This window comes from Ornithorhynchus anatinus, chromosome X2 (genome assembly GCF_004115215.2).
Source record: "Ornithorhynchus anatinus isolate Pmale09 chromosome X2, mOrnAna1.pri.v4, whole genome shotgun sequence".
In the NCBI taxonomy this organism is placed as follows: Eukaryota; Metazoa; Chordata; class Mammalia; order Monotremata; family Ornithorhynchidae; genus Ornithorhynchus; species Ornithorhynchus anatinus.
Window position 1 is genome coordinate 2,299,426 of NC_041750.1, and position 113,998 is coordinate 2,413,423.

General features: G+C 49.4%; 1 protein-coding gene and 1 long non-coding RNA gene across 2 annotated transcripts; one reads left to right on the forward strand and one right to left on the reverse strand.

Annotated features, from left to right (window-relative positions):
- The first annotated feature begins 6,603 nt into the window (after window positions 1-6,603).
- Window positions 6,604-56,253, forward strand: PFDN1 (prefoldin subunit 1). The gene is made up of 4 exons (XM_029052444.1): window positions 6,604-6,703; window positions 13,159-13,325; window positions 35,794-35,878; window positions 55,746-56,253. The coding sequence occupies exons 1-4, from the start codon at window positions 6,671-6,673 to the stop codon at window positions 55,827-55,829; spliced, it is 369 nt and encodes a 122-aa protein (XP_028908277.1). The 5' UTR covers window positions 6,604-6,670; the 3' UTR covers window positions 55,830-56,253.
- Window positions 56,254-61,412: 5,159 nt separating this feature from the next.
- Window positions 61,413-102,774, reverse strand: LOC114807418. The gene is made up of 3 exons (XR_003755502.2): window positions 102,620-102,774; window positions 78,730-78,971; window positions 61,413-61,883 (listed from the first exon to the last, which is right to left on the reverse strand). It is a non-coding gene; the product is annotated as an uncharacterized LOC114807418 (long non-coding RNA).
- Between the last annotated feature and the right edge of the window lie 11,224 nt (window positions 102,775-113,998).

A 113,998-nucleotide genomic window follows, 5' to 3' on the forward strand; every position in this document is an offset into this window, starting at 1 on the left:
TTGCAACTGTTACTTTGTTGTGTTGTACTTTCCCAAGAGCCAAATACAGTGCCCTGCTCAATAAATACAATTAATACAATCGACGGATTGATTTAGAGCCACTTCTGCTGGGAAACACTGAGAGCCAAGTAAAAAATGTTGGTCTTCTGCTTCCTCCACCCTCTTCCTTAGACTGTAAACTGTATAGGGAAGATGTCTACTTTGTATACAGTAAGTGCCCAATAAATATAATTGATTGTATTTGGAGAACTCCGCAAAGCATCTCCCTATTCCACTGGCTCCTCATACACCTTGCCAGACGCTATTCTCCTATTAGCTCTGGGGTAGATTCCAGAGATTTAGGTCTGCTAAAGGCCAGACAATGTGGGAAATACTTCAGTAGAACTAAGGAAGCTGGAAAAGCTAGACTTTCTACTTTCACTTCCTCTTTTCTTTTTTTATATTTTCTCTTTTATTATTTTTTTAAGTTCATTCAGTGGTATTTGTTGAGTGCTTGCTGAGTGCAAAGCACTGTACAAAGCGTTTATACAAGTTCTATTGTATTGCTTGCAAACTCCAATCCTTCCCTCTAGCCTCCCTCTGGCCCCCTGTCTTTCTTCACCTTTGTGAGCAATGGGACAAACAGCTCAGAAAGCTTCTCTTGGCTCCCTCCCATCCTTACATATTTCCAAATCATCAAGATCAAGAGAAAATAGTCACTTTCCTTTAACTTTTCATAAGCTAACTGGATCAGATTTATGCCTGGAGCAAGCTTCCACCAGTTCCTTTCTCTGCCTTTTTTTCCTATTAGTATTCATCTGTTGGTCATATCGAAAGACCCTTTCTCCCCTGGGAAGATGCCTTCTTACATGCTTGGTTTACTTGTCCCCAAAAGGACCCTTTCCCCCAGTTTCTTGGTTAATTTGTCACCTGAATGCTGACTCACGCTTCACCTTTCAGGATCACTTAGAAATACTTCCTTCCCATTCTAAGGATTTTTTTTTTTTGTCAAAGGAGGCAGCTGCAAAATGAGGATAATAATACCTGCCTTCCTTCCCCACAGGGTTGTTGTGAGGGCAAACATGTGATAAGAAATGTGAGCTTGCTCTGGGAATAAAAGCGCCAGACAAAACCAAGGTATCATGCCGACAGTTTGCTCCCTCAGGATATCGAAGAGGCTAGAATTTGGGCAGTCTAAAAAGAGCTGATTTTGTGCGACTCAGAATCCATGCTGCTACTAAGTTAAGGTCTGGAGGACTGAAGCCATTTTGTCTCCTCTTTAGTGTTAAGTCATCTGTGAGGATCTAATTGGAATATTTACTAGAGTGTAAGCTCCTTGTGGTCAGAGTTCTGTGGTGCTTCTGTTGTATGTCCCAAGAGCTTAGCATTACTCACTGTACTCAGTAGGTCTTCTATAAATAGCATTATTACTATTAGTTGAAGGATGAAGATGAAGGATAAGAAGCAGCAAAGCCTAGTAGAAGCACAGGCCTGGGAGTCAGAAAGACCCAGACTCCACTACTTGTCTGCTGTTTGACCTTGGGCAAATCATTTCACTTCTTCGTGCCTCAGTTTCCTCTGTAAAATGAGGATTTAGACTGTGAGCCCCACTTGGGACAGGGACTGCGTCCAACGCGATTATCTTGTATTTACTGCAGTGCTTAGTTCAATGCTTGGAACATAGTAAGCGCTGAGAAGCAGCGTGGCTCAGAGGAAAGAGCCCGGGCTTGGGAGTCAGAAGACATGGGTTCAAATCCTGGCTCTGCCACTTGTCAGCTGTGTGACTGTGGGCAAGTCACTTAGCTTCTCTGTGCCTCAGTTCCCTCATCTGTAAAATGGGGATTAAGACCCACATGGGACAACCTGTTTACCCTGTATCTTCCCCAGCGCTTAGAACAATGCTCTGCACATAGTAAACGCTTAACAAATACCAACATTATTATCACAGTTATTATCACTATACTAACTGTTGTGTTAGATATAAGATGATAAGTTCTCACATGGGGCTCACAGTCTAAGTAGCAGGAAGAACAGTAATTGAATCTCCACTTTGCCGAACAGGGAACTGAGGCAAAGAGAAGTTAGGTGACTTGCCCAAGGTCACACAGTAGGTAAGTAGTGGAGCTAGGATTAGAACCGGGTTCTCTGACAACCAGACCATGTTCTTTCGATTAATCCACACTGCTTCTCTGCCAAGATCCCCAAGTCTCAGGTATGAATTGGGTGGACTTCTGGACCAGTCAGAAGGCACTTGGGTCAAGTACTTTTCAATCTTTCCATACTGATTTGTGACAAAAGCACTCTCTCTATGCCCATGTCCCATTATAGTTCCTGGCTGCCAGAGAAGCTTGAAATTAAATCAGTGAAGAAACTGAGGTGGAGGCTGCTAATGACAGCTATTTACACTTCTTTTGCCCAGCTCGTATTCCTCCATTTTAACCCAGCTAGACTGTACGCAGACAGGGCTTTGTTCAGAGCATTCCTAAAGGATGTTTTAATAAAAAACACTGTCAAGAGACCTTCCTTGGTATCCTGCTCTTAAGTGTATAGAATAGATACATACTTCATTTCAGCTTTAGACTTGAAAAATAATTTCCAGGCAGAATAAGAAAGGCAGTGTGGCTTAATGGAAAAAGCATCATGGGCCTATAAATCTGTAAATCTGGATTCTAGTCCCAACTGTGCTACTGGCCTGAGGCAAGTCATAGCCTTCCCGGGCCTGTTTCTTCATCTATAAAATGAGGGTAGAATATCTGCTCTCCTTCTCTCTTAGACTGTGAGTTCCAGGTGGGAAAAAGTTTATCTGATCTTACCGTCTTATATCTACCCCAGTGCTTAGCATATGTGGTGCAGTGCTTAATTTTACGATACTCTTGTAAGGCAGCCCTGACAAAGGAGAAGCTTCGTCATTAGCACTTACATATTTTATTGCTATCCTCTCAGGATTTATGAACATGTGTTTATTCAATTATTTTCTTTGGTTATTGCAGCCTAAGATATTTGTATGTCTGTTATATTCTTTTTCCTCCTCTTGTCTCTATTATTTATAAATAGCATTTGTCTCTCCCATCAGATTGTAAATTCCTAATGGCAGGAAATGTTTTGCTAAACTTTAAGCACTTAGTATGGTGCTATGCCCTCAGAAGGTACTAAATAGCCGTGATTAATTGACTGGTTGATTGTGGAGGGTGCAGTCTGAACACAGGTAAGCGGCGAATGAGATATGAGAGGGGCTCTATGTCCCTATATCATTAAGACAATACTGAATGGTGGAAGCCGTTAAGCCTTGGAAGGAATCATATTCTTTAATCAGGGCAGGAAGACAATCAAGTCCTGAGACTGTAGCCCATCCTCCACTTTCCCAGGGAGATTATGTAAACATCTAATTTGCTCTGATTGCCTCATTCTCTGGGTGGGTTGGCTGAAGTTTCTCTTCTTGTCCTTCAGCGGGTGGGCTAAAATTGTTCAGGGTTGTCTCTTCCGGTCATCTGTCAAGGCTCAGAGGCATTGATCAATTTAAAGTGCTGCTTCCCGAGGGAACTTCATGAACTGCACATCTGGTTTTTGAGAATCCTACCCACACACGTTTTCAACAAATCCAGTACAGAGCAGCATGCTTCAGGCAATTATCTGGTGTTAAGAGGGTCACCGGAGAGGAATTCCTGTGCATTTATGCACATCAAATCTATTCAACATGAGGTTTCACGGTGCCTTAATAATACCCAAATAAGGGACTGGTCTTTTTTTGATCAAATAGAGGCCCTTCGGCAGGCTAGTTTGGGTCATAACTCACAGAAGCAAGGGAAGGGATGTTTTTTAACCCCACTTTCAGACCAGTGGAAAGAGGGCTGCTTTGGAAATCAGGAGATCAAAGTGCTGGTCTTGCTTTTGCCTGTTGGGATTAGGCTATCACTGGTGAAGATTTCTGTCCAAAGAATCACCTAGAGTGTACTGTGATAAGGGCAGAAAATCAGCTGGCTAACATGGGTAGGTTGCAGTGGTTATCAAGGCAACTAGCAGTGAAGTCATGAAGCTGTAGCAGAGCACTGGCACTCTTCTGTGGTCACTCCGGCAGTAAGTGGGTCTTGAGTATAACCTTTGCGGACACTTTTGTAACATGTGGCATTCCATGCCCCAGTGAAAACTCAGCTGGCAGGGATAAGAGAGTGCCTGTGGTGTTGGGTGAACCGCGAGTCTATAATTCATTGCTTTGTGCAGGTTCTTGCTCATCCATCGTGCTTGACAAGAAGCTATCATCACTAATAATAATCATAATTATGGTACTTGTTAAGCATTTATTACGTGTCAAGCACCGTTTTAAGTGCTGGCGTAGATACAAGTTAATCAGGTCAGACACAGACCCTGGTCCATATTGGGTTTACGGCTCTTAATCTAATCCCATCTCTGCCTTTTGTCTGCTGTGTGACCTTGGGTGAGCCACTTCACTTCTCTGTGACTCGGTTACCTTATCTGTAAAATGGGGATTGAGACCGTGAGTCCTACGTGGGACAGGGATTGCATCCAGCCTGATTTGCTTGTATCCACCCCAGAGCTTAGTACAGTGTCTGGGAAATAGTAAGCACTTAACAAATGCCCTTATTATTATTACCATTATTATTAATAATCCCCATTTTTTACAGATGAGGTCACTGAGGCACAGAGAAGTTAAGTGACTTGTCCAAGGTCAAAGAGCAGACCAGTGGTAGAGCTGGGATTAGAATCCACGACCTATGACTCCCAGGCCCGTGCTCTATCCACTACATCACATGCAGTGCTTTTACTACTAAAATTACTCAGGCTGCTGATTCCAAAATGATGGATGTTAATTCCCCTTTTATTTGGCACTTAATTTGCTTGTCAAAAAGATTACTGTTAATAGGCCCGGAGCTCTCCCCAGCTTCTTGTCTTCCAAAGTTTCTAATTCTTTTTGATTATGATTGGGGATTAAATCCCCAGTCAGTTAAAACTCTTGACCAGTTCTCCCCAATTTCTTCTGCAGCCCCACCTTGGTTTAACTGGTTGGGGTTGCTGTTCTGACATGATAGGAATGGTGGTGGGGTAGTTTAACTATTCTTCACGCCGAAGAACGAGTGTGGAGCGGCCCCTTCTCATGCTGATAAGAGCCCTGGCTCTAGTGGAAAGAACATGGGCCTGAGAGTCAGAAGACATGGGTTCTATTCCTGACTCTGCCACACGTCTGCTGTGTGACCTTCACTTCTCTGAGCCTTAGTTAGCTTGTCTGTAAAATGGGGATAAAGACAGTGAGTCCCATGTGGGACAACCTTACTCAAGGTCTCCAGGAGACCTTCCCATACTAAGCCCCCTTTTCCTCTGTTCCCCCTCCTCTCCCCATTGCCCGGACTCGCTCCCTTTTCTCTACCCCCTCCCCTCCACAACACTTGTGTATATATGTACATATTTATAATTCTGTTTATTTTTATCAATGATGTATATATCTATAATTCCATTTATTTATATTAATGATTTATAATCTATAAATCTATATTGATATTATTGATTCCTTTTAAATTTTTTGATACCTCTCCCCCTTCTAGATTGTGAGCCCATTGTAGGCAGGGATTGTCTCCATTTGTTGCTGAACTGTAATTTCCAAGCACTTAGTACAGTGCCACACAGTAAGCGCTCAATAAATACGATTGAATGAATGAATGACAGGGAGTAAGTCCAACCTGATTACTTTGTCTCTACCCCAGTGCTTAGAACAGTGCTTGGCACATAGGAAGCACTTAGCAAGAGCTCGGGCTTGGGAGTCAGAGGTCGTGGGTTCTAATCCCGCCTCCGCCACTTGTCGGCTGTGTGACTTTGGGCAAGTCACTTCTCTTCTCGGTGCCTTAGTGACCTCATCTGTAAAATGGGGATGAAGACTGTGAGCCTCCTGTGGGACGACCTGATTACCCTGTATCTATCCCAGCGCTTAGAAGAGTGCTTGGGCACGTAGTAAGCGCTTAACAAATACCAACATTATTATTATTCTTCTCTGGGCCTCAGTTCCCTCATCTGCAAAATGGGGATGAAGACTGTGAGCCTCCTGTGGGACGAACTGATTACCCTGTATCTATCCCAGCGCTTAGAAGAGTGCTTGGGCACGTAGTAAGCGCTTAACAAATACCAACATTATTATTATTCTCTGGGCCTCAGTTCCCTCATCTGCCCAATGGGAATGAAGACCGTGAGCCTCCTGTGGGATGAGCTGATTACCCTCTATCTATCCCAGCGCTTAGAAGAGTGCTTGACACGTAGTAAGCGCTTAACAAATACCAACATTATTATTATTCTCTGGGCCTCAGTTCCCTCATCTGCAAAATGGGGATGATGCCCGGGCGCCCCACGTGGGACACCCCGAGTACTCTCTGTCGACGCCAGCGTTTAGAACAGTGCTTGGCACGTGGTGAGCGCTTGTCAAAGGCCATCATCATCATTAACAAACACCATCCTCTTTATTATTTTTATTCATCGAGAAAAGTCTCCAAGACTGAAGAGGGAGACGGGCAGGGGGTGATTCCCGCCAAATTCCCCTGAGGAGATCGCGCGCATGCGCATGGAGGGGGGGGGGAAATCTCGATGGCCCGGGGAAAGCCTTCCCCGCGCAGGCGCAGAGCCGAGCCCGCAGATCGGTCCCTCCCGAGGGCCGCGGCCTTAACTCCCGCGCAGGCGCAGAGGGCGAAGCAAGATGGCGGCGCCCGTGGATCTGGAATTGAAGAAGGTAAGACGATGGGTCCCGCCGGCAGAGGCCCAGGCTCGGAGGCCGGGGGTCGGGGATGGGCCGGCTTGGGCTGAAGGGGAGGTTACTGGGGGTCGGCCGGAGCGGAGCGCTTCGCAGGGGGAGGGAGAACGCGCTCCTGGGGGCGGGGCGGGGGAGGAGAAGGCCTGAGGGCGAAGGGCCTGAGCCCGGCCCGGGGACAGCAAGGCGGGTTCTGAGGGAAGTAATAACAAATACGGCCGTTTCTGAAGCGCTTACGAAGTGCCCAGCACTGTGCTAAGCGCTAAATTCGGTTCTAATGCCGGCCCTGCCACCTGTCAGTTGGGTGACGTTGGGCAAGTCGCTTCCCTTCTCTGGGCCTCAGTGACCTCATCTGGAAAATGGGGATGAAAGCTGTGAGCCCCACGTGGGACGACCTGATCACCTTGTCTCTCCCCCAGCGCTTAGAACAGTACTTGGCACAGAGTAAGCGCTTAACGGATATCCTCATTATTGTTATTATTCTCTGTGCCTCAGTTCCCTCATCTGGAAAATGGGGATGAAAGCTGTGAGCCCCACGTGGGACGACCTGATGACCTTGTATCTCCCCCACCGCTTAGAACAATGCTTGACACAGAGTAAGCGCTTAACAAGTATCCTCATTATTGTTATTACTTTCGATGCCTCAGTTCCCTCATCTGGAAAATGGGGATGAAGACTGTAAGCCCCACGTGGGACAATCTAATAATAATAATAATAACGTTGGTATTTGTTGAGCGCTTACTATGTGCCGAGCACTGTTCAAGCGCTGGGGGAGATACAGGGTAATCAGGTTGTCCCACGGGAGGCTCACAGTTAATCCCCATTTTACAGATGAGGGAACTGAGGCACAGAGAAGTGAAGTGACTTGCCCACAGTCACACAGCTGACAAGTGGCAGAGCCAGGAGTCGAACTCATGACCTCTGACTCCGAAGCCCAGGCTCTTTTCCACTGAGCCACGCTGCTTCCCACCTGGTCACCTTTTATCTCGCCCAGCGCTTAGAACAGTGCTTGGCACATAGTAAGCACTTAACAAATACCATCGTCATCCCCTTAATAAGCAGCGTGGTTCAATGGAAAGAGCAGGGGCTGGGGAGTCAGAGGTCATGAGTTCAAATCCCAGCTCCGCCACTTGTCAGCTGCGTGACTTTGGGCAAGTCACTTCACTTCTCTGGGCCTCAGTGACCTCATCTGTAAAATGGGGATTAAGACTGTGAGCTTCATGTGGGACACCTTGATCACCTTGGGTCCTCCTCAGCACTTAGAACAGTGCTTTGCACATAGTCAACACTTAAATGCCATCATTATTATTATTGTTATGTAAATAATCAGATCGGACATAGTCTCTGCCCCCCCTCACCAGTTACACCCTCCCTCTTGCACCAGTATTTAGAGGAAGTGGCTTTTTTATGGTATTTGCTCAGCACCCACTGTGTGGCAAGCACTGTGCTAAGCGCTGGGGTAGATGCAAGGTCATCAGGTAGGACACATTACCTGTCCCATATGGGGCTTGCCATCTTAATCTTCTCATTTTATAGCTGAGGTAACTGAGGCACAGAGAAGTGAAGAGACTTGCCTAAGGTCACACAGCAGACAAGTGGCAGAGCTGGGATTAGAACCCATGTCCTTCTGACACCCAGGCCTATTTCCTACGTGGGGCAGGGGCTGTGTCCAAACTGATGTTTTGTGTCCACTCTGGTGTTTAGTACAGTATCTGGCACACAGTAAACATTTAACAAATACCAGAATTACGGCACACAATAAACACTTTACAAATGCCAGAATTATTATTATTATTATTGTTATTTTATTCTCTTGGCCACTTTAGGGTTGTACACTCAACTCTGTTGTTCTCAACTTTAGGGTTGAAAAGCAGCGTGGCTTAGTGGAAAGAGCCCGGGCTTGGGAGTCAGAGGTCATGGGTTCTAATCCCGGCTCTTTCACTTATCAGCTGTGTGACTTTGGGCAAGTCACTTAACTTCTCTGTGCCTTAGTTACCTCATCTGTAAAATGGGGATTAAGACTGTGAGCCCCACTTGGGACAACCTGATTACCTGGTGTCAACCCCAGAGCTTAGAACAGTGCTTTGCACATAGTAAGCGGTTAACAAATACCATAATTATTATTATTATCATTATTATTTTGTTCGTGATTTGTCAGGGAAGAAGCCTGACCAGGTGGAAAGAGCTCAGAGCTGCAAGTCAGGAGACTTGGATTCTAATCCTAGCCTCGCAAGTTGCCTATTGTAAAAACTTGGGCAGTCACTTAACTTCTCTGTGCCTCAGTTTCCTCATGTATAAAATGGCGATTAAGTACGCTTTGTCCCTCCCTCTTAAACTGTAAGCCACACGTGGGACAGAGGCTATTTCTGATCTAATAGTCATTCATTCAGATGTATTTATTGAGCGCTTACTGTGTGCAGAGCACTGTACTAAGCACTTGGGGGAGTAGCGTGGCTCAGTGGAAAAGAGCACGGGCTTTGGAGTCAGAGGTCATGGGTTCGAATCCCAGCTCTGCCACTTGTCAGCTGTGTGACTGTGGGCGAGTCACTTCACTTCTCCGTGCCTCAGTTCCCTCATCTGTAAAATGGGGATTAACTGTGAGCCCCACGTGGGACAACCTGATTCCCCTGTGTCTACCCCAGCGCTTAGAACAGTGCTCTGCACATAGTAAGCGCTTAACAAATACCAACATTATTACAATAATAGACACATTCCCAGACCACAGCGAGCTTACAGGCTAGAGAGAGGAGTCAGGCATCAATACAAATAAATATTTACAGATACAAACACTAGTACTGTGGGGCTGGGATGGGGGAAGAGCAAAGGGAGCAAGTCAGGGTGATGCAGAAGGGAGTGGGAGATGAGGAAAGGGAGGCTTAGTCTGGGAAGGCCATCAACAAGGTTTTGAAGGTAATGTATCTACCAGTGCTTGGCACGTAGGCATTTAACAAATACCACAGTTATTGTAAGAAAAACCTCCGGAAAATGGAGCGCTCCACAGCTCACACCTTGTCGAAAACCACATTATGCATGTGTTAAAGCGACTGACCACTGCACTTTGAAACTTTGTGGACTCAACCTGCCGAACACCCCCTGGCCTTCATTTAGTAGGTCTTTTTGAAATGGCATTTATTAAGAGTTTACTATGGTCTAAGCACTGATAATTCTGTCATAGTATTATCAGAATGTCATAAGTCAAAGGCTTCCAACAACTTTGAGGTGGGGGAAAAAGTGTGAGATTCTTGACAGGAAAAAAATTAGGCCACTTAAGGTTTTCCCACCACATTCGAAATAGAATTGGAGCTAGACTAATGCTTGCACGAGGCGAAAATAGGCAGGAAAGATTTAGGTATCTAGGACATTGTGCTGACCCTTGGTAGCAGTTTTAGCTTTCTGGAGGTTCTAAGCAGCACTTCACACGATTGGGCAGTCAGGTTTCTCATGTGACAAATTCCAGTGGAATCGAAAGCAATCATCCTCGTCATCCGTAGTATTTATTGAGCGCTTCCTGTGTGCAGAGCACTTGGGAGAGTACAATACAACAGAGTTGGTAGCCACTTTCCCCGTCCACAATAAGTTTACAGTCTAGAGGGACAGGGCAAAAAGGCAGCACAGTTTTTGTGGCTCTAAAAATTCTCAACTTGAGAGTTCCTAGAATTTCTGAACTTAATAATTAATATGTTGCTGTCTAAGACTTCTTGAGTTTGGGTAATAAGGTAGGTTCTGTAGTGTCCCTGAGGATTCTTCCCAATGGGTCAGTTTCTAGGATTTATTGAGCAGTTACTGTGGACAGCGTGTTATAATAATGCTTAGGAAAATACATTGTAATGGACACTATCCCTGCCCACAAGGAGTTTACACTAAAATAATATATTGATAGGAAGAAGGAGAAGGGGATATGTAGATGAGTGAGTGATTGGGTAATAGGAATGTAAATCATTAGGCATTAAAATGCTAGAAGGACTTCTGAGAAGTTGGTAGTGAGGTAGTATTTTGAGGGGTTCTTACACTTTAAAATCAAATGCATTCTTAACATCATTTAAGAAGCAGCAAGGCCTAGAGACTGGACCTGGGAGTCCGGGGACCTAGGTTCTAATCCCAGCTCTGCCACTCACTTGTTGTGTGACCCTGGACAAGTCACTTGACTCCTCTGGGCCACAGTTTCCTCACCCAAAAAAATGTTTCTGTTTCCTACTTCAGTAGGTATTCAGTGCCTACTCTATGTCAAATTGTGTTCTAAGTACTGGGATAGATTCAAGTTAATCAGATTGGACACAATCCCTATACCACATGGAACTCACAGTCTATGAGGGAGGGAAGATCTTCTAATAATAATAATTGTGCTAGTAAAGAGCATATTTTGTTCCAAGCACTGTACTAAGTACTGGGGTAGATTTAAGTTAATAAGGTTGGACACAGCCCCTTGTCCCCTCTGGGGCACACCGCTATCCTAAAAAACTATAGTTCCTCTAGTCGTCTTAATTTTCTTGTCCTTCTCTGGGAGTACATTATCTACATGTTTTTAAAATGACGTTTTAATGGTACTTTTTTAAAAATGGTATTTGTTAATCGGTTACTATTTGTCAAGCACTGTTCTAAGCACTAGGGTATTGGACATAGTCCCTGCCCCATATGGAGTTCTCAGTGTAAGTTAGAGGGAAGAGGGCGTACTCATTTTATATATGAGGTAACGGAGGCACAGAGAAGTTAAATGACTTGCCCAGAGTCACACAGCAAGCAATTGGCAGAGCTGAGATTAGAATCCAGGTCCTGCAACTCCCAGACCCGGGCTCTTTCCATTAGGCCATGTTGCTTCTCGCCTTTTCTTTCCTTATCCATCAGGATATTTGTTCTGAACCCTAAGGGGAGCTTCATAACTGAAATTGAAATAGAAATTTTCTTTACCTAATGCACAAGAGCAGGCTCTAATTAAAGAAAAAGGCAAAGGACATAAATGCAGTCTTAAAACAGTAATTATATAACCCCTTGTTTTTAAAAAGGTGAAAAGTTTTCATCCTCAGACTTGCAGCCGGTCCTTTTTGGGTGGAGGCAAATAAAGAAAATTTCAGCCATAAGAAAATCTTTGGAGACAGCTATGAGTGGGTGAAAGCAGTTAGAGTGAAAGTTGAGCTGGCACCTTCACTATCACATTGCAATTGCAAATGCTATTATTACTGCATAAATTTGACAGCATATGAAAATCATTCCAGGCACTTCAGCAGGAGTATTCAAGGACAGCATTTATCCCCTGAGTTGGATATGTGTATACAAGGATAAAATTTGGTCTGGCGTGTGCCTGCGACCAAGATGTGATCACTGTGGAACTATAACTTTACGTTTTCTTCTTTTTATTTGGATCCTTCCGTTGCCTGTTCTGGGCCACTGCGTTGTATTTGTGATTGTGGTTCTACATTGGACCTGCATTTGTGAACCATTATGTTGCCATTTGCAATGTGCTGGATACTCACGATCACATAGCGTTTCTACCCAACTTGACTTACGTACCCTGCTATTTAAGAATCAGTCATCAATCAATAGCATTTATTGAGCACTTACTATGTGTAGAGCACTCTACTAAGCATTTGGCTAAGAGTCAGTAAATGTGATCCCTGCCCACAAGGAGCTTAAGGTCAAATGGGGTGACAGATATTAAAATAGATTAGGGATAAGGGGAAATTATTTTAGGAATGTAAGAGTATAAGAATGTTTACATAAGTGTTGTGGACTGGGGTGAATATCAAAGTGCTTAAGGGGTCCAAAGCCAAGTTCATAGTTAACCCAGAGGCGAGGGACATTAGGGGAAATAAAGGGCGGGGTCTGGAAGGCTTCTGGGAAGAGATGTGATTTTTACAAGGTCTTTGAAGGTGGGGAGAGTGGTTGACTAGAAACGAAGTGGGAGGGAGTTCCAGACCTGAGGAAGAATGTGGACGAGGAATCCGCCAGAACTAACTCATATACCTATCCACTCTTCTTTCTTCCTCCCATCTGTAAATTATTTTAGCATCTATCACCAACTCTAGATTGCAAACTCCCTGAGTGCAGGGATCGTTTCTCCTGATTGTTGTGGTCTCCCAAGTGCTTTCTACAGTGCTTTGCACTTTTTAGTCTGTAAGCTCCTTGAGGACAGGGATCATGTCTGCCAACTCTGTTGCACTGTACTCTCCCAAGCACTCAGTACAGAGTCCTGCACTCAGTAAACTGTCAGCTCCTTGAGGACAGAGGTCAATACTGCTAATTCTCTTATGCTTTCCCAAGTGCTTAGTCAGTGGTCTACACGTAGTAGGTCTCTAATGAATACTGTTTATTAACCAACAAAGAAACTGCTTTCTTATTTATTAAAACTCCTTATCTGGCCGGTATTACTGATGTATTGTGGTTTTCCGCTTAAATATGCATGGAAATACTTTGCTAAAACAAAATGTTTTTCTATTTTTCAGGCCTTCGCCGAACTACAAGCCAAAGTTATTGACACTCAGCAGAAGGCGAAGCTTGCAGATATTCAGATAGAGCAACTGAACAGATCCAAAAAGCATGCACATCTTACGGACACCGAAATCATGACACTCGTTGATGAGACTCACATGTATGAAGGCGTAGGAAGAATGTAAGTACAACCCTCATTATGGGTAGGGACTGTGTTTGTTTCTTGTTATGTTTGTACTCTCCCATGATCTTGGGACAGCGCTCTGCTCAAGGTAAGGGCTTAATAAGGGGTTTTGAATGAACCCCTTCAGTGGGATACGTCATTGTTTGGAAACATCCAAGGTTGCAGGGTCTTTTGAGAAAAGCAGTGTTGAAATGTTTAAAAGATTTGGAGAATCTTCTCCTAAATATTTTTCATCTGTCACCTAGTCTTTCCATGTCTTAAGAATGAGCTGGGTAATATGTAAAACCATACATGTGTGTAATATGGTTGGGGACGTGGGGCTCAGTTGGGGAATGCTTGCTGGAGGAGGTGGTTCTCTAGGAGGGAGTTGCCAGAGGGTGAGGTTTGGCTTATTTACATTGGGAGGGGAGTCCCATGCGGGAGGAAGGGTATGAGCAGTTGGTTGGAAGAGGATTTGTCTGATTCCCCCTCAAGCAAGTCCTAGGAGCAGACCCCTAGTCTCCTGATTCCTAGATCTAATGTTCTTTCCATGAGATGATAAGCTCCTTGTGGGCAGGGAGCAGCGCTCTATCCACAGGAAGAGCTTAATAAGCACCGTTGAATGATCGATTGATAGACTGGGCTGCCTTAGTTTTAAGATTTAAGAGAGAGGCTAAGGTTCTAATTATGTTTGTGTCCAACCTCCTTAACCTGGCACCTAGTAGGCGCGTAAAAAACACCAAGTAACATAACATTGCTTTGTTTTCTAATGTAGGGCAGCCTGCGTAGTAGCCGCTTAGAGTAATCGTGCCAACTAGACCCAGCTCCAGTCCCGTCCCTGTTGACAGGAGCCTCTTAAAATCTGATTAGTCACTCAGCTGATTTGGTTTTCGACTAGCTCCACATTACCTAATAGTGAGGGTGCAGCTTTTTAGATTTCAGCATCACTAAAATTTCCAGATTAAGTTCCGCTGATGGGAAGTGAATCCCAATTTGTGAACAGGTTACGGAGACACAATGGGTTTGCGGCAAGGACAAAGTAGGAATCTGGCCTGTGTTTCTGGACACCCATAAATACATTGTTGGCATTCATTATGTGGTAATTTTATCCTAAACACAAATATCCTTAAACCTTAAAATAAAAGTACTAGCTTCTGAGGGGGTGGAGGGAGAGTTCTCTTAAAATATTACCCATGGCTTTCAAATCACCATCTTTTATTTGCAGCATCTGAAGAATCTCTTTTTTTCAAATTAAAAGTAAACAATTCATGTCCTCCTTTTGGCCTTGCAGGAGATCTCATGTTTGGCTTCAGTAATTTCATCTCTGAAGCCCCGTTCTTTCCTGGGCAAAAGCCCCTTTGAAGGTGCTTTTCATCCATGTCAGGTCTCTGGAGGGGAACTTGGTACCATTCAATCATTTATACTTACCGAGCATATACTGTGTGCAAAGCACTGTATTAAGTGCTTGGGAGAGTACAGTATAACAGAGTTGGTAGGCATATTTCCTGCCCCAAAGGAGCTTACAATTTAGAGAGAATCTGGTTGTTTTGGGGTTTTTTTTTGTTTTTGTTTTTGACACATGGGTGTCTTGGAGAAAGAGGGCAGGAGATGACACTTTTTATGAGAACTAGTTTTTCGGTGGGGATTGAGTGCTTTCTCACAATGAGCATCTGGTCCAACCCAGAATTACAGGGGCATACAAGGTGAAAGGAGGGTTTTATCTGGCCAAAGAGAGCATGCACTGTTGGGAAGGAGACTTTCTGAGGCTCTGTCTAGCCATCAGGACATTCCTCTTCTACATGTCTAACTAGAAACATCTATTTTTGCTTCTGTCATCTCAGGCCCAATGTCTAGTAGTTTCTATTTTTTTTTTTATATTTTTAATTTTGGTAAATCACATCCATACCTTTCTTGGTTTGAGGGTGCCCATCATAATACTTATTTTCATCAGGTCTGGGTCAGATTAGGCCACTCCAGGTCTCTCCAGTAGAATAGAAGCTAGTTGAATCTGGTCAGTTCTTTGTGCTAGTGATCGTTATAATAATGATGATGCTTGTTAAGCACTTACTTTGTGCTAAGTACTGTACTAAGCGCTGGGGTGAATACAGGTAACTCGGGTTGGACACAGGCCCTTTCCCACATGGGGCTCAGTCTCAATCCCCATATTACAGATGAGGTAACTGAGGCACAGAGAGGTGAAGTGACTTGCCCAAGATCACACAGCAGACATGTGGAACCGGCATTAATAATAATAATAATAATAATGTTGGTATTTGTTAAGCGCTTACTCTGACTCCCAGGCCCTTGCTCTATCCATATAAGTACAGAGGTCCTAACCCTGTGGAACGCTGGGGTGAATTCAGGATAGTCAGATTGGTTACGTCCCTGCCCCTAACAGGCTCTCCACCTTCCTTATCTGTATTTTGCTTTTTCGGCATTATGAAGGGGGAAAATGGGTAAAAGGATTCAGGGGCTCAAGGTTAGGTTAAGTTGCTCTTGGTGGATGCAAGAGAAAAGCAGCGTGTGGCCCAATGGAAAGAGCACGGGCCTGAGAGTCAGAGCACCTCGGTTCTAATCCTGCCATCGTCACATATCTGCTCTTTGATCTTGGGCAAGTCACTTCACTTCTGTGCCTCATTTACCTCATCTGGAAAATGGGGATTAAGACGTGAGCTTCATGTGGGACATGGACTCTATCCAAATACCATAAAGAAAAAGACCTAAAATTCATCTGTTTCCTATTGTCTCAAACCAGAGAGTAGATTAGAGGAAAGTTTTTCGGACCAGGAATTGGGTATCCCGTCTGGAGTCAGACACCTTCCCTATGCGTTCCTAATGAATCCACCCGCTGGTTGGGAAAATTCTCAGTCAGAACTGACTCACCCATTTCTCGAAAATGTGAGACATCGGATAGAAATCTCATCTAGACATGGGAAATGGAGAGGTCTCCAAAGAGGGGGTGTTGGAAGATCTTTAGCCAGTTTGGGGGTCTAACAGAAACCTGGCCGCATTCAGTTGGTGTGATCTTGTACCTCCCCCAGGGCTTGGGATGCAGTCAGTGTTTAATAAATAATCTTACCGCCCCTAAAAAAATCCAGGCCTCTCCGATCTCTCACAGTCTTCTCTGTCCAGGGCCAAGGAGGCCATGGGGCTTGAGGGCTTCACCCCTTACATGATGCCTGTGCTGACTGTGTATTCGTGCCCACAGCTTGGCCAAGTGTATAGAGCCTGGGCCCTGTAGTCAGAAAGACCTGGGTTCTGGTCCCCGCTCCGCCAATTGTCCGGTCTGTTACCTCTGGGCAAGTGACTTCACTTCTCTGAGCCTCAGGCTCCTCACCTTTAAAAAGAGGATTAAGATTTTGAGCCTGACATGGGACATGGACTGTGTCACCTGAATAGCTTTTGTCTATCCCAGTGCTTAGTATGGTGCTTGGCACATAGCATTTAATACCATAAAAAAAAAAAGAGGCCCGTGCCGCCTTCCGGACTTGATGGGACTTGAGCTGGATCCGATGACAAGCTTGGGCTGGGCCCGTATGGGGCTCTTCAGAGAGTTTGCTTGTAGCACCGACTTCGGCGGCCAGGTGCTACAGAAGTGCAAATCTTTTCTTCTTCACCAGGCTATTTCCTTTTTTCATTTTCCTCCTCTTCCCCCTCAAGCAGAATTGGAGCAAGATTTTTTTCAGAGGCGAATGTAATTTTGTTTTTTCAAAAGCAAGATGTTTTAGTTTCCAAAGCCACCCTAGCGCCTTTGAGCTCTTGACGAGGGGAGAGGTTTTGGAGGGCTAGCTACCTCACACACAATGGCTATTTTTGATTTAACACAAGTTAAGTCAAGCTGCATAGTACGAGATGATGAATTGCTATATACTGTAAGCCGAAAGTATCCGTTGCTCAAAGCTGTATTCCAGCCTCTTGGCCTGTTGCCAGTACATTTCAGGCCTCTTACTTCATATTCTTTGGAGAGGCTTGTTATGTAGCCTGATACTACGACCACCGATTTCTAGTTTTGCTACTTAAGCTGTTTGTGAGCTGACCTCACGGACTGCTTTGAGAATTGTGATGAAAGTTACAACTGGGGAATAATCTCTCTGAATATGTGGAGGCATTTTTTGCTTCAGGATCCCTCCAGCGTTCAGCAAGGAATCGATACTCACGTAACCGTCCTATTCTTTGGCTTAGTTTTTGCATTCCTGAAAATGTGGATGGGGCTGTTCAGAGGGATCATGGGAGAATTAAGGGTAGCGATAAAGCGAATAAAAACCAGGAAGAAAGGAGGAGAGAAGGGAGGAGTGTTCTGTACATAACGCTCAGCAGCATGGCCTATTTGATAGAACACGGGTGTGGGTTCTAATGCTGACTCTGACACTTGTCTGCTGCGTGAAATTGGACAAGTCACTTCGCTTCTCTGGGACTTAGTTACCTCATATGTAAACTAGGGATTAAGACTGTGAGCCCCAGGTGGGACATGGACTGTGTCCATCCGATACGTTTGTACCCCAGCGCTTAGTACAGAGCCTGACATGTAGGTAGCGCTTAACAAAGACCGTCATCATCACTTAACAAATACCATAAAAAAATGCAACACAATTGTGTAAAAGACACTTGAAACTTAGCCTCTTCTATCCATTTCTTCTGAGTGCCGCATTCAGTAGGCAGTCAATGAATTCATCTCTGCCCCCGTTGCCTCTTCCTCCTGGAGAATGTGCCCTTTGAAGAAACTCCCTACACCCATATTTGGACTGCCTTTTCTCAACTACAGCATCGTCAACTCTCATTGCTTTTGGATCCGAGGAACAAAAAATAATGTTTGATTTCCTCCCCAAAAGTTGGATTAGGGAAATTATGCAGTGGAGATAATTTGTGATTAAATATTTTGTGTACTGGTTCCTATCCCCAGCACTTATGTATATTGCACTTTTTCAGATGTCCATTCAGCTATTTAATGCACTTATTCCTCTCCTCATCCTAACTGTCCCGTCTCAGCAGACACCGCCATCCTTTCCGTCTCTCAAACCCCCTAACCTTGGCATTATCCATGAATGTTCCCTCCCCTTCAATCCCCATAATAGTCATTCTGTCACCAAATCCTGTCACTTCTTCCTCCACAACATTTCTAGAATCTGCTCCTTCCTGCCTCTCCATCCAAACTGTGACCAAGATCGTCCTGGCGCTTGCCCTATCCTGGGCTTAACTACTCCTCGCTGCCCTTCCTGACTTCAGTTTCTCCCTCTCTTAGTTCATCCCGCTATCTGCTGCCCAGATCATTTTTCTGAACCCTCATTCTGCATACCTCTCTCCCCACTCCTCAGCGACTTCCCAGGCTTGACCCATTCCTCCCCGTGTCCAGTTGAAACTCCTGACCACTGGCTTTAAGTTCCTCTAGATTATAAACTGCTGGCGGGCAGGGAACTGTCTACCAACTGCTGAATTCTTCCAAGCATTTGTACAGTGCTCTGCATGTAGAAAGCGCTCAATAAGTACCATTGATGGATTGATTGAAAGGAGTCAATCAGCTCTCTTCCTCCTGCTTTTTCCTCTTTCTGCTGCTCTACCCCAGCCCACATTCTTTGCTCTTAATCCAACCCACTCACTGTGCCTCACTCTTGCCTCCCTTCTCTCCTGTTGTCGTCCTCTTGTTTACAACTCCCGCACCACTGCCAGGAACTCCCTCCCCTTTACATCCAGTAGACCCCGCTTGTTTCCCCCGCATCTTCAAGGCCCTTTTGAAATTACATCTCCAGGAGGCCTTCCCTGATTAATCTCTTTTCCCCAATCTGCCACTTCAGCACCTCCATGCCACCTAAGTACTTGGATGCACACGGACTTAAGTCCGTGTGTTTATACTCTATTATACTCAACTTAGACTGCGAGCCCCATTTAGAACAGGGACTGATTCAGACCTGATTGTGCTTAATACAGTGTTTGGCCTGTAGTAAACACATAAAAAATTCCACAATTATTATTTCTTCCTCCTATCTGTAATTTATTTTAATGTCTTTCTCCCATGCTAGACTGTCAACTCCTTGAGGGCAGGGGTCGTGTATAGTAATTCTGTTATATTCTCCCAAGCAGTCGGTGCAGTACTCCGTGCCCAGGAAATGCTGATGATTGATTGGTTACTCTGGAAATGCTCTTCTGTCTCCCTCACTAGACTATAACCTTCGTGTAGGCAGGGAATGTGTCATTTGCTTGTTTTGTACTTCCTAAGAGCTTAGTACAGCTCATTGCACCAGGTGGGCACTCAGTAAATACTATTACCTGTACAACCATTAATTAAGTGCTTACTAGGTGGGTTAGACTACCTCTACACTGCAAGGTTGTTGTGGTCAAGGAACGTGATTCACGTTGTCGTATTATACTCTCCTGAGTGCTTAGTACATCCATTTCAGTCATATTTATCGAGTACTTACTGTGCAGAGCATCGAACTAAGCGCTTGGGAAAGTACAGTGCAACAATAAACAGTGACATTCCTTGCCCACAACAAGCTTACAGTCTAGAGAATGGTGCTATGTGCATGGTAAGCCCTCATTGAATACCACTGATGATCATACAAGACCCTATCCCACATGGTGCTCACAATCCTAAAATAGGGAGAACTAGTACTCTGTTTCCATTTTACACATGAGACTGAGCCCCAGAGAGGCTAAGTGACTTGCTTAGGGTCACCCAGCAGGCCAATAACAGAGCTGGGATAAGAGCTGGGATCTTCTGACTTCCAACCCCATCTGCTTTTCTCTGAAGGACATGCGACTTCCTCAGATAACGTCGTAGTTCTTCCATTTCTTTATTTCGATTGGAGACCTTTAGGAAGATGTGAATGTAGTCTTTTTGTTTTTTTTTTCTGTAGAAAGAACTGTGGTTGAAAGCACATGTAAGAAACACTATCTTGGCAGTGCTATCTGGGGGCTATAGTTAGACAAAAATACCTTATATCGAATTTTCAACCGCGAGATAGGACTCTGGTTTGAAGGCTCACGTAATTTTTTGGTCCTCATTTCTCTGAGAATATTTTTGTCAGGCCATCTCCACAAATAGCTCCTGTCCTTTCCAAAGAGGAAAAACAATTTAGGTAATTATTGTTTTAATATGGCTGGAACTCGAGTAGATTAGCCTTTGGTGAAGAATGGTTAATGCCTTTTTCAAGTTGAATCCAAGTTCAGTATAAATAAGTTTTTTGTGTGCTATATTTAATCAAATTTAGAGCTGTGCCACTATTTAGGGCCTTTTTTTTTTAAACACTTAAGGCCCTAAGAATGAACAATGGTGTAAATCTACTGGCTAGTTAAGTGTCTAGCAATGTAGAAATTGCCATTGGGAGCTGGTTGGCTATTTCTACTTGCTGAGGTAACGTAATAGTCTGAGACTACCGTGAGGCTCAGAAGTCAGGGCTAGTGTAAACACGGTGCAGGTGTAATGAGAAAGGCAGTCCACTGCAAGCAGGGTTGGGGGTGCTATCAGCATATCTCAAATTATTTTGAAAAAATTCAAGTGGGAAAAATGGTGGGGCAACCCTGGGAGTTGTTGGGGGAATCCGTTGTTGAAATCTAGATCCTTGCAAGACTTTGACGCTCCTCATTGTTTCAGTTTTTGGTGAGTTTTGGTAGAACCATCACGATAACTGTGTTTGTTAAGCGTTGCCTGGGGGCCAAACCCTGCACCGAGCCCTGGGATGCTACCAAGAGCATCGGGTCAGGACCAGCCCCTGTCCCACATGGGGGCACATGATCTAATAATAATAATGTTGGTATTTGTTAAGCGCTTACTATGTGCAGAACACTGTTCTAAGTGCTGGGGTAGATACAAGGTAATCAGGTTGTCCCACGTGAGGCTCACACTTACTCCCCATTTTACAGATGAGGTAACTGAGGCACAGAGAAGTTAAGTGACTTGCCCACAGTCACACAATCTAAGGAGGGACACCAAGAATTGAACCTTAATTTTACAGAGGAGGGCAGAGGCCCAGAGAAATCAAGTCACTTGCCTAAGGTCTTGGTCAGATTTGGGTGAGATGTACGGAGCCAAGTGCCTAGTACTTTGGTGAGTACTAGCAGTGCCTAGTACAGTGCCCTGCTAATAGTAAGCACTCAGTAAATACCATTGTTTGATGCCAATGATTGATGTTCGCAGGTTTCTCCAAGTGGACCTACAATGACTATAAAGGGGCCAGAATAATGGCCCCAGTTTCAGGCAGCTGACAACCGGGCAACAGTGGAGCTCAGCTTCCCTCGTTTCCCCCTAACCCCAGTCCATTTTGGTGTGATTTCAGTCCCTCAGGTATTCTTCGGGATTTACCCAAGGTTGGTTGGGGAAGGGTGCTGAAGTTTTCCAGTACATGAAGATCAGTGAATTTATTGAGTGCTCAGAGGGCTCAGAGAACAGTGCAGTAGAGTTGGCAGACATGGATCCCTGCCCTCAAGGAGCTTAAAATCGGATCAGCGGCTTCAAATGGAAAGTTCTAAATAAGAGCGATGACTATGTGAAAGCTCTCCAACTCTACAGTCAGCCAGGAGTGTTAGTTGTGGGCTTGCTGAGTCCCAACACCCTGTTAAGAGCTTGGGAGAGAATAACAGAATTAGACAGTTAGAGGAAGCAGCAAGGAATAGTGGATACAGCATGAGCCAGGGATCAGAAGGTCATGTGTTCTAATCCCGGCTCCACCACTTGTCTGCTTTGCGGCCTTTGGCAAGTCACTTCACTTGTCTGACTCAGTTACCTCATCTGGAAAATGGGGATTCAGCTGTGAGCTCCATGTGGGTCGGGGACTGTGTCCCACCCAATTTGGCTGTTTCCACCCCAGCACTTAGTACAGTGCTTGGCATGCAGCAAGTGCTTACCAAATACCAATTATTATTATGATGCCTACCCACAAGAAGCGTACAGTATAGCCGGGCTGGCAGGAGTAAAATCATTACAGGCAGGAGGAGGAGGAGAATAGAAAGATGAATAGGATTCTCACCAATTCTACTGTATTGTAATAATAATCATATTAAAGTAAAGGTTTACTATGAGCCAAACACTGTACTAAGAGCTGGGGTGGATACAAGATAATCAGGTTGGATACAGTCCCAATCCCACACTGGGCATGTAGTCTAAGTAGGCGGGAGGACAGAAATCGAATCCCCATCATACGGAGGAGGGAATTGAGGCACAAGAGAAATGAAACAACTGCTCAAGGTCACATAGCAGGCAGGTGGCAGAGCTGGGTTTGGAACCCAGGTGCTCTGATTCCCAGGCCCTGGCTCTTTCCCTAGGCTGTGCCGCTTGTCAAGTGCTTAGTACAGTTCTGCACACAATAAGCCCTAAGTAAATAGCATCAAGTGATGGATTGATTGATGGGGGTGGAGAGATTTACAACTGCTTTGTCCGAAACCCTCTCGGAGCACTTAATTGTGGTATTTGGAAAACTGGGTTAGATATAAGCTAATAAATTTAGACACAGTCCATGTCTCACATGGGGCTCACAGTCTTAATCGCCATTTTCCTGGTGAGGTAACTGAGACGCAGAGAAGCTAAATGATTTGCCCAAGGTCACAAAACAAACAGGCGGCAGAGTCAGGGCTAGAACCCATGACCTTCCAACTCCCCTGCCCGTGTTTTATCCACTGGGCCACACTGCTTCTCCAAGCACTTTCTTCAACAATACCAAATACTCCCAATTCCACTGTGGGCCATAAATGGCCGGAATTGTTCACATTCCGCAAATGGAGAAGGCCTGGATGGAATGACTCTCCGAGGAAGGAAGAATTTGGAATTCTTTCTGTCAATCTTCCTCTGCTACTAATAGAAAACACCCCACCCAGCCCGCGGCTTAACACAGCTTGGTTTTGAAGTCATTGTTCCCGGTCCTCGGAGTGTTCCGTTCGAAGGAAAAAAAACCACCTTTTCCTGTTTTGCAGGGAAAAATCACTCTAGTTCTTCATGGACACTGAGCAGGCATCTATCTACCTAACCCTTAAGTCATCGGGGATCAGTGGCCACCCATTCCCCAAGTTTTCCATGATTGGAAAACTTTCTTCTGCTCAATTGAAAAGAGAAGCAGTTGAATAGAATGACATCAGAGTAGAATTTAGTAGACAATGATGTTATGTGTTAATGAATTCTATTGCTGTGGTTTGGCACTTTTTGGTGGAGGAAAATACTTTCTGTAGTCCTTTTCTTTGGTACCATAAACCAAAAAAACACCAAGCCCCAGGAAAGGTACATGACCAGTTTAGGCACTATTGTACTCTCCCAAGCACTTAGTATAGTGCTGTGCACACAGTAAGCACTCAATAAATGCCTGTGCTTGATGCCCCCCACATGCCAGTGATTTGGGGCAGGTCTTTTTCTATGCATTTCCTGCAGAGAGGCTTAAATTAATTGAATAGTGCTTTAAGAGATTAAAGAATACCTCTTTCTCTTTTGAAATCACAATTTTGAAAACGCAGGGCACCGGACACTTAAGGAAGCACCCCGTCAACAAAGAGAGAAAGAAAAATAACACACGTGGACTTAGAGAGTAAAGATGGAAAAGTTTCTGGAACTTGGGGGGTGATTTGTACCGGCAGAAACCGAACTCAAACAGATTTTCTGTGAAAAGAAAAGCCAGTCAACCTCCAACTATACAGAGAATCTTCTGCTTTTAGCTGCCACTTATCTCAGTGTGGCCAATTTAGGAGCAGCATGCCATATAATCCCTCTGCAATGGAAGGGCTTAAATGCCCCATCCAAGTCCTTAATCTTCTTAATGAAAAGTTCAAGAAAGAGCTGACAGGCGAATCAGTGACCTGGATGTTAAATGGAAATGTCTCGGTAAAAACAGCAAATTACTGATTTTTCCCTTTCTCAAACTTGAGATATCTATGTTAGAATTTGCCGGAGAGGTGGAGGGGCCGGACAGGCAGGGTTCTTTGTTCCTATGGAGCAATGAATGTTGACTATGAATTGTTGCCTGAATAATTAGCTGTGGCCAAGCTCTCGGGAAGAATGTCCACACATATCACTCACAATTCAGATGGACGCATGTCGGCAAGAGAGCCGGGAATCTAAATCACCATGGGGGATGAGACCATTGGGTTTCGAAGTCTCTGTTCCGTAGGCTTTGAAGAAGACCTTGAATGTACTCACACCATACAGAATAGAAACTTGCACGTAGAGTAGCATCAGTTCAGTAATTAAAAGCAACTTTTTATGCTACTTAAATGCTTACTATGTGCCAGGCAAAGTACTGGACTCTGGAGTAGATACAAGCTAATCAGGCTGGACACGGTCCATGTCCCCCTATGGGGTCCACAATCTTAATTCCCATTTTACAGGTAACTGAGGCCCAGTGAAGTGATTTGTGAAGGTCACAGAGCAGACAGGTGGCAGAGCAGGAATTAGAACGCAGGTCCTTCTTACTCCCATCCATAAGGCCATGCTGCTTTTCAACTTGAAATAGACATGGGCTTGGTTGTGTAGCTGAGCTTGGCTCAGTGTAAAAGCTTGCACCCCATCATTCGTCGTGTGTGTGTATCTGACTGTGGCCTCTGCAGTTATATCAGGATCTAGTAACGCTTTGATGATGAACTGATAAGTTCCATGACCCCAAATTATCCGGAGCTCTCCATGTTAAATGCTTTGAAGAGTCATTTGAGTCTCGTAAAGAAATATTAGTTCTTGTGTGAAATAAATGGGTAAAATTTTGACAGACGTGTCTGTGTGGACAGGGAATGTGTCTGTTATATTGTTACTGTACTCTGCAAGTGGTTAGTACAGTGCTCTGCACACAGTAAGCGATCAGTAAATCTGCTTGACCTACTGACTTATTTTTTTCCCTGTTTATCACTAGCTCCTTGGATATTTGGGTTAGATTTATAAGCCTGAATGTAAAAGAGAGGGGAAAAAAACCCCAAACCTGGAGAGGACAGACTATTTGAGGTTGGACAATAGCTAAATTCCTTGGCTATGTGAAAGTGCAAATGTGTGTCTCAGGGGATGCTTGGAAGGGTTGATTCAGAACAGACAATTGGAGAGGATATTGTCGGTGATTGTCTTACAGTTCACAGACTGCGTAGAAAAGAAAGCCCCAGGGGTCCCATTCCGTTCTAAATAATCGCCTGCTCAATTGCAAAACAGAGCATAAATTGATTTTTTATTGAACCCCAACAGTAATTATGGTCCCGCCTAGAACAGGACACAGAACAGGAAAAGCAGTACCCCTAAACTCGGGGCTTATTAAGCAGCTATTATGGTAGAGATGGCTTTCTCGTCTCAGATGCTCCAGTCTCTTCCCAGCTGTGGTGAAGCTTCCCCAGGATGTTGTGTTGAGAAACAACGTGACCAAGAATCAGAGGACCTGGGTTCTGATCCCAACCCCGCCATTTATCAGCTGTGTGACCTTGGGCAAGTCACTTCCCTTCTCTGTGCCTCAGTTTCCTCAGATGTAAAATGGGGATTAAGAGCATGGGCCCCATGTGGGACGTGGATTGTGTCCAACCAGATTATCCTGTCTTTACCACAGTGCTTAGTATAGTGCCCGGCACGTATTAAGAGCTTAACAAATGCCAGAAAAAATTTGCAAATCCTGTGTGCACTTTCGGTTTTTGAATAGTCACAGGTTTCAGTTGTCTCTGGCTAATGAACAAGCTTCTCATTTTGGGAAAACTGGGATTATTTGAGAAACAATTGGGAATTTTCCTCCCTTTCCCTAGTGGATGTTTACTCCTTTTAAAAAGCCCTGGAACCATTTTAATTTTATGCGGAGAAGAGCTCCGAGCCCTGTGGGTCTAATTAACTGAGAATTGAGATTGACAGGGCCTTGTGTGGGAAGCATGGTCTCCACCCGGAAAATAAGCTGGACACACGAGATGGGATGACCGAGCAGCAGGTTGTGAAGTCAGGGGTTGAAAAGTGACACCGTCAAGTCAGGGTTCCCCTCCCCTTGACCCAGTTTTTCTCCAGGTTCTTTCTCCCCGGATTCGGGCGGGGAGTCCCAAGACTCGTGGTTTGAGTCCTGGATCTCTGCCATCCCGTAATCGTCATCCTCAGTTGGTTTCTGGGTGGGAGAGCAAATACGTGGAGCTTTAGGAGCAGAGGTTCGGTAGGAAGGCGGCTTAGCAGGCTCCCCATACGTTGAGAGAAACAGAGAGTCTGATGTGATGCCGTCTCTGATAAAGTCCCAGGCTGCATCGCTTACTGTGACCTCACCGTCCACTGCCGGGTGGCCTAGAACCAACTGCCATCAACCTAGCTCTGCCTGCTCACCGCAGCTAACCTTCGCCATAGGGTCGTCCTACTGCCATCTTGTCCGTCTCACTGACGACCCCTCGCCCACATCCTCCCTCTGGTCTGGAATTCTAGACCGTAAACTCACTTTGGGCAGGGAATGTGTCTCCCAACTCTATTTTATTGGACTCTCCCAAGAGCACGGTACAGTGCTCAGCACACAGGAAGCGCTCGATAAATACCATTGATTGATTGCAGTCTCTCCCCGGCTATATCCACGAGAAGCAGCATGGCTCAGTGGAAAGAGCCCGGGCTTGGGAGTCCGAGGTCATGGGTTCCAATCCCGGCTCTGCCACTTGTCAGCTGTGTGACTTTGGGCAAGTCACTTAACTTCTCTGGGCCTCAGTTCCCTCATCTGTAAAATGGGGCTTAAGACTGTGATCCCCACGTGGGACAGCCTGATCACCTTGTATCCTCCCCAGCGCTTAGAACAGTGCTTTGCACATAGTAAGCATGTAACAAATGCCATCATTGTTATTATATCCAACAGGCCAACTCACTACCCACCTTCAAAACCCCATTAACATGCCATCAATCAGTCAGGCGAAACAGTAGAGTTGGTAGATAGAATCCTTGGACCTTCAGTCCAAGGGGCCTTCCCCGATTAGGCCCTCCTTTGCCCTCCTCTTTCTTCTTTCTGCATTGGCTGTGCATTTGAAACTGTTTCCTTTAAGCCCTTGATATTCACCCTGCTTCCAGCCCCCAGTGTAATTTTAGGAAAATGAACTGGGCCATCAGAGTGAAGTAAGGACCTGAGAGGGGTGTGACGGGAGGCAGGGAGGTCAGTGAGGAGGCTGATGCAGTAGGTAAGGTGGGAGAGGGTAAGACTTACCTGATTATCTTCATCTTGTTCCAGCCTGATTCCCTTATTCTTGCCCCAGCACTTAGGACAGTGTTTGGCACACAATAAGCACAAAATTATCTATTTATATTAATGTCGGTCTCCCCCACTAAACTGTAAGCTCATTGTGGGCATGTGATTTTTTATTGTTATACTCTCTTCTCCCAAGTAGTACAGTGCTTTGCGCACAGTAAGCCCTCATTGAATACAGTTAAATGAATGAATGAACAAATAAGCATTTAACAGGTACCCTTATTTCACATCTCTCTACTCTCGCATTTGCCCTATCTGTAATTTACTTTAATGTCCATCTTCCGTTCTAGATGTAGACTCCTTATAGTCAGGGATCATGCCTACCAATTATGTCATATCAAACTCTCCCAAGCGTTTAGTAAAGCAATCTGCCCGCAGCAAGCACTAAGTAAATACCACCGATTGATCAATAGGCTCGTCCAAGGATGAGACTGCTTGACCCTAGGCGGGAAAAACAGGAGAGCAAACTTGTTCCATGTGGCAGGCCTTTCTGGTTGCTTCTCCCGAGCAGTACATCCTCCACGAAACCTGTGAGCGTTCATAGGCCCGGCCTATCCCCTCACCTGTTCCCCTCGGCCTTTCACGGTGTCTTCTCATCTTCCCCCACAAGTTGGGGATTTCCAGCCTGACCTGGGACAGCGGGCCCATTGACACTCAGCTCCTGCCAAAGCCCTGTCAAGGCCAGGGGTGTCACTTTATCCCCACAGCATCCCCGTGAGGTAGGGAGAGCCAGCTATCATTCCCCCTACCTTACAAATGAGGAAACTGGCACCCGGAGAGGTGAAGTGACTCTCCCAAGGTCACACGACAGGCATGCGGTGGAGCTGGGAATAGAACACGAATCTCCCAGACCCAAGCTCTTCCCATCAGTCCACGATTCCTGGTGGAAAAGCATCTTGACCTAGTTGATAGAGCACAGGTTTGGGAATCAGAGGACCTGGGTTCTTAACCTGGCTCTGCCACTTGTCTGCTGGGTGACCTTGCGCAAGTCACTTCACTTCTGTGCTTCGGTTACTGCATCTGTAAAATGGACTGTGTCCAACCTGGTTAGCTTGTATCCACCCCGGTCCTTAGTGCAGTGCCTAGCACATGGTAAGCACTTAATAACTACCATTAAAAAAAAAAGTTTTTCTATTAGAGTGATGGCATGAGACCGCTCACAAAGGGCAAGGGCAGAGAGCTTTTTTTTTTAACTTGGAGCTAGGTCAGAATTGAAAATGCAGGACAAAGGAGAGATAATAATGTTGGTATTTATTAAATGCTTACTCTGTGCAGAGCACTGTTCTAAGCGCTGGGGTAGATATAGGGTAATCAGGTTATCCCACGTGAGGCTCACAGTCTTAGTCCCCATTGTACAGATGAGGTAACTGAGGCACAGAGAAGTTAAGTGACTTGCCCAAGGTCACCCAGCAGACAAGTGGTAGAGCCAGGGTAAGAACCCAGGTCCTCTGATTCCCAAACCTGTGCTCTATCAACTAGGTCAAGATGCTTTTCCACCAGGAATCACAGCTGACAAGTGGCAGAGTCGGCATTTGAACCCATGACCCCAGACTCCCAAGCCCGTGCTCTTTCCACTGAACCATGCTGCATCTCAATCCCCAGGTACACTTCTCCTGGAGTGTGCCATAATGGTGAAAGTCTTGTGTTAGGGCAGTAATTTTGGGAAACAGCATGCTGTGTACACATTTTCATAAATTTTGAGTATTTGTGATGTGAAAAATACAATAGCAGGTTCGCTTGTGCTCAAGCAGATTTGACCCAGTGAAACCCATCCGTAAGTTCACGAGTATTGGCCAGGCTTCGATTTTAAAAGACTTCGGAATTACGTGGATTTTTAGACTACAAGAATTTATCCAAAAGACTACTTTCCTGTGGAATCCTTGAGCTTAAACCTCAAGGGAGCAATAGATGAAGAAAAAGTTTCCTGAAGCTGAACAGCTTCGAAGTGTAGAACATCTTATCAAGTCTACCCATAATAAACCATTAACCCAGCTGTAGAAAATAAGTACAAAGGGAAGGGAGGCTGGATCACGCAAAGTACACAAAGCTTAGCCCTCCAAAACAAAGCCTGCCCCTTGCCAGGAAAATTTGGGTTGTGTCACAAAGGGCAAAGTAGAAGTGCTACCCAATATGGCCCGCTCAGTGGCTCCTTTTCTTCCCACATGCTGTTGTTCCCATAATAATAGTAATGGAGGTATTTGTTAAACACTGGGGTAGATACAGGGTAATCAGATCAAACACAGCCCCTGCCCCAGTTGGGGCTCAGGCTCTTGAGGGGGCTAGGGGAGAATGGGCATTTAATCTCCATTTTACAGCTCCATTTTACAGCTGAGGGAACTGAGGCACAGAGAGGGAAATGACTTGCCCAGAGTCACCCAGCAGGGAAGTGGTAGAAGTGGGATTATTAATAATAATAATAATGTTGGTATTTGTTAAGTGCTTACTATGTGCAGAGCACTGTTCTAAGCACTGGGGTAGATACAGGGTAATCAGGTGGTCCCACGTGAGGATCCCAGGTAATCCCCATTTTACAGATGAGGTAACTGAGGCACAGAGAAGTTAAGTGACTTGCCCACAGTCACACAGCTGCCAAGTGGCAGAGCCGGGATTCAAACCCATGACCTCTGGCTCCCAAGCCCGGGTTCTTTCCACGGAGCCATGCTGCTTCTGTAGATCTGGATTAGAACCCAGATCTCCTGGCTCCCAGTCCTGTACCCTTTTCACTAGACCACGTTGCTTCTCTCCCTGTCTTCAAGGCCCTCAAGAGATTATATATCCTCCACGAAGCCTGCCCTGATTAATCGCTCATGCCCCACCCTATTTCTCCACCCCAACACCTCTTCATCATTTCCATATCACCTAAACACCTCTGGTGCCCTTCTGAGCACGTCTTTATATTCTCCACCTTTCCCTTAGCCATGATTTATTTAAATATCAGTCTCTAGACTGTAAGACTTTTGAAGGCAGCATTCATGCCTACCAACTTCGTTGCACTCTCCCAAGTGCTTAAGCCAGTGCTCTGCAGAGTCAACGCATAATAAATACTATGGATTGTTTGATTGGAATGCATCCACCCAAATAATCCAGCCTTTCCACAGCTTCTCACAGAGCTTCTTCAGCATTTGGAGTTTAGAGATGGGATTTTAGCAGGGCTTTAAAGATAAAGAGAGATGTGAACGGGGAGGGAGTTCCTGGCCAGAGAGCTGTGGGCCCTGGGGGCAGCGGGGAGAAAGACGAGATGGAGGTGATGCGCGTGGGTTGGCATTAGAGGAGGAAAGTGGGCCGGTTGGGTTGTTGTAGAGGATCAGCAGGAGGGGGCTAGCCAATCGAGTGTCTTAAAGCCAATGGCGGGGGGTCTCCGTTTGACGTGGAGATGGGTCGGCAACCACTGGAGGTTTTTGAAGAGAGGGGAGAAATGACCCCAGCCGGGCAGCAGAGAAGGAAGGCCTAGAGTGGGGAGAGACAGGAGGCAGGGAGGTCAGCGAGGTGGCTGATGCGGTAGGTAAGATGGGGTAGGGTAAGCGCTTGGATCAGTGAGGGAGCGGAGTGGATGGGGAGGAAGAGGTGGATTCTAAAGTTGAACATTAGCAAATCTTTGCCAAAGAAGATAGGGCACACAGCTTAAATTTGGGGCAGAGGTCAAGTGGAAGGTGGTGTAGCAGGGTTCAACTCAAAGTGGATTTATTTAGTTGTTCTGTTGGTGAAAGTATCCGCTCTTTTTACCGAGTAGGGTAGGGACTCTGACTCAAGATTTGTGTTGTGTGTGTATGTGATGTATAATGCTTGTGCTTCTCTAAGTGCCCTTTGAAGAAAGTACTTAATCCAGGACTGTTGTGGTGACCAGTGAATCAGTGGTATTTATTGAGAGGATACTGTGCGCAGAACACTGTACTAAGCGCTTGGGAGGGTACAATAGAAGAGAGTTGGTAGAACAGATCCCTGCCCACAATGAGCTTACAGTTTTCCCATGGCCAAGTTCAAGTGACAGGGGTCTCGTTCTTCGGTCCTGGCTCCCACTCATCAATCAGTGGTATTTATTGAGTGCTTATTGGGTGCAGAGCACTGTACTAATTGCTTGGGAGAGTACAATGCAACAGAGTTGCCGAATTGGTAGACATTCTCTGTCCACCATGGGCACACTGACTCGAAGGGATAAGATGATCCTGTTTTTGCCTACAGTTTTCTAGTAGCGATAGTATTTATTAAGTGCTTACTGTGGGCAGAGGACTGTACCGAACACTGGGAGAGAGATGCAGGTGGGAATTAGATAAGGTCCCCCTCCCTCAGGGAGTTCCAAGCTCAGGGTATTAGCAGGGAGAAGGGACTTGACACAGATTCATCAGGAATGATGAAATATGAAGACCCACAAAATATAAACAAAATCAGTAGGGGGGCCCTTTTTGTGCTCCCTGACCTCACCCCGTCTCTGCAGCCTGGCCTAGTGGGTAGAGCACCGGCCTGGCAGTCAGAAGGAGCTGGGTTCTAATCCCAGCCCTTCCAGTTGTCTGCTGTGTGACTTGGGGCAAGTCACTTCACATCTCTGTGTTCCCTCATCTGTAAAATGGGGATTGAGACTCTGAGGGTCTGTGTCCAACCTGATTAACATGTATCTACCCAGGCACTTTGTATAGCGCCTGGCACGTAATAAAGCGCTTAACAAATACCGTAATTATTATTATTAGGTACTACTGGGTAGCCTGCTAAACTATAGGTAAATCCCTACCGGGAGAACTGGTCCCAGCCACTGGTTGCACAGATGGAGAGAACGTGATCGCAACTTCTGCCGCTCATCCTGACTTAAGCCATTCGTCGGTTTGAGCCCCGGCAGCTGGTGGAGACATAGGTAGCTGGACGGTCGCCATGCGAGCTTTCAGATCCTGGACCTTAGCAAATAGGGTGTAACTTTCCATTAGCTATTGGGCAGTGCCTGGGCGGGATGCTATCATTCTGAGGATTTGTGTACATAATATTATGCTTGGGGCCCTGTATAAAAACCAAGCCATTGAAAGTTGGAGGAGGCCCTCCTTTCTCAATTCACGCTGTCCGGCTGAGCTGTAATACTCTGTTGTGGAGGTTGTTTCACGTTGCCTGGGGCAACACGAAAATTCGTCTTGCGCAGTCAGTAACCATTTTCCCCAATGAATTCTGTTTTCGGTTGGAATTCTAGTGTGCTGGTCTCCACTCGAAGGTGGCGTCGAAGTAAAGGCCACTGATTTGGAGGTGGGTAGGGGGAGGAAGCGAGGGCTATGTGTTTTTTTTTTTCAAGCCTCTTTTGGCTGAGATGGTTTGCTTTGGGAATATTGAATGATTAGAAGTAGGTGAATCTCAATACAAGAGCATATCGCCAAGCCAGAAGCACAAGGTCTAGTGGATGGAGCCCGGGCTGGGGAGTCAGAAGGAGCTGGGTTCTGATCCCAGCTCTGCCACATGTCCGTTGTGGGGCCTCGGGCAATTCGCTGCTTAGAACGGTGTTTGGCACACAGTAAGTGCTTAACAAATGCCATTAAAAAATATTTTAAAATATTCATTTCTCTGTGCCTTAGTTACCTTGTCTGTAAAGCAGGGATAAGACATGGACTGTGTCCAACCTGATTAGCTCGTATCTACCCCAGTGCTTAAAACAGTGCCTGGCACGTAGTAAGCGCTTAACAAATACCATAGCAATAATAATAATGATAATTATTACATATCGTATTGGACTTTTCTAACTGCTGAGTACAGTGCTCTTCCCACAGCTCAATAAATACCATTGATTAAGAGCATACCGAGCGCAAGTGCCGTGGGACTGGGAGGAAAGGGAAGGGCAAAGGGAGCTCCATGCTGTGGTCGCGGAGATTGTAACAGAAGCCAGTCTTGCAGTGGTTACACTCCAAAGGCTTACAACCTGATGGGTTGGACCACTGTTTAGGAAGCTGAAAGCTGTAAAATGTGTGTATGCACACATACTTGCACAGGTTTACACCCCTACACCCGTTTATTGCCCCTCTAATCTGTAAGCTCCCTGTTGGGGTGGATTGTGTCTTCCAGCTTTATTGTATTGTACTCTGCAGTGCACAGTAAGCACTTGATTGATATATGCCTAACGTCTCTCACACACACCCACACACGTATATAAGTTTTGCCTTTTGTGTGTCTGCTTTCTAGTAATTTTATTTTGTACCGAAGGGATTTAATCTCTGAGTGGATCCTTTCTTTTTAAAGGCTTCGTAACCAGTGACTTGACCTCTAATCTTAGCATTGTAAATTTCCCAGACGCTAATAAAGGAGCCGTCTGGTGACCTATTATTTGAGACCAGTACCGCCAGGCTAGCTATCAATAGCATTTTAAAAATGTCCGTCTTACTATGTCAAGCATTTCTAGGGCAAAGACACCTTCTGAGTAAAACTCCGTTTCTGTCCTTTCAAGGATTTGGCGTGGCGAACGTGATTGGTGCCTGTCGGCGGGCCTCACGTGGTGTCTGAGACTTTATACAATTCCAAACAACCTGCTTCTCCTCCCTTCCCCGAACCGAAGCGGACCCTCTGCAGGAACCGAACACCGCCTCGGCCTGAGCCCCCAAACCCGAAATAGCCACCGTCTTTCGGACCGAACGAGACGAGAATTCCAGACACGAGGGTCGGCGTGGCAAAAGGCCGACGTCCGCAGGGGCATCGTGCGGGCAGATTAGCGAGGTTCAAAAAAAGGGCCCAGGGATGCGCTTTTATAGAATTGAGAATAGCATCTGGAGTTCCGTTAGGCGGCCACCCGGCTCCGGTCACTGGCTCATCACCGCCGGGCTTTGCGTCGGGCCCCGGGATTACGTGCCTGACACCGGGTGCGTTCTTGATACAAGCGTGAGATTGGGTGATGGAGAAGGCATCCGGCCGAGGTCAGCGGAGGGGCCTGGGTGAGTTTGGTCCAGCCTGCGAAACCAGAAGGCAAGACGGCAGCGGGTTCGGTTCAAAAGCGTTGGTCCGGGAAGACCGTTCACAGTCTGGGTTCTAAAGCACCGTCAGGCCCGACGGAACCGGGGTCTGTTTGGCTATCGATCAATCAATCAATCAGTTATTTTACTGAGTTCTTACTGTGTGCAGAGCACTGTAGTAAGTGCTTGGGAAAGTGCAGTATTGGAGAGTCGGGCGACATGTTTCCTGCCCAGAAGGGACTGATAGTCTAGATGGGGAGGCAGGCATAAATATGAAGAAATCAATTACAGATATGCACGTAAGTGCTGAGGGTGGGGTGAATAAAGGATGCAAATCCAAACGCAAGGGGCTTTTAATCTGCTTTCCATCGGGAGCTGGGAGCCCTGAATTTTGGAGCTGGGAACCCTGCTAAATCAGACTGTCAACTGTTCATTTTCCTTCTCTAGGTCTTTCTGGGGAGCCCAATATTGAGCTCTTAAAGCCCCCATAACTCCTTATAAGCCAAGTGGTGATTTTGTTTCACAGGCCCGTGACAGCCCACCCTGTTGCAGGCTTCGAACCTGATGGTCTCTGCGCCTTTCTTAGAACGGCCTTAGTATTCTTCTCTATCGATCACTGGGAAAATGTCCCTGTGCCTGGGAGAGCAGTGGATTCTTGGAACATCCCGGGCTCGGGCATTTGAGGGTCGGTACAAATGATTCAAATTTCCGCCTCTCCTCCAGGACGACGCATGAGTAATGCTAACACACGAGCGAGGAAAGTTAAACAGAAACACCAGGTTGATATCAAAATCTTCTTATCCCCTCCCCCCCTTTCCTCAGTGGTAGAATGCAAATAATGTTCCCGAATGAAAAGGAAAAAGCATGAAAATTTTCCCTTTTTAAATGTTTGAGCTTTTCAGAAGGTATGGCATAATCTGGAAATAATAATAATGAAAGATAATAGGACTTAAACAGGGCCTTTTGTGTTGGGAACTCAAACAAACACTTAGGCATTGATCCTAACACAGTGCCTGATTGTGTTTTGCAAAGGTCATGAGTTAACTGCAGTCAGGGGAAAAAAAAAGTAACTCCCATTAAACTGTATCGTTTAAAAAACAAGTGGCCGCAAGTTTAAGATGAAGCCCATCGAGCTTAAAATGTGTCTTCTGACGATTTCCCAGTGAGTTTCGACAATGCCTGAGCCCAAGTGGGTTTTGCTCGTTTCCTCGTTTGTCGCCCTTCACCTGGGGTTGGGTCTCACTCCTTCTGGTGCCCATCCCCTCCCCCTTCCTTCTCAGGAGTCCCGGCCCCTCTTCCGGAGTCTCCCACAATAGCTTCCCCAAGGTGCTTCCTCCTGCCCGGCTGCCACAGCTTCCGTCCCATTCCTCGGCTTACTGATTCCTCGTGATTTACAGCGCGAGCAGTGACTCAGGTGCTTCATTTCATGTCCTTTTTTCTCTCTCGTCCGCCTCATAGGTTCATCCTTCAATCCAAGGAGGTCATTCACAACCAACTGTTAGAGAAACAGAAAATAGCAGAGGAGAAGATTAAGGAGCTGGAAGTAAGTTGGAAGCGGGCCGTGGAAGTCAAATGTGCCTGGCACAGAGTGAGCGCTCAACAAGTACCGTAATTATCATTAGTAATTATTGAAAACGACCGACGGGATTGTAAAGCCTTCGCCGTGATGTTGGACCCTCCAACGTCGCCACCGAACGGCGGGGCTCCCTGAGAGGGAATGGGCCGCCATTTTGGGCCGGCCGGCCACCCTGCGGGAGTGCGATGGTGGGAAATGAATAGTTTCTGCTCTGCCCAGGACTTCAGGGGAATTTGAGGAAGGCAGGATGCAGTTAAAACCAGCTTGGATTTGGTCCCGGGCCTTGAGATTAGCACCTCTCTGAAAGTGCAGTGAGATCTTTAAAGAGAACAAATGGGGGAGGACTTAGTTCGGTCTCCAGCTGCACACACAGTACTTCCTGTAAGTTGGCTGAGGGCCTAAACTAGGACTCAGAAGTGGGCCATAATGATCTATAAATAAAGGTGCCACCACGATGACGGAAATGGATTTTTTTTTAATTATTTTTTTTTTTGGTGGGAGTGGGAGGGGTGGTCTTGGAGATAGCGACAGGTAGGAATGATTTAAGAATCGGAAAAACTGAGTTGATCAAAAAACGTTTTGGCATAGAGAGCCCCCGTTGACTAGTCTCCCCGGGCTACTGGTGAAAGATCAGTCCTTGGAGACCCCTAGAGCAGCCGGACAAAGAAATGGTCAGTCTCCCTTTGGGACCAAGATTTACCAGAGGCTGGGTTACAGTGACTTCATAGGCCACTTAATAGCTGCTAATTTTGTTGGAGCCTGCACTGGGGCAGCGGTTCCGAATCTGCCTCAGCCATCTGCCGAGTCACGGAGGCGACATCCTTCCTGTGGCAGGGGAGATTTTTGTGGGTCCTGGTCCCAAGGGAACCGATCTCTTGTGGTGCTTGAGATCGGTTCAGTGTAGCGGAGTTAGGCCGCGGGCCCTTATCTGACAGATTCATTTCTCCTTACCTTTATTCAGTTTGGTGGAAGGTCTGAGAAGAATCGACGGACACGAGGCCGGGGGTGTCACTGGGTGGGCTGCCGTAATAATAATAATAGTATTTATTGAGCGTTTATTCTGTGTCAAGCACTGTTCTAAGCGCTGGAGTAGGTACGGCCCATTCAGTTTGGAAACAGCCCCGTCCCACGTGGCGCTCAGTCTTTGTTCCCGTTTTACAGATGAGGGGACTGAGGCCCAGAGAAGTTGTGACTTGTCCGAGGTCTCCCAGCAGACAAATGGCGGAGCCAGGATTAGCACACAGGTCCTTCTGATTCCCAGGGCCGCGCTCTATCCACTAGGCTATTACCGCTCATTAATATCTAAGTGGGCTGGGTGTTGAGCAGAGCGATCCGAAGACCTAACGTCACCTCTCTGGACCCTAAGCTTTTTGTAGGCAGGGAATATGTCTGCCAACTCTCTTATAGTGGACTCTCCCAAGCTCTTAGTATAGTGCTTTGCACACAGTAAATGCTCAATGTATACAATTGACTGAGTGATCGACCATTAACCCCAGGAGCTTGTTGACTCTGAAGGGGGTTTTTTTGGTTGTTGTTTTTTTTCTTTGGTTGGCATCAGTCGGATAGTTTTCCTTTGCAAATTCAAGGTTAATTCAGTTTATTTTGAGTGCTCTAAATAGTCTTGCCCTGCCCTGCCCATTAGAGTGGAAGCTCCTTATGTGCAGGGGATGTCCTACTTCTCTGTTTTGTATTGTCCCAGAGGGTGCTCAATAGACACTGTTTAGAAGGATAAGCATAATTTGGGTATTTGTTAAAGCACCTGCTATGTGCTTAGCCGTGTATTAAGCGCTGGGATAGATTGAACATAATCAATAATAATAATAATAATAATAATGTTGGTATTTGTTAAGCGCTTACTATGTGCCGAGCACTGTTCTAAGCGCTGGGGTAGACATAGGGGAATCAGGTTGTCCCACGTGGGGCTCGCAGTCTTAATCCCCATTTTACAGATGAGGGAACTGAGGCACCGAGAAGTTAAGTGACTTGCCCAAAGTCGCACAGCTGGCAAGTGGCAGAGCTGGGGTTCGAACCCATGACCTCTGACTCCAAAGCCCGTGCTCTTTCCAGTGAGCCACGCTGCTTCTCGGGACACAGTCTCCGTCCCTCATGGGGCTCCCGATCAATCAGTGATATTTACTGATTCTTACTGATATTTACTCTTACTGTCTGCGGAACACTGTACTAAGCACTTGGGAGAGTGCAATACAACAGAGTTGGTAGACACGTTCCCTGCCCACAAAGGAGGTATAGTCTATATTGTCTGTCTCCCCTTCTGGACTGTAGGCTTACTGTGGGCAGGGAATGTTTTATATTGTTCTCTCGTACTCTCCCAAGTGCTTAGTACAGTGTGTGCATCAAGTAAGCACTAAATAAATACGATCAATGGACTGACTAGAAAAGGAACGTAGAGTTTAGAGGGAGTCTAAGTATTAGGCATTCACTGTTTCTCAGCTGAGGAAAGGGAGGTCGAAAGCAATTAAATAATTTCCCGTGGTCACACAGCTGGCAAATGGCAGAGCAACGTGCATGCGGAGATTTTATTTTTTTTCCACGCAGGACCCACTTTCCGCCACAGTGACCTGAACCACCCTCTCTGAGACCCCTCTCCCTTCTCCTCCAGCGGGGCCAGCCGTCTCCCAATCCGCCACCTTGCGAGGACCCGGGATGTCCACGGGGTATTGAGCGGGCAGTACTGATGCTCGTTTGGGAGAACGGAGCACCCTGCCCAGTTGGCCGAGGGGCGCAGGGGTCGGAGCTTGGACCCGGCTCTCGTCCCTTCTGGGTCGTGGTGGCCTTTCCCCCGAGGCAGCGAATCAGACCGGAGAAACCCTCCGCGTTGCTGGCAGCTTTGATGGCTTCTGCAGAAGCGGGGCCCTGTCCAGCCTGGGGATGCTGGGGGAAGGAGACTGGAGGTGTGGGGCCAGGGCGGGGGCGAGAGAGGTGGCCCATTGCCCTCCACCGATAGTTGGATGAGATAATGTTTTGGAGGCTTTCCCGCGATTGAGGAAGTGGGGCCCCTCCCGGAGGGGGTCATTCTTTCCACGGCCCGGGTGGGGGCTGGCAGGAACTTGGCATCGGATCCAGCTTTGCCCTCACCACTTTATTTTTGAGCGGGTACCGTGGCATGAGGCAGGGGAGGCCCCCGCGGAGAGCGGAGCAGGGGCACGGGCTCTGAGCCTTCTGATCGGTTTCAGGGGAGGGGGCCGAGGGCAGAGGCGGGGAGGGGAGAGTTGCTCCTATCGGTGGGGCTCGGCTGTCCGGAAACTGCTAACCCGTGCCCTCCTTACCCCGGGGGCGGGGCGGAGAGCGCGGCGGTTGGCTCCGAGACTCCCGCCGGGGAGGTAGAACCGCGCCAGCGTTGGTGGCGGCCAGGCCGACGTCCAAAACGTCGTCCAAGTCGGAATGCCCTTTTCCCTTCTGCGCTTGCAAGGGAGGCGGGAAACCCCTCCTGCTCAGCGCCTCCGCTCCGTCCCTTAGTCGGCTCAAATTCCCAACCCAAAGCCACGTTTCGACCCCGCACCTCCTCGTGGTAGCGCCCGGCTTCGGTCGGTCAGTGAATCGTATTTATTGAGCGCTTACCTTGTGCAGAGCCCTGTCCTGAGCGCTTGGGAGAATGCAGTATAAGAAAGAGACCCGTTCCCTGCCCATGGTGAGCTTACAGTTTAGAGGGGAGCCTCTGTGCCCGCACAAATTGGGGGAGGAATGATTTCAAATCGTATCTTTTTTAAGGAAATCCCCAGAGCCAGCAATGGTTCAGAAATACCCTTAGAGGTGTGTGGGCGTACATTGTCCTTGGTGGCAGGCCCACTGGTGGACTCTCTCTCTCTTAAAGCAGAGGCTTCTGAGAAAGCCGGCCTCACGGTAGTATGCTCCCATGATCCCAGTTGAACTGAATTCCGTCACCTCTGACCCTCGTCTGCTCCGTGACCATGGGCACGTCACTTCATCTGCACAATGGGGATTCACTTCCAGTTCTCCCCCCTCCTTAGACCACGAACCCGTCTGGGACAGGGACTGTCCCGATTATCTTGTATCTACCCTAGTGCTTAGTGCAAGGTTGTTTTTTTTTAATGGTGTATGTTAAACGCTATGTGCCAGACACTGTTCTAAGCCCTGGGAAGATACAAACTAATGAGGTTGTACACAGTACTCATGTTGTACAGAGGGCTGACAGTCTTAATCTGCATTTTACGAATGAGGTAACTGAGGCACAGAGAAGCGGGTTGACTTGCCCAAGGTCACACAGCAGACAAGCGGCAGAGCCAGGCCTAGAACCCAGGTCCTTCTGATTCTTCAAGCCTGTGTTGGGTCCGCTAGGCCTTGCTGCTTAGCAAAGCTCTTTATGGGCAGGGAAGGTGTCTGCTAATCCTGTTATATTGTACTGTCTCCCAAGCACTTGCACAGTGCTCTGCACATAGTAAGTGCTCAATAAATACCATTGATTGTTGGCACACAGTAAATGCTTAACAAGTACCTCACTTAGTGTTCTTATTACATCTGGGTCGGTTAGCATCACTCAGTGTCGTAGTGATCCTCTCTCCTGACGTGTTCTATTTAATGGGAGGGGATGGATTAGACACTGAACCTTAAGATGGGAGATGTTTGGTTTCCTCCCATCTCTGGAGCCCCAGTTCTTTCTTTACCCACCCCATCACAACCACTTTCTTCCGGAGAAGACAAAAATCAACAAACAAAAAGATTCTGGTTCATTTTCCCAGGTTTTCTTCCTCTGGGCAGGGAATATGTCTACCAGCTGTGTTGTGTCGGACTCTCCCAATCGCTTATTACAGCGCTCTGCACACAGTAAGTGCTTCATGCGTACGATTGATTGACCGATTACAAAATCCAGCAGTTCCATCCCATCCTCCTTTCCCGCCCGCCAAGGCTATTTTGCCTAAGGTAGCTGTAGCCAGTCCACAACTATGTGTCTGTAGTCTCAAGTAGCCATAGATTCCTCTATGTCTGCAGGCGGCCTGGAGATGGTTTTCCTCCGATGACCTTCGAACTTCCGATTTCTTCCACTTTCAGGCGGAAAGGAGGAACGAATCAGGGCTTGTCCTTCCAAGCCCATCCCTGTTCCTACTCACCCCAGGCTTGTGAAGTCGTAAAGCCAGCAGAAAACATAAGTTGCCTTGGCAGCATGGCTCAGTGGAAAAGAGCCTGGGCTTTGGAGTCAGAGGTCATGAGTTCGACTTCCGGCTCTGCCACTTGTCAGCTGTGTGACTGTGGGCAAGTCACTTAACTTCTCTGTGCCTCAGTTCCCTCAGCTGTAAAATGGGGATTAACTGTGAGCCTCACGTGGGACAACCTGATTACCCTCTATCTCCCCCAGCGCTTAGAACAGTGCTCGGCACATAGTAAGCGCTTAACAAATACCAACATTAGATTGAGAGGCCGCACATGGAGGAGCGTGGCTGGGTATGTGTGTAGGGAGAGTCATTAAGGAATCCTCACAAAGTTAAAGTACTCAAGTCTAAATCATAAAAGAAACTAAGAGACCAGGTGGCTTCTTGGTAGACAGTAGTTTAAGGGCTTGGGCTACGTTGGTTATCTAAATTTCAGCATTTAGTCAAGGCCTCTACCTGTTTCTGGATTGCCCCAGGTCTTAAAACTCCCCGCCTCATTTCTTCCTCAAAGGAACAGGAGGAAGTAAACTTTGAGGGCCAATTAAACCTTTCTGCGAGTCTATGCACTTGGATCTGTGACCTTTGGAAGTTTGATATCGGCCCCACCCTCAACCCCACAGGACTTACATGACATATCTGTAAATTATGTATTAAAAGTGATGTATTTCTGTTCATGTCAGTCTCCCCCTCTAGACTGGAAGCTTGTGTGGGCAAGAAAAAGAAGACTTAATTGGTGAAGATGTGACCTTCATAAGACTCTGAAGCAGAGGGAGTGGTGGCCTGGCATATTTTGCCAGGGAGGGAGGGAAAGGGAAGGATGGGAATGTGGGAATGGGTTTAGTGGGGAGATAGACAAGATCGATTGAGCAAGGTTGGAACAATAGCATCCAGGACCCAAAAGTACTGGAACAAAACCATAAATTCTGGAGCGAAATTTGGAGACTGGGAATTACCAGGCAACTGGGCCTTTCTGCAGCTCGTGCTAGGAAGATGTTTTATATCATACTCAAAGGTGCCTTGCGGGAAGAGGTGTGTCGGAAAGGTCACCTAAGCACTTGTCAGAAATACAGATTTTTACAGATTGGATTGAGACTCCCCGCTGGGTCTCTGGGTAAAAAGGAAACTAAACCATCTCGCTAAGGCTGATTTGGGTGAGATTGTGTTTTTGTCTTGTCATATTCCCCAAGAGTAAGTCTCTGGCTCAGATTCCAATCCCGGGTTCCAGTTGCTGCTCCATCACTTGCAAACTTTGTGACCATGGATGAGTCACTGAGTTAACCTCTCTCCGTGCCCCATTCATTCATTCAGTCATATTTGATTGCCTACTGTGTGCAAAGTCCTGTACTAAGCGCTTCGGAGAGTGCAATATAAGAAGAGACAGACACATTCCCCGCCCACAACGAGCTCACAGTCAGTGTCCTGTAAAATGTCATGTAAAATGTACATTGTCACCTGTAAAATGGGAATAAGATACCTGTTCCCCCTCCCCTTTAGATGCTGAGTCCTTTGTGAGACAAGAGACTGCCCCCAATATGCTCATATTGAGTGTACCCAGCGTTTAGACCAGTGCTCGAGCCCTACTAAGTGCTAGGCAGATCCCACAATTATTATTATTGCCGTCGTTATTCCGTTTCCGTATTCCCTTTGCGGGAGAGCTAGTTTTTTGAAGGTCTAATGAGCAATGTCAGCTTCATGCGGGGGAAGGATTTTACAGTGGAAGGAACTCTAGAAGGATCTCAAACAGTACTGGAATTGAAACAGGCTCCCTTTTTTCTGCTTTTGTTTTGAAGGGAACATTTTTGTGTCAGCGGTGGAACAGTCGTGCTATCGGTTTCCACTGTCACTTTTACCTATCTCTATATAAATATATGTCTAGTCTGCTTTTATGCGAGACCTAAAAAAGCTGAAGCTGTGTGTGTGTATGTATGTGGGTGATGGCTGTAAAGACTTGGAAAAAGAATCCTTCTCTGGGGCTGGAGGAAGTGATGACTACTGTTTTTTCACTGGTCCTATCTGATAGTTGCCCCCTCCCTCTGGCTATTCCCGGCATGTTTAGTTGTCAGGCGTTGTCCTCCTCAGAGGCTAAAAATAACAAATGAGGGGGGAAGGGGGCTGTTCCAGGGCCAAGCCTCCCCTCCGCCTATAATCTTGTTTTCACTCAGTTCCTGGAGAGAAAGGGCAAAAGAAACAAGGTGCCTTTCTCAGTGAATGGGATTTCTGCCGGCAGAGCCGACGGGAACGTTGTTTCAGCCCTGCCGATCTGCAGCGCGGGCACGCCCCTGGAAAGTTAATAATAATAGTAATTGTGGTATTGGTTAAGCACTCACTCTATGCGAGGCACCGTACTAAACACTGGGAGGGACACAAGCAAAATCGCCTTGGACACAGCCCCTGCCCCGCCTGGGGCTCACAGTCTCAATCCCCCTTTTACACATGAGGTAACTGAGGCACCGAGAAGTGAAGTGACTTGTCCAGGTCACCCAATAGACAAGTAGCGGAGCCGGGATTAGAACCCGTGACCTTCTGACTCTCAGGCCCTATCCGCTAGGCCACGCTGCTTCCCGTTGCCTCGGGACCACCAGAGCCTCGGGCTTGAGGGGACAGGCTGTGAACCTGTGGTGGCTTTGGAGACTCGATCAGTCGGGCATTTCCCGAGCGCTTCCCCTGTGCAGAGCACCGTACTAAGCCCTTGGGAGGGTCCAATACAGCAGAGTTGGTAGACACGGGCCCCGTCTACATGGAGCATACAGTGGAGACTGTAACCATCCTAAGAGTCTTGTTATAACCAGTTGTAGCTTTCTTTTGCTGTCACCCTCCAACTCCAAGGAAATTTTGTGGGTGCCCGGCCCCTTCATTTGATCGGTCTGTGGCTTAAAGAAGGTCCTTAGAGAAGCAATGTCACCTATGCACTCAGATCTGCCCTCTTTACGCTCTTGGAATTCACCTCGGTCTCTGCTCCGCTGCACTCACGTACAGATCCGTAGACTTCGTTATTTATTTTACAGTCTGTCTCCCCTTCCAGATTGCGAGCTCCTGTGGGCAGGTATCGGGTCGACCAGCTCTACCGAGTGCTTGGTACAGTGCCCTGGACCCGGTTAGGACTCAATAAATACCACTGATTGATTGGTTGACAGTGGAAAGAGGCAAGGGCGGGGGCTCAGGGGACCTGGGTTTTAATCCTAGCTCCAGCATTTGACCTGCTGGGTAGGCATGAGTAAGTCACTAAACTTCTCCGGGACTCAGTTACCTCATCTGTAAAATGGTCATTCACTACCTGTCTCCCCTGCGGGAAAGGGACTGTTTCTGATCCAACAGCATTTTCTACTAGAGCTTGGCACACAGTAAATGCTTAACAAATGGTATTGTAAATACGAGGGCAGTGATTTTATTTTTTGTCTCCGTTGAACTCTCCCAACTTGCATAGTTGTTTGTTCTGCGCACCATAGATGCTTAATCAGTATGATTGATTGATTGATACTCAGCAAAAGGAACTCAAGGTCTGAATGCAGGGGCGATTGAGAATCCCGCTTCCTATACTGTTTTGAAATTGGATAAATAAATCCTACTGATTGATTGATCGAAAGTTCTCTGCCCGGAGCAGAGGGCGCAGCTCGTGGCCCAAAGGGTCTGGGTCCAAAATGACCTTTTGCCTTGTGAGTTGTCAACGTGTAGAAAAGTGGATCAATCAGGGCAGTAAACAGCCTCGTTGTCTTAATGTCGGTACATTTGCGGAGCCCAGCTGCGCTTTCCCGTCGAAGACCCAGAAGCGGGAGGGCACCCCGTGGTTCGTGGTTTGCAGGGCGGCTGCTGGTGGGATTGTCGCCCCCACAGTTCCCTTGCCACACTACTGTGGGCGACCCAGGACCCTCCCCCTGCTCGCCTTCAGCCGCCTTGCCCCTGAGTGTGGCCCCTGCTGGGGTCTGCGGCCCCTGCGCCTGTGGCGGGAGAGGTCCTGGGAGCCTTTCGGCGACTTGCAAAACCGGAGGAAAGGGAAAGCCCGACAGCCTCCAAGCCGGAGTCTCCCAAGAAAGGGAGGTGGAACAGGGATTTCTGCAAGCCTAAAGCTGGGAATCCGCCACTTGTCTGCCATGTGACCTCAGTGCAGTCACTTCATTTCTCTGGGCCACAGTTCCCTCACCTGTAAAATGGGGATGAAGACTGCGGCCTTTGTGGGACAGGAACTGTGTCCAACCTGATTAGTTGTATTTACCCCAGTGCTTAGTCCAGGGTCTGGCACAAATTTAGCACTTAACAAATACCATAAAAAACAAAACCAAAAAAGTCCATGTGCCTCAGTTTCCTCGTTTGTAAAATGGTGATTAAGACCGTGAACTCCATGTGGATCAGGGACTCTGTCCAACCTGGTTACCCTGTATCTATTCCCATGCTTAGTACAGTGCCTGGCATATAGTAAACACTTAACAAATACCGGCAGTGGGGGGGAGTTTAAAAACCCAACACGAGCAGGGACGAGACCCCGGATCGTCCACCTCTAACCAGACCGGGCTCATTTTCTCTAAAGGTCCCGGGAGCATAAGGAAGCCGGTGCTCCCGGAAGCTGGGGCCGAGGAGCTCCCCTCCTGGATCGTCAGCCCCGTTGGCCTCGCGGTTCGATCGTATCTCAATCGATGGTATTTATTGAGCACTCGCTGTGTGCAGAGCACTAGACTAAACGCTCAGGAGAGGACAGTACAGCAGGGTTGGTGGACACGGTCCCTGCCCACAGTGAGCTCATGGTCTAGAGGCGAAGCGATTTGTGAGTGAGTGGCTTCCAGGGTCACAAAACCAAAGGAAAGCAAAAGAGAAAACCGACCTCCTAATTGTGTTTTATTTGCCAAAGGAACCATGCCTAAGGGTGTCCCTTATTGCTTCAGCTTTAATTGGTGTTATATCACAGCTCCATAGATCAGAATGAATAGCATCTTGACCTTCTTCCTCTCAGTTTGCCCCATTTTCATGGTAATGGCGGGGGGGGGGGGGGGGGGGGGGGGCTTGGCCCTGAGGCCGGGTCGAGGGGCAGCCGCTTTTGCCCGGTCCACGTTCTCCAGCCCTCCACACCGTACCCGGTGCCTATGCAGAACCGGGCCCTTCTTCTGCCCCTCCCTCACCCCACCCACAGCATACAGTGCCCCCACCTTCCGACCCGAACTGGGGCCCCGCAGGGAGCTCTGGAGGAGCAGGAGAAATGTGGCCCCTTCCCCCGTCTTCTTTTTTCTCTCCCTTTTTCTTTCTCCCTTCTTCTCATAGACAACTACAAAGCGGAGCGGAGGGGTGGGGCCAAGGGGAGGAAGTTTTCTGGAAGTTTTCTAACTTGAGGGGCGGGTGTACTTGTGTGTTTGTGTATGCCTGTCTGGTAACTTCCTAGCCTGGGGCAGGTGAGTGGGGGAGAGAGAGTGGGAGAGGGAGAGGGAGATTGAGGCTGAACCCGAACTGCTCCCGGGGTGGTAGATTGAGAATCTGCCCCTGTGCTGACCTGCCCCGAGCCCCCGGCGAGGTGAGGGGCCAATGACTCACCCGCCACGGCAGAGCCCTCAGAGCTCTTGCTTTCTTTGGCATTTCCACCCCGGCCCCGTGACCTTTTATGGTTTTCCGGGGGTTGGGGGAGAGTAAGGGGAGGGTGACCGGATCTCCCTTTTTTATAGCCGTAGAGGCCTTGGTCCAATCGGGAAACTCGGAGCGTCAAACGCCCCTTCACCTGCTGGGGTTCAGTGCCTCTTCGCTGAATATTTTGTTGACTCTACCGCCCTTCAAAGGCTCTGCTGCTCTAACTCCAGTGCCTTTTTACCCATCAGAACAACGAATTTCTCCCTACCCAACAAGGCCGGAATTCTCCGGACGGTGGTTTGCCAGAAAGGATCTGGAATTCACCTTACCGCCGTCAGGGCTGTCGGGATTGAGTTTCGCACCCTTATGAGAAGGCTGCTTGTTTGCTTTCACCGTAGATCCTCGCGCCCCCCCCCCAACATTGTGCAGGTGGCACCCCTGGGAGTGGGGCCGGGGGAGGGGGCGGTTGGCAGCGGGTGGCATCTCTTGCAGGCTGTCGGTAGACGAATGGCTTTGGAGAGCCATGCCAACGTACCCCGCCTGCCATCTGGACCCCAGGGTTGAGTCAGCACCACCTCCGCTCTCAGGAATGCGAGGTGTTGCCCGGGCCTCCTCCGGGCACTCCCTCCTTCCCCTCCGCACCCTCTGCACCATACCTTCAGGCCAAACTCGACTCCAAACAAAGTTAATTTGGAAGTCTTGCCCCTTTCCGTGACTTGTGCCCGCAGGGCAAAGACAAATTCCAAGACTATCGGGGAATAGGAGTGGTAATTTTAGTAATAGTAGTTGTAATGGAATTTTATCCAGCGCCTGCTATCGGTCGAACACTAATCCAGCACTTAGAACATTGCTTTGCACATAGTAAGCGCTTAACAAATGCCATCCTTATTATTAATAAAGCTGAGTTCCAATCCCTGCTCTACTGCTTGTCTCCTAGTGGGCAAGTCACTTAACTTCCCTATGCCTCAGTTACCTCATCTGTCAAATGGGGGGATTAAGACTGTGAGCCCCATGTGGGACGGGGACTGTGGTACAACACGATTAGCTTGTGTCAACTCCGCCACTTAATACAGTGCCGGGCACATAGTAAGCACTTAAACAGATACCTTAAAAAAAGCGGGGGTGAATGTAAACCAGCTGAATTCATTCAGACGGGACCTGTGCCCCTCACAAAGGCTGACAGTCTCTGTGGGGGAGGATATTTGGGGGAAGGAAAGGAAGCAGGAGACTCGAGAAAACAAGATTCTTAGGAAAGGCCCCCCCCCCCCCCCCCATAGTCAGTGTCACTCATGCACTCAATCAATCAGTGGTATTTATTGAGTGCAGAGCACCCTGCTGGGATCATGATCATAGGCCTTCTGGATTCCCCTGGACGCTGGGTGGATTCCTTGGTCTGGATTGCCGGAGGAGCGTAGGTTGTGCGTTTGGCGGCTTGCGGTGGGTCGGAGGGATGGGGACGCGCTCTTGAAATCTAGGAGAAGTTTGTGAGTGAAGAATTGCCTCAAGGCCAGAGACAATGGAAGCAAGGATAGTCCCGTCACCTAATTTGCTCTTGCTCTTTAGAAGAGCAAATCCTTTCTCTCAACATTCTAGGTAGATGCTTTCTCCCAATCCGAAGCGGCAGAAAAACTCGGCCCTGCCCAGGCGGGAACTTTCAAGCCAACGAGGCAGAAGGAGTGACTCACTGGGCTCCTAACAGCGTGCAGATATTTGTGGTGGTTCCCCGGGTGTTCCCTGTCCAGCCTCGCCGCCAGACGGGCAGCCCAGTGTGGCCCACGGGCAGCACGCTCTGCACATCACATGCAGGGTAAGCCCGGTGGGTTCCCCCAGCGCCATGTGTTCCTGGAACACTGGGAGGCCGGCTTGGGGTGTGGAGAGAGTGTATGTGTATGCATATATTTAGGACTTTGAAAGCCTTTCCGTATCTCAGTAGGGTAGCTTTTCAGCCCCTCCGTCAGCAATCTTTGTACTCGCCCAAGGGCCAGCTTGCTGTAGGAAGTGGAAGTTAGGCCCTGAGTGGGGTTTTCCCCAGACTCTGTCCCAGAGGGCTCGGGTAGGCAAGGGAGGGAAATGTCCAGGGGTCGGCTCCCACAGGACAAGCTCCCTGGGCTCCTCGCCTTTCCTGCTTGCGGCCTGCTGCCCTCCGCCCTCCGTGCTGGGTGTGGGCGGCAGGTAGATGTGGCCCAGATGTCAGGGACGTCAGGGACCCAGAGCAGGATGGAGGCGGCAGAGGTGACGTCGGTCCAGCGGTCTGTCTGCCGTCTCCTGGTGGAAAATGGGGTTTGCAGCTTTCAGCCTCTTCCTCTCCTCCAACCGGGGCAAGGGATGAGGAGTGGCTCGACTTCCGATGAGTCGTGCTCACACCCGCTGCTTGGTGGGTGGCCCCAGGGTGTGCTTTGACAGCATGGGACTACAAGACCAGCAGCCAGAAAACACCCTCTCCCTCTATACACACACACTCACTCACTCTCCCCACCCCCCACCCCCAAGGATATGCGGAAAGAGTGACAGGATGCTTTCAAGAATTTATGGTAATGTCTGTCTCCCCCTCTGGGCTGTAAGCTCATCGTAGGCAGGGAATGTGTCTACCAACTGTGTTATATTGTACCCTCTGCAGCGTGCAGCGTGCAGCGAAGCAGCGTGGCGCAGTGGAAAGAGCACGGGCTTTGGAGTCAGGGCTCATGAGTTCGAATCCCAGCTCTGCCACTTGTCAGCTGTGTGACTGTGGGCAAGTCACTTAACTTCTCTGTGCCTCAGTTCCCTCATCTGTAAAATGGGGATTAAGACTGTGAGCCCCACGTTGGGACAACCTGATTCCCCTGTGTCTACCCCAGCGCTTAGAACAGTGCTCTGCACATAGTAAGCGCTTAACAAATACCAACATTATTATGATTGATTGATTGATTGATCACAGCCCCAGGCTCCTGGCAGAGAGAACTTTACGATCAAAGGAAAGGCAGATTCATCTTCATCAGGGTTTTCCCCTCCTGGATTTTCTCTCATCCCTGTGCCACGTTACCACCAGCGTTACCAGACTGCTGGGGTTCGCGGGGGTGGGGGCTGGCAGCCCCCCAAAAAATGTCTCACGGCCCGTTGGGTACTTGACAGAAGGAGTTGGAAGTGAGTTCCTCCCTCTGCCTTCGCCTTCAGCAGAGTGAGGCCTTCTGTGGCTGGGTCGGATTCCGCCCTCCACTGGCTCCCTCTGCTGCGGCTGCTGCTCCTCCTCCTCCTCAGATTTCGACTGCGATCATCCCTCTGCAGCCATTGCAAAGCCTTGGGCCAAGCTAGCTAGGATTCAGCTCCTATTTCCCACTACCTTCTCGTCCTCTTCCTCTCCACTACTCAAACCCAACCCTGTGGCCGCCCCCTTTCCACTCTGTCAATGAGTAGTATTTATTGAGCGCTAACTGTGTGCAGAGTACTCTACTAGGAGCTTGGGAGAGTATAGCGTAACAAGAGTCTCCTGCTCACAAGCTTATAGTCCCGAGGACGGTACTAAGTCCTAGTCTGTACTAAGGCTAGTCTGCACCAAATCCCCGGCTCAACAGTTGTCCCTTTCTGCAACAAAGCGTGGCTTCTGGTTAGTTATGGTCTTCATCAGGTGCTTACTGTGAAGCAAGGCAAACACTGGGGTGGACACAAAATCAGATTAGACACTATCCCTGCCCTATTTCCAGGCTCACAGACAAGGAAGGAGGAAGGGCTGGGATCTTGTCCCTGTTTTACAGACATGGGAGCCCAGAGAGGTTAAGGGACTTGCCTGTGGTCACCCAGCAAGCCAGGGGCAGAGCTGGGATGAGAACGTAAACCTCCTGACCCCCGCGTTGGTTCTTTCCACTAGGGCTTGCTTCTTCCTCAGGTTGTTCCCTGCCCTCTTAGGAGCGACAGATGGGCACAGGGCAGTCTTGCCCTCATGGCTGTCACTTGGACACCAGAGATCTGCTTAAGTGTCCCCAGCATGGTCAGCGGGCCCACCCAGGCCTTCCCGGCTCATGAGGGGCTCAGTTTGGGTATTTTACCGTCGCTTATGCCGAAGGAGTGAAGGAATAAGAGAACTCTCTCGAGCTCTTGATTTCGAAAGCTTCAGGGGCAAAGAGCGACTCGTTCGCCTTTGCTGCTGAGAAAAACCAGGTCGTTTCACTGAGGGGGAGCATCCCAATTTGGAGGGGCTGGGGTCTGTCACCGCCTCAGAGAGCCAGAATGGTAGGAGGCTGAGGTTGGAGGGGAGGGGGGCATCAGAGCATGGGCCCGGGCACCCAGTGCCACCTCCATTGGTCTCTCTGGTCCCCCCGGCTCATTGGGTGCTCCCTACAACCTCCAAGCAAGGCAGGACCGGAGAAGTGGTAACTTTAGAGAGAGACAGAAGTCCTAGCAAGAGAAGGAAAGGGCCCATGTCACAAGACGGGTTACATCAGGGGTTTCTATTTAAGAGATTGTGTCATAGCAGAAGGGTTTTAGGGATTCCAACCTCTTCCTCCATGAGAGGATTCCGGTCGTGAGAATGAAATACCAGCCCCCTACAGGCTGGCTCTTGGAAAAGGGAAACGCCGGCCCATGAGTCACAGCGTGAAGAATGCCCATTTTCCTCCGGCTCACATGGAGCCCCCCGCGGGAAACGTCTCGGTGTTTCATGTCGGGACGAGGTCCCCCAGACCTTCCCCCCCAAAGGCCGCACCAGTGGCAGAGCAGTGGGCGAGCCGAGAATCCGGGGAGACCGGAAAACTTCCTCCAGCAAGTGGATACTACCCACACTCGGCACGCCAGAAGGGAAGGCTCATAAGATAGGGATTTTCCCTGGATCCTCTGAGCGCGGCCCTGAGCCTGGGTCCCGCTCTCAGAATCCTCTGGGGTCACTCTCCCTCTTTCACGCACAAGGTCCTGGATGCTGTATGAATGGTGTGTCGTCATTTTGGGGGGAGGAAGAATTTCTCCTCCGCTGGCCTGATAAAGCGTGTAGGTAACTCTGCAAATCAGGCCAAGCCTGTGGTCAGCTTGTGGAGAATTCTCCCCGGAGTTCGAGAGCAGGATCTGAGTGGGAGGCTTTTCTCCGACCACCGAGCGTGACACGGAGGGTTTGCGGACAAGGACGGGTGGCTCCTCGGACGTACATGAAGCAGGCAGGGACAGACTGGTTCGGTTAAGGGAGCCTGATCGGAGCCCCAGTAGGGTCTTCCCAACACCCTAGTTGAACCCCCAGAAAACGGGGCAGCCACCTCTCCTCGAAACCGAGTGCCCTTGAATGACACAAGCGAGCCCAGAGCGGGAGGGGGCTGGGAGGCGCGTGGGCTAGCCGGGAAGGGGTGACAGCAAGGTCATTGCATAGTTCTTGGGAGGCAGTTCTTGAGTTTGGGTGCAAAAGTGTGGGGTCTCGGAAGTTTTGTTGGGGGGTGATGATGGACACTTGGGGTGGGTGTGACCTGCTTTATAATGAAAACCTTCCAGGAAGTCAGGAGCCGTGGTGTGGGGAATCCAGCACCCCGGGACAAGGGCACAGAGCTCTCACTGCTGATGAGCCCCGGGTTGGAGGCGTCTGTGGCAACGTCAGGGAATGCCGTCCGGACACCCTCCAGGGATACACTTGGCCCTTCCGGGACACATGGTTGTCCCGCACCAATCGGTGATTTTTGCTGAGCGCTTACTTTGTGCAGAGCACTGTACCAAGCCATTGGCATCCTTCTGTGGCCCGGAACGCCCTCCCTCAAATCCACAGACACTTATTCTCGCTATCCTTAAAGAAGACACATCTCTTCCAAGAGGCCTGCCCTGACTAAACCCCCCTTTCCTCTTCTCTCACTCCCTTCTCTGTTGCACTGACTTACTCCCTTTGTTCTTCCTCCCACAAGCCCCGCACCACATATGTACAGGTCTGTAATTTATTTATATTGGTGTCTGTCTCCCCACCTCTCGACTGTAAGCTGGTTGTGGGCGGGCAATGTGTCAATTGTTATATCAAACTCTCCCAAATGCTTAGTACAGTGCTCTGCATATAGTAAGCAGCATGGTGTAGAGGATAGAGCATGGGCCTGGGCGTCAGAAGGACTTGGCCACTTGTCTGCCGTGTGACCTTGGGGATGTCACTTCACTGGGCCTCAGTTTCCTCCTCTGTAAAATGGGTATTGAGACTGTGATCCCCACATGGGACAAGGACTGTGTCCAACTCGATTTGCTTGTGTCCGCCCCAGCCCTTAGTATATTGCTTGGCATAAAGTAAGCGCTTAACAAATATCATTATTATTATTATTACTACTACAGTGCCTGGCACATACTAGGTGTTTAGCAAATGCCATTAACGTTATTATTAATAGTAATAGTAAACATTCAATAAATACAACTGAATGAGTGAATTCCTGCAGCTGCAGGTTTCGGGAGGCGACTTTAGACAGCCTGCGCCCGCCTGATCCCAGCACTCGAGGCTGGAAGCAAGGCTCCCCGACCCCCAGGCACTCGGCGTGTTCCCTGGCAAAGACCGCAGCGCAAGCTCTCCTTCTCACGGGGGTCAGCGGAAAGGCAGCCCCCAACTTTCAGCCGCTCCCCAGCCTCCCCCTAAACGGGACCTGAGACTCAAAATGCAGAACTGTGGATCCCGCTGGGTTCAGCGTGAGTTCCGGCCGTGGTTTTCCTTCGGGGCTTGTCAGGGGAGGGATGTGAGGGGGCAGCCTCCAGGCCTCTTGTTTAGGAGTTTCTGGGAACTGCACGAGGCATACGGCACAGCCCCTTGCTCTCCCGCTTCCGCTGTCGTGGGAGGTACTCGCAGCTAGGAGAGTCAGGAAATCAGTCAATTGATTTATCCTGTATTTATCCTTACTGGTGACTCTGTTGGGTGCAGGGAAAAGAGGTGAAGGACATCCAGGTGGCTGATGTTAGCCCTCCCCCACCCCGTGGCGGTGGGGGTCTGTGTTAATGGCCCATGTGGAAGTGAATAGCCTGAACTAGTGACCAAAGAGAAGGACGCCATGCCCTAATTTTCCCCCAGAAACCAGTCTCCCACTGGCATTGAGCTGGGCATTAGGCACTGTACTGTTTTGCAGGGCAGCATTCACTCTTTCTCCTCTCCTGGTCCACCTCTAATAATAAAAGCGGCATTTGGTAAGCACTTAACCGTGTGCCAAGAACTGGACTAAGCACTTGGGGAGATGCAAGATAATCAGATTGAACCGTCCCTGCCTCACACGGGACTCACAGTGGAAGTGTGAGAGGGAACAGATAAAGAATCCCCATTTTACAGATGGGGGAAGCTGAGGCAGAGGCCAGATAAGTGACTTGTCGGCTCCATCTGGTGAAGTGTCCCCAAAGCACCCGGGCCCCATGGGGCAGCGAGGCTGGCTGGACCACTGCTCCCGTCTCCGCGCGCCACCCCGGACGTAGATTCCTCAGTGATGTGTCAGGAGTCGCCAGGGCCCCTCTTCCTCCTTACTCAGAAGCAAAGTCTAAGGGTTGTTGTTTATCTGTGCCTGGCTCACAGAGGAAGTTTAATTTCCCTCTCAGCCCGATAACCGCACCGATAGGTTTGTCCAACATTCAGTAGTACCGGGTAGTTAGGTGAAATTCCCTAGCAACGGCAACAACAAACGGGCCGGTCCAACAACCCCGCCGGCGAGAGGTGCCCGAGGAGGCTGCCTGGGCACCGGTGACATCACCATCTACGCTCCGGAGCCGGTGGGGGGAGGGAACCCCTCAGTACGGAGTGGACGGGATCAACGAGGTTTATACTGGAAGGCCTGTTCGCATGGGCCGGGGGGAGGGGTCGGTTGGGGAATGTTGCACAGAGGAGGGCAGCGTCGTATGCTTTGGGTGGGATGTGTTCTCGGGGCTATTCCGCCGGTTTTAGGTGATTTGGGAACGGGGCCCCAGCCTGCCCGTCGTTTCCGCTCAGGTCTGTCCGGTGCCATGTAAGCGGGTGCCGGACCGTGGGCGTTGGTCCGGGCTGGGTCCCCGAGAGTTGTCAGCGTCTCATTTGGGCTCGTGGAGCAGCAGGGCTAGTCGGGGGAGCCCCAGATTTGGAGGTGGGAGATGTGGACCCGGGGGGCTGTGGAGAGAAGCCGACAGCGGTGACGCTGGGCATGGATATCGGGGCAGGGGGGCCCAGGAGGCAGTGGGTGGAGGACGGATGGGGAAACCTTGACCTGTGTGTATAGCGGGTCTGGGAGAGTGTACTGTTAGATGCTGTTATCCTTTGTGTTGGGGGGCTGGGGTTTGAGAGGGGGTGGGATGGGGGTGCTGGGCTGGAGCTGGGTCCTGGTCACTGTCATGGGGTGATTCAAACCTAGCTAAAGAGAAGAACGGAGGGGTGAGAGAGGTGTTTCAGTTCTCGGCAGGGAAGGGGCTGGTCCCCACTGTTGGGGTGAGAGAGGCGACCAGCTCGCTCGCACACGGGTCGCCGTCCCAGAGAACCGTGGGCCAATAGATACCATTCTTTGGAATGCCCAGACGGGGCCCGACCCCTCCCCACCGGCCGTCTTGGGCAGAATCGATCCCGGGCTACGTTCCCACCGGCGTCTGGCCCAGACCCTGGAAATCCTCGGAGAGGAGACGGTCTGCTGTGGGTTAGAAGCTCCGTCCAGGAATTTCCTGCCCCTGGTCTGTCGGCTGCAACCTCGGAGCTTTGAGACGTTTGGTTTTCGAATCTGCTTCCCTTTGGGGAGAAGCCAGCCGTCTGGCCTCCAAACAGCTCCCGTTGGCTTCCGGTACCGACGGGGGTGACCGGGGTCCAGGAGCCTCCCCTCCCTGGCCGGGGTGGCTGGCTCCGGGGCCCCTGGCGCTCATTAAAGCGGTCTAGACCGCTGAAAAATCCCTCCCCTGGCCGGCTGGGAGCCTGCACCGGGTGGGTCAGGTCAGGCCAGGCAAGCCGTCCTGCTTCCGGGACTTTGTGGAGTGAGTGCTTCCCCTCGAAGGTGGACGGGGATCGTGCCTGCCACCTCTAGTGTATCGTCCTTTCCCAGGCACTTAGCACAGAGTTCCGCCCACAGTAAAGGCTCAGTACCACCCAACGGTTGAGGGCGGGGAGGCGTTTGCTGGAGTCCTTCTGGGCAATGGGGGGCGGAGGCCGGAGTCCCGGGGAGGGGAGCTGCTCCCACCCCCTTTCGCCCCTCAGATCTCCCCACTTCCCAGGCAGACTTGCCCTGCCCACACCTCCTCACGACCTCACCTTCGCCTCTCCCTTCCAGCAGAGGAAGTCATACCTGGAACGAAGCGTGAAGGACGCCGAGGACAACATCCGGGAGATGCTGCTGGCTCGGAGGGCCCAGTAGGCGGAGGTCAGCCGGCCCCCTCCCCATCCCCGCCCCCCGTCCCGCCCCCCCGCCGCCGGCTGGCCGTGAGGGGCGACACCGGGAGCACCGGCCCGGCGGAGCAGCAGGCACCGGACGGGCGGGCGGGACCAGCCGCAGAAGCCGGCCGCCTCCGGGCTTCCCCGTGGGGGGCTCGGGCGGCCCCGCCGCCTCTGGTACCAGGCCATGGGGGGCAAAGCGGTGTCCCGCTCACCCTCGCCCCCCGGGGTAGTCCTCGCACTATGGACGTTTCGGGGTACGTTGTGGGCCCCCCCCCGAGTGACTCCTGGCTGGCAGCCGGGCCTGCCGTGGTTGGGGGAAAGGGAGGAGGGAGCCCTGGACCTAAAAGCTCAACTGTTACTACTTCGGGGGCGCTAATAAAAGGTGCCCATCCCATCCTGCTAAATCTGCTTTTTCCTCACCGTCACTGCTCCAGGGTGAGGGTGAGGGGGGCCGCGAGGTGGTGGTCGTCGGGGGCGGCTCCCTCGGCACCGGTATTCCCGCAGATTTCCCCAGCTGAGTGTCAGGCCAGCCCCGGCTTCTCTCCCGACCCCCACCAGCCTGGGTCTTCCGTCCTTCCTCTCGGCTCTCCTCCCGACTTCCACGGGCCCCCACCCAAACTCTGAGCCCCTGCCCTCCGTTCTCCCTCTCTGCCCTCCTGTTTGGGCCTTCCTTTCCCCCTCCTCCCCACCTCCGCACCCATGGCCTCGTCACGTATGCCCGGGATGGACTGAGCAACTGCTCTGAACCTGGGCCGCTCGGTTTGAGCAGAGCACTGTCCCGGGCACTGAGCGTTTGCAGAGCACTTTCAGGGGAACTACCGTGCACCGAGCTCTACTCCGGGTGCTTGGGGATAAAACATAATTCCTCCCCGACTAGAGAGAAGCAGCGTGGCCTAGAGGATAGAACATAGGCCTGGAAGTTCTAATCCCGGCCCCGCCAATTGTCTGCTGCGTGACAAGTAACTGGGCCTCGGTTACCTCATCTGTAAAATGGGGATTGAGACCGAGCCCTGTGTGTGTGTCTAACCCGATTTGCTTGTACCCACCCCCGTGCGTAGTATAGTGCCCGGCACCCGGTAAGCACTTAACAAATACTGTAATCGTTATTACTGTTGTTATTACAGTCCAGTAGAGATTACAGATTTGCTATCCTGAAGAATAGCCATAAATCGTAAATGGGTTAATAAATCAGTAGCAAGAGAACACCAACCTGGCCGCAAGGCACTCCTGTCTCCGGAGGGCAGAACGGACTCTCGGCTAGTCGGTCTGTCATTCAGTCGTATTTGTTGAGCGGTTACCGTGTGCAGAGCACTGTGCGAAGTGCTCGGGAGAGTACAATATAACGGTCACATTCCCTGCCCGCAACGAGCTTAGAGTCTACAGGGGGAGACCGACATTAATATAGAATCTACGTATGGCCAACGGGGGACAGGAGCCCAAACGCCCCAAGACAGGGGCGGGGAATTGTTTCAGCCCACGGGCCACTGACCCCATTTTGATTTTTGCCAGTGGCTGCAAGCAGTTTGGAGTCGGCTGCAAACATGCCCGGTACACACCCCGTGGGTGCGGTCACTGTAGCTGGCCTGGAGGTCACTCCACGCCCCCCACCCCCCGACCTCACTGGGGAAGACTTTCCACCATAAGAAAATGAGCGTTTAGGGCTAGGGGAAGGGCGGTGGTGGACCAGCGATGCCCTCAAGATGACACGGTCACCACGCGACAGGGCCGAGGAAGGGGGCCGCGTTGCCCAGGGTGAGTCCTCCCGGTTTGTCATCGTGCTGCCAGACGGACGGCAGGGCCCAGACGACCGGTCGGATGCACTTAGGCCACGCCCGGGATGGAGGATTTCGGGCCGAGAGGCCCCGGGGGGCAGGGCCAGTGCTCTCTGGGGGCGGGAGAGATCTCCGGCCAGGGGCTGGCATCCTGTGCGCCACACACTCCTGGCCACTCTCAAGCCACGGTAGGTGCCTTCCGTCGGTCCTACTGCCAAGCGTGCCTCCAGCGGTCACACCGGGGGCAGAACCCTCCGGAAATCCCTCCATACGTGTTTAGTTTATGATATTCAAGAAGCGCTCGCTTGGCGCCATTAGGTTATAAGTACAGAGATCGCATCTACCAATGTTCTCGTCTTGTAATAATAATAATAATGATGGCCTTTGTTAAGCCCTTCTATGTGCAAAGCACTGTTTTAAGCGCTGGGGAGGATACAAGGTGATGAGGTTGTCCCACGTGGGGCTCACAGTCTTCATCCCCATTTGACAGATGGGGACTGAGGCACAGGGAAGTGACCTGCCCAGAGTCACACAGCTGACCCCCCCCCCACCCCAAAGCGCTCAGTACAGTGCACACAGTAAGCTCTCAATAAGAAGGTAAGCGCTAAAGAACCAGATCGGAGGCCTTCTCCGGTGGGGCGGGAGGAGAGTCGGGACGTCGCTCCCATTTTACAGACGAGGTAAGAGGGACCCCAAGAGGTTAAGTAGGCCGGGACGGGGTTTCCCGAAACTGGAGTCCACTCTCCACTCCCGCCAGCCTTCCCGGCCTTTCTCCCAGCAGGAAATGGGAGAAGAGAGGCGAAGGTTGGAGAGGAGAAGGAGAGGAGAGGCCGATCCACAGCGCGGCTGCTCCCCTCAGGTGAGTCGGTGGAGGGAATAAGGAATAATGGCCCGTTCGTCGGGATTTGCTGCCACCTTGTGGCCCACGCTCAGTCGAGCGCCCCACTCCGCCCAGCTGGGCTGTTTTGTCGTGGTATTCGTTGAGCCCTTGTTGTGTTAAGCGCTGCTCTCGGCCCCGCTGGGGTCGATCCGAGATAATCGGGTTGGAAGCAGTCCCTGCCCCACACGGGCTCACAGTCCACCCGAACCCCTCTCTTGCAGTTGAGGGAACCGAGGCCCAGAGAAATAAAGTGACTCGCCCCAGGTCACGCAGCCGGCAAGCGGCTTAGTACGGTGCCTTGCACGTCGAAGGCGCTTCACAAGTACCGTAATTATTATTATTATTATTAAATGGCGGAGCCGGGGTTAGAACACAGGTCCTCCGACGCCCGCCCCCCGGCTTTCCCGCTTTCCGTCGTCTGGTGAGCGTGGCTCCAGGGGCCTGGGAAACTGGCTCTCGATCCCTGTCCTCATTGGCCCTGCACCCTCCGTAGGAGGCAGGCAAGCCTGGGACCCGACTTTAGAACCGGGGGGACCCCGAGCTGGAGCCCCGCCACCTGGGGAGAGTCGGGTAGCCTCCGTTTCCGTCTCCAGAGCTAGAGACCAGAGCCGGCGCCTCGGGGCAGCGGGCACCTCGGTGCCCCAGGACGAGACCCCCCGATCCACGGCCCAGCCTGTGGCGGGCTCCCGCCTGGCCCTCGGCATTCCACGGGGCTCTGGGTTCCCGCTGAGCCGGCACCGGGGCTGGGGGGCCAGGCCGCTGGTGTCCCTCAGGCATAGGCTCGGGGGAGGGCGGCTTCCTCTCTGAGGGCTGGGGGTGAGGCGGAGACCGGGGGCCTTACTGGAGGCAAGGCCGGCCTGCCTGTCCGCTCCCAAAGGGGATGACTTGTCTGGGGCCAGACGGTGCTCTTAGGCGGGGCGGAAGGGAGAGGAAGAAGCCGCGGCTGTCGTTACCCCGGAGATGCTTTCCAATCACGCGAACCGAGACGTCGGCGGACCCTCCGAGAGCAGGCCCTGGCCGGAAATGATAAGGCACGAACAGGTAGGAGGGCCATTTGTCACTGGCCGGCGGTGTTATCTATGGCTCAGGAGCCACCCTGGGCTGGAGAGACCAGGTGCTTGCCCAGGGAGGGAGAGAATTCCTTCAGGAGGCCTGCCACCCCATCACACCTTTTTTCAGGACTGGCCGATAATGCTGGTATTTCTAACAGCCTCCCCCACAACCGGGTAACTACGGGCGAGCACCTCCCTTCTCCCCCTCAACCTTAATGTGTTGATAGGCCTCGGTTGGAGTGCCTACTTAAATCTAGTATGAGGTGAGGGATCCATCTAGCCTAGCGACAGGACTGTAGTCCGTTAGAACAAGGCACCTTGAAATCAGATGCTACTTTGACAATTAAGACTTCAAATCTACGTAAAAAATCTTGGTTGATGTTTATCATCATTCCTATTTAATGGTGCAAATATACTGTTCGATTGCTGATTTTTTAAAAAAAGGTACACTGTCCATTAATGGAATGTTGGGAGTTTGTGAATGCATTCTATGTGATTTCCTGTGGAAAACTACACTTGCTGTAGCTTTCACTTTGGACTCTGAATGGGTTTTATGAAAACAGAGGGCCAAGTGTGGTAGAACAGTTATCGATCAATCAGTGGTATTTATTGAGCACTTACTGGGTTCAGAGCACTGTATTAAGCGCTTGGGAGAGTCCAGTACCATGATGGTGGTGGTCCTGTTCCCCGCTGACGATGCGCTTAGAGTCTAGGTGGGGAGACCGACATCAAAATAAATTACAGAGAAGGGAAATGGAAGAGTATTATTATTATTGCGATATTTGTTACTATGTGTCAAGCACTGTTCAAAGCGCTAGGCTAGGTACGAGTTAATCAGGTCGGACACAGCCCCTGTCCCACATGGGGCTCTCCATCTAAGTAGGCGGGAGAACAGGTATTTAATCCCCATTTTCTATATGAGGAAAACTGCCAAGAGGTAGTGGAATTGCAGAAGGGCTTTGAAAGTGGACGGTGACGGTCTGGCGGACTGAAAGGAGGTCGTGAGGAAGGGGTCGTAGGCAGGAGAGTAGAGAATGAGGTACAGTGCAAAAGTGAGGTTGACGGGCATGTAGAATGTGAGCTGAGGTGTAATGGGAGAAGAGAGTGGATAAAGCAGAGAGCTGATGGAGGGCCTGAAAACCGATGGTCCGGAGTGTCTGCTTGATGGGGAGAGGAATGGGCGATCGTTGGAAGCCGTTGAGGATTGGGAAGACCTGAGCAGAACGATGTGTTGAGAGAGATGACGCAGGCAGCAGAGTGAAGGTAGGGACTGGGAGGGCTAGGGGCAAGGAAATTCTTGAGGTGGCTAATACAGCAATCTTCAGCAGGATAGCAGGAAGCAGCGTGGCTAAGTGGAAAGAGCCCGGGCTTGGGAGCCGGGGGTCATGGGTTCGAATACGGACTCTGCCGCTTGTGAGCAGTGTGACTGTGGGCAAATCACTTCACTTCTCTGTGCCTCAGTTACCTCATTTGTAAAATGGGGATTAAGACTGCTCACCCCTCACGTGGGACAATCCGATGACCCTGTATCTATCCCAGCGCTTAGAACAATGCTCTGCACATAGTAAGCGCTTAACAAATACCAACATTATTGTTATTATTAGGATATGACAAGTGTCTGGACCAGGGTAGCGTCCCCCCGACTTCCTGGGTCTGCTCACGCCAAGATGGGCCCAGGAGTCTGCCTGGTGTCTGGTTTTGCTGTTCTAAGGTTTTAGAGAGACACACACTTGCTGGTCTACAGTTTTACACAGATACCCAAATTTGCCATTCTCTGGTGTTACACAGACACATTTGCTGGTGTACAGTGTTACACAGACAAACACACATGCTTGCTGGTATAGACACACACAGACACATGGGGTTTTGGACCAATTTATTGAAAGGGTGGGGAGCGAGCAAAGAAAATCATTCATTGGCTTGAATTATTGCATATTTTGCCATTGTGATAAATACGTGTGTCACACCCCAGTTCTCAGCCCCAAACAGACGCAAAGAAGGAAGAGAGTCATCGAGCCCGTGGTGGGAGTCCAACGGGAGGTGGCTGAGAGGGAACCCGAAAGGAAGGCCCGTGACGCTAAGTGAAACTGTGGGAACCACCACAAATCTAGGATTCTGGTACATCGAGGCTAGGCCCGCGCAGAGCTGGCCTGTTATTACAGTCGAGAAAGAGAGTGGGGCGGGCCCGGTGGGGGCGGGGGCAGCGGGGGGCCCTGGACGCCGTCAGGTGAGCATGTCCCAGAGGCAGCAGCAGCAGAGCGCCGTCCAGCACGCTGTGAGGCAGGTGCTCTGGTCCAGGTTGTCCCTCCTCTGTTCTTCTACCACGTACACTGTGGGCAGAGACAGAGACACGGGTCAGGGTGTGTCTTTGCCCCCCTCCTCCCTCCTTAGGGCGGTTTCTGGGTGCGCCCCGGCCCAGTCGGCGCCGGTCGGGTATGACCCAAAGGGGCCGTGGACAGGCCGGGCCTGGACCTTTGCCTCAGGAGACCCGCGGGGCCGCCCGGCCCTCCGAAGGGCTTCGTCGACTCCCCGGGGCCCACGGGAAGTGACCGGAACCAGCCGCCTCAGCCTTTCCCGGGAACTGTGGGTTGTGGCCGGGGCCACACCCCCTCTTCCCGCTCTCTTCCCAAGCCCTGCCACGACCTCGGCCCTCGCCCCGGGCCCAGAGTTCCTTTCCAAGGGCAGGCAGGCCGCCAGCGTGGTAGGTCCAAGGACGCAGCAGGGGAAGGGCCTGGGATGTCACTGTCAATAGAGGCCCGGCCCCGGATGGAGGGGAGGGGGGGCAATCGAGAAGCCGTCCAGATCCGGTCCCGACAGGTGGCTCTGCCCGTCACCTTGCGGTGCCCGGTCCTCCTCGGGCTCCCCGTGCCAAGAATGTTGCCATCCCCCAGAGGGCGGGCCCAGCCTGTCCCTGAGGCGGGAAGAGCAGGGATCGCAGTTCCCAGCCAGGGGGCCGGCACACACGGGGGGCCTGCTTCTCCACTTATCCCCTGGCCCGACCAGCTCCCTTCATGAACTCCTAAAGGCAGTCTCCTCCGACTCGCCCACGGATCGGAAGGGGACAGTGGATAGCTTTCACGGTCTTGCCCTTGCATCCCGGGGCTCTAGACTGTGAATTTGCTGTGGACAGGGAATGCGTCTGTTATACTGTCCTCTCCCAAACTCTTAGTACAATGCTGTGCCCCCAGTAAACGCTCACTAAATCCGACTGACCGATTCTCCCTCTCCTCACCCCCTGCCCGGATCCGGGCCCCATACAGGCCCACAGCACCCAACTCTTCAGCCTCTCATCCTCTCCTCCCTCGAGATCCCGCGGGCCAGACCGCCGCTCTGCCCGTTGCCAGTCCGGACTCCCCTGGATTTGGGGGCCGAGAGTCGGCCAAAGGTAAGTCCTGAAGGTCATCACCTTCCCTGGGCTTTGCCTGATTGGGCACGAGGTGGAGGAGGAAGAGAGTTGAAGACAGCAGGGGATGCTAAATCTCACCGGCCTGGGAGTCAGGTGATGGGTTCTAATCCTGCCTCTGCCACGCAACTGCTGTGTGACCTTGGGCAAGTCATTTCACTTCCTCTGTGCCTCAGTTCCTTCGTCTGTAAAATGGGGATTGAGACTGTGAGCCCCACGTGGGACAGGGACGGTGTCCAACTTGATTTGCTAGTGTCCACCCCAGTGCTTAGTACAGTGCCTGGCACATAGTAAGTGCTTAACAAATGCCGTCATTATTATTATTACCATTACCTTCCCCCTCCAGACTCTGACTGTGGGTAGTGTAGGCACAAGAGAGTGTAACCCATCGGGGCCCACCCCTCCACTTGCCTTTTTCTCGGTCTTTCAAATGGCATTTGAATTGTTTTCTAGGTGTCCCCCACATGACTCACAATAGAAGAGGCATGGAGAGCTGGTATTTTTATCCCCATTTTGCAGAGGAGAAAACTGAGGCCCAGAGAGGTTAAGTCACTTATCCAAGATCACACAGCAGGCCAGTGGCAGAGCTGGGACTCCCAGCGCTTCCCAGTAGATAGACTACCTGGAAAACAGCTTTTTACATCTGATTAGAATTACATCTGACATAGAATGTAATCCACACTCCCAATCCTCCTCACAACCCTCCCTACCGGGGCAGAAGAAGATGAGAAGAAGGAAGGTGGCGGGTGTAGGAGGGAGCGGGGAGGTCACCCTACAGACCAGGATATCAAATAACGCCCAAGAGCAGAGCAGTTTCATGCACAGCCTTTTCAGCCATAGACAAGCAGTCTGGTCTAGTGGGAAGAACGCAGGATTGGGAGTCAGAAGACCTGGGTTCGGAACCTGGCCTCACCACTCGTCTGCTGTGTTACCTTGGGCAAGTAACTAGACTCCTCTGTGCCTGATAGCTTATCTGTAAAAATGGGATTTAAGACTGTGAGCCCCATGTGGAACGTGGGCGGTGTCCAACCAGATTACCTTGTATCTACCCCAGTGCTTAGAACAGTGCCTGGCACCTAATTAGCACTTGTAAAATATCTTGAAAGAAAAAGCCGAGCTGGACTTAAACCCCGGACTTAAACCCCGGCCCTGCCTCCTTACCTGCTGTGTGACCTTGGGCAAGTCATTTGATTTCACTGGGCTTCAGTTTCCTTATCCCTCAAAATGCAGATTCATTACCTTTCCTCTCTCCTCGGGCTGTGGAAGAGGGACTGTGTCTGATCTACCTCCCGAGTGCTGGCTCAGCACAGTGCTCGGAATGTAGTAAGCGCTTAACAAACAGCACCATTATTATAGACCAGAACTGAGTCAACCGAGGGGAAGAAGCTGATCCGGTCCTTCGAGAGGCAGGAACTGTTAATGGGGAATGCCAAGCATCTGTTTGTTTTCTGCTCCTGCTGCTTTTGGAAGGGGGTGACTTGAGCCTGCTTTGGCAGCTTTCTATCTGGGGAGGTGCCCGGCTGGCACGGAGGACCAGGTGGTAGAGCCCAGTTCAAACAGTGCCCACCGCCAGCCGAACAAAAGGGCTCTCTCTGGCTTGCTCTATCTGTATTTTAGGTCAGGGCTGCTTTTATCTCCGCTCACAGAGCTGGTTTCGGTTACTGATTAACTCTATTAGGGTAGTTTTATGCAAAAAAAACCCACCTCAGGTCTTTCCTAAATTTCTCGGTGAAAACCCTAATTTCCCCCATCCCCCCACCCCTCTGCAAATGGCTGTGTTCCTCTTTAATACTCTGATGATATCCCAGCCCTCCCCCATTTATGCCTATACCCGTACACTTTACTAATTTCCCCCTCTCCCTAATCTTTTTTTCATGTCCTTGTGGGCAGGGATTGTGCTTCCAACTCTATTGTATCATATTCGCCCAAGCACTTACTGGCCTAGTGGAAAGAGCCCAGGCCTGGGCGTCAGAGGACCTGGGTTTTAATCCCTGCTGTGTGATCCTGGACAATAATAATAATAATAATAATAATGTTGGTATTTGTTAAGCGCTTACTATGTGCCGAGCACTGTTCTAAGCGCTGGGGTAGACATAGGGGAATCAGGTTGTCCCAGGTGGGGCTCACAATCTTAATCCCCATTTTACAGATGAGGGAACTGAGGCACAGAGAAGTTAAGTGACTTGCCCACAGTCACACAGCCAAGTGGCAGAGCTGGGATTCGAACTCATGAGCCCTGACTCCAAAGCCCGTGCTCTTTCCACTGAGCCACGCTGCTTCTCCAAGTGACAAGTGACTTCACTTCCCTGGGCCTGTTTCCCAATCTCTAAAATGGGGATTTGATCCCTATTATCGCTCCTTAGACTGTGAGCCCCTTGTGGGACAGGGACTGTTTCTGATCTGATCTTGTATTAACCCAGTGTTTAATACAGTGCTCAGGGCAGAGTTAAGCACTTAAGTATCATTATTATCATCATCAAAAGTATTATAAAGTTCTGCACAAAGAAAGCAGTCAACAGCTACCACTGATTGATTTGACTGGTTGAAGCCACATGGGCGCATTCTGAATGTCCCTGAAGGGAAACTATGTCGGGATGGACTTTTGCCCCATGGGTTTGTTTCCGAATGTACACTCTAGGCCTATTGTTTAGGGTGGGTCGAAGGTCAACCTGAGTGCAGAATCGATCTTTCTCCTAGTTCTGTTAAGTCACCGGGCACCCCTCCGCCCTAGCATAAGGAAATGTGAATTGATTTGGGGCAAACTGCCGAGAGGTCTGGTTTCATTCTGCTCTCTCCCTCTCTGGAAGGCCAAGCCGGCTGGGCCTGGAATTCCTCCGCTGGACATGGCTAAAACCCCGAGAGGGTGCACGACAGTCCCGGACGAGGAGAAAGTTTTCCTGTCTTTTTTTCTAAATGGTATTTGTAAACCACTTACTATGTGCCAGGTGCTGGGCTAGGCACTGGGGTAGATACAAGTTAATCAGGTTGCACACAGTCCCTGTCCCACACTGGGCTCACAGTCTTCAACCCCATTTGACAGATGAGGGAACTGAGGCACAGAAGTGAAGCCATTTGCCCAAGGTCACACAGCAGACAAGTGGCAGAGCTGGGATTAGAACTCAGGGCCGTCTGATACCCGGGCCCAGACTCTATCCACTAGGTCACACTCCTCTACCTGGCAATATTCTCTATGGCTCGGTCCTCTTGGCGGCTGAGCCCCGAGCGGGGTTGGTTCGGGAGAATCAGGGCCCCCGGAGATGGCGGCTCGGGCCCCTACCCATCTCTATGAAATAATAATAATGTTGGTATTTGTTAAGCGCTTACTATGTGCAGAGCACTGTTCTAAGCGCTGGGGTAGATACAGGGTAATCAGGTTGTCCCTCGTGAGGCTCACAGTCTTCATCCCCATTTTACAGATGAGGTAACTGAGGCACAGAGAATTTAAGTGACTTGCCCAGTCACACAGCTGACAAGTGGCAGAGTAGGGATTCGAACCCATGACTTCTGACTCCCAAGTCCATGCTCTTTCCACTGAGCCACGCTGCTTCTCATGCTTCTCTACTAAATATCCTCCATCCCTTGAAACGAGGAGAAGGCTGCAAAGGGCTTTCTGCTCGACCAAGGTGGGTAGAGTGGGGAGCCGCTTTGACCTAGGCTCTGGGTAACAAAGCTCTCAGAACCCCCAGCTTCCAAATCCAACTAATCAATCAGTATTGGGCACCCACTGTGGGTGGAGCACTGTATTAAGCCAGCAGTCATGATTCCTGCCTTCAAGGGATTTACGATCTAGCCGAGAGAGCAGTTGGGGCACTGGGAGAAAACGCCTACTACAGTAGAGGGAAGGCAGAGGTGAGGTTGGGTGGGGGAGAGGTGGGGCGCGTTCCAGCAGTTGACACAGGAGCTGTGCTGTGTTCTCCTCTACTGTAGTAGTAGCACAGCAAAAACCTGGTAGCACGAAGGCGGCCTCCATGCTTGCACTTTGTCCTGGTTTTGCCAAAAAGATTACTGGTCAGCTAAAGGTAAAGGGAGGGGATAGAGGAGGGGTAGGAGGAGGCGTAGAGGCAAAGTCCTGGAAATGGATAACAAGCCGGTGGACGGTAGCTCAGGGGGACACCATGTGACCGCCAGGGCCAGGGTCGGGCAGAATGGGAGACATCGGCTGCCAAGGACTGGCTCTGGTCACGGGTTCTGATCTCGGCTCCGCTACTTGTCTGCTGTGTGATCCTGGGCGAGTCACTTAACTTCTTTATGCCTCAGTTACCTCATCTTTAAAATGGGGATTAAGACTGAGCCCCATGTAGGACAACCTGTTTACTTTGTATCTACCCCAGCGCTTCAAACAGTGCTTGGCACATAAGCGCTTAACAGATACCGTCATTATTCTTTGATTGTACCCTCCCAACCACTCAATACACTGCTCTACCCATAGTAGACTGTAAGCTCCTTGAAGGATTGCCCCTATTGACTGTTGTATTGTACTCTCCCAAGCACTGAGTACAGTTTTCTGCATACGGTAAGGGTTCAAAAAATACCACTGATGGATCGATTGTTTTCCAATGGCCCTCAAATTTGGAGCGAGTTTTCCTAAATACGTTCACATTACCCGGCATACTCGGTGTCCACATTATCTCGGGGAAGGCATAATCCGCAACTTGCCGATAAGGCCGAGTTCCCAATCTCGGCCCCTTGTGGGGCGTTGGGGGGTGGGGTGGGGGGCCGAGAAGAAATGTTCTCGAACTAGGGCAGTTCCTATCAGCCACTTTTTCAGCCTCCCCTTCCTTTCCCTTGAGCACAGAGTTCCAGGCTCGGTATGGGACCCCTTATTTAATCCCCAACTGCCCTGGGTGTCCCAAACACGCCTTCCATCTCCTGAAAATGGTCTCAGAGTTTGTCACTGAGAGTTTGAGGGCTCTCACTGCTGAATTGCTGGAATTTCCTAAACACTTAGTATAGTTCTGTGAGCTCAATAAACGTCAAAATGGTTCCTCCTTCTGTGTTGGGCTAACTGGAGAAGGTAGAAACCAATGGATCAGCTGGGGTAAATTTTGAGGCCCCTCACCATGGATTCGGGGGTGGGGGTCCAACATTCTGGTGCCTGGGGTCCAACTGATCTGGGAGTCAGGTCATTAATTATGAGACTTCTTAAGTGGTTACTATGCACTGGGATAGATACAAGATAATCAGGTTGGACACAGTCCCTATCCCCTGGGGCTCACAGTCTAAGGAGGAGGAAGAAGGATTTAAGTACCATTTCACAGATAAGAAAACTGAGGCACAGATGAGTTCAGTGACTTCCCCAGGGTCACGTGACAGGTTTAGAATCCAGATTTGGGCTTTTTCCACTAGGCCTTGCTGCTTCCTTGAGCAGTTTTGGGATACACGCTGGAAATCACTCAGGGATTCCCCCAGACCCGGCAGTGGTACCACTAGTCCCCCCCTCCCCACCCCGTCGTGAAGGCCGGGTCAAACTGAGGCCGGGCCCGATGCTGACCTCACTTCAATACCACCGATGCACGCAGGAAGACATCAGTTAGGGCGGGAGGTGGACTGGCTATCTGTAAGAACACAGTGGGTTCCTCCCCCAACCCTCCCCCGCCTGCTCTGGCTGCCGGGCCAGATGTCTGCCAGGCCAGAAGGAAATTATTTTCGAGTAAAGAGGCTATTGGGTTTTCGGTCGTTTCCTCTGAGGTTAACCACCCTGCCCAATTCCTGAGCTCTTCAAAAGGGAGACCTTTCTGAATTCCACATTTCGCTGTTACCCCCGCCTTCCCGGCCCGCTGGGCGAGCAGCAGTTTCTGTGTGAAAACCTGCAGTGCCAGCACAAGGCCCAAGCGTCCCTGGCTCAGCCCATTCAGCTTGGGACAAAAGATCCAGGGGGCTTCGAGAAGCCATGTACTTACACTGTCCTCCCTGACACCACCGCTTTGGGATAGACTATCCAACACCTCTGACTCTCCCCTCTCTACCCCCGATTCTCCCCCAGTGACCCAGCACGGACCACTCATCCCTGGGTCTACCCGAGGCCCCCTCGAAACTTGAGAGTTTTGGCCTGCCTCCAAGCTTCCTCCGGGAACGCCCCCCTCCCCTCTGCCTGACCCTGCCAGCTGAAGTTGTGCTTGCTTTTGAGCCAAACCTAGTGAGAAATGCCGAGCTCCAGTTTACTTCTGGGGACTACGGTCCCCAGGGGGAACCTCTATAAGCACACCAGCTCTTCACAAACAAGCGCCAAACCGGGTGAGGCGGCTACTGGATAACTGGCCACCGAAAGAGCCAAGGGCAGAGATTAAGATTCTGGGTTTGTGAGGGGATTCGGGGGAAGTGGCTCGGAGATGTCTTGGGGGTCAGAGGAGAGACCTTTCACATCCGCGGCTTAGCTATCTGCTAGCAGCTCTCGGGCCCCGCCGATGTCCTCCGTGCCCAACACCCCATTGGCATTAGTCGGGGTCACATGCAGGCTCCCCACAGTGAGGCAGAAACCCACACCCACGCCCGGCTCCTGGCCCCCCTCCGCTTCGGCCAGGGCCAGGCACCGTCAGAGCTGGGTTATCCACCTGATCTAGATGGCAGCGTCATCTCAATCTGCTCCAAATGGCTGTCCTGGGGTGGGGCAAACGGGGTGGGGGAGGATGGACAGATGGATAAGGGGCAGCAGCATTAACTGCTTTTTTCTGCAAGTTTTGGCTCAGAAGCTGCTGAAAATGCAGCTGATCACTTCGGCCTCTCTCCACCACTGCCAGTCCCTTCAGCTTCTCTTAGACTTTGCTTCTTTTGCCCTCTCTTCCCTTTCCTGAAGCTCCCAACCCAAGTGGACATCTGCCAGAAGCAATTCAACACACACCTCCCTCTCCACACCCACCACACGCTCCTGTTCCCCTTTTACCCCCATATTGAAATGCTGGCGTCTCTGGCACTCTGCCCCCAGGGCCCTGCTGAGAAACCCAGCCCCAAGGTCTCCCTGAAGACCGGGCGGCCCCCACATTTTCTCCCCGAGGTCCGGGCAGCCCCGCTTCCTTTGGTCTGAGAGGCAGAGGGCCCTTCCGGAGCCCGGCACAAACGCCTGGGAATGATCTGGCAGACAAGCCCTGCCCAGCCCTCTGACAGATCCGGGACAGAGCCAGCCATGGCACAGCATTTGCTGGGGCAGCATGTGCCCTCATGTGCTACCAACCCCGCCCATTCTTTCCTCTTCAACAAAGAGTTAGACTGCCCAGTCTTTTGGAGGGAACTCCCCCTTCCCCCATGCCCAAGTCACCCAGAGTTCGCCCAGGGTGGGAGAGGGCCAGTCCACGTGGCCTTATGAAATCCAGGCTTTGTTCCCATTCTGGGAATCCCAGCCTGTGTCTTCCCTGCCCCGCGTGCCGCTGGCTCGGCCCTGCTCAGTCGGCCTGGGAATGGCTGCTCCCCTCCCTGCTGGCGCTTCCGAAGGTGTTTCATTTGTTCAACCCTTACTATGTGTCAAACACAGTACTTAGCACTGGAGTAGAAAAAAGTTAATCAGGGTGGACAGAATCCCTGTCCCACATGAGGCTCACGGTCAAGTAGGAGGGAGAACAGGTCCTAAATCCCCATTTTGCGGTTGAGGAAACTGAGGCACAGAAAAGTTAAATGACTCGCCCACGGTCACATAGCAGGCTTTTGGCTCTGTCCACTACGCCACGCTGCTCCATCCCCCTGCACAACTCCTCCAGGAGAGCCAGAGCTAGACGGCCAGCGGACCGGTCCTTGGACTACTGGTGGGTGACTACCACTCGTCGTCTGCCCATGGCCCGAGGAAGAGAGCGTGCTAGAAAGCGGTCATCAATCAATAAATGGTATTTATTGAACCCTGTGTGCAGAGCACTGTACTAAACACTTGGGAGAGTCCAGTGGTAGACGAGTTCCCTGCCCTCAATGTGTTTTCAGCACTTAGTACAGTGCCTGGCACATAGTAAGTGCTTAAATATTATTATTATTATTATTTCAGGCTTATTGGGGAGGCAGATATTAAAATATTGCAGCCTCCCCTCCTTCAAATCCTCCTAAAAAGCCAGGAAGCCCTCCTTGGTTGGTCCCCTACCTTCCTGCTCATGCCCACCCCTGCCCTTTCCCACCTCAGTGCTCTTGGGAAGTCCTCTGCTTCTCTATGTCTTACTGAGTGATATACCCACCAGTGTCTAGCCCATAATAATAATGATGTTAAGTGCTTACTACATGACAAGCACTACTAAGTGCTACGGGTAAATACAAGAAAATCGGGTAGGACACAGTTTCTGTCCCACCTGAGGCTCCCGGTCCAAAGGGGATGAAGAACAGGTATCGAATCCCCATTTTCCGTAAGAGGAAACGGAGGCCCAGAGAAGTGAAGTGACTCACCCAGGGTCACACAGCAGGCAAGTGGCCGAGCTGGGATTAGAACCCATATCCTCTGATTCCCAGGCCCCTCTTTCCGCTATGCCATCTTGCTTCCCACTCTATCTACTGTCACATTCTTATCTATTGCCTTTTGTCCACTGATGCCTGCCTGGCCCCCATCCCCTCATCACCCTGAGTCCCGGAGGGCAGAAATGGAGATCTCGACTTCTACTGTACTTCTCCTAAGTGCCCAGAGACAGTGCTCTGCAAATGGTAGTTTCTCTGTCAAGAGCGGCTAGGGGGACGGGGCTAACTACATATCGATACCGAGACCACCTCTGCCGGAGGGAATCGCTAACGGTCGGGACACCGGCCCGAGAGCACTCGAGACGCCCCATCCGTCATCGACTCAGATTCCCCTGGCCCCATTCCGCCTCATATTTCCTGCCAGAGGATCGACAGACACGCCTGCTGTTTTCTGGGGAGGGGGTCCCGGTCCTCTGGAAGGAGCCCCTGGACCCTGGGATCTTCTCTGCCGCATGTGCCCGTACCCGCTTTTGCGCCCTCCAACTGCCCACGGCATTTTTTCCATGGGAATTGGCTCCCGTACACACAGTCCTATTTAGGGAACCAGGCTGAAAATCGGGGGCAACTACAAAAAAAACCTCATTTATTTATAGACGGCGATACAGCGCCAAACAGAGCATCTCGGACACTGCAAAATCTAAGCGTTCCTCGGTGGATTCGGTGCCCAACAGGCCGTCTCGGACTCTCCACTGTCCACACCAAGAACAGAGATGACCCAACTGAGCTCCACAGGTAGGCAGGATGAATAAACTTTTTATTCCTTGGAATAGTGATGCTATTTACTGAGCAGCTACTGAATGCACTGAACTGAGCGCTTGAGAAGTACAACAGAAATACAAGACAAGTAAGTCCCCCTGTCCCTATCCACCGGGAGCTTCCACTCCAGCGGGGGAAGATGGACATACAAGCATCAAACATACGCCAATACCCGAGGGCTGAGGATGGGCCCAGGGGCATGAGGTGGCTGAAGTGTTGATCGGAATTGGAACTGGGGAACAAAATAAAAAGCAGGGCAGCCTAGTGGATAGAGCGTGAGCCTGGGAGTCAGAGGACCTGGCTTGTCTGCTGTGTGACCTGGGGCAAATCATTTCCCTTCTCTGTGCCTCCATTCCCTCATCTGGAAAATGGGGATTAAATCCTCCTCCCTCTTACTTAGGCTGTGGGCCCCAGGTGGAATGGGGACTGTGTCCAACCTGATTTTTCTTATATATACCTCGGGGCGTAGTACAGTGCTTGGCATAGAGTAAACGCTTAACAAGCACCATTTAAAAAAACAAACGAGAAACAAAACCCACTTTCTTAAATTGGCTGCAGAGAATCTCCATCCCCCGGATAGAAATCTGTAAGACCATTCTGGGGATCTTCCTGAACAGCACAGCTTCAACTGAGTTACAGTGGAGATGAGAAGGAGCATGGCCTAGTGGAAACAGCCCTGAGTCAGAAGACCTGGGTTCTAAACCAGACCCTGCCATTTGTCTACTGTGTTACTTGGGGCACGCCACTTCACTTACCTGTGCCTTGGTTTCCTCATATGCAAAATGAGGATTCAATTCTTGTTCTCCCATCTACTTAGACTAGGAGCCCCATGTAGGACCTGATTGTCTTGTATATTTTTTTTATAGCATTTGTTAAGTGCTTACTATGTGCCAGGCACTGGACTAAGCACTGGGGTAGATGCAAACTAATCAGGTTGGACACAGTCCATGTCCCACATGGGGCTCTCTGAATCCCCATTTTAACAAATGAGGGAACTGAGGGCCAGAGAAGTGAAATGATTTGCGCAAGGTCCCACAGCAGACAAGTGGTAGAGCCAGGATTGGAACCCAGGTCCTTCTGACTCCCAGGCTGGTGCTTTTTCCATTTGGCCATGCTGCAGGACATGTCTTTCTGCTCTGATCCAGATGAAGACAATATGTATGTGTGTGTCCGGGGAAGGAGACACAAAGACACACAGAGAGAGATGGACAAAGGCAGACCCAGACACCAACAAAGAGAGAAACATACAGAGAGAGAAACAGAGAGACAGTTCTCAGCCCGCTAAAAGGTTTGGATTCAGTTTCCGGCCCGGCGCTGATTCACAAATTCCCCTCGGGAGAAAAGAATCTCCGTCCTCAACTCTGCATCTTGAGGAGATGGGAAAGTTGGGAACTGTGATTTGCTCTTAGAAGTCCAAAGCTTGGGGGACACCCTCCTTGGGCCTTAAGAGCCCAGCTGACACAGTTATCTCAGTGCTAGAATAATTGCGGCATTTGTTAAGCACTTACTTTGTGCTAAGCATTAGGGTAGATACAGATAATCGGGTCGACAGTCCCTCTCCCACATGGGCTCGCAATTTAAGTAGAAGGGAGAAGATCCCCATTTTTCAGTTGAGGGAAACTGAGGCACAGAGAAGTGAAGTGACTTGCCTAAGTCCCTCTGGACTGTAACCTCGCTATGGGCGCGCAACGTGTCTGTTATATGGTATTCTTCCTAGCCTTAGTATCGTGCTCTGCGCACAGGAAGTGCTCAATAAATACAATCGACTGACTGAAATATGATTGCCTAAGGTCACACAGCGGGCAGGTGAGAGAGCTGGGATTAGAACCCAGGACTTCTGAGTCCCAGGTCCCTGATTTTTCCACTAGGCCACACTACTTCTCAGTGCTATATTATTGCCATTGTTCTTGTCTGTCTGTCTCCCCCGATTAGACTGTAAGCCCGTCAAATGGCAGGGACTGTCTCTTTCTGTTGCCGACTTGTTCATTCCAAGCGCTTAGTACAGTGCTCTGCACATAGTAAGCGCTCAATAAATACTCTTGAATGAATGAATCTCTCAGGCAGGGTCTTGGAGTGGGAAGAACTCAGGAAAGCACATTGCTGAGAGGCAGAGTAATCCTCCCAGGGAGCCTTCTAAACCAAATGGCGCATCATCACTCCCTTTGGAAATTGCAAGCTCCTTGTAGGCAGGGAATGTGGCTGTTTATTGTTAGATTAAGAGAAGCAGTGTGGCTCTATGGAAAGAGCCCGGGCTTGGGAGTCAGAGGTCTTGGGTTCGAATCCCAGCTCTGCCACTTGTCAGCTGTGTGACTGTGGGTGAGTCACTTCACTTCTCTGTGCCTCAGTTCCCTCATCAGTAAAATGGGGATGAAGACTGTGAGCCTCACGTGGGACAACCTGATGACCCTGTATCTCCCCCAGTGCTTAGAACAGTGCTCTGCACATAGTAAGCGCTTAACAAATACCAACATTATTATTATTATATTGTACTCTCCAAACCACTTCAGTGCTCTGCACACAGTAAGCACTCAATAAATACATTTGAACCAAAAGTATCAGGGACAGGTGACTGACCAGAACTCAAACCCCACAAATGAGATGTTTTTTTAAAACAACCCCCCCACCAAAAAAAAGCAAAACACACACAAAAAAAGGCCTAACAACAACAACAACAACAACAACAATCAAAAAAAACCCACACCACCCTCAGAGGAGCCTGATGAAAACCACGGTTTTCAAAGGCTGACATCCATACTTAAATAATGCAGCTAGTATTAAGGCCAGGAGTGGGAGAGGAAAAAAAAAAAATCTATAAAGCCTCGTCTGGTAGCAATGGAGTGAGGGAGAAAACTCTGCTGAAAATATGAAGCACAAATCACTTCAGGCCTGACAGCAACTGCAAATCAACAGGGCAAACAGCAGATCTATTGAAAACGGTACAATTACAAGGTTTGGAAAGCCTGTATCGGATTTCACCAGAGGAAACCGGTCTGATGGGTCCCAATTGTGTGTTGCTCAGAGGCTTGGCCACCATGAATAAGGGTTTGGGGGAATGGTTCGTGAACAGGCCGGAGGCTTTTAGGGGCCCTCTCCAGCTGAGGGGGACTCGGTAGTGTGGGTCCCCTGGGTCACTGGGCGACAAAATAATAATAATGTTGGTATTTGTTAAGCGCTTACTATGTGCAGAGCACTGTTCTAAGCGCTGGGGGAGATACAGGGTAATCAGGTCGTCCCATGTGGGGCTCCCAGTCTTCATCCCCATTTGACAGATGTGGTAACTGAGGCACAGAGAAGTGAAGTGACTTGCCCACAGTCACACAGCTGACAGGTGGCAGAGCTGGGATTCGAACCCACGACCTCTGACTCCCAAGCCCGGGCTCTTTCCACTGAGCCACGCTGCTTCTACAGAACTCTAAGATGGTCCTCCAGCTTCCTAAAGAAGTCCAACAGGCAGGTGGTGGAGGAGGCCCTGATAGGGCTTCTCTAGGCACCTGCAGGGTTTGCTCACTCCCGCGGGACTCTGGGCAAGAGAGGGTGACTATCTTATTTGTATTGATGTCTGTCTTCCCCACTCTAGGCTCTAGGCCGGTTGTGGGCAGGGAATATTACTGTTTATTGCTGTATGGTACTCTCCCAAGTGCTTAGTACGGTGCTCTGCACACAGTAAGTGCTCAAAAATATGATCGAATGAGTGAATGAATCATAGCAAAGCAGCCTAGTTGAGCAAGGATGGGCCTGGGAGTCAGAAGAGAAGGACCTGAAGGCTCCGCCGCTTGCCTGCTGTGTGACTGTGGGCAAGTCACTTAACTTCTCTGTCCCTCAGTTACCTCATCTGTAAAATGGGGATTAACTGTGAGCCTCACGTGGGACAACCCGATTACCCTGTATCTACCCCAGCGCTTAGAACAGTGCTCTGCACATAGTAAGCGCTTAACAAATACCAACATTATTATTATTATTTATCATTAGTCACTTCACTTCTCTGAGCCTCAGTTACCTCATCTACAAAATGAGGATTAAGACTATGAGCCCCATGTGGGACAGGGACTGTGTCCTACCTGATTAGCTTGTATCTACCCCAGCATTTAGTACAGTGCCTGGCACATAGTAAGCACTTAAAAAATCCATTAAAAAAAAAAAATCAAACCACAGCCCCCTCCTCTTCTCCGGCCCAAGAATGCTTTCTTGGTGGTATGAGAAACATGGATCCCAGCACCACCAGGCTCGCTTGTGACTGAAGACAAAATTAAACAAGCCGAGCCCCAAATTTTAGGTTATTTGACTGCATCTGACAGCAGTTCCTCCCGGGGGTTTAGAGCTTGCAAAATCAACCAGCAAAACCACTAGAGCAACCAACGAGTTCCTGGTACTTGACATACTTCTCAAATATATTTCATGTTTGGGTTGGGAAGTCTGTTTAAGGGGCCTCACTTAATTCTTACTTGGAGTCTCTGAGCATGAGTCCGACACCGTTAACGGTAGTTGAGCACTTGCCGTGGGTAGAGCACTGCACCACGTGTTTGGGAGAGTACAATGCCTCATGTCTACCAATCCCGTTCCCTGCCCACAGTGAGATTTCAGGCCAGAGAGGGGAATGTTACAGAGGAATTCTAAAATCCTGGAACACTGGGGCTTAACTTTCCACACAGTGATTATTGCTGCGACCTAGTGCTGCCTAAAGTTTAGGAACGGATGGAGAGAGGTGGCAGAAAGTCAGCTTTATTCACCAGACAGAGCACAGAGACACAATAATTCACCAGAAATCAAATGGGATGTGGGCAGTGAATGTGTCCGATTATTGTTATATTGTATTTTCCCAAGCACTTAATACAGTGCTTTGCACACAGTAAGTGCTCAATAAATACGATTCAATGAATGAAGATACTAAACCCCCATAAAGAACAGAATAATAGTAATAATAATTATTATGGTGTTAAGTGCTTACTATGTGCCAAGCACTGAGGTAAATACAAGGTAATCAGGTTGTCCCATGTGGGGCTCACAGTCTTAATCCCCATTTTACAGATGAGGTAACTGAGACACAGGTTATGTGGCTTGCCCAAGGTCACGGGCAGAGCCGGAATTAGAACCCACATCCTCTGACTCCTAAACCCACGCTCTTGCCACTGTGCCATGCTGCTTCTTTTAAAGCAAAAAAAAAAAGGGAGGCAGTGTGGCCTAGCAGAAAGAACACAGGACTAGGAGTCAGGAGATCTGGATTCAAGTCCCAGTCCCGCCTCGGGGCTGCTTAGTAACCTTAAGCAAGTCACTTAACCTCTCTGGGCCTCGGTTTCTTCAACTGCAAAATAGAGAGAGGAAACCTCCTCTCCCTCCCTCTTGGATTGTGAGCCCCATGTGGGACGGGGTCTTTCTCTAATCAGATTGATTTATGTCTGCAGCTAGTAAGTCCTTAACAGGTATTTTTTAAAAACAGTTAAGGAGTTCTGAGGTGCTCTACACCTGACCATGAACCCACTAGGAGATTTGAGAATGGCTGGGTTTGAACGCTTAACAGTATTTATTGGGTGTCCATTTGATGTGGTGCAATGCACTAGATCCATGGGATATACAAGAATGAAGAAGCGACACATTCTCTGCCCTCAAGGAGCTTACATTCCAATGGGAGAAAATCATGTGAAAAAAATCAACAAAATTATACCTGCAGTGCTCCCCCATCTCACCGCAACACACACATACACACATACAAAAATCAAAGGTACTCCTTGCCTTCTAAATTCCAAGAGCCCTAGTTATGTCAAAATTGTAAGCTCCTTGAGGGTTGGAACTGTGTTTGACTTTTCTATGCCCCCAAGCAACTTAAAACGTCTCTGCCATATAAGATATAAATGCAGATGATGAAAACGACAATTCAGGAAATCAGACTACCAGCAGGGCTACAAATAGGGCAACTTTGGGCCTACCCGGGGGGAACCAAGGGAGTTCCTGCTGTGTCCCACTTTCCAAAAAACAAGATCCTGCAGCACCAAACTTTGGGTCTTTTGCCTCATCACCAGCTAAGAAATCAGTGTTGCCAAGGGTCAGCGTCCAGGAGGATGCACGAGACCCAAAACTGACCATGGAAAGGGTGGGGGCCACGAGTGTCCCTTGCAGCCCACGACAAGGTCATAAAATGGATCCCCAGTGTGATCTTGGGGAAAAAACAAACATACAAATCCTCCATCAAACCGCAAAATTCACGCTTGGCGCCTGAACGGTGAGTTGATTCAGCTGGGAAAATAGCTTGGAGTGAAACCCTCCCTTCCTGCTTCCAACCTGAAGATGTGGTGACCAGGAAGTCGACAGCTGAGGCAGGCCCGGAAGGCTAAACCGGAATGGCAGGAAGACCCGTTGCCGGGAAGGGGAGGGGGAGATTGGGGGTACCCAGTAGAAAGTTCCTGGCCACCCGCAGGCCCAGGCGGGACCGGCCAGCAATGGCACCCGGACTTCAGGGAAAGCCGGGGCCAGAAAAGCCAGGCCGGCGCACACATCCAGGCACTCCAACCCCGCCCAGGTATGAGGTCCACCACTCCCTGGCCATCCTCCAGAGGAGCGGCCGAGGGAGAGAGGCCCCACTTTGATGGCCGTGGCCTTCACTGTACCTGTATTTTTTGGAGCGTCGGAGTACATCGGTCCGGGAGGCGGTCCGCCCTGCCAGCCATATTGTGGGTAGCCTTGGTAGCCCGGGTTGCCAGGAGGGTACGGGCCGGGAGGGTAGCCGGGGTAGGGCTGGGGACCACAGGGACCGGCCGGCTGCTGGGTGTACGGTGGATACGGGGCGGTTGGGCCGGGGCCCGTGTAGGGTGGCGGGTTTTCGTAATTCATGGGGGACTGTGACTCCTTCCTGAAACACAAATAGATAAAAAAGGATTCATTTTACCATGTCTGTTTATCACAGGGCATCGTCAGTGAAATAATAATAATAATTACTCTGGTATTTGTTGAGCGCTTGCCATGTGCCAGGCACTGTGCTAAGCGCTGGGGTGGATATAAGAAATCGGGTTGAAAGCATTCATCGCAGACAAAAGTTACTCTGGCAGTTCACTCTTGGGGAGAAGATGTGTCCTACCACGTCAATCCATCATTGGTATTTATTGAATGCTTCCTGTGTGTGCACAGCACTGCGCTTAGTGCTTAGGAGAGGATGATCCAACAGAGTGGGTAGACTCACTCCCTGCCCACAGAGAGCTTACAGCCTAGATAGGGAGGCAGACATCAGAATAAACTACAGTTAGCCCAGAAGAGCCCACAGGAAGCTGAATTGCCCGAGTTTTTTCTGGCCTGTTGACTGGCCTTCAAGCAGCCCTGAAGCCTGTGATTTTAACTGGAATGTTGTCTGATTATTCCTGTGGTTGTCCAAGAGATTAGATCGGAGCAAGGTCATCGTTCCCAGCACTCCACTTGCTCCCCAGTTGGGTGGTAATAATAATCATAATCAAAATAGTATTTGTGAAGCACTTTATACCAACCACTGCGCTAAGCCCTGGGGTTAGCCCCAGGCTCTGTTTCCCTTGGAAGATCACAGGCTAATGGTGAACACTGATACTGAATCCTCATTTTACAGATGAGGAAACTGAGGTCTAGCCCTGCAGTCACTTGCCCAAGGACACACTGCAGGTCATAAGCGGCACCAGGATTAGACCCCAAGTCTCCTGACTGCCAGGCCCGGGGTCTTTCCGGCAGGCTCCTCTGAGCCCCCGGTTACTGACAAGGTAACCCGAGAGCCAGTCCAAGGGAAGAAAGGTCAAATTCTCCTTGGTCCGGCCAGACGCCGCCAGTTTCATTCGGCTCGAATCCGGAGCTGGGGCCCACGTGGCTTCTGGGTTAAGTTCCCAGCTCCCAGTCCATAGGGCCGGGCCACAGCACAGCCGGGTTGGCTTCGGACGTCCCTCTGACACCCCTGCAGTTTAACAAATACCAAAATACTAACAAGAATCGGTGACTCTACCAACTTTTTAACCATTTTGTTGCTCTTAATGGGGAACTGCTCTAATTTCTCCATAACCTACCTATTAAAGTGTTGCCCAAACAGCACCTCATTAAAGGAGCCAGGACCCATCTCTGTGGGATACACTTAACATGTCCCCAAAGAGCTGATGGTAAACCAATCAGAACTATCTTCGGGCATGGCTCTCCAGCCAGGTGGGAATCTAAAAACATCAACATGCCAACAAACATACATCATTCATTCTCATTCTCTTTCTCTCTCATAACATCAACAACAGAATCCAAAGCCATTTTGGCATTTTCATCTAATAACGTTCAGGTTTCCCCACTCTTTTTAGGGTATTTGTTCAGCTCTTACTAAGTGTCAAATACTGTCCTAAGCGGTGAGGTTGGTATGAGTTAATTCATTCGACCATATTTATTGAGCGCTTACTATGTGCAGAGCACTGTACTAAGCGCTTAATTAGGTCAGACACAGTCCCTGTCCCTCAAGGGGCTCGCAGTCTTGTAGGAAGGAGAACAAATATCCCCATTTGAGAAGTGAAGAGGCTTGCCTGAGGTCAACCAGCAAACCTTTGGCAGAGCCAGGATTAGGACCCAGTTCTTTCTGACTTCCAGACCTGTGGTCTCTCCACTAGGTCTTGCTACCTCTGTACGGGGTCTGTCGTTTTTCAAAAGAGGAAATTAGCTTAAGCAGGTGAGATTTGCCCTTTATAAAGGGAGGCGGCCTGACCTACTGGAAAGGTCATGGGACTGAGTGTGGGGAGACCCAGATTCTAAATCCTGTCACTTCTCTGCTGGGCGAAGCTCTTAACTTCTCTGGGCCTCTCTTTCCTCCTCTGTACAATGGGGATGCTTCCCCCCTCCCTTTTAGACCGAGTCCCACGTGGGGCAGAGACACCGGTGGATCTGATAATCCTGGATCTACCCCAGAGCCAGCAGGTAATAAATACCATCGTTATCATCGCTACTAATCAATCAGTGGTATTTATGGGGTGCTTACTGTGTGCAGAGCACTGTACTAAGCCCTCGGGATAAAGTTACTGTGCTGTTTTTATCTTGGTGGACTGTCATAAGGTCGGAAGGAGCCTTGTGTTTTAGGTTGTTGCAGCCCTAATTATTGACTTGTTCTAATATATTCCCATTGTGAAAGCTCTGCCCCATTCTGTAACATCCAAGACCCAACTTGGGTGTATTGTACTCTCCCAAGCATTTAGTACTGTGCTCTGCACCTAGGAAACACTCAACAAATGGGAAGCAGCATGGCCTAGTAGACAGAGCACAGGCCTGGGCATCAAAGGACCTGGATTCTAATCCCAGCTCTGCCAGTTGTCTATGTGACCTTCAGCAAGTCACTTGTGGGCAGGAATATCTGTTATACTGTTACATTGTACTCTCCCAAGCACCTAGTACAGTGCTCTGCACACAGTAAGCACTCAATAAACTGACTTCTTCCAATGTTCACACATCCGGTTGCACTGTCCAATGGATGGGGCAGCCCGGGGCATCTGATCCAAGCAGTTCTGCTGAAATCAACCTATGGTTCGGGGGTACTCTGAGCCCGCCTAGAACACCAGGTGGTTAAAGCCATTCCCCGGATTACTGAGCTGTTTACATTTGCCGTGTCACCTTTCCTCTAAGGAATGAGTCTCGGGGGAGCCCCCAGAACCCGGCGTCAGGGTCCCCCGCTTGTTTACGAGTTGCCCTTGGAGCTCACGGGATGCCGTTTCCAGAGGCGAGCCGAGGACGGGATCCCCAGAGCAAGGTGAACTCCTCAGAGGCCGGGCCATTCCTCAGCCACAAAAGCAGCGATGGCCTCAAAGTTCGGAACCTGTGTTTCTGCAATGAAGCCAAACCAGGAGGCAACCCCGAGGAAAACGGCATTTGGAAATACGCTGGACCCCAGTGAAATTAGACTGTAAACTCTCAGAGGGCAGGGACCACTTCTACTAACGCAACTGTACTCTCCCAAGGACTTAGTACAGGGCACTCACTGCACAAAGGCGGCACTCTCTAAGTGCCCCTCTTTGATTGACTGACTGAAAATCCCAGTCACTTGGGTTTGTCATTTTCCATACAGGGGAATTCTTTGGTGACGGAGAAGCCAGGAATCCCAGTTGGACTTTCCATTTCACTCTGAATCTTTGCTGTAGGGGGCTCTGGCCAATAATGAATAATTACTAGGTGTCAAAAACCATTCTAAGCACTGGGGAAGATATAAGTAAAGCAGGTTGCACAAAGACATCGTCCCACCTGGTGCTCACAGCCTAAGTAGGAGGGAGAACAGGTATTGAATCCCCATTTTGCAGATGAGGGAACCAACTAACTAATCCTCAGGTGAATAGAAAGGGCCCCTCAGACCTTGCTGATGTGTCCTCCCTCCTCAAATCTGCCAATTACTCTCCCCCACTTCAAAGCCTAATTGAAGGCCCATCTCCTCCAAGAGGCCTTCCCACACTAAGCCCCACTTTTCCTCATCTCCCACTCCCTTCTGTGTCACCCTGACTTGATCCCTTTTTTCTCCACCCCCCCCAGCCCCACAGCACTTACGTATATATCTGTAATTTTATTTATTTATATTAATGTCTGTCCGCCCCCCTCCAAGACCCCTCCCGCCAGACTGAGCTGGTTGTAGGCAGAGATTGTCATTGTCACCATTTATTGTCGTATTGTACTTTACCAAGCGCTTAGTACAGTGCTCTGCTCATAGTAAGCGCTTAATAAATACGATATGAATGAATACCTCCAACACATCTGGGAAAAAGGCCCCCCAAAACTCGTCCACCTCAAAGCTCAGTCTGCTCACCCTTCCGATTTTCTCCGTAAAATGGAACCAGTTCCACTCCATCATGGGTTGTTAGTGGGTGCCTTGGGTAGAAAACCCCTGCTGGATTAGGGAATCACACGACCGACAGGGAATCACATCACCGGTCTGGCCGCAATGCAATGAGGGGTGAGAAGAAGCGGGTTGGCGGAGATATGCGACATCGGACGCAGCATCCCAATGCCATTTCTCCTTCAGGCAACTCCTGCAGGAGCCCAAGACTGCAGAAAGGCTCCCTCCCACCCCCACACAACCACCAGGGCCTTAAATGTAGAACAGAAATCATGCCTGCTTTCCTGACTTTCCATTCATTCATTCATTCAAATTGTATTCGATCATTGAGCATTTAGGGTGTGCAGAGCACTGTATTAAATGCTGGGGAGAGTACAATACAATAAGCAGACACATTGCTCACGACGAGCGTACAGCCTAGAGGGGGAGACAGGCATTAATATAAATAAATAAATTACAGATATGTACCCAAGTGCTGTGGGACTGAGGCGGGATGGGGGATGAATAAAGGGAGCAAGTCAGGGCAACATGGGAGAAGAGGAAAGGAGAGCTTAGTTAGGGAAGGCTTGATTCCAGTCAAGAAACCAGGGGGCCTTGGGCCACACCAGCAATAACCTCTGGAACCATCTGTCCCTCCCCGGCCCCAGGCCGACCCCCCTGCTCCTCTGGAGATCCTTTCTGCAGAAAAAGGAAGTAAAAACAGGCAGGTGAACTTCCAACGGGTTTGTCAGGCTGAAACTGACACTTCTCACTTCCTTATGGCTCTCCTTCCTGTCACTGAAATGCTTGCCTCACTCTCAGCGGTCTTTGGTTTCTCCCCTTTTCTTCTTTCTCTCGCTGGTCAGTCCTTGCCTCTCCCTGCTTCCTCCTTTTCCCATTCCTCCTTGGAGCCCACATGTCACCTCTTACTCAGAAACTCAATCGGGGTTCCAAGAGACACCCCCATCAGACCACTGAGATCCGGGAACGTATCTACCAACTCTGTTGTATTGTATTCTCCCAAGCGCTCGGTACGGTACTCGGCACACAGTAAGCGCTCACTACCAATGTATTTAATAATACGATAATAAACTATAAATACCATTGACGATTGGCTCTCCTGGGGGAAGAGCGGAAATATCCACTAGTTTCGTGGGTTCTGTCTGAGCCCCGGGGCTTCCAGTGACTTTAGCAAAGGGAACGGGAGTTAATTTACTGAGCAGGGCAAGTCCAAAAAGGAAGTAGCTACACCTGAACACAGGGAGCAGAGATGCAGCAGGCAGCCTGTCATTTTTTATATTTTTCACTGGGAAAGATACTTAATCAGATTGGACATGGTCCCTGTCCTCCGTGGGTCTCACAGCCTAAGCAGGAGTGAGTAGGTTTTAATCTCCATTTTACTGATGAGGCAACTGAGGGACAGAGTAGTGAAGCGACTTGCCTGGGCAAGTGGCGAATCCAGAATTAGAACCCAGGACCTCTGACTCCCAAGCCTGGGCTCTTTCCACTAGGCACTACTGCTTCTCATAAGTGACATGACAGCCAGGGCTCCTTCACTCAAGAACCAAGGAAAGAGAAGGTACGGGAGCAATCCAAGTAGAAGCTCAGGTTGAATCGGGGCAGGAGAGGAAGGCGGGGGAAGGAGGAGGAGATGGAATCTAGGACTTAACCCACTCTAGCCCCTGCCCAGTCCTGGCCTTGTACCAGCCTTTGCCCTGTGACCTATTCCCTCTTGTGGCATGGCGGTCACAGGGCTACCAAGCTGTAAATGGATGGAAATAGCTCTGGGGAGAGGCTGCTGCTGCTATGGTAGGCTTTGGTCCAATTTTATAGAGAACAGTCCTCTGCTCAGTGAAGGTACGGCACCAGGCCCCTTTTTGTCTGGCATTTCTCTGTTTCATTCCCACCCTCTTGGGTGCAACTCCTTCCCCCTTGTGCCATGACTTGGAAGTCGATCCCACGTCTGGGCCCAGGCATCTGGGAGCGGATCCACCCCAGAGAACCGCTCTCCATCCAGATGGCTTTGGATGGAATTGCACAAAATGGGGCGTATGACGTCGTGTCATCCTGCCGCATGGCTGGGGTTCCACGGGGGAGGACCCAGGTGCCTTTGTCCAGACCCCACCAGGGACCTCAGTGACCACCCCATCTGCTCCTGCTGTTTCGTCTCCCGGCGGCTGGCTGCTTAGAACCAGTGGCCAGCTTTGGCTTCCCGCTGACCCGACCCTGGCCAGCCCCCACGTCCCCCAGAATTCACCCCGAGCCCACAGGGGAGCATAAGCATAAAAGACCACTGACTATCAGGGGCAGATAACTCCGGGAGGAGTTTCCAAAATAACTGAAATCCTGGTCAAGTTTGATTTCTAAAATGCCCTTAGAGCCCTCATAGAATGTTCTTCTAGTCCTCTCCTTTGTGCAGGGGACTCTGGGTTGTTTTCCACTGTCAACTTCAGTGCTTCACTGCTTCCCAGGAGTAGAAATGCTCTTTGCAATATGCACATCAACCCCTCACTGCTGTCGACATAGGGGATTGAGACATCAAGACAGAAAAAGCAGAAGGCTCTTGTTGCAATTTTTTTTTTTAAATGGCAATTTGGTAAGCGCTTACTATGTGCCAGGCACTGTACTAAGCACCGGGGTAGATACAAGCTAATCAGGTTGGACACAGTCCATGTCCCACAAAATAATAATAATAATAATGTTGGTATTTGTTAAGCGCTTACTATGTGCAGAGCAGTGTTCTAAGTGCTGGGGTAGACACAGGGGGATCAGGTTGTCCCACGTGGGGCTCACAGTCTTAATCCCCATTTTACAGATGAGGTAACTGAGGCACCGAGAAGTTAAGTGACTTGCCCACAGTCACACAAATGACAAGTGTCGAGCTGGGATTCAAACCCATGACTCCAAAGCCCGTGCTCTTTCCACTGAGCCACGCTTTGGGGCTCAGGGTCTTAAAAACCATTTTACAGGTGAGGTAATTGAGGCACAGAGAAGTGAAGTGATTCACCCAAGGTCACAAAGCAGACAAACTGCAGATCTGGGTTTAAGATCCACATCCCTTTTACTCCCAGGTCTTAGAGGTATCCATTAGGCAATGCTGCTTCTCTTTGTTACCCAGCGATCATGTCTCGATGAGGCAAGTTTTGGGAATAGGATTTTCCGGTTGGGCCCCAACCCCACTCAGGGCACCCCAGTCATCCTGGGCCTAAGCAAGGTCGGTGGGGCCAGTCAGCATAGGGCAGGCCGATGCCAAGAAGTCCCAGGGGCTCAACAGGACCCTGCAGGTTTCCACCTCTCCGAGTCCTAACCTCTATTCTGTTCTGGGTCTTGATTCTGACGTACTGAACTAACTGGAAAAATGGGGTTTGACTGGTCTAAGCTGCACCAGTCCCTAAGGACCCAGATGGGGCCAGTTCCCGGTGCCAGCTCAGAACTGGCCCAAGGAACCACTACCCATGTGCCGCTGGCCACTTATGGGAGTGGTCATTCCAACAGCCCAGAGGACATTCATGTTGGTGCCCCCACTGTGCCCATCTCTCCAGTCTGAAACCCCCAAAACAGAGACAAGCAAGAGGTTATCTAACTGTGTCCCGGGTTAACCTTGATGCTGGCCCGGGGTTCAAACCTTTGTTTACAAAACTTTCTGATGCTTGTGCATGTGTGTTCTAGTGCGTATTAGGGAGGGGGGAGGAGGAGTTTCAGTGATCAGCCCCACAAAACCAGCGCACACATACAAAGTTCACTCTCCTCCCTGCTCTCCGCGGCCCATGACTCGTCACCTAATTCTAGCTCCAACCAGGATGACTGGGGAGACCTTAATTTTAGCTTGGAAGTCACAGTGCGGTTTCAGTTCCTGACAGACTGTCCCGCCTCGGAGCCCATCAGCTGGCTGGCTCAACCGCCACTCCCACAAACTCTCCCCCTCACCAGCCCCTGAAAAAGAGCCAGCAGACTTGCCTTTTAAAACCAGGCTGCATTGTTCTGGCAATTCGGCATGATCACTGAGGCCAGGAGGGGAAAAAAGGGAAAAAAAAACAAAAAAAACCACCCAGAGACCTCCTCACTTGTTTGGTCATGTCAAATCAGAACCTTAGCAAGCAACAGTTACAGCTTCAGAACCGAAACTTGCTGCGGCTATCTGACCCCCACCCGGGCAGCCTGATTTTAAACCAGCAAAATAGCAGTCTGGAAGGACTTGCCCATCTAAGTGAATCGATCTTCTAGTTCCCAGCGAGGGTCGGTCAAAATTCCTTCCTGGCGGTTGAATGAGAGTGAAGCAGAAGCAATGCTATTTACTGAGCACTTATTCAATACAGTGCACTGTACTACACCCTTGGGAAGTACAGCGGAAGTGTGAGACATGTTCCCTGCCTACCAGGTGCTTCCACTCCAATGAGGGAGGCTGACATGGAAAATATTCACAAGCAGTAAGATCACATAGCTGAAACTCACGAGGGGTGAGGCGGAGGGAATAAATAACCAAGTCCAAGAGATAGCTTGACAAGAATCGGGGTCCTGAGAGTTATGAAAGAAAAGCAGGGGCGTGGGCGAACCCTTTGATTTGAAAGAGCTTAAATTGGCTCCGCAGAGGATGGACTCAAAGTACCATTTTTGCAGCTTTCGTGATGGCAGTGAGGATGGAGTATTTGGCAGCTGCTCCCTATTCTTCTCCTGCAATCATCGCTACCACCAGAATGGATAACAGTGCAGAACACCATAGTAGGCACCTGGGGGAAAGAGATTAAAGATGCAATCCCCTGCCCTCAAGGAGCTTAGAGTCTATCGGGAGAGGCCTTCATCAGTTGACAAATGTACAAGCAGGGTGGCCTAATAGATAGAGCATGGGCTTGGGAGTCAAAAGGACCTGGGTTCAAATCCTGGCTCTGGCACTTGTCTGCTGTGTGACCTGGGACAAGTCACTTGACTTCTCTGGGCCTCTGTTATCTCATCTGTAAAATGGGGATTAAGACTGTGAACACCCTGTGGGGCAGGAACTTTGTCCAACCTGATGAGTTTTTATCTACTCCAGCACTTAGAACAGTACTTGGTACATAGTAAGCATTTAAAATGTCATCATTATTATTACAATTATTATGAAAGAGAGGAGTTAAACACCGTAGGAAATTGATTAATCAGAACAGATTGATCGAAAGATGGGTCACGAGGGGTCTGATAAGGTAGCGAGACAGTGAAGGCCCAGGGCTTAATCACAGAATGCATCCAGGAAGTGGTGTCCTTTTTTTGGGAGGGGAAGGAGGTTCCTGACAGAAGGGAGGGTGATTCATTGAAGGGGAAGGTGGGGAGAGGAGAGTTTCAGGCGACCAGATCAGGGATCAAAGTTTCAGAGGCTCAACCCTGTCCGCTTACATATGCTAATCAACCGCCTTTGTTCCTTTCCACATCAAAGGCAACGCTCAGGGTGGGAGCAAGAGGCAGGATTGCCCCCGCAGGGCCATTTCCCAGGGGTTTATCGACATTGAGCCATTAACCGGCCAGGTCAGGACTCATCTGCCCAATCACACTCCAGCTACTTTCCAATGCTAAAAAAGTCGGTCCTATTTCCTGGGAATTCCTTTTCCAGGAGACTGCTATCTAGTAATCAAATGCTCAGATCAAGATTTCACAACAAGTCCAGGCCTCATTCCTCTTCCCCAGAAACGGGGAGAGTCAGGAAGTCAGTACCAAGCTGGGGGTGTAAAAAAGGATGAGGGGAGCAGGGCCCAGCCAGGAGAAGATAAACTGTTTTACAATGGTGGGGAACATCAGAGATTCCCTCCCTGCCACCTCTCTCCTCCCCAAAAAATCTCATTTCAATGAGGTATTTTGTTGGAGCCTCAAGACTCATCTCTCCTTTGTATTCCCAAAGTAGCTCATCTTCCACACAGGCAGCATTCCAAATGAACTTTTTCCAATTTCAAATCAATGAATGGTATTTATGAGTGCTTGCTACGTGAAGAGCACTGTAGAGAAGCAGCGTGGCTCAGTGGAAAGAGCACGGGCTTTGGAGTCAGAGGTCATGAGTTCGAATCCCAGCTCTGCCACTTGTCAGCTGTGTGACTGTGGGCAAGTCACTTAACTTCTCTGTGCCTCAGTGACCTCATCTGTAAAATGGGGATTAAGACTGTGAGCCCCACGTGGGACAACCTGATTCCCCTGTGTCTACCCCAGCGCTTAGAACAGTGCTCTGCACATAGTAAGCGCTTAACAAATACCAACATTATTACTAAGGTTTGAAAGATTCCATGAGAGTTGGTAGACTCAATCCCTGGCCACAGTGAGTTTACAATCTAGTGTACATTCAGCATACATGAACAGGTGAGTGACAAACACTAATTCTCAAAGAGCACCTTTTTACTAAACAAATGATAGGGACTGGGTCCTTTATTCCCATAATGTCTTGTTGCAGTCCACAGGTATATATGTTTACCTTCAGTAAAAGAGCACCGGCCTGGGAATCAAAGGATCTGGGCTCTAATCTTGGCTCCACCACTTGCCTTCTGGGTGATTTAGGGCAATTAAGTCACTTCACGACTCTGGGCCTCAGTTTCTTAATCTGTGAAATGGGGATTAAATGCCTGTTCTCCCTCCGATTTAGAGTCTGAGCCCAAAGAAGGACCGTGAGGGTTCTGATTATCTTGTATCTACCCCAGTGCTTATAATTCTTGGCAGAGAGTAAGCGCTTAACAAGTACCACCATTATTATTAGTAACAGAAGTGGGGGGGAGGGAGGGAGCACATTACAGTCAATCAGTGGTAGGAAACAGAAATAGAAAAGGACTATCTTCTAGCTGCAGCAGCCTAACTGCATTCATGACTGTCAGGATTGATTTCTGGAGGAGACTTTTGGAGCACTGATCCTAGGTGCTGGCTTTTCAAAGATGCCTTAGCTGCCAATTCCGGGGGGTTAGTTCTTACCTCTTCTAGGGTGTTAAATTCATTCAATAGTATTTATTGAGTGCTTACTATGTGCAGAGCACTGTACTAAGCGCTTGCAAAAGACAGAGACAATCCCTGCCCATTGACGGGCTTACAGTCTAATCAATGACAATTAGCCTGCAAACTAGATTTGGCTAGATTGTACATTCCACATGGGCAAATCATCTTCTTTAGGAAGGCATCATTGTTATCGATGGAATTTGAGTGCTTTACTGTGTGCAGACCACTGTACTAAGCGCTTGGGAGACAACAACAGGGTTGAGAGACATGTTCCCTGCCTACAGCGAGCTTACAGTCTAGAGGGTGAGACAGACATTAATATGAATAAGTTATATAATTTATATCTAAATTACATGTACATAAGTGCTGAGCAAATTGGTCTTTGGAAGGGCAGATGACGACTTAGATGAGCATATTTTGGACACATAAGCAGGAGGACTAATTCTCTGGAGAAGACCCTAATGCTAGGAAAAGTCCAGGGAAAACATGGAAGAGGCAGACCGGCAGCTAGATGGATAGAGACCGTAACAATAATAACGGAAGAACCGTTAGAAACGTTGCGGATTATGGCAGAGGACCGGACTTTCTGGAGAAAGTATATCCATGGATCGGAGAAAGTATATCCGTGGAATCGCTATGAATCGGAAATGACTCGGCAGCACTAATAATAATAACTTAAGTGCTGTGGGGCTAATATCAAATGTCCATGGATCTAAGTGCGTAGACGACACAGAAGGGAGGGAGAACTGGGAAAAAGAGAGCTTAATCAGGGAAGGCCTCTTGAAGGAATGTGACTTTAATAATAATGTTGGTAGTTGTTAAGCGCTTACTATGTGCAGAGCACTGTTCTAAGCTCTGGGGCAGATACAGGGTAATCAGGTTGTCCCACATGAGGCTCACAGTCTTCATCCCCATTTTACAGATGAAGGAACTGAGGCACAGATAAGTGAAGTGACTTGCAAGGCTTTGAAGGTGGGGAGAGTGGTGTTCTGGGGTATATGGAGAGGGAGGAAATTCCAGCCCAGGGGGAGGATGTGGAGAAGGGGTCGATGACGAGATAGATGAGATCGGGGCACAGTAAATAAGCTGGCACTAGAAGAGTGAAGTATGCAGGCTGGGCTATAGTAGGAGATCAGTGAGGCCCAGTAAGAGGGGTTGAGTTGATTGCCTGCTGTGTGACCTTGGGCAAGACATTTCACTTCTCTGTGCCTCAGTTCCCTCAACTGTCACACAGGGATTCAATACCTGTTCTCCCTCCTATTTAAATCTTGAGCCACAGAGGAACAGGTATGACCTGATTAACTTTTATCTAACCCAGCACTTAGCAGAGTGCTTGGCAAATACTAAGCACTTAGCAAACACCATAATTATAATTATTCCTAGTCATGCTATTGATTACTGCCCTCCACGGTATTTTGCAGTTAATCAACAATATTCATGGGGCACAGCACTGACCTAAGCACTTGGGAGATTCCAATAGAACAGTAGATTCCTGTCCTCTAAGAACAAAAACCAGTGACAAGAAAGATCCAGTTTCTCCCTCTGAGAGCTCGGTGTCTACGTCTACAAAGGGACCATCCATATTAACTGACCGCTCCAGCCAATTCAGACTAGCCAAACACCCTTGGAGAAGCAGCGTGGCTCAGTGGAGAGAGCACGGGCTTTGGAGTCAGGGCTCATGAGTTCGAATCCCAGCTCTGCCACTTGTCGGCTGTGTGACTGTGGGCAAGTCACTTAACTTCTCCGTGCCTCAGTTCCCTCATCTGTAAAATGGGGATTAAGACTGTGAGCCCCATGTGGGACAACCTGATTCCCCTATGTCTACCCCAGCGCTTAGAACAGTGCTCGGCACATAGTAAGCGCTTAACAAATACCAACATTATTATTATTATTATTACCCTTGAGTGTCCGGCACACAGGAAAAGCAGCATAGCCTGGTGGAGAGAGCAGGGGTCTGGGAGTCAGAAGGTCATAGGATCTAATCCTGGCTCTACCACTTGTCTGCTGTGTGATCTTGGGCAAGTCACTTCACGTTCCTGAGCCTCTGTTCCCTCATTGTAAAATGGGGATTTGTGACTGTGAGTCCCATGTGAGACAGGGACTGTGTCCAGCCCAATTTGCTTGTGTCCACTCCAGCGCTTAGTACAGTGCCTCACACATAGTAAGCACTTAACAAATACCATAATTATGAATTAATAATAATTTTTGAAGCTGTTGAAAAACACCCAAAAAGCCTACCGTTCATGGACCTGAGCTACGGGAGAATTTGGGGTTTCTGCAGATTTGAGCTAGATGGTTGTCTGAACCTGCCATATTCTTGAACAGAGTGTTTTGTTCTTGGCATTATCCCTTACTACATTCGTTAATCAGCAGTGAAATCTCGAGGCTTTCCAACAAAAGGCTGTCAAACCCAACAAATATTTGCGCTTTCCAACACCATGGATATTCGTGAAAGGGGCAGTGCTAGGATCCGTGGGTGGCAGGGCCTGGCTGGGGGGGGGTCCGCTGCGGCCCGGATGAGGTGGTCCCCTCTCCCCAGGAGCGATGGGAGACCACCCACCAGTTGGTCCTTCCCAAGCTTTGCCTCCCACGTCACCCCTCCACCCCTGCCCCCGGCCATGAATCCTCCACTCTCCTCAAGGGACTGTGAGCTACCTAATTATCTTGGTTTTACCTCAACACTCAGCACATTGTAAGCACTTAAATTTCACCCCCATTATACACCTTGGGATCGGGAAGTGGCCCAGACATGAACGTTTAGAACCAATCCGGCCCAGGCATCCTCAGGACAATCCTGTGCCACCTGGCCCAGGGCAGGAAATTCATTCGTTCAATCATATTTACTGAACATTTCCTGTGTGCAGAGCACTGTAATAAGGGCTTGGGAGTACAATACAATAAACATACATATTCCCTGCCCACAACGAGCTGACAGTCTAGAGGCAGGGAGAGAGACATCAATATCAATAAATAAATTACATATCTGTATATGAGTGGTGTGAGGCTGGGAGGGGGGAAGAACAAAGAGAGCAAATCAGGGTGATGCAGAAGGGAGTGGGAGAAGAGGAAAGGGGGCGCTTAGTCTGGGAAGGCATCTTGGAGGAGATGGGCCTGCAATAAGACTTTGAAGTGGGGGAGAGTAATGGTCTGTGGTATTTGAAGTGGGAGGGCGTTCCAGGCCAGAGGCAGGATGTGGGTTATGGGTTGCGGCCAGACAGGCGAGATGGAGGCCCAATGAGAAGGTTAGCACTAGAGGAATGAAGAGTGCGGGCTGGGTTGTAGAAGGAGTGTAGCCAGGTGAGGTAGGAGGGAAATGTCCAGCTCTGCCTTGGACTCTGGACTAGGATATCTGTGGTTTCAAGAAATGGGCATTTTCAGGCTTCTTCCGTAAAACGCACACTACTAGGCTCGGTGCCCTGGGATCACTTAGCTACTTCCTTTGAGCGGTCTGGAGTGCACTAATTGGACCAGAAGCCCTTTGGGGAGGCGGTCCTCTCTCCTTGTTCTGAATACCCATTCTGTCCGGTTGAATGGAGAAAACATAATGCGTCTGGGATTGGAATGAGTGAGGGGCCGGATCTCTCCGTTCATCGCTGCCCCAGCCGGAAACATGTCTGGCCACCAAAAATGGGAGGATAGGGCATTCTGGCCAGTCAAATTCACTTTTAAAGTGTGGCTGAGACCAGTCCTACAGCTTACCTCCGCTATCAAAAGGGTTTTTGGGGGTGGCCAAATGCCTCGCCTACCTACCCAGCAGGCCAGGGGTCAGAGAGCAGCAGGGTGTCCTAGTGGAAAAAGCCCAGGCCTGGGAGTCAGAGGACCCGGGTTCAATCCCAGCTCCGCCACTTGGCTGCTGTGTGGCCTTGGCCAAGTCACCTCTCTTCTCTCTACCTCAGTTACCTCACCTGTAAAATGGGGATTAAGATTGTGAGCCCCGAATGGGACATGGACTGTGTCCAACCTGATTAGTTTGGATCTACCTCGTACAGTGCTTGGCATATAGTAAGTGCTTAATAGATAACTTTAAAAGAAAAAAGTTTCACCCACAAATGGATCCACTCCATTAGACTGGAAACTCCTGTGGACAGGGAACATGTTTTCAGCTTCCTCTGTGGTTCCCCATACATTCAGTACAAAGAGACATTGTATTTGGTAAGTGTTCAGTACATAGGTGCTCCACTATTACTACAGAAAGGTGACAAGTGGGCCCACTGAGGTGCAAAATGAGGCAGGAGAGTTGTCTCAGTGTGGAAACATGAAGAATTCCCATGATAAAAGGCAGAAATCAAAGAGAAGGTAGAGGACATGGGATTTTAAGCTTCCTGCAGTCTTGGAGGATTTTGACTACTAACACTCTGGTAAAGGGGACTAGCTCCCCACTTTCCCCTCTTCTGTGAAAGGCAGAAATTTCAAACCAGTTTACTACAGGCCTAACTCTGTCCAGGCCTCTTCTCCCAGTGGGAACAGCCCTGCTAAAGCTTGACTCAGTTTCTCTCTCTGAGAGCCAAAATTCAGGGATCTAATTAAACTGGGAGTCATTATGAAAGACTCAGGGGATTCCTGTAGCTGATAATAATAATACAATATTTCCTTTGTTTCAGAGCACTGTGCTACCTGCTAGGGTAGACAGAAACAGATTCAACCTCTCCCCAACTTGGGGGTTCCCGATCTAAGAGAACACAGGGGATCTATCCACATTTTACAGATGAAACTCAGTGAGGCTACCTGATTCAATCCAAGTCCCGCAGCACGTCAGTGGCAGAGCTGGGATTAGATCCCAGGTTCCCTGGCCCCAACCTCGTGCTCCCCCCTAGTCTATAAGCTCCATCTCTAGACTGTAAGCTCATTGTGGACAGGGAACGTTGCTACCAACTGTTATGCTGTTATACTGAACTCTCCCGGCAGTTAGTACAGTGCTCTGCACACAGTAGGAGCTCAATAAATATGATTGATTTCCACTAGGCCTCACTGTCTCTTCATGAACTGCTTAATGAAGAGTAATAATAATAATGATTGTGGTTTTTGGTAAGCACTTACTATGTGCCAGGCACTGTACTAAATGCTGGGGTAGATAGAAGCTAATCAGGCTGGACACAGTTCCTTGTCCAATGTGGGGCTCATAGTCTTAATCCCCCTTTTACCAGTAAAGGAACTTGGGGACAGAGGAAGCAAAGTGACTTGACCAGGGTCACACAGCAGTCAAGTGGCGGAGCAGGAATGAGAACCCAGGGCCTTCTGACTCCCAGGCCTGGGCTCTATCCAGTAGGTCACTCTTGAGGCCACTGAACCGGGCTGCTCCCTGTCCTAGAAGCAAAGAGAATCCTCTGCACCAAAATTCAAGAGCTCTAAAATAACCCAGAGACAGCAGCCCACTAAGACGCGAATCTGCATTGCTGCTTGGGAGATGACGAGCCCGTGGACGAAACCCCAGGCCTCCTCCGTCATCTCTTCCTTTCCCCACCCCTGCCCCGCATCTTCCCCTTCTGAACTTTAAGCAGGATGATTGAAGGGGGAATTCCCGGGTGGCTAAGAGAGGTTACCAAAGGCAAATATTAGCAGGGCACCGGTGATGTTTCTAATTACAGACATCTGCGGCGAACAGCTAGGTCTCTGTGATTGAGAGACAAGGGGTTAAAGAGGTTTTGGGTATATGGGTGAAGATAACTTTACTCCCGCACATAAGAAGCCACAGTTGGTCAGGGACGTACATACAGAGGCCAGCACTTGGCCCCGGGCCTAAGAGTTGGCATTTCAAGTACAAATCGGTCATATCTACCTCCCTTCACCCTCCATCCCCTGAAACTCCAGCCCAACGACCAGTGCCAACTTCAGAGCCCCTCTCTCTCTTTTAAAGGTTTGCTCGTTTGCTGCTAGCTGCCCGGCTGAACCAAATCGGGTTTCCCCACGGTCGGGGGCAGAACGCCGTGGCCTGGACGGTGATTTTTAAGAGACAGACTCCGCCGCCGCCCCCACGTCTCGCTCGGCACCGATCCGACCAGTATTTCCACTGCCTTGTTTTTGGAACGCGGTGACCTCGCTGGTCAGTCCACAATCCCGGCTACGCTTCTAGTTAAGGTTTTTCTAGTTTGGTTCTTCTGTGACTTGTTAATGATTATTTGGTGCATTTTCCACTGGTGAGGTTGGGGTGGGGTGGAGGATAAACACATCTGAATCAAAGCATAAACACGAAAAAATAGACTCTGAGGGAAATGTTTTGGACGCCTCTGTTTCACCACTTTAATTTCAGCTGGGGTAAAGTTAAGGAAGACGGGTCTCATTTTCATGAATTCTTTTTGTACGGGGCGGTGGGGAGGAGGGGGGCATGGAGGTGGATGGGGACAAACCCTCCAGCCCATTTTCTTTCCCAGCTCTTCACCCCAAACACTCGGAACTTCCATCGCTTCAGACCCCTGTGATGTTACTTTCCTTTCTCAGGGCTCCAAACGAGGCCTGAGGCAGCAATAATAATGCTAGATGGGTCTCCTTGAAACTACCCCATGGCCCATTGTCTTTTCCTCTCTAAAGATGCCCATTTTGCGGATGCGGAGGGGCCTTGTAAGATCATATCCCAACACCGCCTTGGCCCACTTCTGCTTTCTTACAGCTTAACTCCCACTTGGCATCTGGTTTGACTTCAATAAGGGGCAGCCTTCTGGGAACGGAGGGAAAGCCTGGAAACTAGAACTCGAGGACCCTAATCCCAGCCAGACCCCTCACCAGCCCGGGCCTCACCAGCTCCCCCAAGACAACTCTCTGCACCATGGTCCTCTGGGGGCTTCGGTCTCTCCCAACCGGGAAATCAATCCATCGACGGAATTTACTGAGCGCATAATGTGTGCAGAGCACTGTATTAAGCTCTTGGGAGAGTACGACACAATAGATTTAGTGGACACGATCCCTGTGCTCGTGGAGTTTAAAATCTAGTAGGAGATATAAACATTAAGGGGCGACAACGTGGTAAGGTGAGTAGGTTGGTGTTAGAAGAGTGAAATGTACAGGGTGAGTTGTAGAGGGAGGTAAATCAGACTTAGTGGGGGGGAGAGCTGATTGGGTGCCTTAAATCCGATGACGAGGAATTTCTGTTTGATGCAGAAATGCGCTTGCATCTGCAACCTTTGGGCATTTGATATTTGCCCCTCAGCACTTACATATATACCCTCAAATGATCTATTATAAATTATTTATTTGTATTACTGTCTGTCTCCCCCTCTAAACTGCAAGATGGTTGTGGGCAGGGAATGTGTCTGCCAACTCTGTTGAACTGTATTCTTCCGAGGGTTTAGTCCAGGGCTCTGCACATAGAAAGCGCTCGAGAGATCCCACTGATTGATGGCAGAGGTGGATGGGTAACCACTGGAGGCATTTTGAGGAATGGGGAAATGTGCACAGAATGCCTTTTTAGAAAAAAATGATTCGGGCAACAGAATGAAGTGTGCCATGGAATGGGGAGAGACTGGAGGCGGGGAGGTCAACGAAGAGGAAACCACCCCAGCACCACCTGACATGCCTCCGACGCAGGTTCTGCTGTATCCTACTCTTGCATTTCCAGAGCCCCGGATATCGTGCCCTAGTTACAGCACTAAGCGCTTCGCCGCCACTGGATCCCGCTGGCTCAGATCCGGCAAAACCAAGATGGGGAGGAATTTCCAGAAGGGTGGCTGTTTTTGTTCTTGTTCACAATGACCTGCATTCATGACTTTTTAACAACCTCTTTGAGAGTGCAGAATTTTTCCTGCCAAAATCTTCCTCTCAACAAACAGGTAACCCCTCCACAGGATGGACACTCAATTACAGTGGGACTGAGTGGGTAAACAACTTGTCCCATTCTAAAGAAATAGGAATTCTGCATTGCTAGTCAAGATGGCTACCCACTTATTAAAAGTAAATCTCCTCCAAGAGGCCTTCTTCGCCTAAGCCTTCGTTTTCTTCTTCTCCTCCCACTCCTTTCTGTGTCATCTTTGCCTTGGATTTGCACCCTCTATTCACCCCTCCCTCAGCCCCACAGCACTTAGGTCCACATCCAAAATGTATTTAATTATATTAACGTCCGTTTCTCCCTGTAAACTGTAAGCTCGTTGTGGGCCGGGAAAGTGTCTATACTATTATATTGTACTTTTCCACATGCTTAGTTCAGTGCTCTGAGCACAGTAGGCACTCAATAAATACTACCGCCTTGCTGGTTACTGATTAACTTTTAAAGACAGGAAGTACAGAAAACATCTTGGCAAAGCACACTTGTCTATATCTGTGGTTTATGCTAAATCAGATCAGTGCTAAAAATCTTCCCACCCCTTCCAGGATTCCGGAGGGAACTGACCAAAATAATCCTGGGGCCTTCCCCACCAATTTGAATTAAGAACACCATTCTGGGATGGGCCGAAACCTGGTTTGACCCCCCTGAAGGGCAGAAATAATTATTATCCCTCAGAGATGGGGAAAGTAAGGGAGATGGAAAGTGGTTTGTCTAGGGTAACTATGTGATTCAAACATGGATGCAACACTGATCAATAATTGGTATTTGAGAGCAAAGCACTGTACCAAACACTTGGGAGAGTACAATAAAATGATATATGATCCTTGCCCTCGAGGAATTTATTCGTCTGGCAGGGGAGACAGGCGTTAAAATAAATGACAGGTAGGGGAAGCAACCCAGGTTCTCGGACTCCCATGGTGGGGGCTCCATAATCTGAGACCCCAGGACTTTTAAGGAACCTCGCTTCAGTTCAACTCTGATGGGGAAGAATTAGGGATACCCAAACCGCCCAAATGTCTTTCCTCCAAGATTTGACTGGAGACAAATGAGAGTTCTTGGCCAATGGAGAGCTGCCTGGGTGGGTGGGAGACCCTGAAGGTCCGCCTATGGAAAATTTCCAGAGTTTTGACCTACTTACTGGCCTGAAAACCATTTGCCCCTAGGCAAACTAAGAAGCAGCATAGCCTAATGGAAAGAGCATGGGCTCAGGCACCTCAGCAGACTGGATTTTAATCCCGGTTCTGTCACTTGCCGGGTGTGTGCCCTAAGGCAGGTCGTTTCATTTCTCTGGGCCTTGGTTTCCTCATTTATAAAATGTTGAGTCAATACCAGTACTCCCTCCTACATAGACTGTTTAGCTCCATGTGAATCAGGGACTGTTTCTGCCCTGATCATCTTGTAACTATCCCAGGGTTTGGCACATAGTCAGTGCTTAACAAATATCACAATTATTATTATTATGAAATGGTTGGAAATATTTGCTCCTTGAAAATTGTGGCTGGTGGAACAGAGACTTTCTCGGATATTTAGCATATTACCAAACAAATCTTTTGTTTTTATTTTGTGTGTAAAAATACACACAAAATCTACCTGGTCTATCTTGTTTCCCTGACAAGAAGTCTTATGTAGCATCATTCATTCATTCAATCATATTTATTGAGCGCTTACTGTGTGCCAAGCACTGAACTAAGCACTCGGGAAAGTACAATGTAACAACAGACAGATTCCTGCCCAAAACAAGGTCAAAGTCCAATGGGGGAGAGAGATACTAATATAAATAGGTAAATGAATTACAAATATACCCAGATATATACATATGGGCTGTGGGGATGGGTGGGACGATGAATGAAGAGCAAGAAAGAGTGGCGCAGAAAGGAGTGGGAGAAGAGAGGAGGACTTAGTTGGGGAAGGCTTCTTGGAGGAGATGCGCCTTCAATAAGGCTTTGAAGGGGGGGAGAGCAATTGTCTGTCTGATATGAGGAGGGAGGGCGGTCCAGACAGAGGCAGGATGTGGGCGAAATAGACAATGTGGGTGAGATAGACAAGATCGAGGTACAGTGAGAAGGTTGGCATTTGAGAAAGGAAGAGTGTGGGCTGGTTTGTAGCCATAGGACCCTCTGAAGACAGTAGTTCTCTCCCTGACCTCCCTAATTAATAACTGTAAGATTAAACTGTAGACTTGGACTCCCCCAAGCCACTAGTACAGTGCTGTTGTACACAGTGAGCACTCAAATACCAAAGATCCTTGTGGTCAAGGAATGCATCTACCACACTGTACTCTCCAAAGCGCTCAGTACAGTGCTCTGCACCTAGTAAGCACCCAGTAAATGCCACTGCTCAGACACCTTCGAGTTCTTTGTGTGAACACACTACACATGACTTATTCCCTCCATAGCCAGTCCTTTTTGATCTGAAATACATGTCTCTTTAGACTGCACTTTAAAAGTATTATTTAATATGAAACTCAAAGCCGTTTGTTCTTAATCATAGTTTTCGCTTACCCTCTAGCAAAGAAATGCCACAGATCATCATTTGTTTAAGTATAGCCCTCCACCAGCTCTCTTTTATTGAACTGTAATTCAATCATGGTGCCATTTACATGGTCTTTGGAGTCCTTCTTTTAAATCCTTCTTTTTTTAATGGAACGTGGTAGGTTCTTCCATTAAAGCTGTGCCCAATTTTATATCCTTCCAGAAAACAGAAGTCACTCAGCTTTAATATGAGCCAGAAGACCAATCTCAGGAGAGATTGAAAGGGAGGCAAAACACACAGGGTGGGAGACAGGGAGATCGAAAGAGGAGAAAGACAGAGAGGGAGAAAGAGAAAGGTTCCTGAATTCTGTTTTTAACTCAGATACTAAATCTGGGTGACCTTGTATAAATCTGTCTTCAGTTTCACCAGCCGTAAGTAAAGGATAAAAAGCTATTCTTTGAGGCTCTTCAGGAGAAGGTGCCAGATATTGGTGCCCTTCCGGGAGTCGGGGCCCCGGGGTTCATTCCCCATCGGGTTCTGAGCAAAATGAGACAATGGGGGAATCGTCACAAGGAATAAACCTTCCAAAAGTCGGTTAACAAGGGCAGTGGTGTGTACCGACAGGGACGCCTGTTCCCTAATCTCCTCTGTACTGCGCTCTCAAACACTGGATAAACGAGCGATTCACCGGACCATGTCTGGGGGCTTCTTTGGAGTCGGACGAAAGGATCGGAAAACTAGAACCATGCTGTTCGCATCCCTAGGGATGGGGCGTGGCCCACTGGAATTCCTGCGGATTCGAATCTCACTGTTGGTGTAACAAACAACTAGATTAAAATCTACGATTAAAGATCCAACCGTGCTCGGTCCAACCAAAAACAGTTATCAGACACAAGAAATCCCCCTGTAGCGACTCACCCGGGGTTTGGGGGACGGCGCTCGACACGGAGTAAGTGCTAAATACCACTATTATTATTATTATTATTCATAAGGAATCTCCAAGCATTCAAAGGAAGGCTGATCTTAGGAAGGGAGGAGGAGAGATGTTCATCTTTCAACAGGGAAGAAATGAAGCCCTGAGGTAAGGAGATTATTTGGAAAAAAAAAATTTACTGCAATCCCTTGCCACCTGCGAGGGCCTGTCACCGACTATTATCCTGTCCTCCCCCAAGCGCTTAGTGTGTACCCAGAGTAAGCGATCAATAAATACGACTGATTGGCTACACGGGGATGGCTCTTTGGGGGAATTTCAGATGTCCGATTACGCCAGCGATTTTCCGACCTGCCTTTCCCACAGGATCCTTCAGGCTTCGTCCCCCCCAGGAAGGCTGGGCGCCTGGGCGAGCATCAGCAGACAGCCTACCTCCCTGGTGCGGTCGGTGAAGCCTGATAAATATTCCCAACATAATGGGATGGCTGGTCCCTGGGGGAGCCGACAGCAGGCCGGCCGACCCTGGGGAACAGTCTTGCTCCGCCCCGCTGCCCCTCGCCCACCGAGCGGCCGGCAATGGGGCATCTTCCCGGTTGCCCCTGACCCACGCCCAGGCCCGGGCTCTCCGGGCCGGTCCTGTCCGGTCCCCCTGGAGAACTCGGGTCTTTTTTCAACCGTCTTTCCACTCCCCGCTGCCAGAGCCCCCCCGAACAGCCATCCGACTCCCTCTCGCCCAAGACCCCCGGGGAAAACCCGGCCCCAACGCTGATCATCCGGGGTGACCCGCTCCCCTCGGTCCCAGCCCTTTCATCCCCCCGCCCCGCCTTCCCCCAACCCCACTCCTTCCTCACTGCCCCCCGACTCCCTTCCCTCATTTCTTCCCCACTGCCCCCCGACCCCCTTCCCTCATTTCCTCCCCCCTTCTCCCGGACCCCCTTTACCCATTTCTTCCCCCTACCCCCTTCTCCCATTCCTTCCTCTTACGCCCCGACCCCCTTCCCCCAATCCTTCCCCACTCCCCCGATCCCCTTCCCCTATTCCTTCCCCAATGTCCCCTGATCCCCTTCCCCCATTCCTTCCCCACTCCCCCCATCCCCTTCCCCCCTCCCCCATCCCCTTCCCCCATTCCTTCCCCACTCCCCCATCCCCTTCCCCCATTCCTTCCCCACTCCCCCCATCCCTTCCCCACTCCCCCGACCCCCTTCTCCCATTCCTTCCCCACTGCCCCCGATCCCCTTCCCCCATTCTTTCCCCACTCCCCCCGATCCCCTTCCCCCATTCTTTCCCCACTCCCCCCGATCCCCTTCCCCCATTCCTTCCCCACTCCCCCGACCCTCTTTTCCCATTCTTTCCCCACTCCCCTGATCCCCTTCCCCCACCGCCCCCGACCCCCTTCCCCTATTCCTCCTCTGCGCCCTTTCCCCTGGGCCTTCCCGACTCTCCTTCCCCTCGCTCCCTGTACCCCCATCCTGCCCTCCCTCTCCCCGGCCCGTCCTCCCTGCGGGCAGCGACCCTCCTTCCTTGCGGGTGGGCAATGCCGCCCCTGCGGTCCCCGTCCCCACCGCCGCCGCCGAGCGGGGATCCCCGGCTCCTCCCGGGATCCTCCCTGCCGGTGCCCCGGCGCCCAGGGCTGCTCACCTCCTCCGGGCCGCGGCCGGGCCGGGTCCGCTCGGTCCCCGCGGACGGACGGACGGACGGGAGGGAGGACCGACCGGCGTAGGGGGGGGGGGAGGGCGGACACCACCCGAGCCGCACCTGCCTCTAAGGCCGAGCGATCGGGAGATGACGTCAGCCCCTCCCCCCCCCCCTCCCCGGGAGGAAGGAATGGGAGCGGAGTCACCTGATCTCCTTGGTAACCAGATAGGGCGGAAGGGGCCGGTGACGTCACCGCGCGCGCGCCCGCCCCGCCCCCCGCGCGCGCCCCTCTCCCCCCCGCCACGTGCCGCCCCCGCCCCTCCGCGGCCGGGCGCGAGGGCAGGGCGAGGCTCGAGACTCGGGCGGGAAGGCCGGCCGCGCGTGCGCAAAGGCGCGTCGCCTCAGCCGCCTCGACTGAGGCGTCGTCGACCCCTCAGGCCCGGTCCTTCTGCCTTCCTCACCTCCCCGCCCCCCGCTTCACTGATGATGATGATGCTATCTGCCAGGCGCCTACTATAATAATAATAATAATGTTGGTATTTGTTAAGCGCTTACTATGTGCAGAGCCCTGTTCTAAGCGCTGGGGGAGATACAGGGGCATCAGATTGCCTCACGTGGGGTTCACAGTCTTCACCCCCATTTTACAGATGAGGGAACTGAGGCCCAGAGAAGTGAAGTGACTTGCCCACAGTCACACAGCTGACAAGTGGCGGAGTGGGGATTTGAACCCATGACCTCTGACTCCCAAGCCCGGGCTCTTTCCACTGAGCTACGCTGCACCCTTCCAAGCATGGGGGGATTTACAAGGTCGCCGGGTTGGCCCCCAGTGGGGCGCGCACCCCATTTTACAGACGAGGGAACTGAGGCCCAGAGAAGCGAAGCGACTTGCCCCGCACTGAGTGAGCGCTCAATAAATACGACCGAATGAATGAACTTGCCCCAGGTCACACGGCTGCCAAGCGGTGGGCCAAGGATCCATTCATTTGATCGTATTTTTTGAGCACTTACTATGTGCAGAACATTGGATTAAGCGCTTGGATTAGAACCCACGACCTCTGACTGCGTCGAAACCCCTTCCTCAAACACAAGGGTAGATTTTAAAAGATCCTGGGAGACTCCCCCCCTGCCAAAACCTCTCACTTCACAGTTCGTCCCGACTCCTCCTGCACCTTTCCCCTAATAATAGTTATAATAATAATAATAGTATTATAATATTATATATAACTATAACTATAATAATAGTTACCAATAATAACATTAAATACCACTAATATTATAAATCGCTGTGGTATTTATTGTTCACAATAGCCCATATGTACTACTACGTGCCAAGCACTGTACTGAGCGCTGCGGAAGGTACAAGATAAATTCCTTATCCAGTACCAGCTGACCTGCCATCCTCAGCTTCCCACCCCCCAGCTCCAAGACTGGAAGAGGATGAGGAAGAAGCTCCTTCCCTGGAAACTACCCAAAGCCCTCCGACCCCCTGGGCCTCCCTTGGGGGCTGGGGTCCAGTCAACAAGGACTGGAGGGAGATTCTGCTTCTCATCTTAAAGAATTCAAGATCTGACTGGCGGGGAAAATTTTCAAACCCCTTGGTGAGCCAGTGGGACTCATCATGTAGTGGTAGGAATTTGGGGAGCTTGAACACCCCTTTATCCCTACTTCCAGGATGGAAGAGTTCTCTTTGTTGGATGCTCCTTCCCTTTCTCTTTGATGCTTCGGGAAGCAGCGTGGCTCAGTGGGAAGAGCCCGGGCTTAGGAGTCAGAGGCCATGGGTTCTAATCCCAGCTGTGTGACTTTGGGCCAGTCACGTCACTTCTCTGGGCCTCGGTTCCCTCATCTGTAAAATCCCCACAGCACTGTACCCGTCCGCTCAACTGTATATATTTTCGTTACCCTATTTATTTTGTTAATGAATTGTACATCGCCTTGATTCTATTTAGTTGCCATTGTTTTTACGAGATGTTCTTCCCCTTGACGCTGTTTAGTGCCATTGTTCTTGTCTGTCCGTCTCCCCCGATTAGACTGTAAGCCCGTCAAACGGCAGGGACTGTCTCTATCTGTTGCCGACTTGTTCATCCCAAGCGCTTAGTACAGTGCTCTGCACATAGTAAGCGCTCAATAAATACTATTGAATGAATGAATGAATGACTGGGAGCCCTGCGTGGGACAATTTGATCACCCTAGTGCTTAGATCAGTGCTTTGCACATAGTAAGCGCTTAACAGATGCCATCATTATTATTATTATGAAAGAAAATTCCCCACAGATCCCAAGCCCAGAACGGAGTCCGTCCATTCTGGGTGACTATAGCTTCTGGGATCCCTCAGTTTATCTTCTGGCCAGAAATCCATTTCCAATTTGATAACCCTCACCCGACCAAGAATCGTTCCAAAGCTCCGCTAAGCCTCACAGGCCTGGGTAACGTAAACTGGTAGCGCTCATGGCCGTGATCTCTCCCCGCACCTCATATTTGGCCATCAACTTCAGCGGAAAATAAACGCTCAGTGAAAGCCCCAACTGCAGAGAGGATACTGTGTTCTCTGACGATTTTCTTTCTGGATCACTGCCCTTCCAAGCTGGATTGAAGGTCAGTTCCATTTTATAGCCCTTTTCTTAGTTGTAAAATCCCTCTTCTGATTCCTTCTTATTACTCCCTGCTCTCTTCTGCTGGTGGAAAGTTGATTTTCAGCTCCTCGTGTGGTGACCCTGTAGCCTGTGGGCTCCTTGTAGGCAAGGAACATATCTACCGACTCGATTATATTGTAACATGCGCTTAATACAGTGCTCTACTCAGAGTAAATGTTCAATAAATATGATTGATTGATTGACCTGAGAAGAATGTATCCCTAGAGTAAGTCTCCCCTTGATGCTTTTCTCATTCCCACCTTGCTCCCTTCTATAGTTGTTTTTCGTTTGTTTTAAAGGTATTTGTTAAGCGCCTATTATATGCCAGGCACTGTACTAAATGCTGGGGTAGACACAAGTTAATCAAGTTGGACACAGTCCCCTGTCCCACATGGAGCTCACAGTTAAAGTAGGAGAGAGAATACGTAGCTAATCCCCATTCTTCCAGATAAGGAAATTCTGCTGTACTATTCTGTACTTTCCCAAGCACTTAATGTGGTGTTCTGAACATAGTAAAGTGCTCAGTAAATACCACTGATTGATTGATTGAAGAAACTGAGGCTCAGAGAAGCTAAGTGACTTGCCTAAGATCACGCAACTGGCAAATGGCCGAGCACTTTGTTCATAGAGAACTTGTCTCATGCTTCTTTTATACTTTCCCAAGAGCTTAGTAAAATGCATTTCTCTCAGTGGGCATCCAGTAAATACCTCTAAGACTACAACTAGGATCTAGTTTGTTTTTTTTAGAGTTTCAGCCACTAGCACCAGCACAGGAAGCTGAGGCTATCCTAGGGCTGACAAGGCAAATAGTGGAGGTAGAACCAGGGTCTCACCGCATTGCTTGATCACACGGATGCGTTTCCATTTTTGCAGAGTGAAGAAAATGCCTGGTGTAAGAGGACAGAGGCGTGAGTACAAAAGTAGCCTCTTCAGGGGAAGAGGGTGAGCTGGAGAAGAGTCAACCATTCATCCATTAGAGTGCCTGGAACTCCCCTAGGTAGGCGAACCAAGCATTAACGCCACAGGAGTAGAGTGCAAGAGAGAGAAAGAGTCTGAAGTCATGGGGCATTTTAAACATCAAGTTAATGAAAGGAGAAGCAGCACAGCCTAGTGGAAAGAGCAGGGGTTTGGGAGTCAGGAAGACCTGGGTTCAAATCCCAGCTCTGCTATATGTCTGCTGTGTGACCTTGAGTGAGTCACTTAACTTCTCTGCTCATCTGTCTGTAAAATAGGGATCAAGACTGTGAGCCCTGTGTGGGACAGGGATTGGGTCCAACCTGATTAGCTCGTATCTATCCCAGCTCTTAGAACAGTACCTGGCACGTAGTAAGCGCTTTAGCAATTTATTATTATTAAGTGCTGTCGAGTCATTTATTTGATTCATAGCAACTCCACGGATATACTTTCTCCAGAACGTCCCGTCCTCTGCCGTAATCTGCAACCGTTCTAATGGTTCTGCCGTTATCGTTGTTATGCTCTCTATCCATCTAGCTGCCTGTCTGCCTCTTCCGCGTTGTCCCTGGACGTTTCCTAGCATTAGTGTCTTCTCCAGAGAATTAGTCCTCCTGATTAGGTATCCAAAATATGCTCATCTAAGACCACTTTGGTTTAATTTGCTCCAAAATCCATTTGTTTGTTTTTCGGGCAGTCCATGGTATTCGCAAAAGCTTTCTCCAACACCACATTTCAAAAGAATCGATGTTCTTTCTATCCGGTTTTTTCACCGTCCAGCTTTCGGATCCACGCATTGTCACTGGAAACACCGTAGAGTTGACAATTTGTATTTCTGTGGCAATTGTTACATCAATACATTTCATGACTTTTTCCAGGCTCTTCGTAGGAAGTGTTTCTAACATTAATCTTCGGGGTATTGCTTGGCTACTAGTTCCTTTGTTAGTGATTATCGATCCCAGGAGAGAAAAACTGTCAACTATTTCAGTCTTCTCTCCATCCGCCACAAATGTGTTAAAACTTCCAGTTGTCATGATCTTGGTTTTCTTTACATTCAAATATAGGCCCCTCTTTTGGCTCTGTTCCTTAGCTTTTCATAATAAGCCCTTCGAATCTTCTTCACTCTCTGCTAGTAGACCTTTATAATGCCAAATAGGTAAGATTCATAGAATGGCAGAAGAGCAGCAGTGTTGCCTAGTAGCTAGAGCATGGGCCTGGGAGTCAGAAGGACCTGGGTTCTAATCCCAGCCTCTCTCCTTGTTTTGCTGTGTGACTGTGGGCAAGTCACTTCACTTCTCTGGGCCTTGTCTGTGAAATGGGATGAAACGCACGCGGGACATGAACTTGGTCCAACCTGATTGATTCTTATGCGCCTGGCACTTAGTAAGCACTTTAAAAAGGCCACTAAAAAAGGAGCATGGGATAGATGATGTGGGGGAGGGATAGGGGTTGTACTCTCTCAAGCACTAAACACTGGGATAGGTACCAGCTAATCGGGTCAAGCTGTGGAGTTCACAGTAGGAGGGAGAACAAGGATTGAATCCCCATTGTGCAGATGAGGAAACTGAGTCAATGCATTTAGACAGAGTGGCAAGTCTCACCCAGCCAGCCCCAGGGAAGATTAGGGTGCCAAAAACAGCTAAAGGCCCTTGTCAGTCCGAAAAAGCCATCATTTCTCCTTGAGTCTGGAGATGCTGAAAGGAGAAAGCAAGCCCGCGGCATCTAGGACAAGTAAGAATCATTGAATCTCATTTGCATTTGTCATGAATAATTTACAAATCATAATTGACACATGTGATTCCTAGAGTAAATACTTAGCGGCACCAGGAATGCCATGGTGGTTTATCGCCTGCAACGGTCACTGGTGAGAGCTACCAGTAAAGTATATATGACATTCACTGTACTGGTGGTAAATGTTTTTTGATTATGAAGAGGGAAATTATGTTTGCATGCAAACGTATGTTCTGCCATGGCCCTTAAATGAAGCCTTGATATGTTCTTGATTTGGGAAGTGGCATGGCGTAGTGGATAGAGCACAGGACTGGGAGTCAGAAGATCATGGGTTCTACTCCTGGCTCTGCCACTTGTCTGCTGTGTGGTCTTGGGCAAGTCACTTTACCTCTCTGTGCCTCAGTTACCTCATCTGAGACTGTGAGCCCCACATGAGACAAGGACTGTGTCCAACCCGATTTGCTTGGATCTACCCCAGCGCTTAGTACAGTGCCTGGCACATAGTAAGTGTTCAGCAAATACCGTTATTATTATTATTTTTATTACTTTAGAGAATGCTCGTGCTGGCAGGTTGTTCTGGGAAAATCACAATAATAATAATACTAATGACAATAACGGCATTGAGTAAGTATTAAAGTATTAATACATTGAGTGTGTATTAAACACTATGCTGAGCACTTGGGTAAGTTTAGGAAATCAGATCAGTCATGGTCTCTGCTTCAAAACAAATTCTTTTATTAATTATTCATCATCACGTAATTAGTAATAAATGAAAGCGAAGACCAGAGAAAAATGAAAGCTTCCAAGCCACTGACTATTGCAGATGAATTTTGCGGGCATTAACTTCGTTCTTGGGTGATTCAGTGATGCCGGTCCAATTTTATTTGGAAGGGAATATTTAACTTCAAGCTAGGTCATGTGTTCAGTCTGAAGTCTTGGATGATCATTATCTTCTCCACCTAGAAGCCTTTGTTCTAAACAAGCCTTTTTCTAAAAATCGCATTACACCTCCTCGACTTCTCTGCCCTCTCCCACCTCTCCCCGCCACCTTCCGAAATGTCGGCCTCTTGTAAGAAGGGCAAAATATCCTGTGCGTTGCTTCACTGCCTTGACTCCTAACTAGAAGGAACACAAAAGAAATTGAATTAGGTGCCCAGTGGCAAGCAACTATTCTTGATTTTGCGGCTATTTTTAGGCAGAATCGGATAGCTGTCGTATATGAAAAATACATCATGAAAATTCTGAAATTCTGTGCTTCTTTTGCTTCAAAAAAAATTTCCATCATGGTGCTTAAGAGGAGAAAGACCCTTCCTCATGTCCCCCCCCCCAAAAAAAACAATTAAGGGAATTGTTTGCGAAAGAAAATGCATTATGGCACGTGAAGTATCATATTTCAGTGGGCTTTTCAGATAATAAATATGCTGCCCTAAATCTCTATTCAATTAAATTAAGGCTAATAGTAAATGCACTTTACTTGGGAATATGAATTGGAGTTTCTTTTTTTTCTTTCCATATGTTGCCTGGGTAAAAACAAGTGGAGTTGATGCAGGAAGTGCTGCTGTTCTATAAAAGAATCAATTAATTGATGGTATGGTTGAGCAACTATTATTCTCGTATTTGTTAGGCGCTTTACCAGGTGCCGAGCACTGTTCTAAACACTGGGATAAGTACCAGCTAATGAGGTCAGACTGTGAAGTTCACAGTAGAAGGGAGAACAAGGATTGAATCCCCATTTTGCAGATGGAGGAAATTGAGGCACAGAGGAAGTGAAATGACTTGCCCAAGGTCACGTAGCAGACAAGTGGCGGTGCCATCCGTTTGTTCATTCAGTCATATTTATTGAGCGCTTACTGTGTGCAGAGCATTGTACTAGATGTTTGGAAAGTACAATTCAGCAACAAAGAGAGACAATCTCTGCCCATAATAGGCTCAGAGAACCCAGGCCTTTGGACTCCCAGGCCCGGGCTCTTTCCACTAGGGCAGGTTGCTCCTTGTGTTCAGGGACCAGGGCCACAAAACTAGAATACCCTGTCAGTGAAGACCCAGCCACTTTGTTTGTCAGAGAATGATGAAAAGAGATCGAATCGAAATGCTCGATTTGATCCCCAAATTTCTAGGAATCACGTGATCGGGCTTTCTGGGGAAACCAGTCACTTTCCCAAAGGGATCTGGCAGAATGAGGGAAGCTGGGAGGCCTCGTGGAAAGAGCACAAGTCTGGAGACTTGAGTTCTAGTCCCCGCTCTGCCTTTGGCCTGTTGTGTGACCTTGGGCAAGTCACTTAACCTTTCTCTGCCTCAATCAGGTAGCATTTATTGATTGCCTGTTGTGTGTAGAGCACTGTACTAAGCACTTGAAATAGTACAAAGGAACTAGAAGACCCAATCTCCACTCTCAAGGAGCTTTTAACCTAGTGGGGGAGAAGGGGAGGCTGATAGGATAGGATATATAGGATAGGATAGGATATATAGCATGAAAGTAATAATAATAATAATGTTGGTATTTGTTAAGTGCTTACTATGTGCCGAGCACTGTTCGAAGCACTGGGGTAGATACAGGGTAATCATGTTGTCCCACGTGAAGCTCACAGTTAATCCCCATTTTACCGATGAGGGAACTGAGGCACTGAGAAGTTAAGTGACTTGCCCATAGTCACACAGCTGACAAGTGGCAGAGCTGGGAGTTGAACTCATGACCTCTGACTCCGAAGCCCAGGCTCTTTTCCACTGAGCCATGCTGCTAATCACTCAATGGTATTTATTGAGTGCTTACTGTGTGCGGGGCACTGTTCTAAGCGCTTGGGAAAGTACAGTAGAGTTGGTAGAAATAATCCTGCAGACAGTGAGTTTACAGTCTTCAGGGGGAACATCTCAAGTGGCTAATCAGGTGATTCTTCTTTCACTCCCTTCCGCGTCACTCTGACTTGCTCCCTTTATTCTTTCTCCCTCCTATTGTTTATTTATTTCTATTAATATCGGCTCCCCCAGACTGTAAACTCGCTGTGGGCCAGGCATGTGTCTATTTATTGTTATATTGTATTCTCCCAAGTGTTTAGTACAGTGCTCTGCATACAGTAAGGGCTCAATAAATAGGATTAACTGACTGATACACTAATCAGGGCTCTGTGTTCTTGGAATGTACCAGAGGGAATTCTCCAAAGATGGGAAAGATGGTGATTGAATGAAGCCCTTACCACATTCATTATGCAGAAATAATAAAAGTAATAACAGTAATAATAATTATTATTATGGCATTTGTAAAACACTTACTATATGACAGGCGCTGTGCTAAGTGCTGGGTGGATACAAACAAATCGGGTCGGAAACAGTTCCTGTCCCACGGGGGGCTAACAGTCTCAATCCCTATTTTCCGATGAGGTAACAGAGGCACAGAGAAACGAAGTGACTTACCGAAGGTCACGCAGCAGATGAGCGGCGGAGCTGGGATTAGGAACCATGATCTTCCGACTCCCAAGCCCCTGCTCGTAACAATGACAATGATGATTTTTGTTTTCCTTGCCCACGTGGAAAGCAATTTAAGACAAGAAAAGCTAAGTCTATACCGTGGGTCCTCTGGTTGTCTTACCACCCGGCCAAGGGGTGAATTGTGGGGGAACCGGAGGTAATGCTATTTTGAGGATTGTCTCAGGGCCTGTGAGGGGCACCCCAGGGTCAGGACCTCCCCAGATCCTCCAGCCCCATGCCCCCTCTCTGGCGATTGAGCCCACCCCATCGTGCCCCTACCCAGGAGCGCCTTGATAGTGGAGCGGGCAAGGTGGGTGAGGGAGGACCATTCATTCATTCATTCAGTATTATTTATTGAGCACTTACTATGTGCAGAGCACTGCACTAAGCGCTTGGAACGGACAATTCGGTAACAGATAGAGACCATCCCTGCCCACTGACGGGCTTACAATCTTAACTGGGGGAGACAGACGGACAAAAACAAGACAGCTCAATCGCAATCAATAGAATCAAGGGGATATACACCTCATTAACAAATTAAATAGGGAAATAAAAATATAGACAAATAAGCACAGTGCTGAGGGGAGGGGAAGGGGGGGAGCAGAGGGAAAGGGGGGATACCATCCTGGTACCTTCTCCCAAAAGAGGCTCCTCATTGCCCCTTTGTGATGAAAGGCAGCCACTGCACTTTTTCCTCTTTTCACTCAACCACAAGTTCACCCACTTTTCCGTTTTTGTGATTCAAGTATTTTTTTTTAATTTGTCACCCAAGATCCCCTAACTCCGAGGGTCCAGTGCTGATAGTGTCCATTTGATTGCCCAGACCTGCCTATCACTACCCCCTTGAGAGCCTAAGTGGATCAAAATAAATCCCAAAATTGTGAAATGAGGTGTCCACCCCCTTTTTTCTATTGATCACGATTATGTTGTCTTGTTTTTGTCCGTCTGTCTCTCCCTATTAGACTGTGAGCCAGTCATTGGGCAGGGATTGACTCTCTCTGTTGCCGAATTGTACATTCCAATGCACTGCACATAGTAAGCGCTCAATAAATACTATTGAATGAATTAATCAAAAAGTTCAAGGCAGCACTGGATTTTTTTCATTCAACCAGTATATTAAGTGATTACTGTGGAGCGAGCCCCCCTCCCCTCTATACATCCCCCCAACCCAAGTCACTGCTTGCTCTGGTGCCCTGTGACTGCCCCAGAGAGTCAGGTGGGGTGAGATGGGAGAGAGACAACAACTTAAATAAATTACAGATGGCAGTGTCGTAGAACACAGAAGATGTGCATGTAAGCAGTGGTGAAAGGAAAAAAAAATCAAATCGGAACTCCAGTCGCCCACCCTACTCAGTCAATCAGTCAGTAGTCAGTAGTACGCTCAATAAATACCACTGATTGAAGGCACCCAACCTTCCACAGATGCAAGTAAATTCTGGGAGATACATGATCAGAAAAGCAGTTTGGCCCAGTGGAAAGAGCACAGCCCTGGTAGTCAGAGAACCTGGTTCTAATCTTATCTCTGCCACTTGCCTGCTGTGTGACCTTGGGCAAATCCCTTCACTGCTCTGTGCCTCGGTTATCCCCTCTGTAAAATGGGGATTCAGTACCTGTCCCCCTTCCTGCTTTAGGTGTGAACCCCAAGTGGGACAGGGACTGTGTCAGATCTGATTATCTCGTATCTACTCCTGTGCTTGGTACAATGCTTGGAATTAATTACGAATTAAATAATAATAATAACGCGATCAGGGGCCAGGAAAGGTTAAGCGAGATGGTCAGTGAGGAAAAACAGTTCCTTGGGCAAGTTTCTTCACTTCACTTCTCTGTGCCTCATTCATTCATTCATTCAAGCGCTTAGTACAGTGCTCTGCACATAGAAAGCGCTCAATAAATACGATTGAATGAGTTCAATCGTATTTATTGAGCGCTGATTGTGTGCAGAGTGCTGTACTAAACGCTTGGAATGTACCATTCGGCCGTTATCTGTGAAATGGAGCTTAAGACTGTGAGCCTCATGTGGGACATGGAGTGAGTCCAACCTCATTACCTTATATCTACCTGCCGCGCTTAGAACAGTGCTTGGCACAGAGTAAAAGTTTGACAAGTACCATTTTTTTAAATTAAAAAAGTAGTTTAGCGGTTCATTTGTGCCTGTGGAGGTGCTTGGTAGTTCCACCAGGTGGCGGTAAAAGCCCATTCATTCAATAGTATTTATTGAGCGCTTACTATGTGCAGAGCACTGTACTAAGCGCTTGGAATGGACAATTCGGCAACAGATAGAGACCATCCCTGCCCAATGACGGGCTTACAGTCTAATCGGGGGAGACGGACGGACAAAAACAAGATAACAATCACGATCAATAGAATTTCGGGGGGCTGGGGGAGGCCAACTCCTCTACTCAGAGGAGGATTCTGTCTTCCTCTCAGGCCTCATCGAAGTGCTGCACGAACAAGGCAGCAGGGAGGCTGGTGAGTTCCCAGAAAGGCCTACTCATTGGCAGGATTTGTGGCCAGTGACTGTCCGGAGGCCAGGAGGGGACTTGGCCCCAGAGCACTTTGGGCAGGGGAGGCAGGAAGGACCGGTCACCACCCCCTGGTTGGTAGAGGG

Excerpts from the sequence above, each read along its gene's own strand:
- PFDN1 (XM_029052444.1), top strand. The coding sequence starts at position 6,671 with ATGGCGGCGCCCGTGGATCTGGAATTGAAGAAG. Across the intron at positions 6,704-13,158 it reads TGGATCTGGAATTGAAGAAG|GCCTTCGCCGAACTACAAGC; the intron begins GTAAGACGATGG and ends TCTATTTTTCAG. Across the intron at positions 35,879-55,745 it reads AGAAGATTAAGGAGCTGGAA|CAGAGGAAGTCATACCTGGA; the intron begins GTAAGTTGGAAG and ends TCTCCCTTCCAG.